Source organism: Cricetulus griseus (genome assembly GCF_003668045.3).
Source record: "Cricetulus griseus strain 17A/GY chromosome 1 unlocalized genomic scaffold, alternate assembly CriGri-PICRH-1.0 chr1_0, whole genome shotgun sequence".
NCBI classification, from domain to species: Eukaryota; Metazoa; Chordata; class Mammalia; order Rodentia; family Cricetidae; genus Cricetulus; species Cricetulus griseus.
Window position 1 is genome coordinate 159,533,925 of NW_023276806.1, and position 110,348 is coordinate 159,644,272.

General features: G+C 43.6%; 3 protein-coding genes and 1 pseudogene across 3 annotated transcripts; 2 read left to right on the forward strand and 2 right to left on the reverse strand.

Annotated features, from left to right (window-relative positions):
* Positions 1 to 5,161: 5,161 nt before the first annotated feature.
* On the forward strand, positions 5,162 to 54,536 carry Ccdc38 (coiled-coil domain containing 38). Its single transcript, XM_035451375.1, is given in 16 exon segments — positions 5,162 to 5,270; positions 5,548 to 5,648; positions 7,168 to 7,333; positions 12,031 to 12,095; positions 20,141 to 20,304; positions 20,409 to 20,489; positions 35,579 to 35,730; positions 37,825 to 37,920; positions 39,650 to 39,707; positions 42,328 to 42,400; positions 45,637 to 45,788; positions 46,440 to 46,575; positions 50,630 to 50,809; positions 51,601 to 51,806; positions 53,568 to 53,661; positions 54,290 to 54,536. Coding segments are annotated over 16 exon segments (1,947 nt in total). The 3' UTR covers positions 54,404 to 54,536.
* Positions 25,790 to 30,397, forward strand: LOC113832992 (protein NYNRIN-like). Its single transcript, XM_035451201.1, has 2 exons — positions 25,790 to 26,202; positions 29,648 to 30,397. The coding sequence occupies exons 1-2, from the start codon at positions 25,815 to 25,817 to the stop codon at positions 30,346 to 30,348; spliced, it is 1,089 nt and encodes a 362-aa protein (XP_035307092.1). The 5' UTR covers positions 25,790 to 25,814; the 3' UTR covers positions 30,349 to 30,397.
* On the reverse strand, positions 33,782 to 34,636 carry LOC103163119 (annotated as a pseudogene).
* A 710-nt stretch (positions 54,537 to 55,246) lies between the features above and the next one.
* On the reverse strand, positions 55,247 to 61,361 carry Snrpf (small nuclear ribonucleoprotein polypeptide F). Its single transcript, XM_027392636.2, has 4 exons — positions 61,223 to 61,361; positions 59,436 to 59,561; positions 55,895 to 55,959; positions 55,247 to 55,390 (listed from the first exon to the last, which is right to left on the reverse strand). Exons 1-4 carry the CDS (start codon positions 61,223 to 61,225, stop codon positions 55,324 to 55,326), a joined length of 261 nt encoding a protein of 86 aa, XP_027248437.1. The 5' UTR covers positions 61,226 to 61,361; the 3' UTR covers positions 55,247 to 55,323.
* Between the last annotated feature and the right edge of the window lie 48,987 nt (positions 61,362 to 110,348).

A 110,348-nucleotide genomic window follows, 5' to 3' on the forward strand; every position in this document is an offset into this window, starting at 1 on the left:
CTTCCCCTTTTTATGATCCATTTCCCTAATAAAAAGCCTTCTGCTTGAACCCTGTTTATGGTCTTTCTCTCATGCTCTGCTTTTCTTAAATTACAACATCTACCAGGCTTCACCACAAGCCTGCCTGGAGTGGAAGGAGCAAGTGCAAATCCATTTCTGCAGGTACTGGCTCACTAGCATTAGGAAACCCAGACTTTACGAGCAGCTTTCTCTACCCACACCATCCCTACACCATGGAAGTGTATTGATTGGTTGACTGATTGATTTTTGCATGTGTGGAGGTCAGAGGACAGCCTGTGGGACCTAGCTGTCTTCTGTCTGTCATGTAGTCCCTGGGATTCCAACTCTAGTCATCAGGCTTTCTTGGAAGTGCCTTTACCTTCTGATTCATATCATTGACTTATTTTTTTTTAACTACAATAAGTGGACACCAGGTAAAGAGTGACACCAGCATCATGTTACCAACCATGTGGCAGTTTAGCTCATGGCATGCCACAGTGACTCAGTCAGCTCCCAAGTTATTAAACGGCACCAAACAAACAATATAGCACATACGTTTTTTGCTCTTGGAGTTGATTATTTTCTGGGATGTAAGTTCCTAGAATTGGAATTGCTGGGTGCAGGAGTTTGTGTGGTCATGGTTTTAAAAGGCAGGAAAGTTGCTGAGAAGGAGCTGACAGCCGAATTTAACCATGTTTATGTAATATATACGGGGTTATTTATTTTTGCTATGTTTATTTAAAGAATTTATCTTGTTTTTCAGGTTGGAGAGATGGATCAGTCATTAAAGAACAGTCTCACAAGTAAAATATCACAATATTTTGTTTTTAATTATGTGTGTGTGTGTGTGTGCGTGCGTGCGTGCGTGCGTGCGTGCGTGCGTGCGTGTGTGTGTGTGTGTGTGTGTGTGTGTGTGTGTGTCTGTGTGTCTGTGTGTGTCTGTGTGTGTCTGTGTGTGTCTGTGTCTGTGTGTCTGTGTCTGTGTGTCTGTGTCTGTGTGTCTGTGTTTCTGTGAATGTGAGTGAAGATGCCTAAAGAGACCAGAAAAGGGCACTGGAGCCCACAGAGCTAGAGTTACAAGCAGTTGTAAGCTGCCCGGTGTGGATACTGGGATCCTAAGTCAATTCCTCTAAAAGAGCAGTTCAGCCTCTCAGTGGATGAGTCGTGGCTCCAGACCCTATATGCAGACTGTTTACACTTTTTATTATGGGTCTATATTTTATGTTGAGTATATCCACTTGCATCTATGGGAGTTTTAAAAGGTTTATTTCATTCTCTTTGAACAGAATCAGAAGACAAAGTGCCATCCCACTTTTGGCATGTAACAGTGGATTCTGAAGGTAAAAATCATCAGTCAATGTGTTCTTGTTATATGCCTGGTGTGATTAGGCTCTGTGGTGGCTGGGGAAGGGGGGCGGGAGTTAGGGAGAAAGCAACATGCCAGTATAAGAAAGGAAAGGACTTGTGGGTGTTGCTGAGAAGGTTTGATTAGTCTGAGTATGTCAGCTTATCACGGTTAGCTGTTAACCCAGTTACTGTCGTGTAACATGAATAATAAAAACCCAGAGACACATATTGGGGTTAAAGCTGAAGAACAGAAAAGCAAAGTGGCCAAACACTAGCTCTTACCTCTACCTCAGACTGAAAGGGGCCATCCTGTCTTCACGAATCCTCAGGCTGCTATGCTCTTCACCAAACCTGACTGCTCCTGTCTTATATTCCTCCCTAGTACTGGGATTAAAGGCTCACCATCCCAAGTGGTGGGATCAAAGGTGTGAGCTCTGTTTCTCTTTTATACTGATTCACTCTCATGTAGCCGAGGGTGGCCTTGAACTCACAGAGATCCATCTGCCTCTGTCTCCTGAGATTAAAGGTATGGCCACCACTGCCTGTCCTCTATGGCTAACTAGTGGCCTAGTGTGTGGTTAACTAGTGGTTTAGCTCTGCACTCTGATCTTCAGGCAAGCTTTATTTGTTAGATCGTAAACAAAACATCACCACACTGTCATGAAGAATGGGAGATCCTGAACTCTGTGGGAATCTTCCTTCTTTCCTCTGCCATCTTCTCCCCTCAGCCTCCCATGTCATGACAGACAGGGAGTTCCAGTGCCGTGACAGAAGGAATCACTTGGTTTTTACCTCCAAGTTTGACAAAGATTTAACACCTGGCACAGATCCTGGGCACTCTCTAGGCATGCTCCTCACTGGAACTGATTAGAATTGCCAAGCTTGACTACAGTGACAAAAATAGAAACCATCAGCTTCAATGTGATTCTATTCCCTCAGAGAGGGAGAAGAGAGAAGGAAAGGAGAGACAGGCAGGGAGGAAAGGTGAGGGAGGAGGGGGCTGGAGAGATGGCTCAGCAGTTAAGAGCACTGGCTGCTCCTCCAGAAGTTCTGAGTGGGACCAGGATTTATCCCTGGTGCATGAATTGACTTTTTGGAACCCATTCCCTATGATGAGATACCTTGTTCAGCCTTGATGCAGAGGGGAGGGACTTGGTCCTACCTCAACTTGATATGCCAGGCTTAGTTGACTCCCCATGGGAGTCCTTACCTTCTCTGAGGAGTAAATGGGGGGTGGGGGAGAGGGAAGTGCAGGAGGAGGAAGGGACGGGGGGGGGGGGGAGACTGTGGTTGGTATGCAAAATGAATTTTAAAAAAACAGGAAAAAAGGGAAGGAGCGTGGGTGCTTCTGGGAAATGTCCCATCAGCAATCCATTTTGAAATTCTGTTGGCTCTCCCTTCAAAATATGCCCAGAGCCCAACCAGTTGTCCCCAGCTCTGCTTACCCTGTCATGAACCATTTGGTGGTTTCAACTGTAATTCTCCTACTCCTAGTTACTTCTCATTCACATGCAAATTGAATTGAAACCACATCAGCAAATTCCACTAGCAACCTATCTTATTGAGCCAAGGCATGCAAGACACTAACTGACCTGCCCCCTATCTCCCGATGCACCCCCTCCCCGGCCATGGCCTCCTCTCTTCCTACCTCAGGACCTTTGCACTGACTGGTACCACAGAACTGTGCTTCCTCAGACCTGCCACTTGATCAGCGGATCCATCCCTCCACTCAAAGTTGCTCACCCTGAACCCTATCACTTGTATTATATAATCACTTACTTGTTGTGATTATCTGTTACTCCTCCCTCACATCTATCACTTCAATTAAGTGTAAGGGTAGAGTCTTTGTTTTGCTCACTAATGTGTATTGCCTGGTGCATCGAAGAGGCCCTTCGTGGGTATTTGTTGAATGAATGAATTAGAACCAGGCAAACAGACAGGGGCAATAGAGAGGCTAGTAGTTCCCAAATATATGTACATTATATTCCTTGGAGCCAGTAAATATGTCACTTTACTTGATTAAAAAAAAAAAAGTAGACTTTTAAAATGTGTCTAAGGAGCTTGACGTGGAAAGAATATTCTGGATTATTGAATGGGCCTGGGATCACCCAAAAGTCTGCTCAAGAGGGAAGCAGGTGTATCTTAGACAGGGAATGCGGTTTGATGGTGGAAACTGAGGATGAATGAAGGGGCTATAAGCCAGGGCATGCAGGCATGCTCTAGCAGCAGAAGAAATAAACGGTTTCTACCTAGAGCCCTCTGAGATACATAAAACCCCTTTTAGCTCATTGCTAGGAGACTCATTTTGGACTCCCCATCTTTAGAATTTCCAGCCAGCCAAGGAGGTTTGCAGTGCTGTCAGGGCCTCCACATGACACAAATAGCCAAGCACTGAAAGAGTGCTTGTTAACTTCAATGTGGATCTTCAGAGCAGCTTGGAGGAAAATACATCTGAGCTTGGGTGCAGCTAATGACTCAGATGCCCAAGTGACAAGCTGTAGATCTTAGGCCCAAGGTTCACATTGCTCTATAGCTTGCAGAAGGACTGGGCAGGAGGCTAAGGGTGGATTCTAGTATACATTGTGGGTGTAAGGTGCTATTCAGGGTGCACTATTAATTTTGCCACCAAAGATCAGTCTACCCAGAACCTGAAAATAGGAACATATTTTCAAAAGGAAAAGAAAAAGAAATGAGAGAAAGGATCATGGATTTATGTTCCATCTCCAATACCATTTGTAGTGGTGCACTCCTTTAATCCTGTGCTTGGGAGGCAGAGGCAGGCGGATCTCTAAGAGTTTGAGACTAGCCTGGTCTACACAGTGAGTTCCAGGACAGCCAAAGGCTACACAGTGAGACTGTCTCAAAAATCAAAACAATCCCCCCAACTAAGTGCAACTAGTGTCCTTATAGGAGATGAGAGGAGAGGACAGTGGGTGGGTGGGCTGTATCTAGCCTGCCAATTACTTCCCTCCGAGGATATCAGTGGCCCCATTGGATATCTTGGATCCATCTTTGCCTGTTATAAGGGACATAGGATGGGCTCAGGCAAGGTCATGTTCTTAGATCCCAAATCCAGCACCAGTGGGAAGGCACTTTACAATGAGAAAGGGGCTCATGTGACTATGGAGAGCACTGCAAGCCCAAGACTCAGAAAAGCTGGTGGTAGGGCCCAATCCAGTGTGAAGGTTGAAGCTTAGGCAGACTGACAGCATCAGTCCCAATCTGTTAAGTGTGTATGGAGATAAGAGGTTAAATGATCCAGCTCAAACAACAATGCACCGTGTGTGGGGGGGGCAGGTGGGGGTTGGATATTTCTCTCTCCTCTGCCGTTGTCCTGCTTAGACCTCTGTGGATTGGTGAATGTCCATGCCTCTGTGGATTGGTGGAAGGGGCAGTCATCTTTACTGATTCTACCAGTTGTAATGCTAAAGTCACCTGGGAAACCCCTCACAAATACACTCAAAATAACATCTAATCCTGGCAAAGCATAGCCCAATCACATTAACGCATGAAATTAACCACCAGGACGTCACAGCCCTGTGCCACTCTTTCTCTTCTGAGCCCTAGCCCATTGGCCTTGCTTTCCCACATCCCTGCTCTCCTCAGGCCCAGCCTCTGCCACCTATCTGTCTCTCTGTGTATTAGGAGGTCTACAATATCACCTGCTTTCTTGACATCTTTGAGTCCCACAGGGCCCCAGGGAATCAACCACAACTTCCCCTGCTTTTACCAAATGTGGCCCTCCCTGGTTGACACCCCTTCTCATGGACCAGCCATGTTGTACTCAGCCTTCAATGTATTGTATGGTAACGCTATGCTCAACTTTCTAAGGAGCTGGAAGATGTGTCCCAAAGTGGCCACACCATATTACATCCCTGATGGCGGCTGGTGGGCCCAGTGTCATCTCCGCATCTCCAAGAGTGGTCTCATTGTTCTACTAAAGACTCCTTAGCTATCTATGGTTCAGGTCTCCTAGGGCACTGAGCCCTAACTTGTGCCATAGATGATGGGCTCTTACCCAGGAGACCCAGGATCTATATTTCCATTTTTAACTGAAGGGTAAGATGCTCAGAGGACTGCATCCCATTTCTCTACTCCAGCGGGGGGAAGACTTACTATACCTAGTTCCTTATTAGATGAACTAACAGCTCCTTCCCTCCCTCCCTCACTCCGTTCTTTCTTTTCTTTCTCTCCATTCAGAAAGAACAAAGGATGATGCAATCAAAAAGGAAGGACCGTACAAGATCTTTTTCAAAGATCTCTTCCTTTTCAAGGAAAATGAAATGGCTGCAAAGGAAAAGGTAATGGTTTGTTTTGTTTGTTTGTTTGTTTCTAAGATCAAAGTCCCAAAAAGGTTAGAATCATGTGCTTTTAGCCATAGTTCTTACCAGTCTTTATGGGTTAAGACATATGGTGTTGGGGCCCGGCAGGGTGACACATGTCGTTAATCATAGCACCCAGGAGGCAGAGGCAGAAGGATGTCTGTGAGTTCAAAGCCAGATTGCTCTACAAAGTGAGTTATGAGACAGCCAGGACTGTTACACCGAGAAAGCTTGTCATAAAAGGCAAAAATAAACAAGAAAGCCGGGCAGTGATGGCACATGCCTTTAATCCCAACACTCGGAGGCAGGGCAGGTAGGTGGATTTCAGTGGGTTCGAGGCCAGCCTGGTTTACAAAGTGAGTTCCAGGACAGCCAGGACAGTTACACAGAGAAACCCTGTCTCAGAAAAAAAAAAAAAGACATGATGTGTGATATGTGGGATACTGATATACCTGGCCTGTGGCTGTCTGCACCATTCTGGGAAGACTGTGCATACAGACGACAGGGGTAAGCAGGGACCTTCAGAGATCGCCACCTAGTGGAGGAAGGCAGCTACGCCATCACCAGCCAGTGAGACAGGTATGGTCCGCCCTACTTCACATTATCTGACACCTACAGTTTTCATATTGCTACATTTCTGAAATTGGGACTAGCTCACACAGGTGGTGTGTCATGAATCATTAGTCAAGTACAAAAGAAAAACGCATTTCCCCACAGGTAACACCTTAGAACTGACAGACAGGTCATAGACTCAGAGACGTGTAAAGGAGACAGAGAATCCACCCTGTTGATGGGAACAGAAACAATGAACGGAGGGAGAGATAGAGAATTCACTGTGGTGACAGAAGTTGAGTCCTTAAGAACAATCCCAGAGCTGTCAAAGCTGATATGGATAAACAAGTCTGTATGTGCTTTGGGAAGAGTGGAAAAGAGAAAAGGGGTGGAGAGGCGAGGAGGGTTACTTTTAGAGTAATTTGGAATAAAGTTAGATTAGCAATGAGCCTGAAATTCAGTTTTTCTTCCCAAAGGTACCTGATTAAAGGACTCTCCTAGCCCTAGTATAATGAATAATATATCTGGAAAGACTGCAGTATATCCATCTGGAGGGTATTTTTCTTCCAGGTGTTGGTGAGCCTTTGTTGAACATAATAGAATATTAAATTGAGAGAAATGAAAAGAAATCCAAAGCGTGGGGTTTCACTACCTTCTGTGGAGGTCCATCTTATCTTAAGTTTTCAGTCCCAGCAAGCCAGCCTTTGGAATTTTCCCAGAAAGACATTTCCCTGTCTCTGGGGTAGTTTACTAAAGGCTCAAACTTTGAAGTGTGTTCTTCCTTTCTCCATATAACAAAGAAAGGGATGCTGTGCACATCCCTTTCAGGTTGCACTCCCAAGCTGCCTAAAGCCAAAGGTCTTTGTTGTTTACACATGACCACTATTATAACAATATGCTGCTCTGGTGTATACAAACTCCTTTCGTGCTTTTGTACCTCGTGCAGGAAAGAATCATGAACCGCAGCATGAAAATCTACCAAAAGACTACATTTTCATCTCGCATGAAGAGTCGCTCGCACCTCAGCCAGCTGGCTTTTTTTGCTGACGTAGGTGGCGGCTCCCTCGAAAGTCTGGGACTAGATCCCACTCTTATTCTCAGACTGACAGAAGGTGAGTCAACGTTACTCTTAGTTTTAAATTTTTGTTTTTGATATTTGCTATTCATCATAGGTTTGGAGAGATTTTCTGGTGGTGAGAGAGACAGAATCTATGCTGCTTATGCTGTTTTGAGATAAAAATGGCCAGAGACCACAATGCAGATACTCTTTTGGAGGGTAGGGTTGAGACGGGATTCCTCTGTGTAGCCCTGGATATCCTGAAACTCACTCAATAGATCGGGATGGCCTGGAACTCAGAGATCCATCTATCTCTTTTGGGATTAAAGGTATATGCCACCTCTGACCAGCTAACACAGACATTATTTTTTAAGATTTATTTATTGGGGCTGTAGAGATGGCTCAGCGGTTAAGAGCACTGACCCTTCTTCTAAGGGGTCCTGAGTTCAATTCCCAGCAACCACATAATGGCTCACAACCACCTTGAATGAGATCTAGTGCCCTCTGCTGGCGTGCAGGCAGAAGACATAATAAATAAATAAAATCTTAAAAAAAAAGAATGACTTAACTTTTAAAAAAAATTATTTATTGTGTATACAGTGTTCTGCCTACATGTATGGTTATAGGCCAGAAGAAGGCACAAGATCTCATTAGAGATGGTTGTGAGCCACGATGTGGCTGCTGGGAATTGAACTTAGAACCTTTGGAAGAGCAGGCAGTGCTCTTAACTGCTGAGCCATCTCCCCAGCCCCAACACAGACATTCTTAAAGCCAAAAAGAAAGTCTTTATTGCTGCCCAGCAGGTGCATGGGGAACTTGCCCAAATCATGCAGCCCCTAGGCTCACAGTCCTTTGTCTTTTCTATACCAAACCCATGACATGCTGGTTGTCACATTCCAGCTAGCAAGAAGCAGGACTACAGAAGCCAAAAAGCAAGGTTAGTACATTTAGGGACTTCTTATTTGAGGACTTTTCTAGAACTATGGACTAGGTCTTTGTTCCCATTTTGCCAGGGGTTGGGGCCTGTGTGCTGGGTTTTCCAATCAGAATGGTACCTCTAACATGGTGTTCTCAACTCCGGTAGAGAAAGCAAGCCATGAGGCTGGAGAGATGGCTTAGCAATCAAGAGCACTTATGACTATTGTGGAGGACTGGAGTTCAGTTCCCAGCAACCACATAGTGTCTCTCCAGTTTGAATGGATGGAATTCCCTCTTCTGACCCTCTCTTGAACCAGGCAAGCATGTAGTGCATTTACATGAATTCAGGCAAAATATTCATACACATACAAACAAATAAATCTTTTTTAAAGATTTTATTTATTTATTATGTATACAACATTTTGCTTCCAAGTATATCTGCACACCAGAAGAGGACACCAGATCTCATAACGGATGGTTTTGAGCTACCGTGTGGTTGCTGGGAATTGAACTCAGAACCTCTGGAAGAGCAGTCAGTGCTCTTAACCTCTGAGCCATCTCTCCAGCCCCAAATAAATAAATCTTAAGAAAAAGAAGGGCTGTCTAGATGGCTCAGCAGGTAAGAGCACTTGCTGCTCTTTCAGAGGACCCAGAGTCTGTTCTTAGCCCCGCATGCATGGAGGCTCACAACTGTCTGTAATTCCAGTTCCAGGGGATCAGGCACCCTCTTCTGGCTGCTTCGGGAATCTGTAAAGTATGTTGTGCACAGACCTACATGCAGGGGGAGAAACACTTTACACATAAAATAAAAACAAATCTTTTAAAAACACTTAGGTTTGCCTGGCGTTGGTGGCACATGCCTTTAATCCCAGCACTCAGGAGGCTGGCGGATCTCTGTGAGTTTGAGGCCAGCCTGGTCTAGCAAGTGAATTCCAGGACAGGCTCCAAAACAATACAGAGAAACCCTGTCTCGAAAAACCAGAAAAAAAAATAGGTTTGATTATTTTAATAGTGTGTGTGTGTGTGTGTGTGTGTGTGTGTGTGTGTGTGTGTTATCTGTATGTATGTAAGAGTGTGTCAAATCCCCTGGGGCTGCGGTTAACAATTGTAAGGGTGTTGGGAATTGAGCCTGGATCCCCAGCAAAAGCAGCAAATGCTCTTAATTCCTTAGCCAACAACTTTCCAGGCCCCAACTATATCTTTAAATAAGAAGAAGCAAACCACATTAATTGATTTAGGCCATCTTGGAGATGCATATGTACCCGAAAAACAGGTAATGGCAGGCAATAGTGAGGGTGTGGCTATACCACCAGATCTTGGAGATACCTAGGTTCCATCTTGTGCCTCCATGTTGAGTCTTGGGCCATCAAGAACATTTAAAGTGATAAGTGATACCTCAACATGTCACAGAATGTGCAAACAAGCTGACTGCAACAATCCTTGTGTCTTAGGGTTTTTATTGCTGTGAAGAGACACCATGACCTGGGCAACTCTTATAAAGAAAACATTTAATTGTAGGGGAAAAGGAGCGATATCAAGAGGCAATACAGATAAAATATCAATAATGTTGAAGCAACTGAACTTAGGGCTGCACTGTTATGAGTGTCAGTGATTTCAAGATGGTGCAATTTTTAAAGTATTAAAAAGGATAGCTGTCTCTAAGTGACAGTTTCTCGGGCATGCTATATTTGATCTGCAACAAAATGCTGCTAGATTTTTTTGCCTCCTCTTTGCAAATAGAAATGGCTCAATGAGGTTGAGTCGTGCCAAATATCTAAGCAAATGCAGAATTCAAGTCAAAGCCTGCCTGACTCCTTTGGTTACCTCCCCATGAACATTTGTTAACGATTATATAAATTTTTGCTGCTTTTATGACTGATCACAAAATGAAATGATTCATTCCAAGTGTATTGTTTGAATAATAGCAGCTAGTAGTTATTGAGAAACTCCTGTGTGTTTTATATGCTATGGCCTCATTTCCTTTTCCCAACACCATTGTGCAATAGAGGGATATTCCTACTTGGGCTACCTTATACTTTCACAATAAGCCACATTGAAATTTCAGTGGCTTCCAATCCCAGAGGTTTAATTCTCAGTTGTTTCCCCTTTGAGCCTCTGCTGAAGGAACAGGCCCAGTCTAGGACATCACAGGGGCTGCAGCTAAGGGCTCTTGAAGCTTCTTCTTGGAAGCCACATAGCACCATGCCTGTTTGTTTCATGACCAGATCATGGTGATGGCCATGAGCTGAGGGTAGAACAGTCTTCAACCAGATGAGGAAACAGGCACAGAAAGGGAACGGGCTTACTCATCTTTCCCAGCTAGTTAGAAGTGGAAACCAATGCATCTTTGGGGAGACATAGCCTACCAGTGCAGCTCAGGCCCACTGCTTGTTTAGGAAGTATTTCCTATTTACATGGTTAGAGAGAGATTTTATTCTATACTACATTCTGTTGATTTCACACAAAGCTAATGTGGAAATGTAGCATTTTCCAAAATGAAGAAAATTTGAGTGTTCTTGGAATTCCTATTCAGTTTTCTCAAAGTTAAAACTGGTTATCATCTTTTTCACTTTGGTTGCAATTTCGTCTTGTGGTCTCTAAAGACGTGTGGCCTGAGGACATTAAGATCCGGGTCAGTCTACAAACTCAAACAGAACTCTATATCACATTTGGTCCCCTTAAAGGCTCAGGGACCATTGCAGAAAAATGGAACAAAAACACTGTAAGAGCCTGAGGTCAGAGAGGACCAAAACCAGTGTCTCCTAGATATGTGAGGGTCACCACACCCATGAACACACAACAGCTGTGGCTGCCTCCACAAGACCTACATAATATCAAACCTGCCAACCTTCTAGCATGGAGCTGGGAAGGTCTCCTAACTGAGAAGCTATCCACAGTTGGTAATTTCTTAGGGAGGGTGGGGTGCTCAGACACCCCTTGGGGGTGTGGGTGAGAAGACGCGGCACCAACTACGAAGACACCAGTAGTCGACTCATTTATTACAGAAGTTACCTGCCTTTATACCCCCTTCCAAGGTCCCATTGGCTCAGGCGGCTGACTCTGCAGCCTTGTCCCTTCCTCATTGGTGTCTCTGGTCAGGTGTCTCTCGGTCAGCAGTCTCTGGGTCTGGCGGCAGGCTTGGCTCAGGGAGAAGTTCCTGCCACACATGCTCATGTGGGCTGGCTTGGGCAGGACTACTACAGCTAGGGTAGGTTGACCAACAGTTTCTCCTACAGGTGGGTTTTCTGTAAGCCTTCCTAGATCACAGGAGGGCACACACCCATGAGTATGTGGGCAGCACAAATTGGACTCAATGAGTTTTTTTTTTTTTTTTAAGTTTTTTCAAGAGGACACAAGGTTGGGATGGGTGGAGAGGTAGGGGTGGATCTGGGAGAATTGAGAGGGGACGTGTGAAGGTCACCAGGATCAAAATACAATGGTTGTATATGGAATTCTTAAAGAATTCGTAAAAGTCCCATATTTTAAAAACTCTTGAGAGCAGTGGCTCAGGGGGCTCTGCCCATCTCTGTCACTTCTTGGGCAAGAATTTTGGCACACAAACAGGATAATAATAAATTATTCATGATCAAAAAACATATTTAAATTTAACATATTTAAAATAATTAAGAAGCTTCCTGATCTATTCAAAGACACAAAATAAGTGGTAGCTACTTTTGGGGCAGCTTGAGTGCCAGGGAAAAGTCATTAGAAAGCAATGCTCTTTTGCTTAGTCTACATACACAGTGTGTATGATAACTTGACCAGCTCTTGTTCCATGCAGCACCTTTCAAAGCTAGCAAACTAAACCTACGTTTGTTTTAATGTTCTCTCCAGGTGCTGACAGAAAGAGGACTGTGCACGAGTTTATTAATGACGAGAGAGACAGATTTCTACTTGAGGTATTAAACATAACTTCTTTCTCCCATTAGCCGGGACACTTCCTGCATAGTATTGTCAGATACTTAGCCCGATGTTATGTTTTTCCATGGCATGCTCCAAATCTATTACTGGACAGAGTGGCTCATTCCTGTGTTCATTTACTTGAAAAATATTTATTGAGTACTAATCATGTGCCAAGCCATTACAAAAGTCCCTCCCTTTGGAAAATTTACATTCAAGTAATCTATACCAGTAACCCAGGAAGTGGTCTGTATTTCTAGAGGACATTGAGCCCCATCATCTCTTTTTCCCCTCAATCTGAGAATAGCCTCAATAGCCCTTGAGAAGCCTAATTTGATTTAGATTTTCCTGACATTCTGGTTGACTCTGGTGGGATCTTCCAGCTTTCTCTAAGCCCACTCATACCAGAGAGAAATGGCTTGCTACAAAGAAAGGAAATATTAAGATCAGCCAGAAGAGCTACCTGAGGCAGGGTTTAGAAGCACTGCCTGGTCCACCTTTGGTACCAACTGCATCTGTAACAACAAGCACACAGCATAGGCAACCATGGAAGACCTTGAAGTATCTTATAAACTAACAGAGGGGTTTTAGCATATCATCAGTAACCTTGAACTAGAACCCAGGCCGTATAACACATATTATTTACTACTCTTTTATACATGCTAATTTACCATGGATAGAGCAGACACTGTACACACAACAGTGGAAGAATAATTACAAAAGAAATCAGCTGGCGATCTTTCCTAGCCATCTGCCATGGTGGGTGGATGGAAGGCCGGAGCTAACATGGGGTTAGCTGGTTAAACAACTACAATAAAGCCTCTTGCTGTTTGCATCAAGTTTCTGCCTCCACGTGGTGATTGGGGTGGCCGCGGTCCTGGACTGAGAACCTGGGGGCCTGAGCCTCAGGGGGTCTTACATTTGGGGGCTCGTCCTGGATTTGTGACCACCCCTCACCTGAGTGGAGTCGATCTTGGAGGTGCTTCTTTCTCACTCGGCCCACTTCAGCTTCTGGATTCAATGGTCCCTTGAATATTATTGAAAAAGCAAATCAGAAATTGCCTCCAGCTGCCATTTCTTAGAGAAACGTTCATATGGAGTATTTACACCAGGGCAATGGGCACCTGCTTCAATATAGCACTCTTTCTAGAATTGATTTCTTACCATCACAAACCCTGGCTTTAAAGTGAGCTGATCTGTAAAGAAAGTGGATGGGAGAGGTGAGACCACCTTGCACAAAGTCACATGATGGCATGAAACCAGAGTTGGTTTGGCAGATAGGTCTCCCCCTCTTCTGCTTTCAACTCTCCCTCCAGAACTCTGATATAAACAGCACAGCTTAATCCTGGCCAGTGCTGAGCAGTGTGTTTATTTCAGTTAGGAGAGAGGCCCTCGTTTCCAAAGCCAGAAGAAAAATGAACAGGTGCCCACAAATGCTATGCTGCTTTCCTTGAATTCTCCCAGAGACTTCTAGTAATAAAGACAAGGTCTCACCACATAGGCCAGGCTGGCTCTGAGCTCCTGAATCGTTACCTCAGCCTCTTGAGAGTTGGAACTTTGGGCATGTGCCACCACATCCAGCTTGATGTCTTTCAGTGCCTTAAATTCCATCCGTCTGAGAGCACCTTCCTCGGGTCACAAAAACACCTCGTCCTAAGAGCAAGGGATGCTGGCAAAGGGTATGGAAAAAGGCACATTCCCTGAGACAGGCACTCTTGGCTCTTTCAGGAAAAGAAAAATGTCATTGTGGGGAATGAAGATAATAACACATTCATCAGAGCCCACCTTCCTTTTATTTTGTGCTTCCCTGAAAGCTATCTGCTCTCCTAAGCCCGAGTCCATCTTCTCTGCACAAGTGATATCTTGATTGACACATCTCCAAATAAGCTTGTGAATAACTTTCCATATTAACCTCAGAATAATTCAGATGTCAAATTACAGCTTGCAGACTCTCTGACTCCTCACGAGCCCCAGAATGAATTTTTTAAATATCTGGGAGAAAATATTAAATTTTGTTCAGATTGGGTCAAAGTTCATATCATTTGGTAATAAAGAGCCACAGAGGGCATTTGCCCAGAGTGGGCTGCGTTGATTTTATTTTGTGCAACAGCTGCAGATCTGGGTGACCCTCGGTGGGCTGTTTGGCCGTTGCTTGTGCTGCAGGCAGCTTTGTTAGTTTTGCAGTTTGCTGTGGGCTTCCTTCAGATGGAAAAGGAAAGATAAGAAAGAAAAAGAAAACGAGATGCAAGTTATGTTGTTCCAGAAGTGTAGGACTCGTGGCTGATGTCATCTCTGAATCTCTAAACATGCAGCTTCAATTGTGGCTCTCTGCAGAAGAAGAGCACTTCCATACTTGTTTTCATTACCATTGCAAGGCAGCACAGTGTGGTGCGTCAGCCTGGATTCCTGTCTTGCAGGCTCTGCAGAAGCATCCTTGCAGGCAAGAAGGCGAAGCAGTGCTTGCTGGAGTGATGACCACTTGGTGGGATGTTTGTTGGATGCTCTGTAATGCGGGGCTGAGAAAACTCATTATTACTGGCTGTTTGTGTAGCTGTAAATATTTAACAAGGAATGCTACCTGCTTTGTGGGAAGGCTTGCTAATGATACCTGCTTCTCTCTATAATTACATATTGTTGTAAAATGCTATGATAATGACACAACTGTGTCTTTCTCGTGAGGGTAAATTTATACCAACTACGGCCACTGAATTTCCATAAGCAATTAGCCTGCACATTTACATCTCTGTGTTTTCCTGTGATTTTATTGAAAGCAAAGATAATGAATTAAATCCAATTATAGCCAGAAAGAAAAAAGAAATCAACTGGCTATTGTTTACACCTCTGTTGCCAGTCCTAACCATTTAAAGACAGTCTGTTTCTGTTAAGGTCTTGAATGCTAGTGAGCAGAGGAAAACCTATCTGATCTCTCCTAATTTCATAGCATGTGCTTTGGAATATAGGCCAGAGTTAATGCTTTCCTATGAGACTGCTGCCATCAACAGAGCTCACCACACCACCTGTGCCTCTGTTTGCAAACATTAGTTCCTGGGTGTGATTTTTGGCTTTCATCAAGAAAACTCGGTGATGTAACTGATATCTTGGCTTGGTACCTGAAGATGGTGCTTGGCAGATTCTCTGGGACTTCAGTGCATTTGGAGTAAATATGCTTTGTCCTCTGCTCTGGTGTTTTTTTTTTTTCCCCAATCCCTCAAGCAGGTTGATAACATGCCCTAAATGATATAATAAAGTCAATTTTATCATTAAAACTGTAGCTAGAAAAAAAATTGACCTTGCTAAAACAATGTCTGGCTCTGGCCTTGTCTTCTAGAAGGTGGCCTATGTCATACCTCATAAGGATATCTTTAAGGTAAGTCTGCCCACACTCACCAGTCTTAGGATAGCCATGTCAGAAAAACCAACAATGTGGAGGTTTGGGGTCATATGGAGAGGGTCTGGGGACTAAAGACAGGTCAGCCAATTAATCATGCCTATGGAATGAAGCTTCATTAGAAACTCTGGCCAGTGACATTCAGTTGATTCCTCGGTTGTCTATAGCCATGTTTATTGTTGCAGACCCAGGAAAGGACCCACAGGCAGGCTCCATGGGGGAGGGAGTCCTAGAAACTTTACGTCTTGAGTGCCTCTAAACCAGTGGTTCCCAACATGTGGGCCACAACATATCAGATATTTACATTATGATTCATAACAGCAGCAAAATTACAGTTATGAAGGAGCAACAAAATAATGTTATGGTTGTGGGAGTCACCACAATATGAGGAACTGTATTAAAGTGTCGAAGTATTAGGAAGGGTGAGAACCACTGTTCTAAACCCTGCCTCATGGGGCTCTTCTTCTGGCTGATTTTAATGTTTCTTTCCCTCATAAGAAACTGTACCCAGGAGTTTTGTGAGGTCTCCCAGAAATCTGAAGTGATTTGAGGGGCTCCTGGAGTTTGCTATTGGTGTCAGTATTCAGGGCAGACTTGGGGATGAGTAACTTAATTTTCAAAACCAAATTGGTCTCATAGCATCTTGCCTTGTTTCCTCCACCCCTTTTCTCTGCCTTCCTTCCTTTTGAAAAAGTTTATTTGTGGCGGGTTTGAGGTGTGAAAAGTCTCATTTAAAATGTAAATGTTAATGTATTATGAGTTTAATACTGTGAGTGATTTTATGCCAATTATTTGACATGGATAGAATAGATTTCTGGAAAGTTGCAAGCTATCAAAGCTTACCAAGAAGAAAGCAGATAAATAGCTTCATATCACTCCAAAAATTGAACCTGTAGGCAAAAGGAAGAAAAATCCATATTCCAAGGTTATGTGTACCAGATATTTTAAGAGAAAACCATTCTAATTTGACATACCCCGTTAAATAAAACTGAGTAAGAAGAACATTCCTCACGATCACTATGATAAGAACACTGTCCTGATATCTAAAGTAGGCTTTAGAAAAAAGAAAGCATGGCCCACAGGATGGCTTAGTGGGTAGAGGCACATGGTTCCAAGCCGGATGACCAGAGTTCAATATCTGAGACCTGCATGGTGAAAGGAGAGAACTGACTTCTACAAGTTGTCCTCTGACCTCCAAGTGTCCCTGCCCATGCACCTATACTAACTAAATAACTAAGTATAATAATCGCCTAAAGAAGAAAAAAGCTAGAGGCCAGCATTGCAAACAATTTTTAACAAATCTAATAATATGCAAAAGGATAATCCACTTTGGCTGATTTGGGCTTATCCTAAGCATATGAAAGCAGCTTAACATTTGAGAATGGATGAGTGCAATACAAATCAACAGATTAGAAATGAAAACCGTATAATCATCTCAAGCAATTTAGAAAGAGCATTTGTCTATATCCAAAATGTATTCCTTTTTAATATTATTATTATTAACCTTGGAGAGTTTCATACCATGTATTTTGATATTTCACACACACCCCAACTCATTCCAGATTAACCTTCACCTCCTTATCCACTCACTTTCATGTTCCTGCTTTATTTTTTTAAACCTGTTGAGTCTGATTTGTGTTGCCCAACCACTCTTGGATGTGGGGCCTGCCCTGTATGTGGTGGGCTTACCAAGAGTCACACCATTAAAGAAAAATGACTCTCCCTCTCCCAGCAGCTAGAGGTGAGATTTCATGCCCACCTCTAGTCCTCATGCTGTGGTTTGGTTTTGTTTGAGATTGCAAAGGTCTTATGCATGCTGTCATCAATTGCTGGGAGTCCATTTGTGCAATTTTCCTGTTGTATCTGGAAAAGACTGTCTGTGTTCTTGACATCATCCACACCGCTGCCTCTTACAATGTTTCTGCTCTTCCACAATGATCCCTGAGCCTAGGGGAAATCGATGTCATACAGATGTTCTATTCAGGCCTGAGCATTTCACAGTCTCTTATGTTCAGCTTGTTGGCTAGTTGTGGGTCTCTGTGTTTTGTCACCATTGCTAAGAAGAAGCTTATTTGGTGACAGTTGAGAGATATACTGATCTCTGGACATAGCAGTATGCCATAGGACTCATGCTGGCTACCTCAATGTGAACTTGACACATGCTAGAGTCATCAGAGAAGAGGGAGTCTTAGTTGAGAAAATGCCTCCATTAGATTCCACTGTAGGCAAGCCTGTAGAGCATTTTCTTCATTAGTGATTGATGTGGGAGGGCCCAGACTGTCTTGGGTGGGACCACCATTGGGCTGGTTGGCCTGAGTTTTATAAGGAAGCAGGTTGAGCAAGCCATGGGAAGTAAGCCAGTAAGCAGCTCCCCTCCATGGCCTCTGCATCAGCTCCTGCCTCCAGGTTCCTGCCCTGCTTCAGTTCCTGCCCTTACTGCCTTTGATGATGAAATATAACTGAAATAAACCCTTTTTTCCCCAAGATGCTTTTGGTCATGGTATCTCATTACCACAGTAGTAACCTAGCTGCCTTGGTTAGGTTTCTGTTGCTGTGAAGAGACACCATGACCATGGCAACTTTTGTAAAGGAAACATTTAATTGAGGGTGGCTCGCTTATAGTTTCAGAGGTTCTGTCCATTATGATCACAAAGTGGAGCATGGCGGCATGCAGGGAGATGTGGTGCTGGAGCTGAGAGGCCCACATCTTGACTCAAGGGCAACAGGAGGTCGGCTGACTGTCACACCAAGTGAAGCTTGAGAAAAAGACCTCAAAACACACTGACACAGTGATGCACTTCCTCCAACAAGGCCACACCCACTCCAACAAAAACACACCTCCTAATAGCACCACTCCCTAGATTATAACATTCAAACTACCACACTAAGACAGGAGTTGTTTCAATCTGTATCTACTTAGCAGAATAATAGTAGTAAGTTCTCCCCTAGGACCTATCTAGCCACAAGTTCTTGACCCCAATAACAGGGCTAGGTAAGGGTTCTACCAGTGCAACAGACCTTAGGTGCAATCAGAAAGTGGCTGGTTACTCAGATAATATCCATGCTACTATTGCACCAGGAAGCATATCTTGCCAGGCCAGTCAGTATTATAACTCAGCGAGTTCATAGCTGGATGAGAGTGCCGGTTACTTTTCTCATCCACCAGCATGCACAGCGCTTTCCAGTACCACGGAAATTATCTAGAATGGATGAAGCAGTTGATTTCCCCATGGTGGTGTCTTCCGTGATACATTCTGTCTCAGGTTTCCATCATGTGATAAAATACCATGACCAAGAAAAAAGGAAAGGGTTCATCTCATCTTACTCATCCAGGTCACGGCCCATCACTGAGACTGGGGAAGGTTAGCTTGGGAACTCAAGCAAGGCAGGAACCTGGAGGCAGGAACTGAAGCAGAAGCCACAGGCTTGCTCCCCATAGTTTGCTCAGCGTTTCCTTATACTATCCAGGACCACCTACCAAGGGGGTGGCAGCACCAACAGTCAGCGGGGTCTTCCCACATCAATTATTAATCATGAAAATGCTCTAGGTGGTGGCACATGCCTTTAGCCCCAACACTCAGGAGACAGAGGGAGGTGGCTCTCTGTGAGTTCGAGTCCAGTCTGGTCTACAGAGAAAGTTCTAGCAACAGACAACACAAAAACCCTGTCTCAAAAACCAAAGAAAAGAAAATGCCTCACAGACTTGCCCACAAGTCCACCTTAGAGAAGCATTTTTTTCAATTGCAATTCCCTCCTCTCCAATAACTCTAGCTTGTTCCAAGTTGTTGACAAAAAAAAAAAAAAAAAAAAAAAAAAAAAAAAAAAAAACTAGCCAACACAGGGTCTTAGTTCTGGAGTGTAACCAAGGGCAATTGCAATAGCCCATAATGTTTGGGGGTCAGTGGCACCCCACTGATCAACAACTCAAAAAGAGTAGCACATTCCTGGCACTGGGCTTTTACTTTCTAACATAGGGTGTCTAGCTGGGGCATTAACGCTAAAGGCCTTTGGAGGAAGCCATATAGAAATCTGCTATTGTAGAATCGTTCTACAATACATACATGTATTCAAAGGGGAGGGGGAACAAGCCTACGTGGTATCATATCTCACATGCTGTACTAAAAAGTTAGTTGTCAAAACTTACACTTAAGAATCTAAATCTAAATCTCTGGGTTTGGTTAAATAACCCACACCCTCAGGCCAACTTGGAGAAATCCATCATTGCCTCCTAGGAGGCCTGGTACCTACAGACAGCCTGGGTTTGTTGTTGTTGTTGTTTTTTGTTTGGGGTGTGTGTGTGTGTGTGTGTGTGTGTGTGTGTGTGTGTGTGTGTGTGTGTCCAGAAAACTGAAATGCATCATGGGTAACAGATGGACCTACTCTTTGAAGAGCACCTGTATTTTGACTGGTAGGGAACAGCCATTTTTGAAGAACACAAAGTCTCTTCCTAAAAGCTAGAGAGAAGGCTTCACTCCCCCCTGACTTCCCCCACAGCAGTCTTCCTTCATGAGATAAAGACCCAGCTGTGTGCATGCTATTATTCTAACACAAACCACAATCTTGCTGCGGGACCCACTAGCCTTTATGGAGATTCTGTTAAACTCTATCAGTAACATGTGAATGCTCTTGGCCCACTCTTGTTTTCCATATTCCTAGTATGCAGTGTCAACCAAGAAAAGCACAATTCAAAAGTTTGAAAAACTCATAGCCTTGAAAGAAAGTCAACTCAGGAAGGCCGAGAAAAAGCTCCAAGATGATGCACTAGCCTTTGAAGAGTTCCTTCGGGAAAACGACCAGAGATCTGTTGATGCTCTGAAAATGTTAGTGTCTCCATTCTAGTTACACAACCCCCTCCCAAGTGTTTACTTGTTTGTTTCAGTTTCTTAGAAAAATAAATAACTAATAAATCGGTGTTCCTTTTCAGGGCAGCACAAGAAACATTAAACAAACTCCAAATGACAACAGAGCTCAAGAAAGCAAGCATGGAAGTGCAAGCAGTAAAGAGGTGAGGGTGCTGCTGAGCCAATTCCCACATCCCATCATGACCCCTTAGGTCCAGCAGAGGTCACGTGGGGATAGCCTTACCAGCTAGTCTCTTAGTATGAAGATTTGCGGCTGTCTAGATTTCAGAACAGAAACCTCTCTCTGAATGGCTCTCTGACTTGGTGATACAGAAGCAAAGAAGTTCATTGAAAGAGGCAAAACGGTAAATACATGTTTTCTATGTGCCTCCTTTTTGTTCATTGTGAGAAACCATTCACCCACATTCAAGCATCTTAACTGGGATGCATTTGACCATCACCCTAAATTCATCATTGGCAGTTTTTGTATTCAAACTCCTTAGCAGAATCTCATGCCACTGTTAAATTTAAGATTTATACTGAAACAATTCACAGGATCAGGGAAGGGGGTGATATTATTACATTGTCAGTTACCCCTTCTCAAATCTTCTGTGTTCAAGGAATCCCAGTTGAATGATTTTCACTATCTAAAAGGATCTTGTGGCTACTGTGGGACACTAATGTCATAATCCAAAATATGTCTCTCAAACAGATTCTGGCTGTAGTAGCCTCTTCTATTTAAAAGTCTAAGGTTGAAGGTGCTTCAAAATAGGGGACTCCATCCCTACTTCCCCTGGTAATGAAATTTTTGGTTATGTCCCCAGCATTTTTTTTCTTACTTTTAATTTCTAGATTGTGCCTTGCTATATTGCCCAGGCTGGGCTTGAACTCACTCAGTAGTTCCAGAAAACCTTAAACATCTTGCTTCAGCTTCCCAACTACCTAGGATTATGGGGTGCACTGCCAGGACAATTTAGGTGATACTACCCATTTAATTATATATACATAGGTATTTGTCTGTTATCCTATTCATCTGGAAGCAGAGCAGGGCCCATGGTGCTGGTATTAATTCCTATGCTCTGCATAGTACTCACTTGGTTACACTTCTAAACAGCCTTGCCAGAGACCTTACTCACTGCTTATGTGTCTCACCATTCTAGAAGGGCGAATGACATAATGGAGCAGATACATGTGTAGAACTGATAAATGAGAATTCCTTCCTTTTGTGGTAAGATGGCTTGAGAATGGAAAGTATTTGAAACTGAAGAAATGACTTTCTCTGGAAACCTTTCCATCACAGGCATGCAATCCTAGTCAACTTTTATCCCATGATCTTTGTGACACTCTGGGAGGTAGAATCAGGGGCTTCCACCAGTTCCCAATTACTGAACATGAAGAAGTGTGTACTGACCCTGTGCAGAAGGAAGGCACTAATGGATAAAGGGTGGAGGGTGAGCATTTGAGATGATACAGTGGTGAGAAGGACACTAATGAGGACCCAAATGAGGAAGACTGGCTTGGGCCTTGCTGTCCCATCTTCAGCTTTGCTTATGGGTCTGTTTGAAACATGGCTGGGATAAACCAGTACAAAGCTGGAGAAAGCACACAGCTCAAGTATATAGGTATTGTTGGTGAGAACATAGGTATTCATCAGGCCACTACTAGAGGGAAGCAAGTAGCCCATTTCTTTTTCCCTAAGAGGGAAATAAGAACATCTTTATTTAAAGATTTTTTAAAATTTATTTTTATTTTATGTGCATTGGTGTTTGCAAAGGGTGTTGGATCCCCTAAAACTGGAGTTACAGAGAGTTGTGAGCTGCCATGTGGATGATGGGAATTGAACCCTAGTCCTCTGGAAGAGCAGTCAGTGCTCTGAACCACTGCAGCATCTCTCCAGCCCCTAACCATTTTTTAATTGTGTGTTGTGGTAGTTTGAATGTATTTGGCCCCCATAATCACAGAGGGAGTGGCACTATTTGGAGGTGTGGCTTTGTTGGAGTGGGTTTGGCCTTGTTAGAGGAAGTGTGTCACTGTGGGGGTGGGCTTTGAGGCTTCTCGTGTTCAAGATACCATCCAGTGTATTAGTTGGTTTCCTGTTGACTGCAAGACGTGGCAGCTCCTTCTCCAACACCATGTCTGCCTGCATACATCCATTCACCTTGCTGTGATGATAATGGATGGAATCCCTGAAACTGTGAGCGAGCTCCCTTAATTAAATGTTTTCTTTATAAGGCTTGTCATGGTCATGGTGTCTCTTCACAGCAATAAAAACCCAAGTAAAGACATGTGTTTGTGGATATGTGCACTAGTGCAAGTGCCTGCTGGGATGTAGACGTTGGAGCTCTGTGCTGGTTGTGAGCCACCCAACATAGGCACTAGGAACTAAACTAGTGTACAAGAGCAGTATGCATCCTTAATCTCTGCTCCATGTCTTTGGATCTAAGGATACTGTACTGGCTAGTTTCTGTGTCAACATGACACAAGCCAGCATCATTAGAAAGAAAGGAACCTCAGTTGAGGAAATGCCTCCATAACATCCAACTGTAAGGCATTTTCTCAACTCGTGATTAAAGGGGGAGGGCCCAGCCCATGGTGGGTGGTACCATTCCTGGGCTGCTGGTTCTGTGTTCTATAAGAAGGTGGGCTGAGTAAGGCAAGGGAAGCAAGCGGGGAAGCAAGCCCATAAGTAAGCAGCTCCCCTCCATGGCCTCTGTATCAGCTCCTGCCTCCAGGTACCAACCCTGCTTGAGTTCCTGTTCCAACTTCCTCCAATGATGCACTGTGATCTGGAAGTGTAAGCCAAATAAGCCCTTTCCTCTCCAACTTGCTTTTTGGTCATGATGTTTTATCATCGCAGTAGAAAGTCTCACTAAGACAAGTTGGTACCAGTGTAGTAGGTATTGCTGTGACAGTCTGACAATGTTTTTTGGAGGATTGTGGAAGGACTTTGGAAATTTGGACTAGGAAAGCCATTGAGTGTTGAAAGCTCAGTGGGATGTTGGGTAGGAACCTGGAAGACAAGAATGTTGAGAGCAGTGCAGAAGATGGGGGCTGGCTTGTGAAGTTTCAGAGGGAAGTTTAAAGACTCTATCAGGGCCATTTGCTATTTTGAATTAAGATTCTGTGGTTTTTGTTAGCTGGAGCGGAAGAATCAGCTGTGATTAACAAGATACAGAACTACCTTTACATTACTGGGACAATTGATGCTGGTCAGCTGGAGCTAAGAAATTAGTGGTGATTAAGAAGAGACCCTCAATGTTGAAGTGAAGTCTTCTGAGAAGTGTTTCCCGAGAGCACAGAGCAGCTATGTTCCCTAGATGGCTATGTTTGTACCTCATGTTGGCAGCCTGACTTAGCGATGTGTGCGATTAACTTAGGTGGTACTGATTTTGAAGTCATGAAGGGGTCATGGAGAGCAGCTGGGGCTTGGCACTGAGAGGCCAGGAGAGGCCCCTGGTGAAGGTGCAGCCTCAGTGGCAGTTGAAGGCACTGGGGTCATGCAAACAAGTTGAGGCTTGGCACCATGGAGAGACCCTATGAGAGGTTAGTGGTGAAAATACAGCCCATTTGCAGCAAAGGGCCCTGGCATTTTGGAGATGGCAGTACCATGGGACTACCACTTGAAAGACCCCTGCCCCTTAGCCCTTTCTTTCTCAAGTTTGTCTCCTCTTCCTCCTGTCGGCGGCTTCCCCGATCCCCACCCCCGGCGGCCTTCCCCCGCCACCCGCCGCACGCCCGGCCCGAGAACGAGCACCAGGTGGGCCGGCACGAGAACGAACACCAAGTGAGCCGGCCTGGAGCCCTGCCCCTGAGCCCCCGCCCGATGAGAAACACTCCGTCCCAAGGTCTCCTCCCCCAAGGTCAGCCATCTGGACGCGGAAGGGGGGGGGAATTGAGTCTGTTGTACCAGACACCAGACCTTGAGAATATGCTGATCTGGAATGGCTCTGTGTCTCATTTGAACCATCCAATAGAAATGATTCTGTATTTCGCCTCATTTGAAAGACTCTGTGTTTCACCTCATTTGAATAACTCTGTACTTCGCCTCATTTGAATAACCCTGTATAGCGCCTCATTTACATTGACCAATGAGAATAGCTCTGTACAATGTCTCATTAGAATTATCCAATAGAATCCCTGCACCTAGCTTGCGCCTTTTTCCCTATATAAGGACCCCTTTCCCTTGGCTCGGCGTGCTTAGCCACACAGAAGCTAAGTCGCCCCGGGTACCCTCGTCTCTAATAAAACCTCTTGCGGTTTTGCATCCAAGTCTGTGGTCTCGTTGATTCCTGGGTGCGGGTCTCCTTCTACGAAAGTACCTCTTCGGGGGTCTTTCATTTGGGGGCTCGTCCGGGATAGAGACCCCCACTCAGGGACCACCGACCCACGTTTGGGAGGTAAGTGTTGTGCGGATCCGCTGTTTTGTCTTGTCTGGTCTCGTCTTGCCTGTCTGTCTGAATCCGTCTTGTGAATTGCGCTTGCATTTGTAGTATACAGCTGTGTACATTTGTATTTGGCGGCTCCGAGGAGGAACTGACGGGTTCGGACTCCCGACCGCGGCTCCAGGAGACGTCCTGGTAGCGTTTGAAGCCCTCGGCGTGAGAGATTTGTACTTTGAACTTGGGAAGCCCTCGGCGTGAGGGATTTGTACTTTGAACTTAGATCTATGACTGGACATTTTCCCAGTCTCTTTGGAGAAGGCCCTCGTCTTGAGGGATTTGCAATCTTTACTGGGGACGAAGAAGGAGGGCCCCCTTCTTCGATCCCCTCTCAATTCTTACTTTCGACTCTGTCGAAACCTCGCTGCGAAAGTCTGTTCTGTGTTATTCGGTCTTTGTCTTGTAGCTATCATTTGTGTCCTCCTAAGTCTAGAAACTATGGGGCAAACTGTCACCACTCCTTTGTCCCTAACACTCTCGCACTGGAGAGATGTACAGGAATATGCTCATAACCAATCTGTTGATGTGCGTAAACGCAAATGGATTACTCTTTGTTCTTCAGAATGGCCGACCTTTGACGTAGGCTGGCCGCGAGATGGTACCTTTAACCCCCAGACTATATTCCAGGTAAAAGAGAAGATTATGGATCCTGGACCACACGGGCATCCCGATCAAGTGGCTTATATCGTCACTTGGGAGGCTTTGGTTCAGGACCCCCCTTCCTGGGTACGTCCTTTCTTACATCCCAAGGGCCCCTCTCTCCTTCCCCCCTCTAACCGCTCCGACCGACCCATTCCCTCGGCCCCTACACCTCCCACTCCTTTGACACCTATTCCTCCCAACCCCCCTTCCAATTCCAACCTTTACCCTACCGTGGTGAAAGACACTAAGGCTAAAGAAAAGAAGACACCTAAGGTACTCCCCCCAGGAGAAGACCTGTTGGTTGATCTATTAACTGAGGAGCCCCCGCCATATCCGCCACCGCCGCCCCCACCAGAGGCAGAAGCGGACTCCGCCACCTTGGCGGAAGCGGCCCCTGACCCTTCACCAATGGCTTATCGACTAAGAGGTCGCAGGGAGCAGCCCGTTCCAGATTCAACCACTTTGCCCCTCCGAACTGGACTGAACGGCCAACCTCAGTATTGGCCATTCTCAGCATCGGACCTCTATAACTGGAAAAATAATAATCCTTCTTTTTCTGCAGACCCCGTGAGGCTGACATCTCTCATAGAGTCGGTCCTCACGACTCACCAACCCACCTGGGATGATTGTCAGCAGCTGTTGCAGGTCCTCTTAACCTCGGAGGAGAAACAGCGCGTGCTACTAGAAGCACGAAAGAATGTCCCAGGAGCCAACGGGCAGCCCACCCAGCTGCCCAATGAAATTGATGCGGCTTGCCCTCTTGAAAGACCTGAATGGGATTTTACCACCGAAGCAGGTAGGACCCATCTGCGTCTCTATCGCCAGTTGCTTGTAGCGGGTCTCCGGGGGGCAGGACGCCGACCCACTAATTTGGCCCAGGTGAAGCAGATAATACAGGGTGCAGAGGAATCACCTGCCGCTTTTCTAGAGAGATTAAAAGAAGCGTACAGGATGTATACTCCCTATAATCCGGAAGATCCAGGTCAGGCCACCAACGTTTCTATGTCCTTTATTTGGCAATCAGCCCCGGACATAAGAAACAAGCTTCAAAGGCTAGAAAATTTACAGGGATATACACTCCAAGATTTGTTGAAGGAAGCAGAACGTATTTTTAATAAGAGGGAAACACAGACAGAAAGAGAAGAACGCTGGAGGAAGGAAACCCAGGAGAGAGAGGAAAGACTAAGACAGGAAGCAGAGGAAAAAGAGGTTGCGAGAAACCGTAAGCGGAATAAAGAAATGAGCAGGCTATTGGCCACAATAGTGACAGGCCAGAGACAGAATAGACAGAGGGATGACAGAAGGGGGCCCCACCTGGACAGGGACCAATGTGCTTACTGCAAAGAAAAAGGACATTGGGCAAGAGAATGCCCTAAGAACCCCCGGGCCAAGCTTCCACGGCCAAGGGCTTCTGACCTCCTGAACCTAGAAGATTAGAGGAGTCAGGGCCAGGAGCCCCCCCCCCCCTGAGCCCAGGATAACACTGCAAGTCGGGGGGCATCCGGTCACCTTCCTAGTCGATACAGGGGCACAACATTCCGTTCTGAATCAGTCACCCGGACCCCTGAGTCACCGGACTGCATGGGTACAGGGAGCTACAGGCGGAAAGCAGTACCATTGGACTACAAATCGGCAGCTCCAGCTCGCGACCGGTAAGGTTATGCATTCTTTCCTCCATGTGCCAGATTGCCCCTACCCCTTACTAGGACGGGACCTATTGACCAAATTAAAAGCTCAAATACACTTTGAGAGGTCAGAAGTCAAAGTCACAGGGCCAGAGGGAATTCCCCTTACCATCTTGACAATGTCCATAGAAGATGAATATAGACTCCATGAAAAGAGGACTAACTCGAACAATCAGGAAACCCTTGACCACTGGCTTGCGGAATTTCCCCAAGCCTGGGCTGAAACAGGAGGAATGGGCCTTGCCATTAACCAGGCCCCAATTATAGTAACCTTAAAAGCTGCCATCCTTCCTGCATCTGTCAGACAGTATCCAATGCCTAAAGAAGCCCGCGAAGGAATTCGGCCACATATTAAAAGGTTACTTGAACAAGGGATTCTGGTGCCCTGTAAATCTCCTTGGAATACACCCTTGTTACCTGTTAGGAAACTGGGAACTGATGACTACAGGCCAGTGCAGGATCTGAGAGAAGTCAATAAAAGGATAGAGGACATACACCCTACTGTCCCCAACCCTTACAATTTGCTGAGTGGATTGCCACCTAACTATACCTGGTACACAGTCTTAGATCTTAAAGACACTTTCTTCTGCCTCCGCCTGCATCCCACCAGCCAGCCTATATTTGCCTTTGAATGGCAGGACGCGACCCTTGGAATCTCTGGGCAGCTGACTTGGACTAGGCTACCTCAAGGGTTTAAGAACAGCCCTACCCTTTTTGATGAAGCTTTACATCAGGACCTGGCAGAATTCCGGGTTCGGTACCCTGCTCTAATCCTCTTACAATATGTAGATGACATTCTCCTGGCAGCTAAAACCAAAGGGGAATGCAAGGAAGGCACTCAAGCCCTCCTCCAGACTCTTGGGAGCCTAGGGTACCGGGCATCCGCCAAGAAGGCCCAGATATGTCAGAAACAGGTGACCTATTTAGGATATAAGATAAAGGATGGACGGCGATGGCTAACGGAAGCCCGTATGCGAGCCATCTTAGACATTCCCACCCCACAAAATCCCCGCCAACTGAGAGAGTTCTTGGGAACGGCAGGCTTCTGCCGCCTATGGATCCCCGGGTTTGCCGAAATGGCGGCTCCCCTCTACCCCCTCACTCGGCCAGGGGTTGCTTTTAAATGGGAAGAGCCCCAAAAGAAAGCCTTCACCGACATCAAAAAGGCTCTCCTTGAATCACCAGCCCTGGGTCTACCGGACTTAGTTAAGCCATTTGAACTCTTTATAGATGAGAAAGAGGGCTATGCTAAGGGAGTCCTCACCCAAAAACTGGGGCCTTGGAGAAGGCCCACTGCATACCTCTCCAAGAAATTGGATCCTGTGGCATCGGGATGGCCACCCTGCCTTCGAATGATTGCCACTATAGCCCTGCTGGTAAAAGATTCTCACAAGCTAACCTTGGGGCAGCCTTTGACTATACATGCCCCTCATGCAGTTGAGGCAGTCATCAGACAGCCTCCAGATAGATGGCTTACTAATGCCCGAATGACTCATTACCAGACTATGCTGTTGGACAAAGACCGGGTCCACTTCGGGCCTTTGGTGACTCTGAACCCAGCCACCCTGCTCCCCCTCCCTGGGGAGCCCGAGGCTCATGATTGCTTACAGGTACTGGCCGAGGCCCATGGGGCGAGACCCGACCTGACTGACCAGCCTCTACCCAGCCCGGACCACATCTGGTTCACGGATGGAAGCAGCTTTTTGCATCAAGGAGAACGAAGGGTGGGCGCGGCAGTCACCACAGAGAATCAGGTCGTCTGGGCCCAGGCACTTCCCCCTGGAACTTCCGCGCAGAGGGCAGAACTCATAGCACTCACGCAGGCTCTAAAGTTGGCAGAAGGTAAGAGGCTCACCGTGTATACAGACAGTCGTTATGCCTTCGCCACTGCCCATATACATGGAGAAATTTACAGACGGAGGGGGCTGCTTACCTCCGAAGGGAAAGACATTAAAAATAAGGAGGAAATCCTCGCTCTCTTAAGGGCCCTTCATCTGCCCGCCACCTTAAGTATCATACATTGCCCCGGACACCAAAAAGGGGATTCTTTTGAAGCAAGGGGCAATCGAAGGGCAGACTTGGCTGCCCGAGAGGCGGCCCTGACCACAGACACCACTAACCTCCTGGCTCTAGAGCCCACCAACGACCATCCCTCCCCCTCATGGGACTATGAACAAAGAGACATCCAAACCCTAGAGAAATTGGGAGCCACCAAGGAACCAAACGGGGATTGGACTTATGAAGGAAAGACTGTCATCCCCTACCGGGTAACCAAGTACCTAGTGACATTTTTACATAAGATGACACATCTGAGCTCCAAGAAGATGCGGGAGCTCCTCGAACGAGAAGAGGAATTCAATTTCCTTTTGGGGAAAAATGATATTCTAAAACAGGTAACTGAGCAATGTGATGCGTGCGCCCGAGTCAACGCATTCAGACTGAAGCTTCCTCCCGGGAACCGGGTCAGAGGCTACCGGCCTGGAACACTTTGGGAGATAAATTTCACTGAGATTAAACCAGGTAAATATGGATACAAATATCTATTAGTTTTTGTAGACACCTTTTCAGGATGGGTTGAAGCCTTCCCTACTAAACATGAAACAGCCAAGATCGTTACTAAGAAATTGCTTGAAGAAATCTTTCCCCGTTATGGGATGCCTCAGGTACTGGGAACAGACAATGGGCCCGCCTTCGTCTCCCAGGTAAGTCAGTCAGTGGCCACCTTGTTGGGGATTGATTGGAAATTACATTGTGCTTATAGACCCCAAAGTTCAGGACAGGTAGAAAGGATGAATAGAACAATCAAGGAGACTTTAACAAAATTGTCGCTTGCAACTGGCACTAGAGACTGGGTCCTCCTACTCCCCCTAGCACTCTACCGCGCTCGTAATACCCCTGGACCACATGGGCTCACACCCTTTGAGATCCTGCATGGAGTACCTACTCCTATCATTAACTTTCTTGATCAAGATGTCTCAGATTTTGCTAACTCCCCTTCTCTCCAAGCTCATTTACAGGCCCTCCAACTAGTACAACGGGAGGTCTGGAAACCCCTTGCTTATAAAGACCAGAGGGACCATCCTGCCATTCCCCATTCCTACCAGATCGGGGACACAGTCTGGGTCCGGCGTCACCAGACCAAGAACCTCGAACCCCGCTGGAAGGGACCCTACATCGTTTTGCTTACCACCCCCACCGCACTCAAAGTAGACGGCATTGCAGCTTGGATACATGCTTCTCATGTAAAACCAGCCTGACCCACCGATTCAGCCACTGCATCAGAATGGACCGTACACCGCACTCAAAATCCTTTAAAGATAAGACTCTCTCGTACACCCTCCTACTGATTGTTTGCCTGTTTACCCCCCATGTAGCAACCAGCCCCCATACCATTCATGTGTTAACTTGGCAGGTTCTTTCTCAGACAGGGGAGGTCATTTATGAGACCACCAAAAACCATGCCCTCGGTATATGGTGGCCTACATTGACACCCGATTTCTGTGACTTGGTCGCTAGTCTAGATACCTGGGACATTTCACATTGTTACCCTAAAGCTTGCAACAGCAATGGCAACGACCGCAGGTCACTCCAAAGTTGGAGGATCCGCCGAGATCCTGGATGCAGCAGTCAATGGGCCAAAGACCAACTGTCGGGCAAGGACTTTTATGTCTGCCCTAGAGACGGACGGACCTGGAAGCAGACTCAAACTTGTGGGGGTCATAAACAATTTTTCTGCGCCGCTTGGGGATGTGAAGCAACAGGGGATGCTTACTGGAAGCCTTCATCCTCATGGGACAAGATTCAGGTAACCAGAGGATGGCAAAAGGGCTCCACCGGTACCACCTCTATGCCTCTCCTCATTTCCTTTACGGATAAGGGTAAGAAAGCAACAGAATGGCAGAAGGGATATGTTTGGGGCCTTCGCTGGTACCTGTCGGGACCAGACCGGGGGGGCCATCTTCAAAATTCGACTCAAAATAGAAACTATCACCAAAACCATGGGTCCTAACCTAGTTCTAGCAGACCAGAAACCTCCCACCAAGCTTCTTGAGCTTCGGCCCCATAGGCCTCTACCCCATCTCCCACCCTCGCCAACGCCCTCATCCAAAACTACTACTCCAGTTCACATCCCCACCTCCCCAAATCCAGGGACAGGGGACAGATTATTTGAACTAGTACAAGGGGCTTACTTGGCCCTCAATTTCTCAGACCCCAGCAAGACTCAGGAATGCTGGCTATGCCTAGTTTCCCAGCCCCCATATTATGAAGGCATAGCAGTATTGGGTAAATACTCTAACCAAACCTCAGCGCCTACCAATTGTGGAACTGCTATGCAGCACAAGCTCACATTGTCTGAGGTCTCAGGAAAGGGGCTATGCATAGGCAGGGTTCCTCCCTCATATCAAGAGTTATGTAACCAAACAGAGCCATTATCTCAGGACAGCTGATACCTTGTTGCCCCCTATGGAACTTATTGGGCTTGCAGTACTGGTTTGACCCCCTGCGTCTCTACTACCGTTCTCAATGCCACTATTGACTTTTGTATATTGACAGAACTTTGGCCCAGAGTCACGTATCACCAACCTGAATATATTTTTAGGGTACTAGAAAAGTCAACCCGATATCAGAGGGAGCCAATGTCCTTAACCGTGGCCCTATTATTAGGAGGAATAACTATGGGAGGTATAGCAGCTGGCATAGGGACCGGTACGGTTGCCTTACAGGAAACTAGTCATTTCAAACTTCTACAGCAAGCCATGCATACTGATATCCAGGCCCTAGAAGAGTCAGTAAGCGCACTTTAGAAATCCTTGACATCACTCTCTGAGGTAGTCTTGCAGAACAGATGAGGGTTAGATTTGTTATTTCTACAGGAAGGAGGACTATGCGCTGCCCTCAAGGAAGAATGCTGTTTTTATGCAGATCATACAGGAATAGTTAGGGACAGCATGGCCAAACTTAGGGAAAGGCTAAAACAGAGACAACAGCTATTTGAGTCTCAACAAGGATAGTTCGAAGGATGGTTCGCTAAGTCCCCCTGGTTGACTACCCTTATATCCACGCTCATGGGACCTCTGGTTATTCTATTTTTGATCCTCATATTTGGTCCCTGCATTCTGAACAAAATGACTCAATTCATCAGAGAACGACTATCTGTTGTACAGGCCTTAGTCTTAACTCAACAATACCACCAGCTAAAGCAAATAGATCCAGAGTATCCAGAGACCTCTGAATGAAAGATTCCATTCAGTTACAAGAGAAATGGGGGAATGAAAGACCCCTGCCCCTTAGCCCTTTCTTTCTCAAGTTTGTCTCCTCTTCCTCCTGTCGGCGGCTTCCCCGATCCCCACCCCCGGCGGCCTTCCCCCGCCACCCGCCGCACGCCCGGCCCGAGGAGACGAGCACCAGGTGGGCCGGCACGAGAACGAACACCAAGTGAGCCGGCCTGGAGCCCTGCCCCTGAGCCCCCGCCCGATGAGAAACACTCCGTCCCAAGGTCTCCTCCCCCAAGGTCAGCCATCTGGACGCGGAAGGGGGGGGAATTGAGTCTGTTGTACCAGACACCAGACCTTGAGAATATGCTGATCTGGAATGGCTCTGTGTCTCATTTGAACCATCCAATAGAAATGATTCTGTATTTCGCCTCATTTGAAAGACTCTGTGTTTCACCTCATTTGAATAACTCTGTACTTCGCCTCATTTGAATAACCCTGTATAGCGCCTCATTTACATTGACCAATGAGAATAGCTCTGTACAATGTCTCATTAGAATTATCCAATAGAATCCCTGCACCTAGCTTGTGCCTTTTTCCCTATATAAGGACCCCTTTCCCTTGGCTCGGCGTGCTTAGCCACACAGAAGCTAAGTCACCCCGGGTACCCTCGTCTCTAGTAAAACCTCTTGCGGTTTTGCATCCAAGTCTGTGGTCTCGTTGATTCCTGGGTGCGGGTCTCCTTCTACGAAAGTACCTCTTCGGGGGTCTTTCACACTGAGAACATTAGCAGCAGTGGAGAGGAGCCAGCCAGAGCCTAGAAGACAAGCTCTGTGTGCTATAGAAGGCAGAGCCAGAGACGTGATCCAAGTCCTTTGGAGGAGTCTGGAAGATGGTGAGTGAATGGTTTTGCTTGGTTCAGATTGTGACAGTGCCCTGGTTCTTCCCCTTTGAAGAAAGTATTTAATTTTAATTTGTAAAGGAGCCCGCTGATGAAAGACTCGAACTTTCAAAGGAAATTAGATATTGAAGTAGAATGGTGCTGCCAGGAGCAGACATATCTCACTGTCATGAAAAGTCTTATACTACTGAAACATCTTAAGTCCATACTCAGGGAAGCTTGTTACAGGATATTTTAAAGAGACTGGAACCTTAATGTGTTTGAATTTGTTGTAAAGACTGGGAATTTGATCGGGCGTTGGTAGTGCACACCTTTAATCCCAGCACATGGGAGGCAGAAGCAGGCGGATCTCTGAGTTTGAGGCCAGCCTGGTCTCCAGAGTGAGTGCCAGGATAGTGCTACACAGAGAAACCCTGTCTCAAAATAAATAAATAAATAAATAAATAAATAAATAAATAAATAAGACTGGGAATTTTGAAGCTTTTGTTTGTTTGTTTTTTAGGAAGTTCACCATTTTTGTTATGTTCTAAAAAAAATGTATGGTAGAACAAACAATTAATGAAGCTATTCCATGTCTACACCACTATCTAGTTCATATTAATTTTACTCTTCAAACAGGAAGGAGGTGGCAATTTAGGGAACAAGAGAAAACCAAAAATTCTCTATAATTCTTGTATGTGTGTAAGCTGTTCTCCCAGAGACAGCTTCGTTACATCTGTGCAGGAATTCAGTTGTATATGAAGTTGAAGTGCTTGGCAGCCGAGGAAGGCTCGAAGTGATGGTCCATATCCCCCTGCATTGTCCCACATTTCAAACAATGGTGCAGCTGCCAGCTTGTAATTTTTCCGGACTGCAAGCAAACCAGGGTTTCTCTTGAAGCTGAACTAGAAACAACTTCTTGTGTCCCTTAGGCTGTGTAATATGCGCAGGAACATATGGATACTGAGGAGGTTCAAATTTTGGCCTCCACCAGTTAGCAGCGCAGTCACCGATGACCCAGCCTTGCAGGACTCCATCTTGATGACCCAGTATCTCTGTCATAAAGCATTTTAGTCCTTCAGCTTTATCTTCTCCTGGGTTAAGTTCACCACCAGTCAATGTGAAGAAAGTTGTTCCCAGCTATAGCAGTAACACATGGGGTAGCCGGTGCTCGTGTACAATCAGAACCCCTTCTACAGTCCTTCTCATCCCCACCTCCTGCATGCTGAAATCTGGCTGCAACACAACTGTCCTTCTCATAGAGGGCTCTTTTGTACCAAAGGTATAATTGGTAAGCGGGTACAGGTTAATGGTGTGCTCCAGGGTGAGGGGCTTGGTCTGCTGGATGTACTTATTGCTGAACTGGTTGAAAGCCCAGGGTAAGCCCATCTTCTAGTGATTCAGCAGTGCCACAGACATACTTAAGAGCACGGACACTGGTGGCATGCAGAAAGCAGGACCAACAGAGAAGTCTGAAGGGCCAGTTACCTGCATCGGGCTAATCAGCCACCACCGGCTATTAACAGTCGAGAGCAAGAAACTGAAGTTATTTATGATTTTAATGTGAGATCTTGGGAATGAATATGAAAGGAATGATTGTGGCTTAATGGTGATGTGTTTGTGTGTCAAAGTTGACGAGGGGTCCATTGTCCTGGCTAGTTTTGTGTGTCCACTTGACACAAGCTAGAGGCATCAGAGAAAGGAGCCTCAGTTGAGGAAATGCCTCCATGAGATCCAGCTGTACGGCATTTTCTCAATTAGTGATCAGTGGGCCCAAGAAAGCAGACTGAGCTAGCCATGAAGAACAAGTGGTAAGTGGCACCCCTCCATGGCCTCTGCATCAGCTCCTGCCTCCAGGTTCCTGCCTTGCCTAAGTTCCTGTCCTGACTTCCTTCAGCAATGGACTAAGATCTGGAAGTGTAAGCTGAATAAGCCCTTTCCTCCCCAACCTGCTTTTTGGTCATGGTGTTTCATTGAAGCACTAGAAACCCTAAGACAGACACCTGTTTTTAAATGCTGTAGTGAGTGTGCAAGTCTGCACGTTGGGCATTCTGCACACTGCTGACAACATGTCAGACGTCAAACCTTTGAGAAATGGTAGCTGCTTCCTCTCATACACCCACTGTCCTTTTCACCTTCCAATTTCTCCACATGGCTAAAGCTTAATATAGTTTCCAACAGAAATAAACCAGCAGAGCAAGCCTGCCACCAGTCCACTCTATATGTGCTTACGACTGGGCCTGTTTTAGTCAAAGAACTGCCTCTGGGTTTCTTTATGCTCATCTCTCTCAGAGTGCGTGGTTTGTGGCTCTGTTTACAAGGTGCATTAAATGTGCTGTTGTGCCCATGAATAATGTTGGGGAGAATGTAACCACACCCTCGTTTCTTTTGAAGTGAAATAGCCAAAACCGAATTCCTCCTCAAGGAGTACATGAAATACGGATTTTTCCTGCTGAAGTTATCTCCAAAACACTGGCAAGCGCAGCAATCACAAAAACGAGCTCAGGCATCAAGGAGTAACCCCATTCTCCCAAGACTCTTAGACAGTAAGTCACGGATCTTAATTCAAGCTAAGCCAAAACCCCAGATTCTAGAGAGTTCTGCTCAAAGTTTGTTTCACAGAACTTAAAAATCAAAACTTGGACAAGGACCCCTCCTAATTTTTTTTTAAGATTTGCTTATTTTTATGTGGTGTTTTGCCTGATGTATGTCTGTGTGAAGGTGTTACATCCCCTGGAACTGGAGTCACAGACAGTTGTAAGTTGTCATGTGGGTGCTGAGAATTGAACCCACATCCTCTGGAAAAACAGCCAGAGCTCTTAACTGCTTAGTCATCTCTCCAGCCCCCCCTTACTTTTATTATCATATGTAAAGATTTATTTATTATATAGTGTTCTGCCTACATGTATGTCTGCAGGCCAGAAGAGGACACCAGATCTCATTAGAGTTGTGAGATCATGTGGTTGCTGGGAATTGAACTCTGGTCCTCTGGAAGAGCAACTAGTTCTCTTAACCTCTGAGCCATCTCTCCAAACTTTTTGTCATATGTTATTAATTTGGAAACTCAAGTTAGCTTCAGATAAAGAACAACAAAAATAAACACATGAACACATAGAAAATCATTATTTGTAGATGATATAATGGTTTCTCAAAAACTATTTGGTATTATTAAAGGCCTCTATAGTAGTGTCAATAGATAGAAAGTCAATTATATTTTATTACCCTAATATACTAACTGGAATAAACTAAATTTACTGAAATGGTACAGATACTTTGAAAGCAGCAAAACAGCTTTAATGTGTGTGACCTGGAGATTTGGCAAATAGAAGAACTGATATTCTAAGTTACCAATTTTCTTGAAATAAATGTGTATTTGGCAAAATTATAGTAAAAATGTCACCACCAAGGGATTTTCAGGGAGTTGAGTTTCAGAGCAGAGAGGGCTTTGTACCAAGAGCCTGAGGCTCACCCAGAAAGATAAACCCTTTTGACTTAAGAAGGTATTGGGGGGGGAGGCTGGAGAGATGGCTCAGAGGTTAAGAGCACCAACTGCTCTTCCAGAGGTCCTGAGTTCAATTCCCAGCAACCACACAGTGGCTCACAACCATTTGTTATGAGATCTGGTGCCCTCTTCTGGTGTGCAGATATACATGGAAGCAGAATGTTGTATACATAATAAATAAAATCTAAAAACAAAAAGGAGGTAATGGGTGTGGGAGATCAATAATACTACTTTAAATGTTATGTATTTAAATATATTATAATTGTATATGCTAATGTGCCTCAGTAATTAGAATAAAGCTGTGCTGGTGTTAGGGTGTCAGTTAAGGAGCAGAGTTAGGGCCCATTATGTAAACACTTCATATCTGATCTAAGTAGAATCGCATCACAACAGAAGGTTTTCTTTCCTGCAACACTGGAGTAGCAAGAACAGGGTTCACTTCCTCCTGAAGAGAATCCTGAAATAGTGGATAGGCATTGGTCCCTGAGCACAGAGCAGTATTATGCCTAGGAGAGGGGAAAGAAATAAGGTAAGCACCAAGATTCTCAACTGCTCCCTGAAGCATTTCCAGGACAGGAAAGGAAGTCCAGAGGGAGCCCAGATGATCTGAACATTTACACTACAGAAATTGGCAAACTGAAAATCAGAATTCATTCTGCAGGGAGCTGGTTGTAAAGGGCATTGGTGATGGCACTTGATCAGAGCTCATTAAATGATGTTGAACAAGAGAAAAAAACTGGAATGAAAGCAGTGATGTTTTCATAGAGCAATTTAAGACTTAGTCGTTCTAGACTTCTAAATGGAGGATACTCAGGGCCTAGTAGGCCCCTCAGACGAATATCAATAGCTTCCATGAAAATTAGGAGCTATGATGGACTAATGTTGGAAATGGAGATCCCCTAAGCCCCAAACGGTCTGTTCTCATCTCTTCTCCCTATGTCAGAGAGCAGTCCTCACCATCTGCCAAATAAAATTGCAGATGACAGGCTCCCTATCCTGCATCTCCACAGAGGCATGGAAGCTTGGACAGTAACTCTGTCTTCACACTGAGGAAAAGCTCTCATTCTCAGGAATGAATCCCCCCTTCCACTTCTATCTCCCACACACTCACTCTTTCTCTTCTCTTTTCCATTTCTAGAATTTTCGTTAAGTTCAAGTAGAAAAGAGAACAGCGCCGAATCGGACAGCGTATCTTTCTCCGAAGACAAAAAAACGAGCCCAGGTGAGAGCCAAGGCCTATGACCATTCTAACCAGAGCCTCCAAGGTAAAGATGTGCTTACAAAGAAGCTCTGCTGGGAAGTGGGGGGGAGGGGGGTGGTGCCCATATCACCCCTGATTCCCTGGGCCAGCCATTCTGTTCTTTGTGATGTTATTGCAAAGACATGTCCAAGTGGACAAGATCTCATCCTAAATGTTCCCCTAGATAGGTTCCCCCAATCCTTTGGTTCAAGTCTGCTTCTGTAATAACAATTCCTTACCCTAGCCTGAGTGTGACCAATTGAGGATGCTCTACCACAATGAACCATGAGCATTGCCCACTACCACCACACACCAGGGATTTAGACCCAGCGTTTTAACATTGTTTGACCTGAAAATCAACACTTAAAACCATCAGATTCCATGAAAATATCTGAATCTCCATGTTCCCTTGAAACCCACCAGACTTGACGTCCTGGCTTGAAGTTTCCTGTGGGACAGTTGTCTTCCCGGGGACAGTCTTTCCTGTTAAGTGATCTAGCTCACGCAAGTTACCATCCCTCCTGCACCTGGCCCCTGTGGTCATCTGAGTTTGTGATCTCTAATCCAGGCTGACTCTTGGGATCCCTTTCCCCACCTGATCTTGTCACTAAGCAGCAAGTATATTTTGGAGTTAAGGCAAAAGCACCAAGATTTGTCTGCCCAGAAATAACCATGCTGTGTGAGCCTGCTGCCTGTGCATTCAGCCAGATAGTTAGAAGTGTTTTGTGTGTTTTGTTTTGTTTTAACTTCTGAGCCAATTGGAGCCTACACCCAACATATTACTTTGCCCAGTTGGGGATCTGTGGTAGTGTGTAGGGACGGAGAGGAGGGGTGCGTCTCAGTGCTGTCTTCTGAAATGGTGAATGTGAGTGTTACTGAGTTTAAGTTGCACTTAAAATTGGTTTTAGATACTATTCTAAAAGGAAAACAGTGTGTGATGAGATATCTCATCTTTCCCCTTCCCTCCCCTCCCCTCCATTCACTCCATACTGAAGGCATGCAATGAACTTTAGGCACAGGTAGGGGTTAGCATTGAGGGCTTTCTGGGAAAGGCCCAGCCTGTAACCTCTGCCAGGTCACAGTGGGACTAGGTTTTGAAGAATGCATAAGAGCCTGCCAGGTAGAAGTGGCAAGGGTGAGGCCCACTGTGGATTCCAAGTGGAACAGGAGGGACAACGGTGAACTGTAAGGTGTTGGTTGGTTCTTGGCAGGTGGATGATGATTCTCAGGGCCAACACTGGCCCAGGCGTTAGTTTTGGGTGAGGGCTGGACTTGATCTTGATGAGTTCAGAGATGTGGAGCAGTAGGTGAGGCCCATGGCTGGAAGGTTGGTCTCTTCATGTTAAGAGTGGAAATGGGCATCACTTTTGTGTTCTCCTTAGTTCTTTTAAACCCTGTGATTAGAAATAGGGATCAGTTGTATAAGGAAAACAGAACCATTGCTTGCACTTCATTTTTGTCCCGCATCTGTGACTTACAGTAGCAGTCAAGTCCCACTCGGCCACTGTGTTTTCAGTCTGACACTTAGGCTTGGAGTGCCATTTCAGTTGAATGAAAAAGCTCCGTTTTCCATATGGTTGCCGTTTTGATAAACAAACCGTGTTTTTAAAAACAACAGGCATACAGTACCTCACATCAAGTGACAAGGGCTCATCTCTAATAGCACTCTCCTTTTCTTCTCCCATCACCCATGGCACGAACCTCACCTGGACATTCTGAACAGGACGGATATCGAGGAAATCTAATCTCGGCACAGATTCTAGGAAGACTTCCTTCTTCAAGTACGGTACAAACTTATTAAACTCTGATGGAAACCATGAATGGCTTTTTAGACAGTGACTCTTTTTAGCCTTTCCTTAACGCAGAGACCTCATCTCCAAGCCTGTTGCCACACACAGTGGAGTCAGTGGTGGCCAAGTCTGCACTCTCGAGGTGCCCCTGAATTCTGCCCTTTGAATAGCACCCCAATCACAGAAGCCACCAGATCCCAGAGCCTTGGGACTCCCCTTCTAGCTATTCTGCCAGCCTGTGCACCTGCAGTTCCAGCCTTCATTTACCTGCTACAGTGGGGACCATAAAGCATTTTTATTTTCTCTTGTTTCTTCCCCAACTTGATTGTTAATTCATCTCACCAATTGATCATTGTCAACCCTAGATATCCAATAGGTGCTTTGAGGAGATAAATGACTGTCTGGGTCAGACATCCTGGCCTTGAGGAAGGAAGGTTCTGAGCTAAGACTGCCCTAACCATGACAATCCCTGAGGGCCACTGGGACATTTGATGCTGATTCCAGGGATCCCTGGGGTCACCCCACTTCTGTGGCATTCAGTTGGCCCTTGCTATTTTTTTTATTAAAATTTCATTGTTAACTAGAAGGTCCCCTTTGACTCTTGACCCAGTTTCTTGCGACAGGAATCCTGTGCCAAACTGTAGTGCAGTGCTACAGCCAGGATATTGGTGTCGGCCCAATCAGGTGCAAAAAATGTTACCGCTAGATTTTTTATGTCTTTGTATAGCCACACCCACTTCCCTCTTCCCCTGGCAGCCACTAACCTGTCCATTTCTGATTATGTCATTTCAAGAGTGTGATATAAGTAGGATCATGCAGTATGTAACCTTTGGGTTTTAATAATAACTCCCATGATCCACCTATGTTAGACCGTGAGTAGTTGGTTCTTTCGTTGGGTAGCACTCTGTGATCTGAACATTGTATACTTGAACTGTTCATCTACTGAAGAATATCCACCTGATTTCCAGTTTGGGGCTTTCTAGTTTGGGGCTGTAATGAATAAAGCCGCCGTATGTTTTATTCATTCAACTTAATTTTTTTTTTTTTTTTTTTTTTTTTTTTTGCCAGGCTGGGGAGCTGGCTCAGAGGTTAAGAACACTAGCTGGTCCAGCCAGAGGTTCTGAGTTCAAGTCCCATCAACCACATGGTGGCGGCTCACAACTATCTGTAATCAGATCTGGCGCCCTCTTCTGGCCTGCAGGCATACATGCAGGCAGAATACTGCATACATAATAAAACGTTTAAAAATATTTTACATATGAGGGCCTTTGGCCTGCACATTTGTTTGCCCCATGTGCATTCAAGATCCCCGAGGCCAGAAGAAGGCATTGCAACTGATGTTGGAGACAGTTGTGAGCCACCATGTGGGTGTTCTGCAAAAGCACAAGTACTAACTGCTGAGCCATCTCTTCAGCTCCTTGTACAGCATTCTGTATGAAGACATCTTATTTCTCTGGGTGAATGTCTAGAATGCAAAAGTGGGCTAGATGGTAGATGTCAGTTTGTTTCCACAGTGTCTGTACCATTTTACACTCCCACCAACAGTGCATATGACATGTAGTTTCTCAACAACTTCAGCCTTTGATCTATCGGGTGTGCTCTTGAGTGTGCACCGTCATGCATGCATGTTTTCAGTACCCATGAAGGTCAGAAGAGGGCAGTGGAGGGGGTGTACATGGAGGGGGGTGTACGTGGAGGGGGTGTACGTGGGGGGGTACGTGTGTGTGTGTGTGTGTGTGTGTGTGTGTGTGTGTGTGTGTATGTACCACATCACACATGTGGAGGTCAGAGGACAGCTTTCATGAGTCACTTCTCTTCCTTCCACCATGTGGGGTCTGAGGCTTGGCAGCAAGTGCCTTTACTCTCTGAGCCATCTTGTAGGTCCAACACCATTATTCTGTAAGGTTGTATCTTACTATCTGCCTACCTAATACTTACTTCCTCATATGATTAGGAACTATTACAAAAAGCCAGTCTCTGAAAGAGACAGGTCTTACTGAAAAACATTCTGAAGGTGGTAATCTTGAGTAAGCACTAGGGCCTGCATTTTAAAGTCATGTGTTGACCCTTTTTGGTATTGACAAAATAGACATGGCAAAGTAGATAGTCACATGTGTTTTTAGAGAAAGCAAGCTAATTTTTCGATGCCACTAAAAAAAAAATCTGTTCTGTGGAGCTTGGTGCTTCTGTGTGGTCTCCTTGCATGTTTGACTCTGTCTGAGACTAAATATGGTTTTCTTTTGTACAGTTGTAGAATTGTGGGGTGAGCAGTCCCCTAAAATAATAAGTAATCTAATGAAAAGAATCTGTAATAGGGGTTGATGAGGTAGCTCAATGGATAGAGCAATGGCCCTTGCAGAGGGTTTGATTCCCAGCAACCACATGTTAGCTCATAACTCCCTGTAACTCCCATCACAGGGCATCTGGCCCCCTCTTGTGGCTTCCACAGACACAGGTATGTATGTGATACATTGACACATGCAGCAAAACACTCACACACATAAGTAAAAATTAAATTAAAAAAAATTCTGTGATAGGGTTCAAAGTCAATTTAAGAGCAAAGGCAAACCTACTAATGGAAAATGACTCGGAAGTGATTTTTCTTTTACAGTCGGGCTGAAAGCGTAGCCTCAGAGGACAGTTTGGAGTTCTTTCTAGAAGACGAGCAGTTGGAATTCGATCTGGTAACCAGACTGTGTCTCTTGATTCCAGCTGTATGTGGTGTCCATGTTCATTTCTTCTGAAATACCCTATTCCAAACATATTACGTTTTCCAGAAGGAAATATGACTTGATGTTCTCAAATTCTGCCTATTACCCATCGTTGTCATCAAGCCATCTATAAGAAACATAAGAATGTGTGCCGGCCCTTTTGAGAGTGGGGCAGGGGAACCACAGATTTCAGGCCGAGAGGCTGGATGTGACAGAGCAGGCTTGTAGTCCCAGCACTTGGGAGGCAGAGGCAGGAGGCTTGGTGGCCCTGGGTTGTCCTCCATATATGGCAAGTGGGAGGCCAGCCTACAAAAGTTGTCTGACTCAATTAAACAAAACCAAAACAACAACAAAATTCAAGGCCACAGCTTGAGCTACATAGTGAGCCCCTGTCTCAAAAACAAAACACAATGGAAATAATTTGGAGCAGATATATAATCAAACCTGTCCTATTAAAAACTCCAACTCTTCGATTGCTTAGTGTGTGTGTTGTGTGTGTGTGTTAAGTTTGCCTGTATGTGAGCACATGTGTGCCTGTGCACGTGGAGGCCGCAGTTGACACTGGGGATATCCCTTAATTGCACTCGCTTTATTTACCGAGACAAGGTTCCTGGCTGAATCTGGTGCTCATTGATTTTGGCTACCTAGCCAGCTTGCCCTGGGAGACCCTCTGGCTCTACCTCTTAATGACTGTAATTACAAGGAGAGAGTTTGGGGGGACAGGGGGATGCCATGTTCACCCATCTTTTACACGTGCCCTTTACACCCTGGTTCTCATCCTTGCACGGCCAGCGCTTTTTTTTTTTTCTTCATTTTATTGGGTAAGCAGAACCATATAATCCTCCCTCAAAACACCCCATTATTGCTGCAAAACTGACTGTGAGCTTACCTCATTCTAAATGCAACTGATTTTAAAAAGAAAACAAGGGCTGGAGAGCTGGCTCAGAGGTTAAGCATACTGGCTGCTCTTCCAGAAGTTCTTAGTTCAATTCCTAGCATCCACATAGTGGCTCACAACCATCTATAGTGAGAGATGGTGTTTTCTTGTCATGCAGGTATACATGCAGATAGAGCACTCATATACATAAAATAAATCTTACAAAAAGAAAAGAAACCCACCAAACAGCACCCATTTTTACCCAGGGCATACTTTACCCGGGTCATCTTGCTTCTAAAACCGTGTACAAACACATGGTTGTCCATCTTCACATTTTCAATGTGCAGTGCAGCAGTGTTGACCACACACACCCAGTAGTGAGGCAGATTCTACATCTTCATCCGGCAAACCTGAAGCACTGTTCCTGTCCAACACTCTTCCAACCTCCAGCCCCCAGCAACTATCTTTCCACTTCCTGTTTCTAAGAGATTGGCTATTTAAATATTTAAATAAGTGGGTTATACACTATAGGTATTTGTGTGTATGTGTGACTGGGTTCTTTCACTTACCCTAATGATCCTCAAAGCTTATGTAAGCTGGGCAGTAGTGGCGGTGGCACACTCCTTTAATCCCAGCACTCAGAAGGTGGAGGCAGGTGGATCTCTGTGAGTTCAAGGCCATCCTGGTCTTCACATCAAGTTCTAAGACAGCCAAGATTGTTACACAGAGAAATCCTGTCTCAGGAAATCAAACAAAACAACAAAAAAACCCCACAAGACCCATTTAAGTGATAAGATAAGGTAATGGGGCTGGGGAATGGGCTCAGTAGGTACAGTGCTTGCCTTGCAAGCATGAGGACCTGATCTCCAGTCCCAGAACCCATTACAAAACAAAACACCAGGCTTGGCTGTGTGCTTATAAACCTAACACTTGGGAAGTAGAGACGGGCAGATCCCTTGGGCTTGCTGGCCAGTCAACCTATCCTACTTGGTAAATTTCAGAAATGCAAAAGATTTTGTCTCAAAGTGGGCAGTACCTGAGGAACCACATCTGAGGTACACATACCGGCACACACATGTTCATAACCACACAAATGTAGTGTAGAAAGAATTTCTCCTTTTTAAGGCTGAATATTGTTCAATTGTGTGTATATTATTTCCTTATTCACCCATCTATGAATGTTTTTGTTACTTTTGTGTCTTGGCTACTATAAATAATAACACATTATGTTAATATATGTCACTTTGAAAATGCTTAAGGGGGGCAGGTAGATCTCTGGAGAAATGGCTCAGAGGTTAAGAACACTGACTGATCTTCCAGAGGTCCTGAGTTCAATTCCCAGCAACCACATGGTGGCTCACAACCATCTGTAATGAGATCTGGTGGCATACATGCAAGCAGAACACTGAATATATAATAAATGAATACATCTTAAAACCAAAAAAAGAGAATGTTTACTTAAAACAATACATATTCTTAAAAAGCCAGAACATATCAAATAGTTAGCATTGAGAGGAGATGAACCTCCACCCGTTTTCCATCTTCCCTTTTCCCCCTTTCCTGCCCTCCCCCCTCTTCTGCTGTAGCCTTTCCTTTTGCTCCCCTTTTCCTCTCTCATAGTCCTCATCTCTCCCCATACCCCACATCATCTCTTGCAGTTTGCCATCTCACCCTGAGAACAAAGTGTGGCTCACAATTCTCTCTGCCTCTCTCATACTCCCTCCAGGCACTCTAGTATGAGATTCTGAACCCTTACAAAAGCATTTGTGTGGTCCCCAGTGCTGGGGAGGGTGGGGACACCACTGCAGGCCACGTGGTATCTGCAGAGATGTAACATCTTTGGGGAAGGGGCCTAATGGAAGGAAATTAGGTCTTAGGAAGTGTGTTCTTGAAAGGGAATTGGGACCCCCTACTCACTCGCTCGCTCTCAGTATTTTTTTTTCTTTGAGACAGGGTTTCTCTGTAGCTTTGGAGACTGTCCCAGAACTCACTCTGTAGACCAGGCTGGCCTTGAACTCAGATCCTCCTTTCTCTGCCTCCCTAATGCTGGGATTAAAGATGTGTGCCACCACTGCCTGGCATCTTCCTCTCTTTACCTCTTGGCTACTGTGAACAGGCCTCCACCAAGTGACCCTGCCACAATGTACTGTGCCATCATACATCTACAATAGCTTCCAAGCAAAAAATAAGTGGTTCCTCCTTGAAAGTTGATTTTCTCAAGGAGTTTGCTGCACACGTGGTGAGTGGAAGAGTGACAGCTCCCCTCCCTGTATTGTCTAGACAAGTCACACGCACATATCTGAGACATTTCTCTTCACTGTTGACTGCTTAGATGCCGGAGATTTACTTCAAAGAGCCAGAAGAGTTGCTCCAGGTCCTCACAGAGCTGGAGGAACAGAATCTCACTTTGGTCCAGTATTCCCAAGATGTGGATGAGAATCTCGACGATGTCAACAAAAGAGAAAAGTTTATCCAGGATAAGATGTGAGTGATTTCTCCTATTCAACAGTTACTAACCAGAGGTCACATCCAACTCACTCAGGGTATCTCTTCTCATGGTTCAGGCTGGGATTTTAATTAAAAGTGATTTACATGCTGGACACACAAAAAGATAGAACTTAACATTTGCACAAAATAGACTGGTTTTCACTTAATGTTCTTCCTGTTTCCTCTGACTTGCTAAAGTATTTTCCTAGCTGGAAGAGTTGAAATGACACCCACTGCCTTCATTCCATCTAGGACAGCTGTCAGCTGGCTAGCTGTCACTACATGGAATGAGGAAATGATGCAGGAGATAAAAAAAATTATTGAACAAGCATGAGGACTTGAATTTTCAACCCCAGAACCTGCATAAAGTCAAAGTCAGCTTCAGTAGCATACATCAGTAACCCCAGTGCTCCTAAGGCAAGGCGGGAGACTCCTGCAGAAGCCCAGGGGCCAGACAGCCTGGCATTTGCTTTGGTGAACAACAAAAGGACCATTGAGATGCTTCAGTCAGTGAAGGTGCTGGCTGCCAAGCCTGAGTTCAGGCCCTGGAATCCACATGGTGGTAGGAGAGAGCCAAGGTCTGCAAGTTTTCTCCGACTTCCATACGGGACCTTGAGTTACAAAGGTCCCCTCCTTCTTTTGCTACAGAAACAACAACATTGATTTCCTGATGGAACACAAGAAGATACTTAAAAACAACTGTGAGCGAGAGGAGGAAAAGGCAGCAGAGTTGGAGCTGAGGTCCAGGCTCTTCAGTTTTGGAGAATTCAATTCGGATGCTCAGGTACATTCTTGGCCTGTGGTGACTTTGCCTCCTGGTAATAATCTGGCCTCCCTGTGTACTGAGCACTTGATGGGGGAGTTAAGGCAATCCACAAACGCTGACAGAAATGGAAAACCAACTTGGAATTATTGTGCCAATATGAATCAATTTCCTAGATAGGAACCATCTATATTGACTTTGGGGTTCCTGTGAAATGTTGCTATAGTTATCTCAAACTGCATGTGTCAGTGTATATTTGTGTGAAGAAGTTCACTGCCTTTGACCCCTTTGGTGGCAACTTAAGTAAATAGTAACAGTGAATACACAGTGAAGCCATACACTTAATGCTGAATGGAAAATGTGCCCAGCACTGAGCCCAGAAAACGTGTCAATTTCTTTGGGCCTAAAAAGATTGGCTCATTTCCCAGCACCTGTGACACATCCTAACATCCTCAATCTGTTGACAAATTCATCTCTCCCAGCTGGATGCAAACCCCACCACACAGGGATTATCCTGTTAATGAGCTCAGTGTCCCATAGTGCCAATGCTCAATAAATGTTTGTTGAATGATCAGGGTAGTTTTCAGATCCACAAAAACTCTGACTACCACTGGTTTCTTGAAGACTCAAGTGAAATAAAAATCCAAAGCTTCTATGTGGGGCTAACACTACATTTAAGATTGTGAACTTGGACTTTTTAGAGAGAGCTAGATTTGGGAATGGGCTGCAATAGAAAACAGGTAGCTATCCTCCCCTGCCTCTTGTTACTCAAAGTGAAAGCTGTTTATGACTGCTAGGCACATCCATGTCCTCAGGTATGACAGCACAATGTCTTAGCATCTATGGCAGGAAGTGTGTTGACTCTTAACAGTTTAGTTGTTTTTATTTTTAACCAACCATTGTTTTTTTTTTTACTGTGATACAATATACATAAAAGTTACCATCTAACCATTTTAAGTGTGCAACTTGATGGCATTAAGCACATTCATGTAGCATAACTATTACCACAGTCTATTTCCAAAACTTCATCATTTAAGCGTAAGCTTCAATACCTTAACAATTTTTTGGATGTACAGTGTGGTGGTGTTAAATATGTTCACACTGCTCTGCAACCGGTCCTACAAAAGCGGCTTCCCCTCTAACCATGCGCTCTCTCTAACCACCGCCTATGTCTGCTTTTTGTCTCTGAATGTGACTCTTCTGGGTAGTTCATATAAGTGGATATGAACAATACCTGTCTTTTGTCTAGAGCTCATGTTACAAAGAATAATGTTCTTCGGACTCATCCAAATCATGGCTGAATAATATTGCATCTTATGTCTTGAAAAAACAAACATTTTTTCCACCTTATGTACCATACTTCGTTTACTAATTCACCTACTGGCAGACACTTGGGTTGTTTTTATCCTTCAACTCTTCAATAATTCTGAAGCTGACTACCCTGTAAAGTAAAAGATAAATTATTTGTGATATCTAATGGGATCCACCCCTCCTCCAAAGCCCTCTAGTCTCAGGGTAGGGAACTATGAGAAAAATACTTTTAAACATTGAATCAACTAAGAGAAGGGAGACCCTAGTTGTGAAAGGCCCAGGGCTCAATGCCCAGATGGTAAGGGAACTGAGAATTGGTTTGAAAATTCCTTCTTAAGATTATCCACAAAATAAGAGTCGCAAGAGTAAAATTGGCATTCATGCACAATTTGCAGGTGCACTCTGGAGCATGGGCTAGTAACACATGGTCTTCCAAAAATATGAAGTGTGGTATGGAAGGAGAGGGAAAAAATTGAAAAATCAGAAGTGGGTTTTGTTTTGTTTTTAAGATAGGGTCTCATAATCTAATGCTGGCCTCAAACTATGCAGCTGAGGATGTCTGTTTCTCCTCCTACACTTCCCTCTTAAGATCACTATACCCAGTTTGATGAAGTTCTTGGGTGCCTCTCATGCATGCACTGGACCAAAGCTATACCCCCTAGATCCATGGATGAGGTATTATATTCTTAGTTTTCCAGTTTCCTCAAATCCTTCCAATCTTAAAGTATACAAACATGGACCTTTATGAAGAAACATCCATCATTCCTAATTTAAGTCGTCCCCCCCAGATTTATTGAGGCCAATGTGGCACACCTAATTGTGGTATCCATAGAGACTTCAAAACTGCCACTCTTAACAAATGACAATTCCTTAAAATTGTTTTCCTCAGTATTTTTATTTTTTTAATTTTTATTTATTTTTATATGCATTGGTGTTTTGCCTGCATGTTTGTCTATATGATAGTCTCAGGTCCCCTGGAACTGGAGTTGCAGACAGTTGTGAGCTGCCATGTGGGTGCTGGGAATTGAACCTATGTCCTCTGGAAGAGCAGCCAGTGCTCTTAACCCCTGAGCCATTTCTCCAGCCAGCACTTCTCAGTATTTTTTAAATAAAAATTTAAACTCCAGAATAACATTAGCATTGAAAAATTAAAATTAAAAAATTAAAAAGAGGTAAATAATGTTTACCTCTTAAGGAATTTTCTCAAGTGAACACAGCCCCCTGCAGCCCACAAATGGGGGACTAAATACTAGAACTTCATCCTGGATCTCTCTGTACCTCACAGGTGATCACTGTTCTGACTTCTCACCATTGCTTCACTTTGCTGTTTTGAACTCTGTAGAGACAGAACATTGGCCTGTGTCTTTTTTCCTTTCATCATGTTTGTGGGGCTCACCCTCACAGTTTTCAGTAGCAGCGGCTAGTGGCCTCGGGGAGGAAAGTTTGCTGGCCCGTTGTTCAGTTTGCTGAATGTGGTATCTCTGGTTTTATGTGTGCACACAAGGAGCTCACAAAGTTCAGCTGGGAGGTGTATACTCAGTCTACCATGGAAACAGACATGGATTAGAAGTATGGACTTGGAAGGAACATGTCCTGGCATTCAGACAGCTGTCCTGTTTGAAATACTGCTCTGGTCCCAACAGGTCCCATTCACTGTTGACAGGTACTTTGTTGTCTGGGTATCCAGCTTTGATCCATCTTCCTGCCCACTGGCCCTGGTGAAGGTTTAGCACCTGCTGCCAAGGCAGCCAATTTGAGCAGCTGCTCCTCCCACAGGCTCTGGTCTGAGTCTGCCCTCTAGTGGTAGTTTAAAAGTATGATGTCACCAGTTGGCCTCAGCCTGGAACAGTTTCCTTGGCCCTTTAGCTACCCAGGACCAGAGAGTCAATCTCATTTTCATAAGCTGACTTCTTTCATTTCCTTCGTAGTTGTTCATCTGTCCTCATCTTGTTTAAAGAAAGTACCTCATCTTGTATTTCCCTCTCCTGTTCGATTAGGGAACGTAAAAAAACAAAAACACCATGGAAAGTCACCATCTGTCCATCCCCAACTCTGTGTTCAAGGAGCCTTCAGAAACATCCATCAAAATGAACACCTTCCTATCAGTTTTTCTAAAAACCAGAATACATTAAATTCCCATGTACATTAGAGTTAGAACTTTTTTTCCTGTTTCTTCAAGACAGGATCCTATTGATTGACCCAAACTCATGGCAATAGTGTGCCTCAGTCTAGGTGCTAGGATTATAGACACGAACCACAATTAGACCTTGGGCAATTTTTTTTTTCTTTTAATCTGTCATGTGTTGCCCGCCCTCTTGGTGGGGTACTTCCACTTTTTCCCTTTATACTTTCTGCCTTTTAGCTGTCTCCAAGGTTTCTGAAAAGAATATGTGCATCTATAAACAGGAAACAAAGTTAAGTGTGGTGGGAACAGATGGACGGGGCTTCATGGTAAATAGGATTTATGGTTTTCTTTTGTCTTGTATTTCCCTAAGTTAAAAAAAAATGACTATTCTTTTAGTATAAATGGAAATACAGTGTTTACAAAGTGAGACACTAGGAGCTTTGCAATATACAGGGTCTTCAGCACATTTGTTAAAGCAGGAGATGGGAGCAACAAGCTGTTGGAAGCCACAGACCTTGGCTTTAAGTGATGGTGACTGAGGCATTTATGGTTCCAGGATGGTCTCCCCAGCAATGGGAGTCACATCAGCCTCGGGTGGGTTTCTCTTGACTGTATGGTGATTCTCATCTTCTTGAGCAGAAGTTCGCAGCCCTGAGGCAGGAACGTGCATGGAAAACGCTTTACTTTGCTGAGAAGTTTATTGAGTCCCTCTTGGCGAATATCAGCTAGCCACTGGAGATAAAGGATGATCTCTTACATATCCCGAGTTACTACCAGCTCAAGAGACTGCAACATCAAGTTAAACAGCGCAGTAGCGAGGTACAGGGATTGGCGGGCTTCGGCCTAAATTCTCTTTAGGCTAGAATACAGCAGTGGCTTCCCCATGGAGAGCTCTAAAACTCAACTCCTAAAAGGCTGTTTGGACAGCCTAGCAATCTGTTTGCTTGAACACACATTTCTCTGAAAGAATGCATTCATTTATTCAGCAAACATTTATTAAGTATGTAGCTATGTGTAAGACACTGTCTCAGGTGTGCATGGTATCAAAAGCAGTAGTCCCTGCCCTCCAGCTCCCATCCCCCTCAAGGGGACTGGGCACCTATGCAAATAACTATCATGCAGCATTATAGACTTTCAGTGAGTAGAACACAGTAATAAAAGAAAGGGGAGGAACATACATTATGCCACTGGTGGCACGAAGTGATTTTAAATGTGTATTTTATCTGCTCTCGGAACACTTAAGGAATCTGGTACACAATAACATTTGAGTCAAACGATACTGTATAAATACTTTTTAAGACATACTTGTACTTATTGTATATACTCTAATATAAGCCAAGGTGTCACTGTAATAATGATCTGACTATAAATACAACACAAATATTCCCTGCTGCATGTTCTCGCTGATCTGTCTTTTAAAGAAGCATTTAGGGGGTTGGAGGTGTAGCTCAGTGGTAGAACATTTGCTTACCATGCAGTAGGCCCTGCACTGAATAATAATGACACTTACAGGACTTTTCATTGTAACACTGTAGAATGGAATTTTGGATTTACTGACAGTGAGTCACTGTATAGTGATGGAATGTTTTCTGCTTTCTCCTTGAGCTCAGGAAAAGCTGATAGACTCACTTAGTAAAAAGATCAATCAAGTATACAGAGTCTGCATCGGAGATGCTGAGGTTGGCAGCTTGAATGCAGTTCAAAAACTGGTCAAAGTAGAGTCTCGCCTGGTGGAACTCAGTGACCTCATTGAATCTATTCCTAAAGAAAACGTGGAAGCAATTGAAAGGATCAAACAGAAGGAACGACGGCAAAAGTAATGACAGTCTCCTCAGTAGAGTCAATGGCTTAAGTGGCTGCTTTTGCGTAAATCCCATCCCACTGCTAGCAATCTCTATGTGGTAGGCATTGCAGTGTGGGGATGCAGTGAAGGGGGCCAACTCATGCCCGCCCTCGGCAAAGAATGTTCTTGGGAAATGAATGTGTTGTTGTCACTGTAATGAGCACTCTGAACCAAAGGAGCTGGGAAAGTACAGTTCACCAGGGACAAGTGACCTAGCTAGGATGGCCGTGGGGAAGGTGTCTCAAGTACTATGAACATTGCTCAAGGGCTGTCATGTGCAGGAACTGCACTATGGGGAAAGGGTCTCTCGTTAGAAGATCACAGGCAACTTGGTATATGAAGGGAATGGCTTGAGGTTCAGAGCTATTGGATGAGGGGTTTCCCTTGACAACACTTAGCTGGCACTTACACCCCACTCATTTCTTCCCACAGGCAACCTTATAGGACTGTCTTCCCTGAAACCTCACCCTTAAACTTCTGCAAGTTAAAGTTTTCATAGGCATTTTTTTGTTGTTTTTGTTTTTTCGAGACAGGGTTTCTCTGTGTAGCTTTTGGAGCCTATCCTGGCACTCACTCTGGAGACCAGGCTGGCCTTGAACTCAGAGATCCGCCTGCCTCTGCCTCCCGAGTGCTGGGATTAAAGGCGTGCACCACCAACGCCCAACTGTTCATAGGCATTTTGTTCAGAACTATTATCAATATAACGTGGTTGCGACATTATATTCACATGGGGAATGCTGATTAAGTAGTCACAATATTCACGTTCTAGCCAAGGGAAACTAGGAGAGGCAGATGAGCACTGTGGTCCCAGGTGTGCCAGGTATAGGCATGGAGCCTGCCTCCTGCCCTTTTAGCTACCAACTACTATGACCTAAAGTAGGAAGCATCTGTCTGGTCTATTTCATTTTTTTTTTTTTTAAAGGCAGAAGCTGTGATATTTACTTCATAAGGTTGATGTATCAAATAACCAATGTAAAAACACTGAGCATGTTTGATATACTAGCCATTGATATTGCTAATATTACTGATGCACAGAGGATATCATTTCTTTGATGTAAAAATGAAGGTGACTCAAGTGGCTCTTTACAGAATATAAAGCAACTTAATCTAAGGGGAGGACGACTCCTGCCAGATGGTCTCTGGTTATTTTTATAATAGCAGTCTTGTGAATACAACTTATTTTCAAATAGTAAATATGCATACAGTTGTAGTTTCCAAAAACCATGGTTTAGATCAATTCTCAACCTTCCTAATGCTGTGACCCTTTAATAGTTGATATTTTCGTTCCTACTTCATAACTAATTTTGTTACTGTTATGGATTGTAATTAAATATCTGATGTTCAAGGTATCTGATATGTGACCCCTGTGGAAGGGTTGTTTGACCACTCCCCCACCTCCCACCCCCGGTTGAGAACTGCTGCACTAGTGCACATTTAAAGAAACTTTAAAGGCAGGCCAGGAAGGTAGCTGGGAGCTAAAGTGTCTGTGGTATAAAGTACTTTGGTGGGATGGAGAGAAGACGACATGGCCTTACTACTGACCAAACTGGGAAGAGGTCCTTCTCCAAAATGGTGAAATTAAATCTTACCAGGGCCCCAATATATTCCAAAGTCTTCATTATGGGGATCTTACACTTGGATAGTTTGTTACCAAACAATACAAATGGAGGAGATGTTTTACTTTTTAAGAATTAGAGAATTTCTAGTAAGAATGTTCCTTCTCCCCTACAACAGGTTGCGTGACGAGAAGATGAAAGAGAAGCAAAGACACCAGGAGGAGCGGCTAAAAGCTGCTCTGGAAAGAGCAGTAGCACAACCCAAGAAGAAGGTTTGTGTTCTGCCCTAACAGGTCCCTGTTCCAGTTCCACATGCGAACTGTCCAGTCAGCCAGGTTGTGTCCCTTCTGAGGCACACTGGGGATTCAGATCTCATGTCTCATGAAATATAGTAGTCCCCTCACCCATACCCTTAAGTTACAAAAATTCACCTGTAATTTCAAAACAGAAGAGAGGTATGAATCACAGGTTTCCTTAAGCCCTACTCATGCAAGCAACTTCCAAGACCCAACAAGAACACTGATGTTTAAAATGGTTTTCTCAAAATTGGCTTAACAAAGCAACCTCTTGCAGCCACGGAGGAAAGACCAGGTACAGCACTAAATAATGCAACATTAGTGTCCAAAAGGGTTTAGACATTAGCCAGCCATATTTGAGATGCCTGCTCCTTAATGACTTTCTGTAAATCAGGCCACTGACCATGAAAGCCACTTGCTGTCTTCTGTTATTCTTGAGTGCTCAACTTGCCAAGCATGTTGGACATCTATTAGGTTATATCAATTTCCTGTAACTTATTTTACTATTTTAAACCATTTTAATCATGTAAATATTCAAGTTAATAGTGACATACATAGTGCAATAGAAAAGTTATGCCAAAGAAAATTGTTTTTCCTGTTTCAGCTGGGAAGACGACTGGTGTACCGTTCAAAACCTCCATCTGCTACCAAGCATGAGCTACTTTTAGTCGGTGATACAAGAACAAAATCACTGGAGGAAGAGTATTTTTTTAGTTGAACAGGAGCATGAAGACATTTAATTAGCAAATGTTTTATGTGAATGTTGGCATTCAGTGATGGAATACTGTCCTAACAAATTCCAGGAAGGCAGACCTTTATCCTGAGGTTTATAGGAGTATGAATGGCAATTGTTTTCTTCTGCTAAAACTAGTACTCATTGGTATTACTCCATGAGCTAAACAATACTGTATTTTAAGTTGTCCCCTTTGGAGCCACACATCCAAAGTCAATGTATTGATGACTTAGAGCACAATGGTCTCCCTCAAAGCATGGGAATTTTAATCGTATTTTCTAAAGCAATTAAGGAAGTTCTTGGCTACAAATATACATTTTAACAATGTACTGTTCTTAGAATAACAGGACAGGTTTAAACATACAAAAAACAGACTACAGTCTTGGATCATGAGACTGGTTATTTCATAGTAAGCTCTGAAATCCTCATCAGAAAACCACATACCTTTAGCCTAAATGTCAGTTTGTATTATGCTCTGTCTGCATAATTATTTCATGTTTTGACTTAGCTACAATATGTACATTATTTAATCTTTATTGATATATAATTTATTAATACTATAAATACTAAGCAAGTATTTTACTTTATGCATGTTACAAGTAATTTGAAAACCTTAAACAGCTGCTTTTAAGTCTCAGTTAATATAATTACAATGGCTGAAACTCACCTTCAAAAAATTCTAAAGCATAAGCTTATTTATCCTTTATAGAAAAAAAATGAAAATAGCAGAGGGCTTATAAAAAATTGGGTGGCTTTTAAAGCATTAGTTCTATGAATTATCCGTCCATTGTTCCAACATGTGCGCTCTGCATACAAATAGTTCACAAGTCAAGTTGAAAAAAACCCAAATCTTTATTGTATAGAAATACATATATATATATAAAAAAAACAAAACCCCAAAGATGCTATTCTCTCATTTCCCCATCTTCCTCCTCTTCTTCAACACCTCTGATATAAAGGACATTATTACACCTGTAACAGAAAAAAATGGTCCATTTTGATGTTTCACTCAAGCCATACATGACCTCACCACTGCTCCATTTTTAGATTAAACTTAAAGCTTGCCATACAGATGGTGTTTAAAAGCACATGGCACATGTTTTTACCACCCTCATCACAATTACACCTTTACAACTTATCAGAATGTAGGTGGTTACTCATACTAGAAAATGAATACAACAGAAATCCTTAGCAGTTAGACTCAACTAAAATACAAATCCAAGCTCCATAACCCAGGACACTGAAACGGGTTACAGCTAAGGACCAGGAAATGTAATCAATAATAGGAAAACCTGGAGGATGGATGAAGTAAAATCTCCCAACAAATTCAGTAATTTTGAAGGCTTCTGAAGTCTAGATGTAGAGTACTGTTAAGTCTTTTTTTTTTTCTTTAATCCCCCAGATGAAGGACTAAGTTATTTAAGCAGATTGTTTGAGGTTCACCAGTAACTCCCCCCACACAAATGTGCTTATTACCTTATTAGAACTTCACCCAGATGTCCAGACAACGCGCCATCTATGTATTCTTCCGTATTTGCAAGCTTTAGATAAAAAGAAAGATGATAGTTAATGTGCATATTAACTGAGACCACTCTACACCAACAACTCAGACTGTATCTGTAATTAGTAAGTAGAAGGTTAGCTTTCTATTACTCTTGTATCTCTGGATCTTCTGTATTCATTAAGACATGCATGGTACAAAACTAATGTATAATAAAGCTTGTTTCAAAGCTGTGAAGCCTCCTAGATGTTATTTCTAGCTGATATCAAAGTGGCTCAAAGAAAGCTTTGAGTTACAGCTTTTCAATTTTCTAAAAATTCAATTCCAAGGAATCAGACATTAACTTTCTCAGAGCAAAACATTATGAATCATATTAAGTTATTCAAATGTGTGTACAAAAGATTTTGAAAATTTCATGTACTGGGGGAGGGGGTGTCAAGAATGATCTGTAGAATTACTTGAGCAAACTCTTAATTTTAAATTAAAAATGTTTAGCCATCTTTCTTAATAAAAACAAACCCACCACCAAAGCCAGAATAAAATGGCTCTTCCTTCATAAGCAGGTGGTGGACAAGGAAAGAAAAACCGGGAGATGAAGTGCAAAGCATTTCAAACCTGCTACATGTTTCTTTTCTGTAGGAAACAAAACTCCCAGAGAACATATCACCAAAGTCATTTGTAAGACTATTCATTTTGTAAATAACTGCTATCAGAAGTAATCTACTAAGAGCCAATAATTTTATAAGTAATTATTTTTGAAGTGTCCCTCAACTGGCTTCTAAATTACCTACAATAATGCCCAAAGCCTTCACTATTGCTGAAAAGGCTCTCAGTGACTTCCATTTTTAACACCAATCTGGCCGCCTGTACCTGAACACACCAAGCACACCCCTGTGGATGAGGCTTTGCATCTTCTGCTCTTTCCAACAGAGACCATTTCTCCCACATGGTTGTGGTCTCTTTAGAGAGGCTAGACTATCCTGTATTACTGAACACTCTATCGCCTCATTTTATGTCATACTGTGTATCATGCCTAATTAACTCTGTTACATTATCATCTCCCACCACTGAAACGAGCTCAAGCTCATTGTTACAGTCATAGTATCAAACAGTAAGTTTTGGCTAACTAGGGTCACTCAGAGATACATCTTGTAACTCGGGGAAGCTACAAACTGGAAAACCGAATTATGTTGCCCAGGGGTGGAACAAAACTAACTTTAAGCCAGGTGTTGGTGGCACAGGTCTTTAATCCCAGCACTCGGAAGGCAGAGGCAGGCGAATCTCTGAGTTGGAGGCCAGCCTGGTCTGCAGAGTGAGTGCCAGGATAGGCTCCAAAGTTACACAGAGAAATCCTGTCTAGAAAAAAAAAAACTTTTAAATCATAATTCTGTGGTTTTTTCAGCACATTCATAAAATTGAACTTTAATCACTAATTCCACAGTATTTTCCACCATGACTTTTCTATAGCTTTTGTGAATGATTCACTTCAAGAATTTCCCAGAACAAGAATTTCTGTATTCTTGTTACCTGGATTTCTGGTCAAGCTAGCCACATAAGTAATCTTTAAAACCTGGCAGAAACTACAACTAAACCAACACACACACAAATAAAAAGTAGGCAAAGATACCATGCATGGTAGCGTATGCCTTTAATCTCAGTACTTGGGAGGTAGAGCAGGCAGATCTCTCTGAGTACAAGACCAGCCAGGGCTACACAAGGAGACTCAAAAACTACAAATAAGTAAATATAAAAGCAGGCAAAGGATGTGAACACGCATTTCTCCAAAGATGATAAGCACATGGCTAGTAACACATGAAAAGGTCCTCACGGTCACAGAGGAAGCGCAGACCAAAAGGACACACCATTTCTAATCCAAGAGAATAATATTTTATTTATTTATTAATTATGTATGCAGTTTTCTGGCCTGTAGATGGTTGTGAGCCACCATGTGGTTGCTGGGAATTGAACTCAGGGCCTCTGGAAGAGCATCCAGTACTCTTAACCACTGAGCCATCTCTCCCAACCGAGAATAATATTTTATACATGTAAAAGAGAGAGGGAAACCTCACAGAGAACAAGTGTCAGTGCATATGTGGGCAAATGTAAACCCTTGGGCACCACTTGAAGGCATTAAAACCATGCAGGTGCTATGCAAAACAGTATGACAGGTACTCCAAGACATTAAACATGGGTAATCTCAAGAGTTAAAAGCATACTTTTAAAGAAAAAAAAAAAAACTTATTTGGGGCTGAAGAGTTGGGTCGGGGTAAGAACATTTGCTTTTCTTCCAAAGGCCCTGAGTTCAATTCCTAGCACCCACATCATGGCCCACAGCATCTGTGACTCCTGTACTAGGGTGTCCAATGTGTTCTTTGTGTACATACATGCATGCTGGCAAACATCTGCACACAGAAACAGAAATGAGTGAATAGGCTGAGAATGAACTCAGTGGTGGACCGTTTGTGCAGCATGTACAAACCCTGGGTTTGACCTCCAATACTTAGGCAACTGATGCAGTATGCCCATACAATGGCACGTTACTCAGTCCTAAGAAGCTATAAATCCTGACATTTTATAACACCAATGAATGGTCACACCAGACCAAAGACCAAAATGTCTGCCTGGAGGCATTCATGGGGAGTTGGTTCCAGAGCTTCTCAGATAGCCAAGGATGTTTGAGCTCTTTATCTCAAATAGCTGAGTATTTGCATTTAACCTAATGTCCTAGGTCACTCATAACCCAGTTTGGTATATTACATATATAGTTGTTATACCATATTGTTTATGGGGTTAACAAAATCTTTTGATCTGGAGTTAACTGAATCTGTAATATATTCCACTTACATGAGGAGCTGAGAACAGACAAAGTTTATGAGGGACTAGACTGGAGGAGGTAGGTAACAGAGAATTTTCTAGTGGTTCCAGAGTTTTCCACTTTTGAATGAAGAAAACATTCTAGAAATGAGTAATGGTGATGGCCACATAGCAATGTGACTGTACTAAAGCCACTGAATTATAGCCCTAAGTGCTGAAATAGACACATTTTAGGAGAGAAAGACTGGCCGAATCATTGACAGAAACTATCAGTTCTTTTGTTCCATCTGTCTGTCCCAAGAAAAAAATGCTTTCAGCAAACTACTTTCATGCTGTGTCTCTAAAATTCATTAAAACAGTTTAAAAATTCCCCTTAAAAACTCTTTGAAGAAGGAAGTGCTGGGCAGTTTGCTTTCTGTAATAAACTACTTTTTCCCTTGTGGGGTTAGAAACCAAATGCCAAAGCTCTCCTTTCTTTGGCTGCCATAGTATAAGGACAATGACAGGGTTCTTGTTTAATACTGGAACTTAGCACCACTAAGTTCATCACAGTTTCAACATCGTCCCTGGAGTATACTTCAATCCTGAATTCTGCTTTATGTTTGTCAATTTAATTGTGTATATTATCAGTCAGAGTAAAACTGAGGAGTCCCGTAAAACAACACAAACACAGTTTTACAGCTCTTAGAACTCTTAGCTTACCTGCATGTTCATGTAGCCATCTACAGAGACCAGGTAGCCCTTATATTCCATTCCCCACTTGAGTTTCACCATAACTGGCTTTCCTGTCAGGCCATTGAGGAAAGGCTTGGGATTGAGGGGTAAACTCTGTATATAAAAAAAAGCAAAACAAAAAAGCAGCATTCAATAATTTTTGCTTAGGTCAGGCTCTACCACTCATCCTCTACCCAAACACCAATCAAGACTTCATGGCATCTAATTAGGGGAAACTCTTGATTCCACGGCACTCTACATCTTGCAGAGTGTCTCCAAGTACCCATTTACTCAACCTCACACTCAACTCACTGAAACAAAGTATAAATCATGAAATTAAACACTGACCACCAGGTGGGGGTGACTCAAGTGTATAATGCAACGGCAGAGTACTGGCCTACTGTGTACGAGGCCACTGGTTCTAACCCAAGCACTGCTGAAACAATAAATCCCTGGATAGTGGACCTAAAACACTACCTACTATTCTAAAGAAAAAAAGGTAATGGTCTGAGATGATTTCTGCAGACATGATAATCAATTCAGTATCATCAGCGAGAGTGCCAAACGCAAAGCTACAGAAAGATGCAGAGGACAGGCTTTCATTGTGGGAGGTAGGGATGGATCTCCTCCTTTTTTTTTTTTAATCCTGAGTAGTGTCTCTTAATGCAACCGTACCAAGCTTATTCTACAAAATCTGCAAAAAAAAACAATATTCCCTTTAAATTCAGGACACATACCTCCACACCAATATACTCATCCATCATTCCAAATAAAACAAGAAACTTGGCTCTAAACTCGAAGAAGGGGTGATCTTGGAGGCCACTGTCTATAATCTATCATCCACAGAGCAACTACTATTTTTAAGGCATCTATCAAGCCATATTAATATCTTAGCTTACAAATGTTCCCGGTGGTCTCCAGCTGCACTAGAGGTAGAAAACTTCCTAAGAGGTGTTGAGAGACCTGGAAATGGAATCCAGGTTGCTCTGCAAGAGCAAGAAGAGCTCTCCACCGCGGGGCCAACACTCCAACACGTGTCAGCACGCAGAGGTCCCAGTCTTCTTTCAAAACCACTATTCTTGCAATTTAATTCCTGTCCATTTCCACTAGTCAACCTACTTTCTAGTTGGGGCTCACGTGTGTAACCCTCTTTCACCTGCTCTTTCTGGCACTTAGGTTTCCGGTTAAACGCCACCTTTTAGAGAGGGTGCTCCTCCACACAGCGCTCTGACTTACCAACGCGCCTCTCAGATCTCAGGGCATCCTGGCAGCTTCCTGCCTAGCGATCACCACTACTTTCACTGCTTACTTCTGCTATTACCTGGCCGTCGCCTGCCTCCCTCCCACACCTGAGGAAATGCGGGTCTGCATTTGTCTTTGCACTCCGTAGTCAGTCCCCGCGCCTGAGAACAGTAGCGAATGAATCAAAGGGTGGCCTGGGCCTTCTGTCCCCGAGGACAATGAGCTTGGGTTGTCAGCACCAAGGAACGAGGAAAGCACACTGTGGAGCGTGCTGGGCGGAAGGAGAACACCCGCTTCGGTTTACCCCTTCCCAAGTCAGGCTCCAACCTCAGGCTGGAGGCAAACAAAAACGGGACGAGGCGGCAGGGGAGCTCGGGGCGGGGAAAGGCTGTGAGCGCGCGCTGCAGCGCCCCCTCCCTCTCCCCCGAGCGGGCGAGCGGCCGGCGCTTCATGCGGATGAATGGGGGGCGCTGCAGGCGGCGGGCCCCGCGAGGCCGCCCGTCCCCTCGCCCCGCAGGGCTGGTCCTCCTTACCATCGCGAACACCCGCGAGCGCTGCACCCCACTAGCCGCCGACCTCGCCGCTGCAAGCCCCTCGTGACCGGAGCAGCCGCCGCCGAGCCGAACCGCTCACTGCTCAGAGAAATGGCCGCCAAAAAGGAAGCGTCACCTTTCACCTCCAGCCTCGTTCTCTCGGCTTCTGTGATTGGACCCAAAGACGCGCTTGCTGATTGGACGAGGTGGCGGGTCTTGTCTCCTGGCAACCGCAGTGCCCCAGCCAGCCCCTACGCAAGGTATGACGCGAAGGCAACGGGACGGTCCGGGTGTCTCTGCTGTGCTACAAGGATTTGCTCTGCTTCTCCCTGGAAAGCAGACGTGGGTTTTTTTTGTTGTTGTTGTTTTATGGGGTTTTTTGTTTGTTTTTGATAATGCTAGCTTACTGTGTCCTTCAGCTGAGAATGAGTTCGGGTTCTGGAGGCCCCGGGTCATCCTGCCACAGACCTAGCCCGTGGAAAGCGCCCCCGGCGTGGTCCCCCTGGATGCGAGTGTACTCTTGTGTAGAATGCCCACTTGCCGGTTTTTAATAGAAGCCAGGGAAGGTGAGATGCCGAGTGCCCAAGCGAAAGGCACCGAAGTGGGTCAGAACAGAAATTGAGACCGGGTCAAGTTGAGTCTGGGATTCTCTGTTGTTGTGTACCCAGAACCAGAGGCCAGGAGCGGTCCCTTTACGTGGGTTTGTAAATAAGGATGTAGGGAATTGACCCAGCACGGGTTAACCTCTCTGATGGAAAGATATTGATCAGAATCCCATTCAATTTTCCCATAGTCTCAATGTTTCAGATAGCGGTTCTTTTGTGATATGAAACCTGTATAAAAAGAGTACTTTTTTCTTTTTTTCGGGAAACCTAGCCCTATATGAACCTAAAATTTGTTTTGCATGGATTTCCCAGACTGGCCTAGACCTAAAGACTGTCAATTATATTATTTAAGTATGCTGACACATACTGGAGTGTTGACTCCGCGATGGAGTGTACTTCTCACTACTGCCCTAGGTTCGATTCCCAGTACCCACTTGGTGATTCACAACTGTCCAAAATTTCAACTCCAGGGGATTCAACTCTCTCTTTTGACTTCTGTGGGCACCAGACACACGGGTGGTGTGCTATATGCATGCAAAATAAGATTTAAAGACAAATCTAAAAAATAAGAAAAAGTATGCTGATAGTCTTAGAGAGAGACATTTTGAGCAGACAGCAATCTTAGCCCTGATTTTTACATGGTAATAGTTACTGGTCCTGGCACTCAAATATACTCTAATTATTAGGTCTGAATTGACAAATCCATAAGTTTTAAACTCAAAACCCTGGAGTTGCCTAGTCTAACTTCTGATTTAATTCTGTAGGTGGTGAAATACTGGGAATTAGACTCATAACAGATTCCTGTTATTATTTTTCTCAGTCCATTAAGCTATCTGCTGTCATCTGCAAAGGACTTTGAGTGCATGGCAAAACACACAAGGAGAAGTAAGAAACAAAAGCAAAGACAGCACATCTGTTTCCAGCTTTATGGGGAAAACAAAAGTTACAAGATTACAGGGTGGGGCTGGAGAGATGGCTCAGAGGTTAAGAGCACTGTCTGCTCTTCCAGAGGTCCTGAGTTCAATTCCCAGCAACCACATGGTGGCTCACAAACATCTGTAATGAGATCTGGTGCCCTCTTCTGGCTTGCAGGGATACATGTAGACAGAAAACTGTGTACATAGTAAATAAATAAATAAATAAATAAATAAACTTAAAAAAAAAGTCATTTCACTTCTCATGGTCTCATTTTCTTCACTTACACAGTAGAAAGTTTAGACTAGATCATAGTTTTCAATCTCATTGCTATTATTTTGAACCAGATAATATTTATTTTGTGTGTGTGTGTGTGTGTGTGTGTGTGTGTGTGTGTGTGTGTGTGTGTTTTATGGGTGTAGGTACACACATAGGTGGGTCCAGTGCACACATGTGGAGACAAGACAAGCTCATTTGGGAATTCTCTTTCACTCTCCACCTATTCCTTTGAAACGGCTCTCTCTCTCTCTCAGCCTGGAGCTAGACCAGGAGCCAGGAAGCTCCAGAGGCCTCCAGTTACCACAGCCCTGGGGTTTCCAGACTTTTTACAAGGATGCTGAAGATTTGTGGTGAAACTTCCCAATCCCTCTCTAATGATTCTTATTGTGGCTGTTGTTTTGCATACTGTTCAGCAGTGTTCCCAACCTCTCTAGAAAATGCCAGTTAGCAATTTCTTTCCCTCTTGTAAAAAAACAAAAGTGTCAGATGTTCCCTAGGGGATTCCGTTGTCCCGATTTGCAAACCACTGGAGATAGTTTATAAATAAAGACCCATTTTAGGTTTACAGAGAAATCAGGCACTAGGGAAATGTCTGGAGATCTACAAAGATGATACCAGCTAACAATCTAAGCAACAGAGGAGAGGCTACCTTAAATGCCCTCCCCTAAGAATGAGATGGATGATTGACTTATATGCCACTCAATAGCCCTCATCCAGCGGCTGGTGGAAGTAGAAGCAGACACCCACAGCTAAACATTGAACTGAACTGGAATCCAGATGCAGAGAAGGACGAGTGAAGAGCACAGGTGTCCAGACCAGGCTGGTGAAACCCACAGAAACAGCTGACCTGAACATTGGGGAACTCTTGCTCCCCAGACTGATAGCTGGGATACCAGCATGGGACTGATCCAGACCCCAGGAACATGGATTTCATTGAGGAAACCTCAGAAATCTACAGGACCTCCTATAGTAGTTCAGTACTTATCCCTAGCATAGGTGTGGACTTTGGGATCCCATTCCACATAGAGAATACTCCCTAAGCCAAGACACACGGGGGGGGGGGGGGAGTCTAGGCCCTATCCCAAAGGATACGATAGATTCTTATGACACCCTATGGAAGGCCTCACCCTCCAGGGGGAGCAGAAAGGATATGTGATAGGTAGGGTTTTAGTTGGGGGGAGTGGTAGGGAAAGATGGGAGGGAGAAGGGAACTGGGATTGTCATGTAAAACAATTGTTTCTAATTCAAATAAAAAAATCTGCAAAAAAAGCAAAAAGCTGGCACACTGCATGTTTATTTTAGTAGACATTGTGTACACTCAGGATGCATCTTTGCTTTTTATTAGAATAACATGGACTCAAAATAGAAATACTGGTTATCATGGGTCTGGTCATAAATTTTGGTAGCATCTAGCTGATTTACAAATATGGAAGAACAAATTATCAATCGTTTCTATTTTGTAAGTTACAGATAACGTTTAGGAAGACTGTAGCTAATGCACTTGGGCATAAAGAGATCTGGAACCACTTAGCTGAAATGTCAACTTTGAGCTCAGTTGGGCTCTTTGCCTGGTTTCCACAGGGTGGCAGTGCTGAGTTTGGAGTAAAATGACACTTGGATATTGGGAAGGTCAATCATCTAATTGAGAACTTGCCCTGCACTTAAAACACAGCACAACTTAACACAACACCCCATATAAGCTTTCCCACAGTCCCTATACTAAAGTCTCCCTACCTTAAATGTCTCCAATGAATATGATTTTTAATAACAAACCTTTTGATTCTATTTCTTCATCCATCACCCATTGCTATTTTCTACCTCCCTGACTGCAAAACAAAGTGAGTATCTGGATCTGTCTCGATGTTGGTTCTTAGCAACCTTGACCTATTACCAGCAGCCTGAAATGAGTGTTCCATTCTGTCCCACAGACTGCAAGGTCTGCCCTTGCCCCATTAGCCTTTTTATCCACACTTCCATCACTTACACATGGTATTCTGTCTATCAAGTGATCCCTTTCTTGTTCTTTTTTCTCTGCCTGGAAAATTCTTCCCATTTTGCCTCCATATTTCACTTAAATGAGCCTCCCCAGCTCTGGAGTTACAAACATGAGTCCCTGTAAGGAGCGTTGTAACCGGGCAGGCAAAGGCCTGGCTGAAGGGAGATTAAAAGAAAGGGAGTATAGGCCCACTATAAATGCCAGGTCTGGAAAGTACAGTCCCCATACCTGGCATTTATATATGGGTTCTGGAGATCAAACTCAGGCCTTCATGTTTGTGAGTTGAGCACTTTACCTGAGCTCCCTACCTGGCCCTGGACATTTTTCTATCTGCACTGGCAAGGCTTCTCAGTCTTCAGCTCTGTTATACAGGTACTACATGATCAAAATCACTATACTCCATTTTAGTGTTCCACAGCACATAGCAGATAATCCTCACCCCCACCCCAGCTCTCCTCTCTACACAGCACATAGACCAGAATGGCAGCAAATTCTTGCCTCAGCCACCCAGGTGCTCAGATTATACTCTCCATTGTGTAGCAATATATTAATGGTTGACTAATATTTGTTATTAGGATTACACCTTATTGCTGGACATTTAGGTTGTGTCTTGACTTACCACCTTCAGCACCAGTCTGGAAATACTAAATATGTGTGTATTTGTTTCCTATTCATCAGTCCATCTCTGTGTGAGTCTTTCAGAAACATGGATAGCTGTGTTCTATAAGGGGTGGCTGAATATTATGGTTAAACGTAGGAGCCCAGAATCCTGACGATCTGCTCCCAAATAACTGATACTGATGCTTATATTAATTGTAAATGCTTGGACAATATCTCAGGCTTATTACTAACTAGCTCTTACTTTTTTTTTTTTTTTTTTTTTTTTTTTTGGTTTTTCGAGACAGGGTTTCTCTGTGGCTTTGGATACTGTCCTGGAAGTAGCTCTTGTAGACCAGGCTGGTCTCGAACTCACAGAGATCTACCTGCCTCTGCCTCCCGAGTGCTGGGATTAAAGGCATGAGCCACCAACGCCCGGCTTAGCTCTTACATTTTAAGTTAACCCATATTCCTTATTCAGACTCTGCCACGTGGTGGTACCTTTATCAGCATGGCACATTCATCTCCTGCTCCCTTAGCATGTGGCTGATGACACGTCTGACTCCATCCCTTCCTCATCCCATTATTCTCAGTTTGGCTTTTCCACCTAACTGTATCCTGCTCAGCTATTGGCCAGTCAGCTTGTTTATTAAACCAACCACAGCAACATATATTCACACAGTGTGAAGGAATATTCCACAGCAGACTGAGCTCCTCATTCATAAAGATAGGCTAACAACACTTTCTACCTCCCAAAGTCTAAACAGATTTAATCAGTTACAGCATTCCTATTCAAAGCCCCAAAATAGCCGGGCATTGGTGGCGCACGCCTTTAATCCCAGCACTCGGGAGGCAAAGGCAGGCGGATCTCTGTGAGTTCGAGGCCAGCCTGGTCTCTAGAGAGAATGCCAGGATAGGCTCCAAAGCTACACAGAGAAACCCTGTCTCGAAGAACCAAAAAACAAAAACAAAACAAAACAAAAACAAAAAAACAAAGGCCCCAAATAAGTTGTTTCTTCCTTGAATCCTTCATTTATTCAACAAGTATTATTCTTCCAATGCCACCATGTCCCAGTCACTGTTGTAGCGATTGTACACAGTTCCAAAAGGAAGGGATGATACATAAACTGTCTCTTGATACAATGTTGACTGAATGTGGTGAGAGAAACAGAAATGTCTGCTGGATGACCCGTCTAGATCTCCCGGGGTGTCTTGGCAACAAGCTGACTGGGGTTGTGGCTTCTTCTTGTCCTCTGCAAGGATTCCAAGACTTGCAGTTCCGGGCAGCTGCTGTTCCCAGCACTGGAATGTGACTCTGAGCAACTGGCAGCCGTGTGCAGACTGTTCCTCCTCCATTCACAAAATTCCTTCCACGTGGATGAGGCAGGCAAGGCCAGTTCCAGAAAAGAGTCTTTGAAGTTCATGCCCCTCCCAGGAGGGGCCAGGCCTGTGGTGAACTTGTCTGCCTGTAGATTCCTGACTGATTCGTGTGGCCTTCTGCTCAGTTGGGTGGTGGTAGCCAAGATAATGTTATACCTTACCAATATGGAGTGAATGGATAAACGTAGAAAAAACAATAACTAGACTCAGCTCTGATCTAGATTGTTCAATAGACATGCTAGAGAGTAGAATTTGTAAGTGGAAAAAACAAAACCCTCTCTCTGCCTTCTTACCATAGCTCTCCTTGCAGTCCAGGAGCTTGAAAACAGATGCTGCCTTTTGCTGGACACCAAGATCACTTGCTTTGTTGTCCTCTTGATTTAGATTCCATGATGCTTTCAGGGGACCATAACCCGTTTCTTTTTGCCTTTACCTATAATAAACAAAAAACCCCATCCATTCCCGATCCCTTACAAAAGGAATGAGGTAACATTCATAGAGGTGACATTATTTTGATTTTAAAATCATTTCAAACTCATATTAGCCGGGCGTTGGTGGTGCACGCCTTTAATCCCAGCACTCGGGAGGCAGAGGCAGGCAGATCTCTGTGAGGCCAGCCTGGTCTCCAGAGCGAGTGCCAGGATAGGCTCCAAAGCTACACAGAGAAACCCTGTCTCGAAAAAACAAAAAAACAAAAAAACAAAACAAAACAACAACAACAAAAACCCTCATAATAACGTTCCAAGTATAGTACCTAAAACTCTTATTTGTCCTGAGGCATTTAAGAGTAAGATGTCAATAGGATGCTCTGCCATCCCCAAATGCTGCATTTCATCTGTGATATAGACCTGTGTTATTCTACCAATGGTCCATCATCAAGATTCCCATTTAATTATTTTGTCACTTTAGTGTCACTCAACAAGAAAGAGTTCCTTGATGTTGCCTTGGCTTTCGTTACTTCGTTACATTGTTGAACATCTCTCTGCTTGGGTTTACTAGATATTTCCTTATGATTGTATTCCAAATGTGTTCTTAACTGGAACACCATGGAAGTAGTGCTGCATTCCTATCTTGTACCCAATCGAGTGACATACTTTTTAAATTAAAAATAAGTTTTTCTTTCAACATGTTCTGATCATGGTTTCTCTCCCCGAAATCCTCCCAGAATCTCCTGTGTTCTACCCATCCAACTCTAAGCTTATCTCTCTCTTTAGAAAATAGAAAGACAAAAATAAACAAACAAATGAATAAGTGAATATTTTAAAAAAACAACAAAGAAAAATTACAGGAAACACAGAGACACATGCAAAACCAAAATCCGTTAAAAACACAAAATCAGAAACCATGATGCACAAGCAAAAGACCAGGAAGAGCACTTATACCGGCATTGCTCACAGAGGCCAGAAGAGGGCACCAGATCCCTGGAACTGGAGCTATAGTTGTGAGCAGCCGGATGTAGGCGCTGAGAACTAAATGACGTCTTCTAAAAGAGCAGTTAAGTGGGGGGCAGGAGAAATGGCTCAGTACTGGCCTTCCTTCCAGAGGACCCAGGATTGAGTCCCGGGTCCTACATGGCAGCTCACAACAAGCGAAGACAGAATTTCAGAAGAGAACATGAGCTGTTGGGACACAGGCTGCTGCTAAGTCAAGACAGATAGGGACTCACTCTGTCCATTGGATTAGGCAATGTCGAGGCCCTTGGTCATTTTTATAGGAACATTCCAGTGAAGTGTTGACAATGAAAGTTTGATCAATATGGTTTATGATGTATCGGGTGTTCGGTTCATGGGGGTCCATGGAAGAATCGCTCACTCCAGGATGGTTTTTAGCCCTTGTGGCTACACGAGGGCCAGCTTCTGGTAGCTTTCCAAAGGTTTTTTTTATTGTTATACAATTTACACCTTAGAAGTCAATCTCCGCATACCAAACTTCTTATGTGAAGCTCCCCCAGAGAAACAAATGCCACAGCAATTCCTAGTCTCAGGACTTCTCAGCTTTCTGAGTCCTCCCACTGTTAGACCCCCGAAAACTCAAGTATCCGGGGTCTCAGGCCAGGTTCGCGGTCACCCCAATCACCAGGCGGATTCGAGAGCTTGCTGCAAACTGCACGAGGCTTTATTGTAATTTAACGAACTAACCCCATGTTAGCTCGGGTCTTTCACCCACCCGCCATGGCAGACGGCTAGAAAAAGACGGCTCCTTGGGTCTCCCAAAAGATCTTATAGGGCAGCGTAAGGGGAGTGTCTAGGGGTACGCACAGGCTCACGATTGGTGTGCCTCCAGGCTTGGAGGGCTTGCCCTGTGTTGATTGGTCAACTGGTTGTTATGGCCCATAGGCCCTCCCAGGGTGGTTGCTATGCTCTCTACGTCATTGCTGTGCGCTTGTCCGTAAAGCACACCCAGGGTCGTAAAGCATAGCGCCACCAGCTAACTTCTGATTGGTTCCTTGTCACGAGACAGGCATCTGACTTTCTAGTGACTAACTTCTGATGGGTTCCTTGTCACGAGACAGACATCTGACCTCTAAGTGACCAAGGCAGGTTTATGGCAAGCACGTGTTCGGCTGTTATGGCTGCCAAAAGGGAAGCCGGTTCCTTCACCACAACCAAGTTTTGCATAGGCTTTGAGCCTTTTAGGAAACACTTGGGTAAGATTTACATACTTCCAACAGACCCAGAGACTGATATTTGGGTTCAAGCTTCAAGCGGAAGACCAGAGGAGCAAAGCAGCCAAGGCAGTAGATCTCACCTCTACCCAGCTGAAATGGCAATCCTGTCTCCACAACGCCTCAGAGGCAAAAGCTCTGAATTCCTGTCTCCTCCTCCTCCTCATAGTCCTTTCTCGGCCCAGCCACAGATAGCCTCCTGTCTCCACCTCTCTAGTGCTGGGATTAAAAGCATGTGATACCAGGTGTTGAGATCACCTTTGTGTGAGCTCTTTCTTTAGGACTGGATCAATTCCATGTAGTCAGTGTGGCCTTGAACTAACAGAGATCTGTCTACCTCTACCTCCCAAGTACATCCTGTCAGGTTTGGTTTACCATTGCTTTGTTTGGGGGATTCTTATCGATTCAGCCACACAAGGATAATGACATTTTGGTTAACAGTGGGCCACATTAATGGCAGTTGTCCCATGAGATTATAATAGAGCTGAAATATTACAATTGCTCAGTATCTTCAATGTGCTCTTCCTGTGTTTGGATCATGTCCTAACTGTTCACAGTCTTTGATCCAAGAATATGCCATACAGGTTTTAGCCTAGTGATCTGAGAATGGAGTAGATACTACAGTATGAAGGGACCAGCTCCCCATTTCGACATCCATAACAACCAAACACGTATTTGTCTGACCTTGTCTTAGTCACTAAGGTCAGATGCCTGCCCCTTTCGGCAGCCATGACAGTAACTCTTGCTTTTCTGATCTTGCCTTGGTCACTAGAGGTTAGGTGCCTGCCTCGTGGCAAGGAACCAATCAGAAGTTAGCTGGTGGTGGTATGCTTTATGGCTCTGGGTGTGCTTTACAGACAAGCGCACAGCAATGACTCGAAGAGCATAGCAATCACCCTGGGAGGGCCCATGGGCCATAACAACCAGTTGGCCAATTAACACAGGGCAAGCCCTCCAAGCCTGGAGCACACCAATCCTGAGCCTGTGCGTACCCCTAGAAACTCCCCTTACGCTGCCCTACAAGATCTCTATGCAGCCCCTTCGAGCTGTCTTTGCCAGCCATCCACCAAGGCGGGTGGGTGAAAGACCCGAGCTAAAATGGGGTTAGCTCATTAAACAACAATAAAGCCTCATGCTGTTTACATCAAGCTTTCAAATCTGCCTGGTGATTGGGGTGACTGCGGTCCTGGGCTGAGACCCCGGAGGCCTGAGTTTTCTGGGGGGGTCTAACAAGTATAGGATTGTGGAGTGTGCTCTATGTTTCCACATAATACTCATTAATATCGGGCCGGAGAGATAGCTCAGCGGTTAAGAGCACTGACTGTTTACTGTTCTTCCGGAGGTCCTGAGTTCAATTCCCAGCAACCACCTGGTAGCTCACAACCACCTTGAATGAGATCTGGTGCCCTCTGCTGGCATGCAGGCAGAAGACTGTATACATAATAAATAAATAAAATAAAAAAAATACTCATTAATATCTGTGCCTATAGCTCTTTTCCCAATGTTATGTTCCATACAATGATCCACCATAGAATGTCATAATTTAATTCTCTTGCACATACAGCCATCTTCACTTACACATGGAGCTTCTCACTGAAGACTGCATCCATAGAAGGGGCTAGCCAGTGACTCCCTGAGAAGTTCATTCATTCTTCAGGTTAGCACTAGTGTGTCTACAGTATGTCTGTCGTCCCAGCTCTAGAGAAGCTGAGACAGGTGGAATCACACATTTTGGCCAGCCCTTGTCCACATAGAAAGGCCCAGGCCAGCCAGGACTCTAGAGTGGGGCCCTGTTTCAAGAGAAAGAAGTTAGCACTAGTAATAGTATAATAACAAAAAAAATCTAGGGCTTTCTAAGCAATTAACATTACCTTCAAATTGTTCTTACCTTCAAAATGATCATGCAGATGGCTAGGTGGGTAAAGGTGCCTGCTGCCAAGCCTGGCAACCTAAGTCAGATCCCCGGAACCTACAGGGAGGAAGGAGAGAATAGATCCCTGAAATTTGTCCTTTGAGCCCACATACATACTGTGATCCAAATATCTGAGCAGAGGTGAACTCCAGGCCAGCAGGGCCACATACTTGTTTTATGAGCAATTTTGACTTTGGTAGTATGTGAGCAAATATTGACAAATACAAGAATGTGACATCAAAGGAAGGGTTTCTTCATAAGACGATTTTCCACGCTCTCGGTCTCCTGTGGGGAAGGGGGTCCTCTGCTCTACACACTCGCCCTGGATTGTGACCCCACCCACATCAATGCAAACATGACTAATTTGGAATTTATGGGAATTCCATTGGAGCTGAACTTAGCCATTGTTCTCTGAAAATAAAAACGTATTAAGAGAATTACTTGCATAAAATAGGATGCTAAATGACTCCCTAGCAAGCTACAGAGACTTTCTGACTTCGACATCCAGGATACCATCAAAAAGGTGCAAATGTAAACAAAGGCCACAGCTTCCAGGAAGATCACCTGGCAAACACATCAGTACCTATTTTCTATTCCTGGAGCAGCACTTGGTAATCCAAGTTTATTCCATGTGTAAACAATGAAGTGAGGTTTGTGTTTTTTAATAGGCTACCTTTATCTTCCAACAGCTTCACCTCATGTAAACAGGGTCTTGATCTTATCCAAACCAAATCTCCCCTCTCCTTCCCCCAAAGCACCCTCAGCAGGTCCCTTCCCATTTCATGTCCTCTCCTTAAAAATAAATAAATAAATAATATAACACACTGAGTTCAATCGGTGCTTCCCGTTGGGATGCTGACTGATCTTGTACAGGAAACTAGAGCTCAGTAAGATAAGTACAATGGCCATGGCTTATCCAGAAGATGGCATTGTATAGCACTCCTCCCTATCCACCAGCTCTTACAGTCTTTCCACACACCCCTCCCTGCTCCTAGAGTGACTGTTGAGCTTGGTGGTGGGAGGGTGAGGTCCCATTTAGGGACTGAGGCTTACTAGTCACTGAGTCTCAGCACTTTTTGATCAACTAGCTATGTCTGCATTAACTGCTGACCCACGGAGAGGGCAGTGGCCAACAGTGAGGGCAACACTAATCCATGTACATATATACATGCATACATATATGTGTGCACACCACACACACACATGAGCAACACGCCTATTTAGCAAAACAATAGTAGCAGGTTCCCCACCGGAGGGCCTGTGACCTCCTTAGCTGTGATGGATATTTTACCACATTTATAAGACCAAGCATGAATTCTCTCCTGTGACAGGCCTCAAACCACACAACCTAGGTTTGTTTCCCAAGACCCAATGATGGAAGAAGATATATACACACATGCTACAAAATGAATAAATAAAAATATAACTAAAATTCATATTAAAGAATTATTATTTTCTAGAACTGGAGAGGCTGAAGAAGGAGGGGTTTGAGGCTAACCTGGACCCTATAGTGTGTTCCAGGCTAGCCTGGGCTACAGAGAGAGATCTTGTCTCAAAAATCCAAAACAGAAAAAAGAATTAATATAATCATGACCTATATATAGTGCAGTAGCAGTGAACAAGACATTATAGACGCATACTTGATGGATATACTCACTGCAAGACAGGAAGCCTGTGGAGTGTCCTAGAGCCAAATATTACTCCAGTGCAACTCCTCAAGTTATCTCACCTGAGGGAGCCTGGGTGGTGGTGTTTACCGTCCAAGACACCAGAGAATATGGCAGCATGAACTGCAGAAATGATACGAGGAACTGCTGAGGCAGCATTTGATCTTAACTGCAATGTTTCAAAGATCTGATATTGGTCCTTGGGTGTTGAGAACCAGTTAAGATAGCAAAAGTAGCTGTCACTCCATGCCAATCTTAGTTCTGCCATTAGTTTCTATCAGCCTCCAGGCTGCATTATTATTTTTTTTAATTAGCTTTTAAGGCAGCATGCAAAGTGATAGGTTCCCTTCTGCTGGTTTTGTAAATACCTTGGTTGTTTAAAGATTTATTTATTTATTTTTAAAGATTTTATTTATTATGTATACAGCATTCTGCTTCCATGTATATTGCACACCAGAAAAGGGCACCAGATCTCATAACGGATGGTTGTGAGCCACCATGTGGTTGCTGGGAATTGAACTCAGGACCTCTGGAAGAGCAGTCAGTGCTCTTAACTGCTGAGCCATCTCTCCAGTCCCTATAGATTTATTTTTAAACACTTATGTGTAGGTACACATGCCACGAATGTCCGTGTTTCTACGGAGGCCAAAAGAGGACATCAAGATCCTTGGAGCTGTAGTTACAGGCTGTGGTGAATCGCATGATATGGCTGATTGGAAGCAAACCCCGATACTATGGAAGAACAGCCAGTGCTCTTAACCACTGAATATCTCTCCACACACTTTACTCTTAGTGTCCCTTCCCCCACTCTCATCTCCTGTCCCCAGCCCTGTCTTTCTGGTCCTCTTCCTCTCTCCAATAATCCCCACTTCTCCTTTCCTGTTATATGTATTCCATTATCTTCTTAATTATTTATAATTACAGCAATTCTGGGAACAATTAAACTTGGTACTATCACCACTTTATAAGGTCCTTCACCTCTCCAGGACTTTCTGTTGTATTATCAAATGAAGGGATGAAACATATAATCCTAGAGACCTTTCCAGCTTTCATATAATATTATTTTATGATCATTTAAGTTAATAACTAAAAATAAAGATTAAAATGGAGAATAACCCTTAATTTGTAGCTATGCTTTTTTTTTAATCCCAGCACTCTTTTTTTTTTTAGATTTATTTATTATGTATACAGTGTTCTGCCTACATGTATACTTGCAGGCCAGGGAGGGCACCAGATCGCATTACAGATGGTTGTGAGCCACCATGTGGTTGCTGGGAATTGAACTCAGGACCTCTAGAAGAGCAGTCAGTGCTCTTAACCTCTGAGCCATCTCTCCATCCCTGTAGCTATGCTTTTTAATTATACAAGTAGCTTACACAAAGGTCCTACAATAAGCTACCATTTCAGTTAAAATACCCAAATTTTCTTTTGCTTTTTTACGGATAATACTTTCACTTTTCTATAACTACGAGTGGTAAGGAGGGTAGACACAGTTTTCTCACACGGGACACCGTGAAGCAGGATTTTGCAACCCTGTCACACTTGCATGCAGCTAATATAGTCGAATAACTGGAAATGCAATCCATTAAGGAGGCAACAAGAACTAGTGAAGACAGCAGACTTTATTCCTGATCGCATTAATTAGTACATTCTATACCTGATTATAGCTAGCGGGCTAGATTGTACTATTGCCATTACAAAAGACAAGGAACATTTTATAAAATGATTTCAATTCCTGATCCATGGTTACTTGGATTTAATGAAAGTTTTCTCCTCCATATAGGTACACTTCTGTGGAAAGCCTAGACTATTCTTGGAAGGTCACAGTAATGATACTCAGCTTACGTGTCACTGCAGTGGCCTGTGATCACAGTTTGCATTGTTTAGTCCTCATAGTCAGTTTGTGAAGTAGGTGATATTGTCCAGAATGTAATTTGCTCAAAGGGTCCACAGGGGACAAGCTACAGAACCAGGGTCTGTCGCCCTCCAAATGCTATTCCTTAGATCTCTTAACACAAATTATAAGAACTTAAGGGGTGGGGCCAACCCCACTCCAAACCTTTAATTATAAATGTTACACATAGTTAAATAGCCTCTCTAAGTCAATGGCATCCCTATGTGGCAGCCCAATTTCAGATTATTTTGAAATATATAACAGTGGGCATCGACGCCCAGACAGGTGACCTTCCGTTCAGTATCTTTCGTACAGATCATGGAAATTAAGTCTGCTAGGCTTAATTTCGCTCGCTGTATGCAAGCAGACAGGGTCCCACAGGAGCTTCTGGAACTTAAAACTGCGGCAAGACTCTGAGTTTCGAGTTGCTCACCCCTCCTTTGAACATCAGTCCATCAAACAAGGCTTGAAGGATAGGCGGTTTCCCACAGCCCCCTGCCGATCCTGAATGCCCAGATTCTAGGCTTCCTGCTGACTGGTGAATATGTTGCTTAACCCCATCCCTGGGCTTTACTGACAACCTTCATAAAAACTCGCTCGCATGACAAAACGGCAGCCGGCAGAACCTCTGACAGCTCCTTAATGAAGGGCACCGTGGGCAAAGCATCCCTGCCATTTTAAGGTGACCCAACAACAGTTTTGTTGTGTTAGGACAAGCAAAGGGCGCTGCTAACTGCAGCCTTTGGCAGCCTTTGGTCTGAAATAGTATAATGTCTGTGTGCACTGTTCTCCAGGAGTAAGCTAGTAGAGACTCAGGCACAGACTAGCTGTAGAACATGCCTTTTTTTTTTTTTTTAAGATTTTATTTATTTATTATCTATACAACATTCTGCTTCCATGTATATCTGTACACCAGAAGAAGACACCAGATCTCATAATTGTGAGCCACCATGTGGTTGCTGGGAATTGAACTAAGGACCTTTGGAAGAGCAGCCGGTGCTCTTAATCCCTGAGCCATCTCTCCAGCCTAGCACACGCCTTTTAACACTTGTTTTCTCTGCACTGAACACCTCCTCTATCTCCCCTGCCTACTTACCAGAGCCAGCTCTGAGGGGTCATCAAACACAAGCCTGTCTCCCAAGGAATCACCTCTTTCCCTGTGTGCCAACACAGTAATTTATATTTTGCCCACAAATTATGAATATCTTATCATAACTTACTTTAGGCCAAAGACATTGTGTGAAACAAATAAGGTTGTTGAATAAACCTTTAAATTATGATCACAGGGGCTGGAGAGATGGCTCAGTGGTTAAGAGTACTTGCTGCTCTTGTGAAAGACATGGGCTCGATTTCCAGCCACCACGTAATGAATCACACCTGTAACTCCAGCTCCATGGGTATCTTCTGCCCTCTTCTGGCCTCTGTTGGCACTGCATTCACACGGGGCACATGGGCGCATGCAGGCCAAACACACATTAACTAAATACAGAAATTATGATGCCAATAATAGTGTGACAGATGTGCTGTCCCTTAGATGAACTATTGAACTGAATCCTCACAATGACCCTGCAGATTCTGCTAACATCCACCCCTTATTGAGGTTAACATAGGTTATGAAACGTACTTTACAGTCACAAGCTCGAAAATTACTTGGCCAGAATTTGATCCAATTGTCAGGAGGCAGAGTTTGGGTTTCTGATCTTGAAACTGAAAAGCAATTTTTTTTGATGGTTGAATAACTGGATAAAATTTCATGTTCAGAAATTTCACTTATTTTTTTTTATCAGTATTCTTCAGGAAGAAAAGATCTCTGCATCTACAAGTTTCTTCCTAATAGAGGCACTACTACAGTGCCTGTGAGATTTATTTTATTCTATTTCAAAGGTGCAGCATTTCATGTATTAACTATGTGTTGATTATAATTGCAGACACTATTGATTGCAAAATCCCAAATTTTAGAGATATTAAAATACGTGCCTTAGCATAGGTAATATATGAAAGGTGTGAATACACAGATTTTCTGGATGGCAGCATTAATTTCTCTACAAGGTCTGAGTCTACTGCAGTAGGTAAGCACACAAACTAGAGAGCCAGTTTACTTGATACCAAGTAGCGCTGGGGAAATAACTTAATTCCTCCAATTTTAGATATCTCACCTACAAAATGGGAACAATACTAATACACTTATCAGAGTTATTCAAGATACACTTATGAGATATAGCTAGATATTTTAATTCAGTTTCTAGATCCTTTTGCAAAAGATGGATCAGAGAGATTGTTTCTAACATCTATCAGTTGCTGCAAAACTGCTCAGCTCAGGGGTAGGGTGCTTGCTTAGATGTGCAAGGCCTTGGTTTTGATTCCCTAACAGTGAGAGAAACATACATGCGCACGAGCTCACACACACACACACACAATCTACCAGCCATCAAAGGGCAGCTGAGCAACTGAGGAGCAATTTAATTTAGAATTGACAACACATATTTCTGCTTACATTTTGTTTTCAAAGACTGCATTTTATTTTGATTTGTTTTGTCTGGGAGTCTAATGTATCCCAGGAGGGCCTCCAACTTGCTAGGCAAAAGAAGACCACCTTGAACTCCTGATCCTTGGCCTCCACCACCCAGATGCTAGAATTACAGGTGTGTACAACCACATACCTAGTTTATGCAGTGTTGGGAATTAAACCCAGGGCTCTCAGGCAAGCTGCCAACTGCACTGCACCCCCAGCTCCTCAAAGGCTGCCTTTTAGTTAAAAGGTTTTAAATTGTCTTCAGTAGCCATTTGAAGGCTATCCTACAAACTACCATCTTGCTGGGCTATTGACAGTGACTGAACTTACAATTGGGGTGTGGCGTTGGGAAGACACACTTCCAGGCATTCATGCTCACAGGAAGCCTGCTAAGCTTACATTAGGAAAAGTTCCAATTTGTAGCTAGAGCCTGCAGCTCTCATTAAACCTCTCGGCCATGCTTGCTTCCCATGCCTTTGAGACAGGAAGGTAAACAGCATCAGTATTCTCTTGTCTGAGCTTCCACTTCGCTGGTTAGCCTTTATGCAAATAAGTGTCTTAGTTCTATTCACATAGCAAACAAATACAACTCCTTTCTGTAGGACGGACCTGGCCCACATCCCGGTGTACCTGTCTGGAATCTGAACTAATTGTGAACCGAGGTAACCCTGTAGCACATTCTTGGGGAGAAATAAGAAGGTTTCTTTCATGGTAAGATGTGGTTTGGGTTTTGTTTGGTTCTGCTGCGGCCAACTCTAAAGGTTATGAAAGAACGAAGATGCTGATGGAGGTTACATCTGGACGGAGAGTGGAAGAGGGCCTGTTTTCTGTTTTGTATTCTCCTTCACTGAAAACATTTCTCTTGGGAAGAGAGGTTTAACCCCCCCCCCACCTTTCCATGAGAAGGTTGGAGGCCACACACTGAAAGTCTTATTTTGCCATCTTCTTTCAGTGATCCTAACTCTGATTTCTCATTCCGATCATACATACAAAAAAACAAAACAAAACAAAACAAAACAAAACAAAACAAAACAAAAAACCAACCAACCAACCTTCTTTAAAAATGTCATGCCTGGAGCGGAACACAAAACTTCAAATTTCACATTCTTCAGTGAGACCTGAGCACTGGGAGCATTTGGATGCAATCCCACAGCATTCTAATTTGCAGCCAGGAGTGGATGACATCAACTGAGTCTTAGCTACACAGTTCCCCCACTCTCTTAGTAAGCTCCATGGGGGATAGACCTTGTTCTAACATTTCATTCTGTTTCTAATGAAACATCTGATCAATATTTGTGTCTGAGAATAAGAAGGAAAACCAGCAGACATGACCCAGACTTCCCAACTCAATACATTACACGCCGTTGTTACCAGCCAACTGGCTGAGTCCTCTCTAATTTTTTTTAAAGATTTTATTTATTTATTATGTATCCAACGTTCTGCTTCCATGTATATTGCACACCAGAAGAGGGCACCAGATCTCATAATGGATGGTTGTGAGCCACCAACTGGGAATTGAACTCAGGACCTCTGGAAGAGCAGCCAGTGTTCTTAACCTCTGAGCCATCCCTCCAGCCCCCTTTAATTTTTTTAAATTTTAACTTATGCAGATTGGGGTTTTGCCTGCATCTATGTCTGTGTGCTACGTGTGTGCCAAGTTCCTTTAGAGGCCAGAAGAGGGCATCAGATCCCTGTAGCAGGCTATTTCTTTGGGGGCCACTAACCAGTTCTCAAATTATGGCAGGGAGGCTTCTTATTAGTTGTGAATGCTGGCTTTAGCTTAGCTCTCTTTTCTTGCTCTTATAACTTAGCCTGTTTCTCTTCATCTACGTTTTGCCTCAGGGCTTTTTACCTTTCTTTCTGTATGTCCTACTCTGTGCCTGGTAGCTGGCCCCAGACATCACCCCTTTTTATTCTCCCTGGTTCTCTCCCCCTCTTCTCCTCATTTTTCTCATGAGCCTAGATTTCTCCTCTTAATTATCATTCTCTCTGCCTGCCAGCACTGCCCCCATTCCTCTCCTACCTAGCTATTGACCATCCGGCTTTTATTAGACCAATCAGTTGCCTTAGGCAGGCAAGGTGAACCAGCAACACATCTTTACATTATTAAACAAATGCAGGAAAAACAAATGTAACACAGCTTTGCCTAGTTAAAATAATATTCCACAGCAGATCCCCTAGGACTGGAGTTACAGCTAGTTATAAGGGGCCATGTGGTTGCTAGGAACTGAACTCATATCTTCCAGAAAAGCAGCCAGTGCTTTTAACCTGTGGGCTGTCTTTCAGCACCCTGGCTGGGTCCTTTTGTTCTGTCTGGGTAGACATCATGAGTAGGGGAGAAAAATGTCTAATGCTAGTAGCACCAGGTTTCTGAGTGCCTCGACCTAGGGGTGATGCATTTATCTAATTTTTTTTAAGATTTTATTTTATTTTATTTTATTATTATTTTTTTATGTATACAGTCTTCTGCCTGCATGCCAGCAGAGGGCACCAGATCTCATTCAAGGTGGTTGTGAGCCCACCATGTGGTTGCCGGGAATTGAACTCAGGACCTCTGGAAGAACAGCCGGAGCTCTTAACCACTGAGCCATCTCTCCAACCCTATTTATTTTTTTAATCAATAAAAAATCAGGAGTCAGACACCAGGGTAAGAACCTGAAAGATCAGAAAAGCAGCCGAGCAGCCACCAGCGACCTCCTATCTCTTCCATTCCTCCATCCAAAAGGCTGAGATCCTCTCTCCACCCGTCTTATTACTTCCTGTCTCGATATCTGTCCTCAGTCCTCCAAAACCTCTATGGTTAATTTTGATCACTAGTGGCTATCTCTACCCTCTGACTCAAAACAAACTTTATTGTCAGAATGCCATCAAAATGTCTCACAACAAAGGGATGACTGACAGACCTTGGTGGTTTAAGCTCCAAGGCCTGACAGTTATCAGGCTTTAGAATTCATACTTATAACTGTAGGTAGTTGGGTTGGAGGCCTGCTCTGGCCTCTAGTCCCAGAGGTTCTCACACTTAGCAGCAGTACTAATACCAGGCTTCCAGGAGCAGGATCCCCTAGGGGTGTCATTGCTCCTGGGTAGGCCTGAGGGGTTGGTACCCCTCTTGCTCCTATAGCATCCAGTGTACAGCTATCAGGGCTAGGTGCCAGGATCCTGCCCTTAAGGTTTGGCAGTTCACTCAAACTCTTCCAGCAACCCTGCCCAACAGTTTTTCATTTCTGGCTACTCTCACAGCTTTCTTTCTTTCTTCATTCATGGCTCTCTGTTCTCTCTTACCATCTCTATGCTGCCACCATCCTGAGCTGCTGCCTCAAAGGTCTATAGAACTCTCAGAACAACAGTTGTTTGGTGTCTACCTGTTGCTGCTCTCCGGAGCTCTTCAGCACCCTCTCACCACTATGCCACGGCTTCTACACTACCATGCTGTCTTTCCACTGTTAACCCGAGCCATTGCTTCCACACTTTCCTCTTTGGGTCCTGGGTTCAGCCTTCTCTGGTAACAATAAAGCTCAAACTCAAGGGCAAAAGCCCAGGTGGATGTGGGGGTTCAGGCCTGTAATCCCTGTGCTTGGGAAAGTGAGTCTAAAACTAGCCTGAGCTACATTGTGAGTTGCTGGCCAGCCTGGGCTACAGAGTAAGACCCTATTTCAGAAAGAACGGAAAGACCACAGTGGGAACGCCTTTCAGTGGGTTCAATAGTGCCACACCAGAGGACAGTGCAGAAGAGTTCCTTCAGGTTGAAGCCAGAAAGCCTGCTAATCTAGCCAGAAGATACAAAAGGCAAGGGTGTTTGCACCAATCTCAGCCTGGCCCTTCACAAAGAGGTGTGGTCGCCATCACTCACAAGTATTCTGCCAGGATGCTGGGATAAGTTACTCCGCCTCTGCCTTTCGGAAGCTGTTAGAGGGGTCACAGAGAGTTCGATGAGACTCATGACAGAAAGCTGCCTGAAGCAGCCATGACTTGTGTGGTGCCTCCTGGAGCCAAAGTTGTGCTTCAGCAGCAAGTAGCTGTGGTTGCTGCACAGCTGCCTCAGGACATCTCCTGGAGTGTTCACTGGAGATGACTCCTGGAGCAGTCAGGCTGCCACGAGGGCAGTCCAGTTGCCTGCCCAAGATAGGTGGTTTGACCTAAAGTCCTCTGTTCTGGGTGGCTGGTCGTCCAGGGAACAGTCTAACAGCTCTCAGTTTGGGAGTCAAGTCTTGCTGGGGTCCCAACATCTTAGCTTATTTGAAGGAACACTGAGAGAAATACCTATAATAAGGGCCTGTCAGTGACAGTATTTAACTGTGAGTCACTCTTAGCCAAATACCTCTAAAGAAAGTAGGCTTATTTTTGTCTCTTACAATTGCAGTCAGAAACTTAAGGGCTTATTTTAAGTATATTTCATCACCAGACATTTATTTCATTGCCATTATTCAACTAAATCTAATACCTATCTCTTCTGTAAGAAACAGAAAATTTATATATCTAACTTACTAATAACAGACGATGTCAAAGGTCCCTCAGTAAACCAATCAATTAACAAGTGCGTGACCACAAGCCAAGGGAATCTGCTGCCCTCTAGAGGATACTGTGCTGTATACGCCAAGGCCCATGAGAAGGTAAAAAAAAAAAAAAAAAAAGTTTTTTTTTTGTTTTTGTTTTTTTCATGGTCAAGGAAAAAGCATGGAAATCAATGAATGTAAACATACAAGATTTTAATTTATGTTCCAAGCTGATATGCTCACTCTCTTGTTCCTCATTTAATTTCTGCAATATTTGGGGAACTAATATCCAACAAGTAATATTTTATGACCATTGCCTACAAATAATATTTGGGACACAGCAAGAATAAAAGAGAGAAACTTGAGGGTTTCTTAACTATGCTATAGAAAGGTGGGTGAAAAGGAAAAGCTCACCCTGGGTGTGGAGTTCTAAATGGGGTACAATCAGGTGTGGAAGTGTACCACTACACTGTACTTGTCTGTCTCCCCTAGATTTTGTTCAAATGAGACACTGGGTAGCTCACACTGTCACAAGCAGATGGAACAGTGACCCGAGCAAGCTTTATAACATACAAACTCCACTGCATGTCCATCATATGTACCAGAAATATTATTAAAACAAAAATGTCTGAAGGCCTGTGAGAGGCCAGGCACCATGGGCTTTGTCAGAAGTTCAGTTAGTGCAGATGTAAGTCCTGTATGTGCAATTACAGCAATGTTCACCACAGTAGAAATGAAAAAATATATATATAGTTAAGAGGCATGAGTTTAATTGTTTTATGTAAGAAATTTCATGACCCTAGCCAATTAAATAAGCATCTTCCCTCCCCCAGGCTTCAGAAGAGTCATCCACAAAGCTGTACCTGTCCATCGACGTATATGAAGGGGCTGGGGAGATGGCTCACTGGGTAGGAGTGCTCCCTGTGTAAGCATGAGGACCTGTGTTCAAATCCCTAGCACCCACATAAAAGCTGAGCTTGGTCAAACATGTCTGTAAGCCCAGTATTGAGGGGTAGAGACAGGGGGATCCCAGGAGCCTCTTGGCCAGCGGTCCACCTAAAACAACAAGCTGAAGGTTTGAAGAGAGGCCCTACCTCAAGGGAACGAGTCAGACAGCAATAGAAGATAGCCAATCGTCTCTTCTGGGCGCCACATGCATGTCCATGGAGACATACATGCATAGTGTTCCCATATACACATATACACCACATAACTTACATACACATAACAAAGAAAGTTTATAGAAACACAGCATTTGACATATAGTAGTTGCTCAACAAGCGTGAGTCGATGATTAATGAGCCCAGAGTCATTAGGTCAGAAGAACACTATGGAAGGCAGCTCAAAGTGGAGGTCAAAGTAAGAAGTGACAATCCGCCGGGTGTTGGTGGTGCACGCCTTTAATCCCAGCACTTGGGAGGCAGAGGCAGGTGGATCTCAGTGAGTTCAAGGCCAGCCTGGTCTCCAGCTCGAGTGCCAGGACAGCCTCCAAAGCCACACAGAGAAACCCTGTCTTGAAAAACCAAAAGAAAAAAAAAGTGACAATCCATCCCTGCCCAGCTTATTAGGCACATCAGCTTGGGACTTTTCAGAAATCTTCCTTTATCATCTTGGGAAACCCTTTAGTCCAGGGGGAATAGGAATGGCTAGTCACTGTAGCTTAGAACCCAGAATAAGAGACTGGACGCATCCTAAATGTTCATTGGCTTAACGTGGACACTGTGATATCATTCATCCAGTGAGCAACTGCCATGCAGTGGCTAAGCCACCAGAACTAGATGGCCAATGTCACCAAACTTCAGAAGCATGTTGAATTAAAGGAAGCAAGCTGCAGGAGGATTTGTACAGTAGCATTTAAATTAAGTAAAACCACAGCATTGTGAGCATCTGTATGCAAATATATAACACAATACAAAAACAGTCATGGGGATGAAATCAAGAGAGAGTTCATATGGCGTCAGATATGCTGGCTTTGTTCTATTGCTTACACATCTGAAGAAATAAATCAACGCATTAAGATTTGCCCAATCCGGAGGACAGATACACAGATACACAGGGGGAGGAAGGGAGATACACAGGGGGACAGGTACACAGGGGGACAGGCACACAGGGGGACAGGCACACAGGGGGACAGGCACACAGGGAGACAGGTACACAGGGGGACAGGCACACAGGGGGACAGATTCACAGGGGGACAGACACACAGGGGGACAGATTCACAGGGGGACAGGCACACAGGGGAACAGGTATATAGAGGGACAGTTACACAGGGGGACAGGCACACAGGGGGACAGGCACACAGGGGGACAGATTCACAGGGGGACAGGCATACAGGGGGATAGGCACACAGGGGGACAGTTACACAGGGGACAGGCACACACAGGTGTTACACAGGGGGACAGGCACACAGGGGGACAGGTACACAGGGGGACAGGCACACAGGGGGACAAGCACACAGGGGGACAGGCACACAGGGGGACAGGCACACAGGGGGACAGGTACACAGGGGGACAGATACACAGGGGGACAGTTACATAGGGGGACAGGTATACTGGGGGACAGTTACATAGGGAAACAAGTTGATGACATAGGGGGATGGGTACAGAAACACTTTATTCTCCATGTTATTTATTACTTTGAGTGTTTTCCTTTGGTTAAAATAATCAAAACAGTGGCATTAACATTTAAATTGAAATGGCTTCAAAATCACTCTAAACATACAAAAAACCAAACAAAGAAACCCTACCGTTTTTTAAGAATTGACCATTTAACAAAGCCAAACAACAGTACTTAAAACAAACAAACAAACAAAAAAAACAAAACAAAAAAAAAGACAAACAAAAAAACTACTGTCCACTGGTGGCGGAGGTCACTGACACCTCACCAACACTAGGTGTCGTCTTTGCTCAAGCATTTGATTTAGCCTGAGCCTGGTATAAATGAACTGGGCTGGGCTGTTGTTTATCATTTTCTCTATTTGGTACAGAAAATGAAACTTCAGATTTCACCAGGTTGTGTGTAAAGACACGAGGAACCACTAGGACATTTAAGACTTACTTAATGTATTCACTTCAGATTCTGTATTAAAAAGAAAGCGACTATCCTAAAACCTCCTGGTTTTGTCTGCCATTCCCTCACATGTGGGACAGGCACACAGGGGGACAGGTATATGCTGCTCAGGCCATAGTTACAATAGAGATATTGGGAATTGGGGTTTTTTGTTTGTTTTGTTTTGTTTTGGTTGTTGTTTTATTGTTACTGTTTTGGTCTGAGTTTTTGAGACAGGGTTTCTCTGTGTTGTCCTGGAATTCTCTCTGTTGACCAGGCTGTCCTTGAACTCATAGAGATCCACCTGCCTCTGCCTCCTGAGTGCTGGGATTAAAGGTGTGTACCACCATCACATGGTGAACATTTTGTTTTATGTTTTGACAGGACTTACTCTGTAGCCCAGGTAGGTCCCTAACTTGAGATTCTCTTCCCATATCCCAATTGCTAAAGTAAGTATTGTTTCAGTCAGTATTGTTACACAAATGCAGGAGTCATACGGGGCTTAAGAAGCATGCTTGCATGTCTCCTATACCAATGTGGCCACACGCCCACACTGAATCACCCTGACAATGGGTGCTTCTTTGATAAAATGTTTTGTCTGCGTATGTTAACTCCAAATGTCATATGTAAGAGAGTTCATCTTGCCATTACTCTTGACGGTTGGAAAGTCATTACCATTTAGAATTACTCACTTGGGGAGAAGTTCAGTGTGGCCTGCGGTGGATACTAACCAGACTAGAGCAGACTGAAGGCGCCCTCCACTTCTTGGGGCTGCTCTTGAAGCCACTGCTGGGATCCATGGATTTTCTTTATCCTTTCACTAATGATTGTAAATACATGAAGATTATGTGGCTTTTTCTCTCTACCCCCCTTTAAAGGAGACAGAATGTCTTCCTATTGCTCAGGCTATCTTGAAATTCCCTACGTAGCCCAGAGTGGCCTCAAAGTCACAGCAGTCCTCCTGCCTCAGCTCTTAAATTCTGAGATTATAGACATAAGTCACCATGCCAGTCACTGTCTCCTTAGAAACACAATAGAAATAACTGGGATCAGGACAGTGTAATTTTAGGAACCTAAAATACATAATATTCATGATTAAGTTCCACCCCTCCCTCAAGGAATGTGGGTGTTGAGTTAGTGGGAGCTTAGGCTGTTCCATTCGCCAGGAAATCGGCAGTGCCTGAACCCATGGTTAACAGGGGCCTTGGGAAGATCTCAGTCAGTACTGACTGACTGACTGACTGACTGACTGAATGAATGAATGAATGAATGAATGAATGAATGAATGAGAAAATCCAATACTTAGGAATATGCTATTTTGGCTTTGGGATAAGAAACTTATCACACTCCTGTTGGTTTTCTTTCCTTTTCTTTTGTGGGGAGGGCAGGGTTTATCTGTGGAACTCTGGAGCCCTGGTTGTCCTGGAACTAGCTCTGTAGACCAGGTGGGCCTCAAACACATAGAGATCCGCCTGCCTCTGCCTCTTGAGTGCTGGGATTAAAGACATGTATCACCACTGCCTGCCCCTGTTGGTTTTCACTCTCCAGAAAGCATTGTGGCTTTTAAATACGAAGAGGAATTCTTGATTACAAACATTTTGACATTTGTGCAGAAAATTCTGTCTCAAAAGAAACCCCATGTGTTTTACAATAATCTGAGCCACTGGGGGGTCCAAAACTTTTACAAATGATTAGAATAAATGTATGTGCCTTTACATACAGAATTACTGAATCTGCCAACTTAAATTCATTTTATGTGCTTAGAGAATTTGTTTCTATTTTGTTTTTGTGTTTGTTTTTGTTCAGTCAAGGTCTCACCATGCAGCCTAGGCTGGCCTGGAATTTGCTATGTGGGTCAGACTAGGCTCAAACTGATAATTGTCCCATCTCTGAATGCTGGGGTTATAGGCATCCATCACCACACCTGACTGTAAGAGAATTAAAGGCCTGGACAAGACTGTTTTTCATATTAAGCATGAACTAGGTAACAGTATGTTGTGACAGTTTTAACTTACTGAGATCCAACTCCTTAAGGTAGTTCAGCAGTATTTGCATGAAACCAATTTGTATGCCAGGCAGTGGTGGACCACATATTTAATCTTACCACTTGAGGGGCAGAGGCAGTCATATCTCTGTGAGTTTGAGGCCAACCTGGTCTACATAGCAAGTTCCAGGATAGTCTCCAAAGCCACAGAGAAACCCTGTCTCTGAAAAACAAACAAAAACCCCAATTTGCACAATGAACATACACACCACTTATAACACTGAAGAGCCAGAGAATTTTCAACAGTTTTCCAATTCTATCTGATATCGGAGCTGGTATCTGGTATCTGGTAGAGGAGCCATTGGCTCCAGAAAATGGTGAGTGCCTGGGGCAGATTGTGGGCTCAATCACTAGAGCATCTGCAGAGAGACCTGGAGTCACCACTCAGAAGCTCCATGGCCTGGGCGCATCACTGCAACCTCACTGTTCCTCATTTGTAAAGTGGGAACAAGAACAACATTTCTGTGGTAAGGTTCTTGTGGGAACAACCATCCCAAGTCAGTGTTTGTTCAGACTACAGCAGTACCTGGAAGATGGCATTTGACAGTAGATATTAAAATTAGCCTAGGAGGCCTTTAGGGCTAAATTCTATTATTATGCTCATTTCCATAAGACAGGACTACCAGATGTACCCTAAACTTCCCATACTCTTACACCTTTGTGAAAGGTGTTTCTTGACACTCTTTAGCCTATTCAAAAATTTAAAAGCCATCTTATCTACCCACCCTCTTCCCCTAGGCACTCTAGTCTCAGTGTATTTTGCTTTATAGGCAAAAGGTTTTATTTGTTCTTGTTTGAGGGGTTGTTTTCTTTTGTTTTGGTGAGACAATGTCTAACTATATATCCCAGGCCAGTCTTCAAACTGACAATTTTCCTACTTCAGCCTCCTTGAGTGAAGGGAGAGCAGGCGTGTGTCACCATAGCCTGTGGTAGTATATCATAAAGCATATAACAGTAAACCAACCTCTTAGCAGGCCTCTAAAGAACAGTCACGTTTCCTACACACTTACCAACACCGAATGAATAAAGACCACAGGAGAAATTAAAATGGAAATCACTCTAAATTATAGTTGACTGCAAGTTAAGTAGGTGAAATATTTGACATTCACACTGTTAGTAAGCAGTCTCTGCTTCTAAAGAAATTTGGGGGTTCTATTCCCCCCTTCTACTACTGTAGGCAAAGCGTTTGTAGATTAGCTGGTTCCCCTTCATTCCTTCTCTTCTGAAATGAGTGGCAAAGCAAGACTGCCTCAAGCGATCATTTGTGGATGGGTGGTGGTGGGGGGAACAGCTGCACATGAAAAATAATTGATGTGGTTTAAAAATGACTCGGAGGTGGAAAGTCAAATGCCCTTTCCAACTGATGCTCTAACAAACAGTGCAAAGCTAATTCCTTATAAATCCCAGCTGGGAAGCAGAGCATGACACATTTTTGGAGAGTTACTTGATTTTCAACAAGTGAGGCTTTAAAATTTGGTCTAAAAATTAGAAAATATTCAGTCTGCTGAGAAGTCATAGTTGGGGTTTAAAACGGCATCCTTGGCAAACTGAGTTTAATGTAAATAGGAAAGCTCATCTCTTTGGCTTCTTTTTATTGCTGCTGCTGTTGATTTTGTTTTATAAACCAGGGTCTTTCTGTGTGACTCCAACCGTCCTCACACACACCCCCTTCCTGCCTCAGCCTCACAGGGCCTGGGAGTACAGGAGTGCCCCACCATGCTGGGTATGATACTTCTTTCTAAAGTAATCCTTTTGGAAGACACTTTTGTATTTGCAATCCTGTTTTTCTATTATGCCTCTGAAGTTTTCCTGGAAGTGAACCAAATGGCATTCTTCATTGTATTTCCCAAGGAACTGTTATCACTGATGTGTGGCCCTAATGCCACATACACCTGCTGTGCAGGCATGTGTTTGATACCAGATATTGGATCCAACAAAATATTATTGCTATATTTCAACAAAGGTGATGTTTGATTTTTTCTCCCATGTAAGTCCATATATATATATACTATATATATATATATAGTATATATATATATGTATACATACATACATACATATATATCTCCTTGTCTTATCTTCCTTTTCTTTTTGTTTTGAGACTGAGTCTTGCTATACAGCCCAGGCTGGCCTTGAATTTGTGATCATTCTTCCCCAGTCTTTTCAGTGTTAGGATCACAGGTATATGCTAACATATCCTGGTGTTTTTTCCTTTTGGGTTTGCTTTAAGTTCAGAGATGTTGTAGTTATTTGTGTCCACCTGCTATGCCATGGATTCTCAGGGAGTCTGTACACATCAGCTCGGGCTTCTTTCCACTAGTTCTCACAAATCATGCTTTTCCTGGGCAGAACACTCCAGGACCTTAATAGAACTCAGGTACCTTCCTCTCTGGCTTTCCTCCTTTGTGTAATCACTCTTCATGTATTTGAGGAAGCTGTTTCTGCTCTCAAAATGTTCAGTGTGTTCAAAGCACATTTAGTTCTGTTGGTGAGAGGCTCATGCTTCTCTTGTTTCCTTATGACAATGCCAACAGCATTCTGGGTAACACTCAAGCCTCCACTTTTGTCATCATGACATTGGTGGGTATTCCTTTCTGAATAACACCATTTCCTCTATGTTACATCCCAATCTTTGGATTTGTATCGAAGAGCACAACACCATGTTTCCTTAAAGATGTACAGAACATACATGTACAGTGGGTGCTTCTCCTCTTTCCCTTTCTACATGTCATCTTGGTTAATTACTGTGAGGTGGTGTTGCCGGCTCAAAAGGCCCACCTCACCCATTCTTAACTTAAAAAGTGGTTCCATGCTGAACTCTTGTATACTTACAATCTTAACTCTACAACAGTAGCTCTCAATGTGTGGGTTGAAACCTCTTTGGGAGTTAACAGCCCTTTTAAAGGGATCACATATTAGATATCCTGCATATCAGATATTTACATTACGACTCATAACAGTAGCAAAATTACAGTTATGAAGTAGTAACAAAAAAATCTTATGGTTGGGGGTCACCACAACATGAGGAACTGTATTAAAGGATCACAGCACCAGGAAGGTTATCTTATATGTTTATTAAGGTCATTCTGATTCCTTTGTTTTCTTTATACAAAGTGTGAGTAATCTTTTCTTAAAAACACTTTGCTTTAAACAGGCATTTGAGCAGGAAATAGAGAAGAATTTAGTCATTATTCTTTAAAAATTGCCGTATCTCTCAGCTAATTCACACAGGAAGCATATGAATTAAGCAGCATTAGAATGTGATGAGTCACTGTCACCCTTCTCTGCTTGGGTTTAGCCTGTTGTTAATTCCAGAACTTCATAAACAATAGTTACACAGAGAGACTAAAAACACACGCATATCTTAACCTCTATTATTTATGATGTTCAGCAATGTCTGTAGAAAAAGAAAGATAAAAATATTCTAAGAATATACTACGATTGCTATGGTTTAACAGTTTTCTTTTGTTAGTTTGGGAATCAGCTTCTAAATTGTACACACACTGACATTTCAGCCTGTGTCTGGGTTTTAAGAGAGGTAGAAGACTGGGACAATGAAGGATAGTGAGTGATCCTAAATATATGAGGATTAAAACGGATTTAAGCGATGGCTCTGTGGTTAAGAGCACTTGCTGCTCTTGCAGAGGATCCAGGTTCTGGTACCAGTACCCACATCATGGCTCACAAACATCTGTCACTACAGTTCCAGGGTATCCATGCCCTCTTCGGGACTCTGAGGGCTCCTGTACACATTTGCTACACATAAACTCACAAGAGCATACATACATATATGCGCTTTTTTAAAATTAAAAAACACAATATACTCAAAATAGGCAGGTAGACAAGCTTGAATTTCAATTATCAAATATATTTGAGGCACTCATAGTGAGAAAATACAAATTTTTCTCTATGAACGTTTTAGCAATAAATTTGGAAAATTCCATTGGCAAAGTATATTTTTCAACTATATGTAGAAAATATAAGACAGTTCACTTAAGTACATACCATGTGCAGGGCATATTCCCAGACCTTTACATATATATTATTTATTTCTCATTAAAAAAAACTATGTGATTGACACATGCTTGAAGATGGCAGACATATAGAAGGGTGATAGTCTTCCCAAAGTCACTGTGGTAGTGAGTGGGTGTTACAGTTTGGATCTGAGGTGGCCAGCAAAGCTCCTATGTTGAATACTCAGTTTGCAGTGCAACAGTGTTGAGAGATGGAGCCATGACATTAGATCATGAGGTCACTGGCCTTATGCATGGATTAATCAATGTATAGATCCATAACTTAATGGGTATTGGAAAATGCTGAGGACTTCAGAAGGTAAGTCTTTGGAGGAGGTAGGTCAGTGAGAGCAGGATCTTGAAGGTTATACTTGTCCCCAGCAGCAACAACAACAAACTATCGTCTTTTCTTCTTACTTTCTTCTTCTTCTTCTTCTTCTTCTTCTTCTTCTTCTTCTTCTTCTTCTTCTTCTTCTTCTTCTTCTTCCTTCTTCTCCTCCTCCTCCTTTTCTTCTCCTTCTTTTCTTCTCCTCTTCCTCCTTCCCCTCCTCTCCCTTCCCTCCCCCCTCACTTCCTGTTCACTATGACATGAGCAACTTTGTCTCCTCACATGCTCCCTGCCATGATGTTCAGTCTCACCGAAGGCCCAAAGCATGAAGCTAAGTGGCCATGGAGTGAAGGCTCTGAAACCGTGAGTCCAGAGAAAACATGCCTGCTCCAAGAATTCATTGTCTCAGGTGTTTTTCACAGCAGTGACAAGTTGGCTAATATATATTGTTATCTAAAGTTAGAGCATGTGAGTTTTCTCATCCTATTTCCCAACGCAATCAATAACCTCTTGATTCGTTTTTGTTTCAGCAATTAGAATGTCTGGCTAAAAGAGCAAGTTGGACCTCCAAAGCAATGCAGAAAAACCCTGTCTAGAAAAACCAAAAAAAAAAAAAAGAACAAGTTGGTATTCTAATATAGCATACAAATGTGTTGTATATAGAATATACAAAAAATATTAGTACCATCAGTTATCACATACTTTGTTCAGGAACTAAAGACCCAATAAAATTCCAATACTGAAAACTCCTATAGTGCAACAAGCTGAGAGACAGAGAGATGAGAGAGTGAGAGAGATTCCACTCTACTTGATAGAAAAAGTTAGTTATTAACTTTTATTACACATGCTTACTAGGATCCAGGCATTATTCTAAATGCTTTGATTAATGGTATTTAATCTTACCACAATCTGAAAAGATACTAGTATTATTTCCACTTTACAAGTGCGATTAAATGGGAGACAACGCGCTCACCCTGTCTATTTGTCCATGGCTTTCCTGGACCTTTATTATTTCTTGTTTTACATGGGTGAGTGATTTTGGAACTTCAAGTTGACTACTTCTGGTAAAGAAGGTAGAGGTGTCTGACTTCCAAATGGTTCAGAGGATAATTTGGAAGAAGAACCAAAACACAGCTCTGGAGGCCTTTGTGTGCAGTCACCACTAACTAGCACATGGTAGACTTTAATGGGAAGATTGTGGCCAGCTATCTCGGCCTCCCTCCTCCTCTGTCTTAACCTGTTTTCACTGTGGTGTCCAAGTAAGCCAGGCTAGGTGATTTATATACAACATGAATCTGTTTCTCCGAGTTCTGGAGACTAGGATGCAGGTGCCAGTGGAATCATTGTTTGCTGGTGAGGGCTTGCTCTTTGCTTCAAAGGTGGCACCTTCTCATGGTGTCTTTGGGTGACAGAGGGGTAAAATGGAAAACAGGCTTTCCAGGTCCTTCTATAAGGGGCACTAATCCCATCCAGAAGGTGAATGGGATTCACTTTGAAGTTATATCACCTTGGACATTAGGTTTAGTCATGAACTTTTGAGAAACCCAGGCACCCATGTAATAATGGTTTCTTCTGAGGAGATCTTGTGCAAGTTCACTTCCAAAGATAGTGTCTTTGGGTGCATAGGGAATACCTCTGCCTTGTTTGTGCTCCTGAGGAGAGAGGGGAAGAGGTCACCGTGAGGGGAAATAGAGAGGTAGTATCTAAAAATGCTTTCCTATCCCCATCTGGCATTTCCCATTACCTGTTTGATGGTTCTATTTGTATGGTGGTGAAGGCAGACTTCTGTCAGCATCTTCTAAGCATGTAAGAACTTTCTAGAATGAATGTGCTTGCATGAGAACTGACCTCCAGGCCCACCCAAGCTGTTATGGTGAGGTCACTTGAAGCCCTTGTTCTGGGTCTGTTTGCTGTCTTTTCCTGATGCGTCACCAAAGCTGTCTGGGAGCCACACCCACAAAAACAACTCAGAGGCAGATTTTTTTCCTTAACCACTAAGGGCACTGGTGGAACGGGATATTTTTAACTAGGTCACATAGCTATCTAATTGATCATTCTTCCTCTATTTTCAACAGATATTTACCAAGAATTGATCCCCAGTACCCTCTTTAATGGACCTGGTAGATGAGTTAATCCTAGTAGATTTTCCTTGGTCATCCTTGGTCACATCATGGTATCAGCAAGCCTGGTGCCTTACTCACAGCTGGGAAGACTGCTTTAAAGCATCTTTACAAACCTTTATTCATCTTATGACATCTTATGACCCTGGGACTCTCCATTTAGCTCATGTGCTAACAACATTGTCACTTGCAAATATCTCAGAGCATCCAAACTTCATCCCCGTTTATCTTGATTTGTACTCTGGCTCCATCCTATAATAGAGTTGCATATTTGCATATTCTACTAGACCCTTTGTGATGTCATCTCCTGTGAGGACAAAGTCTGTGCTATCTAGTTCCAAATTCATGAGTGAACAAAATAATATACCTCTCTCTCTCTCTCTCTCTCTCTCTCTCTCTCCTCTGTTTGTGTGTATGTGTATGAGAGAGAGAGAGACAGACAGACAGACAGACAGACAGACTGACAGACTAAGCTTTAGATGAGTAGCTATAAGGATAGATTGCCATATTCCTTGCTAACTAACCTCAGTTATGACTTATGGATTGCCTTTCTGATTGGTCTGAAAAAAATTAATTTTGACACAGAGTGGACATGGAATAGAAGTTTTCTTTATTTTACACTATTTGTTTTTTTGGGGGGGGGCGTTACACGTGTGGAAATTGGAGGCCAACTTAGGGAGTTGGTTCTCTCTTTTCACTATATCTATCCATCCTGGGTATTGAACTCAGATCTTCAGTCTTGGCAGCAAGCAAACTTACCCACTGAGCCATCCCACCAGCCCAGAATGATAGTTTTAAAAGTTATAATTGAAGCAGTTATACTGTATATACAGCAACACTGAAGAGTGGCATATCTTACCACAAAAGAAGTATTGTTAGTCCCCCAGTGTTTTTATAGGAAAAGGAAAAAGAATCTACCATCACACTTATTTAAACTTAGAGCTGGGCCAAAACAATTAGGATCTGTGGGCATGCCATCATCACCATTTGCCATCACAACTCATCAAAAAACGTTTTCAATACCATTAGTGAGAATTATTAATTGTAGGGTTTTTGCTTATTTATTTGCTTGTTTTTAAGACCTGGTTTCACTTTGTAACCCTGACTGTCCTAGAACTCGATTTCTGTAGACCAGGTTGGCTTTGAACTCAGAAATATACCTGCCTCTACCTCTTGAGTGCTGTTTTTAAGCCGTGTACCACCACTGCCCAGCTAACTGTAGTATTCTTATATTGTTTCTTTTCTCTAAAGAATATCTCCATTCTTTGTTTCCTTTCCAATCCTTGTTGCTCTGATATTAAATGAAGCAAAGCTTTTTCTTAATTACATAATATATCCCAGATATTTTCCTCTTGCAGCTGGCAATATAAGCCTTCTTGACACACAATTAGGAGCGCTTTGGGAATCAGGCTTTAGCAGATTGTCATTGCTTGCTTGCAAGAGGCCCCACAGTATTAACTAGAGATGTGAGCCACACAGGGCAGGTTACAGCGTTCAGCCCCATGGATTGTGTCCAGTAACATTCCAGGTCACACCCCTCACAAAGACATAAACATCAACAGCGTTCCCAATGTGGTACAACAGGACTCGTTTTCATGGAGATACACCATTAGACGTGAGAAAAGTAGAAGTGAACCACCAGTTCAGGAGACATGGACTCTGACAGTAGGGAAGGTCAAGATGCAGGCTCCCTTAAGAAGGAATCAACTCAAGCAATTGCATGGTTGACATCTGAATCCTATCAGTGCGAAACACTGGGAGCTGGGTAGAAATAAGCATAATTTTAAGCACTCTGTTTACCTCACAAGACAATATGAGAAACCAGAAGTCCCCCAGGATGTGACTTTTCTAAACACACTAAATGTTCTAGCCAATGTAGTTAGGAAAGAAAAACAAACAGGTTTTAAGACATCTTTAAAAGTCTTTATAGGGCTGGAGAGATGGATCCGAGGTTAAGAGCACTGCCTACTCTTCCAGAGGTCCTGAGTTCAAATCCCAAAAACCACATGGTGGCTCACAGCTATCTATAATGAGATCTGGTACCCTCTTCTGGTAGGCAGGTATATGTGGAGGCAGAATGCTATACACATAATAAAAAAAAATAAATCTTTTTTAAAAAGTCTTTGTAAACTGGGAAAGGCAAACTAGTTAATTACACATGACATTGTTTATACAGAAAAAAATCAAGACTGGACAGATGATTAGAACTAAAATTTTTGATGGCTGCTAGATGTAAGAGGAATGTACAAAACCCAGTAATTTCCATGTATCAAGAAAAAAGAGTTAGACAGTATTAGTTTCTAAGATGGCTCAGTGGGTAAAGATGCTGGCGGCCAAGCCCAACAAGCTAAGTTTGAACCCTGGAACCCATACAGTGGAAATAGAGAACTGATTTCTGTAACCTCCATTGTGGCACACTCCTTCCCAATACAAAATAAATCAATAACTATAAAATTAAACATATATCATTCATGAAAAACAATCCAAAGTAGGTCTAAAGCCAATCTAATGAAACATCCATACTACTTTTATGAAGAAAAGCTTACAAAACTACTGAAATATTTTAGAAAGGGCCTAATGGTACACTCATAAATGTACAAATCCAAGTTCCTCAGCATATAAGTCCTCCTGAAACTAACTGCAAATATAGTACAATCCCAATTCAACCCGACCCATGTGACTAGGTGAACTAGAAATGATCTGCTGATGTGGGAAGTTAATCTTGACTTCTCTGGAAAGCCTCGTTGAATTTATGTATTGCTTGTAGAAAGTTATTCCCTGTAAATTCTGTTACAAAAAGGATGACTGTTAAGATATACTGTGCAAAAAGAAAAAAATATATATATATATACATATATATATGTATATATATATATATCTTGCTTATCAAGATCCAGTATATTTATGCCGACATTGGAAAATTAGTGTGATTACTTGGCAAAGATAGCATTACTTGCAAAGATAGCATTCTCCATCCACCACTTGGAAGGAGAAGTCTTGAATCACTGCCCAATGCCCAGTATGGATATGGACCTTAGGCTTCCAGATCTAGAGAAGAATGTTGTAGGGTTCACACTGCCACACATGAGAGCATCCCGGGGTATCTAAGTGACGGAACCTCACCCAAAGGCTCCTTGTTAAAGTGTAACAGGCATGCCACCTGTCCCGTCAGAGGCCAATAAGTGATCTTTGAACAGGGTCGGAGTTAAAGAGTAAACCCAAGCCTCACGCTTCTGCATTGTTAGAGCTGAAAGGCTCGGAACAGTGACGTGATGTGAGTGTTTGCTCCTGAGATCCGTGCACTGTTTACATTTTGATGGCAGCACACATTAGCTTTGAAAAAGGCTTTCCAAATAGCCTGGTTGCTTTTGAAGCAGCTCTTAAAACTGTACCACTATACAACCAGACAAACTTCTGTAACACCAATAACACCGAGGCTGGGGTGTTTTAGAGTGCAGAGGGGAAACAACATAAAACGTTACAATTGCTCTGGGTCTTGTTATTATTTTCCCATTAGGAATTATCAAGGGCACAGGTAAAAATCTTCAGTTGCATGAGATTGACATAAAAGCATCATGTAGACTATGGAAAAACCCAATTGGTGATGTGACTCGCCCTTTTACCCTGATGGTCCTCAAGCACATCCTTTTCATTGTTGGAGAGAGTTGTCAGACACAAACTGAAAACTTGATGGAGAATGTGTCTGTCTTTGTTTCACATTTTAAGTGCAAAGTGAGTTTTCTTTGCCTTTCCTTGCCTTGTTTACTAGCTACTAAAAATGCTGTTTGAAAAGGATGATCAGAATAAAGCTGTATAGGACTTAAGCAGATAGATCAAATTTGGTCTACCTGAGCTTTCTAGAACACTCCACCCTACAACAGTGTAATGATGCTGATTGTTCTCAAACTCACAGGGAATATACAGCAAGATAGGCCATGTTTGCAGGAACAGGAAACATACAGATTTTATTCTGAAACCACAATAGAATTAAACCAGAAAAAAGTTTTGAAAACAGCTGAAGGATCCTCAAATATGAAAATTAACATGAAACACAACATGCTGTCGAGTAACCCATGGGCTAAGAGAAGTCTCAAGAGCAACAATCATATTTTGAGTTAGCTGATCATGATGGCTCACACCTATAATGCCAGCCCTCTGGAGGCCGAAGCAAGAAGATCTGTCTTAGGTTTTCTATTGCTGTGACGAAACACCATGACCAAAAGGCAAGTTGAGGAGGAAAGGGTTTAACTTCAGCCTTGCTGCTCATCACTAAGGGAAGTCAGGACAGGAACTCGAACTTAAACAGAGCAGGATCCTGGAGACAGGAGCTGACACAGAGGCCATGGAAGTGTGCTGCTTACTGACTTGAGTCCCATGGCTTGCTTGCTCAGCTTTCTTTCTTTCTTTCTTTCTTTCTTTCTTTCTTTCTTTCTTCTTCCTTTCCTTCTTTTTTCTTCCTTCCTTCCTTCCTTCCTCCCTCCCTCCCTCCCCTCCCCTTCCCTCCCCCCCCTGTTTCCTTTTTTTTTTTTTTTTCAGAAAGGATTTCTCTGTGTACCTTTGTAGACCAGGCTGGTCTTGAACTCACAGAGATTTGCCTGCCTCTGCCTCCCAAGTGCTGGGATTAAAAGTATATGCCACCACCACCACCCGGCTCAACCTGCTTTCTTAGAGAACCCAGGACCAGCAGTTCAGGGATGGCACCATTCACCATGGGCTTGGTCTCCCCCATTGATCATTAAATGAGAAAATGCCTTACAGCTGGATCTCATTCAGGCATTTTCTCAAGTGAGGCTCCTTCCTCTGGTGACTGGAGCTTGTGTTAACTTGATACACAAAACCAGGCAGTACAACCTGCATGAGTTCCAGACCAGCCTGAGATACAGAATGAGACCCTGCCTCCAAAATTCTTGAAGTTAAGTGAAAATGCAACTTAAAGTTGTGGAACATAACAAGAGCAGTCATCAGAGGGAAGCTGGGAGCATTTAGTGCTTACTTTAGACCAGTGGTTCTCAACCTTCCTAACAATGCAACCGCATGTCCTGGTGCCCCCAAAGGTAAAATTATTTTCATTGCTACTTCATAACTGTAATGTTGCTACTGTTATGTAATGTCGTATTGGAAATATCTGATATGCAACCTCCAAGAGGCCATGACCCCCCCAGTTGAGAAATGCTGCTTTAGACCATGGGTGCCCAGCCTCCCCAGCAAGTCAGGAAATTTTGTCTTCAGAGGCTAATGAAAATGAGAGAGAAGACTAATTAGCAAGCACAGGAAAAGAAGTTCTGCTTCAAGTACAATTCAATCATATGTGAATAAAAATATCTTTTTTTCTCATATTGATTTAGGGAAGATACTTTAAACTTACTTTTATTTCCTGTACATTGGTGTTTTGCCATGGGTGTTGGATTCCCAGGAACTGGAGTTACAGACAGTTGTGAGTTGTCATGTGGGTGCTGGGAATTAAACCAGGGTCCTCTGGAAGAGCAGTCAGTGCCCTTAACTGCTGAGCCATCTCTCTAGCCCCTATTTTAAAGCATAATAATTATGCTGATATGGATAAGGTAAAAACAAACACCATGCTTTAGTGGTGACTGTACAAATGTATTGGTACAAATGCATTTCAATAACTGTGCAAATGTATCGGTAACTATAAATTTGCAAAGATTGTAAAGGGTATAACCTTCTTAGAAGTTTTGGAATGTAGCCTAAATATAGTTTGACCTGGTATTTCCAATTTAGTGGATTATAAGGAAACAATCCCAGACTGAGAAAATATTTAGTTCACACAGGCAAATATTAAAGTATTATTAATAAACTGAAAATAGTCCAGGTCCAAATAACTACAGTATTAATGAGAATGAGACTCACACATTAGAACAGCAGATAGCCATGAAAATTGATTTTTTTAAAAAAAGATTTTATTTATTTATTATGTATACAACATTCTGCTTCCATGTATATCTGCACACCAGAAGAGGGCACCAGATCTCATAACGGATGGTTGTGAACCACCATGTGGTTGCTGGGAATTGAACTCAGGACTTCTGGAAGAGCAGTCAGTGCCCTTAACCTTTGAGCCATCTCAGGACTTCTGGAAGAGCAGTTAGTGCTCTTAACCTCTGAGCCATCTCTCCAGCCCCAAAAATTAATCTTATGACAATATTTCTCAATCTATGGGTCTCGACCCCTCTGGGGGTCAAGCAACCATTTCACAGGGGTCATGTGTCAGACATCCTGCATATCAGATATTTACATTATGATTCATAACAGTATCAAAATTACAGTTGTGAAGTAACAATGAAAATGATTTTACAGTTGGGGGCCATCACAACATGATTAACTGAGTTAAAGGGTTGCAGCAATAGGAAGGTTGAGAAGGTTAAGAATTATTAGTAACTTTACCATATAGGGGAAAGTAGCATGGAGGAGATATACCAAAAGAAAATGTTTCTCTGTTTAATGGGTCTTCCTTTTACGGCTATTCTGATTCCCTTAAGCCCACAGTGAGAACAATAGGTTTGCTCATGATCTCTGGAGTCTGGATGGGACCTCTCCTCTGATACCCACTTTGTCATCCATTTTCATGTGTAAAATGAGGATGACTAAAGTATCTCCCCAGGTGATTGTCAGGTCCAGAAGTTCTGCTCCTGTGGGCCTAGTGTAGGGCTTGCTGGGCACCATGGCCACATTAAAGGCTAGCTATTGTCATTGGTTATACCGAGAGAGAAAGTTCCATCAACAGTAGGTACCCGAGGACAAGTTCATCCAGATTTGCCCAGGCTTGGCTCTCCCAGGACTTTGTTTATTTAATCCTCTAACTGATCTGCAAATGTGAGGCTTTAGATAGCGATTGCAGGGCATGCTGTGTCCATAAAGGGGCAATTAAATTTTATATACATATAAAGTACACACTGGGAAAACATAAGCATCTGTGACTCTCTTTGTGTACTTTAAAGGTGCTGTGCCCCAAACTCCTGGGACATGGAGAGAACTCAGAGCTACTGATTGTGGCTACTTATTACCTCAAAGCTGCTAGTCCTGATTTCTTTTTTCAGAGCAAGAGATAACAATCTCTGTCTCCTTTATCCTGTGGGTGGGTGAGAGGCCATAAAATACAGTTTTCCACAGAACAAAATCTCCACAAGGTCATTAGTAGACTAGGAAATCCCCTGGTGAGTCAGGACTCTTGTCAATATAAAATTTAATTTTATTTAAAAAGTGTTAAAATAGCTCCATCTAACTTTGTGCTCCAAACCACAGTTCTGGCACTCATAAATATGACATTCATGCTCACTGTAACATTTTGGAGCAGGGGTTATTTGGAGCAGGGGTAATTCCTGATCACAGTCCATCATTGAGGGAAGCCAAGGCTTGAACCCAAAGCAGGCACCTGGAGGCAGAAACAGATAGGGACCATGACTGACTTCTTCCCCATGGCTTACTCAGCCTGCTTTCTTATATAACCTAGAACCAGCTGCCTAAGAGTGGCACTGCCCATAGTGGGCTGGGCCCTCCCACATCAATTGTTAATCAAGAAAATTCTACAGGCAAATCTTACAGAGCATTTTCTCAATTGGAAGTCCCTCTTTCCAAATGACTCTAGGTTGTATCCAGTTGGCATAAAGCTAAGTAACATTGAGAACCTATGACTTCAAAATTGCCTAAGGTATTTGTGTTTGAAATGACTACTGATGAGAAAAGGCAGGAAGTGAATGTATAACGACAGAATTCAGACATCACCGAGGAACAGTCTCCTCCCTAGCATCCTTGAATAACATACATAACTGCTCATCACCATAGAAATTCCTCTACAGTGTTGAGATGACATGGGAGCCACTGCAGGACAGGAAATAGGCAATGTGAAAGACTTAAGGTTTCAATTCTAAGGCCCACCCCCACCTTCAAATAATTCCACTTGTTTCATTTGGGGATTTATACCCAAGATTTCCTTGGGCAAAAGTGTTATGAAGCTAACATGGATTGAAAGTCCATGTCATTATTTAACTCACAGCAAGGCACTTTTTTTTTCTTCACTGTTTCTGCAAAACTTGTCCACTTACATGTGTGTTTGTCAGCAAGTCAGAGTTGCCCATCTCTACTAAGGACCCAAGGTGAGAAAATCAAAACACAGGGTGCACAGCACAGTTCCTCTCCTTGGTTCTTACAGATCCTGATGATGTGGTGGGAGGCTTCGCATTCCCCCCTCCCCTTTGTTCCAGTCTTTTTTAGAACCCTAAATCAAGATCCTTATCACTCAAAAACGCGCTAGGAGACTGTTAGAAGTAAAAGTCAAAATATATAGTTTATACTTGTTGATTTATGGGCTGTCCTTTTTTTGTCACTGGGTAAGCAGAGCAAACTATCAGGATACAACATTTGCATTCTCAAAGCCGAGGCAGCAGGAGCTGCCACAGTCTCAAATCCCCAAAACAGTTTGTCTGATGCCAGAGAAACACACAAGCCAAAGACATGCAATTCCAAAATGAACATGGTTCTCACACACTTTATTATTTTATAATTTTACTGGTATGATCTCACTGGAAATCCACAGCCATCCTGGGACTTATGAGAACTGGTATTCCTTACACTCCCCCACAGATGGGCTCAGAGCCTGAAGAGAAAGCTCAGAGAAGGCTCTGGGGCCTGAGCCCAGTTATTGAGTGGAGAGCTCAGGCTTCCTCTGTTTGCTGATTCCTCAGAGATGAGTGAAGGGTGTCCCCAGCTCCTCCTTTCTGTTTTAAAGAGGGTTCTAGTGGAGAAAGCTTAAACATGGGAGACCTACTTTATTTCCACTGCTTCTACCCCTGAAAGCTTAAATCACTCTCCAATTTTGTCTTTGTGATAAGCAACAAGTTCCCTGAAACAAATAACAAATACCACTGTCAATTCTAGGGTTCGGGTGGGGGTGGGAAACAACTTCAGTTAAGCATTCGAATCTCAAATTATTCTTCAAATCACAATAGCTATTCACCAACCAACACTCTGCCTTTGGAACAGCCACCACAGAGCACCCTGATCGACAAGGAACATCTGTTTAGGTAGGTGGGCTGACACTTACCCCCGGGTTTCTTCTTTCCTCCTACCCCTTGACATCCTTCATTTCAAGTTCCAGGTTGGGGTGAGTACCTTGAAGGGGATAGAGAGAAGAGTGTGGACCAGCCGGTTAAAGGACAGCAAAGCATTTTGAAGTAATACAAGCTTCTGAAATCAAGGACAGGTACTTGGTATCTTAAGGAAGAAAAAGCACCTGGTTCAAGTCCAGGCTCCCAGCTTGGGTCTTCGAGTCCTTTGCAAAGTGGCTCATGGGACAGCAGGCTGTGTGGTGAGACTTCCCACTTTCCAAACGCAGATCTCCCTGGAACATTTTTAAAGATTCCTGGGACTGCAGAGGTGGCTCAGGAATTAAGTGCACTGGCTTCTCTTCTGGAGGACCTGGGTTTGGTTTCTGCATCTGCACGGTAGCTTACAACTGTCTATTACTCTAGTTTCAGAAGATCCAAGATGCTCCGATCTCTATAGCTACATGTGGGCAAAACACCACATGCATAAAAAAATGATGAATGAAGAAGAAGGGGAAGAAGAAAAACAGGTGGGGGAGGAGGAAGAAAAAGAGAGGGAGGAGGAAGAGGAAGAAGAGAACAGGAAGAGGAGGAAGATTGCCTCTTCCTTGTTTGTAGTAAAAACCAGGATTCATTCAAACATCCCTGAAATGCAACAGGGAGAGAGGAAATGACAAATTCTTCCTCTGTGAGGAAGAAAGTTTTTACATTAGAGGGACTAACCACGTGCAGGAAAACTTGCTGGTGTTCAAGAGCAATAAACATCATGTTCACTTTGGATTTAGGGGTTCGTTTCCACAAATCCAATGAGAAATCTTTGTATAGCTACGCAGAATCCCTGAGTAGAAGCGCTCTTACCATAGACTAGGAAAGGTATTGTTAGAAGCATGAGAAATACAAGGGAACTGATTTTTATATGAGCTGGAGTGGCTATGGCCTCGGTGTCCCTTACAGCTCATTCACAGATTTTTCAAAGTATATCAGCGTGAGTAACCATTCATGTAAGCAGTGAGGATGGTGTTAGGGTTTGACATCATTTAGTGAGGTTCTTCATATGTTTCTGGGACCTGAATTCCTATCTACAAAGAGGTCTGTTCTGGAAATTTGGGGACTAAAGAAAACTAATAATTTGCCTTCTAAATTTCATTGTAATCTTCTGAAATTTTACACAAAAAAATTCAGGTAAGTGCTTGTTTGAAACTTCACCACAAGTTTAGAATTGGAGAATAGTTAGATTTGTGTGTTTGTTTTGAGACATTGCCTCACTATGTAGACCAGGTTGGCCTTGAACTCACAGTGATCTGCTGCCTCTGCCTCCTGAGTGGTGGCACTAAAGGTGTGCACCTCCACACCTGGTATATCCAGGGCTATTGAGACGTAAAGGTAGAAGTGAGCTGGAAGCAGAGCTGGCTTGGCTAACAGCTTGCATATAGTGTTATATCACCTATCCTGAAATTCCTCTTGCAGTGTCTTTAACCCTTCTTCCAGGGTCTCTCTTTTCTAACCTAATATACACTATTTCTCAGCAACAACAGGTAGAACAATGTAACTTTCCAATAACCCCAGCAGCCTGGCAGGCTGCAGTCATCACTTTACCTTTTCTTTCCAGTTGCCATGAATCCAATGTACATTCTTCCCCCCATAATTTATGTTCACTTTTCAGAGCCTCTTCCTTTATTTTGTTTTGTTCTATTTGAGACGGTCTTACTCTGTATCCCAGGCTAGCCTTGAACTCAAGGCAATCCTTCTGCCTCAGCCAACCAAGCACTGAAAATTCGGGCTACTGGACCCAACTCCCAGGAGTCCTGACTTTACCACCCAGCAGGGCTCATCCACCCCCACCACATAGCCATCCATACCTGCCCAGTTGTTGGGTTTGGCTGAAATTCTCAATCTCATGTAGCTCTTCTACCTCCCACAGCCACAGATTTCTGCCCACTGCTAATGTCCTTCTATATACTCTACTCTTCAGACACCTCTTTATGTATTTTGGTGTTGTTTAAGTGTGTGTGTGTGTGTGTGTGTGTGTGTGTGTGTGCAAGCACGCGTGCATGCATGTGTGTGAAAGTGTGCAGGGGTGTATGCACATGTAGATGCCTGCATGGCTTCATGGGTACTATCTATGTGCAAGCAACCCAGATGTTAAAAGAGTACATTGAATCCCCAAGAACTGGAGAAATAGATGCTTGTGAGCCACCACGTGAATACTAGGAACTGAACCCTGGTCTTCTGCAAGGACAGTAAGAGCTCTTAACCACTGAGCCATCTGTTTAGCCCCCATTTTATGCTTTTTTGAGAAGCCTGCCTTAAATAGCTGTAGTTCTTAAATGAAGTGTAATTTCAAGAAGTATATGGCGGGCTGGAGAGATGGCTCAGAGGTTAAGAGCACTGACTGCTCTTCCAAAAGTCCTGAGTTCAATTCCCAGCAACCACATGGTGGCTCACAACCATCCGTTATGAGATCTGGTGCCCTCTTCTGGTGTGCAGATATACATGGAAGCAGAATGTTGTATACATAATAAATAAATAAATAATCGTAAAAAAAAAGAAGTATATGGCATTGTTAAAGGAGAAGGCTATCTGTAATTTGTTACATGTATATCTCTTTCCATGCTTTTTCATTCATCCATCTATTCATTCATTCATTCATTCATTTTTCAGTACTAGGGGTTAAACCTAGGGCCTTAGACACACAAGACAAGACTTCTACCATTGAACTACACCTTAGTCCTTTGCCCGTTTCCTAGGTGTGTTTCCCATCATTATAATTAAAGCATGTATTCAATATTGCTTCCTGTTTTCATTCAATATAGAGGAGGGAAGCATATGTGAGAATAATGATATGACATGTGTGTGCTTGAGCAAGCAGAGGGGCAGACAGCCATTCGGGAAGAGAGGAAGAAAGAGGTCACAGCAGTTATTATCAGGACTGTATTTCCAAGGACCTGCCAGAGTCAGCCAGAAGGAGAGGAGACACTGCAGGAAGCTCACTACGGGTGGCAAGGAGCCCATGGCACAAACCGGTCCGGCATAGAAAGCTTGAATGCCAAGCCAAGCAGGATAAATCCATCTGCCAAGGGGCAGGGAGCCATGGGATATGCTAATTTGGGTGAAATTGCTAACTTTTGATGACATGCACAGACCCATGTTTTCCTGACATCCAACTTTCCCATTTTTTTAATAGAATCCTGGCTTGGCTGAAGGTCCCTGTGTGCCCGGATGGAAATCTTAGCTTCTCTTAGGGCCCCAGACTTTGTTTTAGACTGGAGAAACTAACTGACCCAGCTCTGGGTACATAGACATAAAGAAGTGGACAAGGCTGCTAGGAGAAAGTGTCTTAAGGTCAGTCAGGCGGGAGAGATGGCTCAGGAAGCAAAGGTGCTTGCTACCAAACCTGATGGCCTGGGATTGATGCTCTGGACCTGCATAGTAGGAGGAGATGATGGAAGGAGGGAACCAGTTGTGCTCTAACCTCCATAACCAAACATAAATAAGTGTAACTATAAAAAAATAGATTGCGGCTTAGAGCAGTGGTTCTCAACCTGCCTAATGCTGTGACCCTTTAATACAGTCCCCCATGTTGTGATGGCCCCCAACTATAACATTATTTCATTGCTACTGTTAATGAATCATAATGTTGACATCTGATATGCAACCCCTGCAAAAATGTCATTGGAGCCCCAAGGGCTTGTGACCCACAGGTTGAGAACCACCGCCTTAGTGGTTAAGAGTACTAGCTGCTTTTGTAGAAGACCTGGATTTCATTCCCAGTACCCACATGGTGGTTCACAACCACCTGTAACTCCAATATCTCCTGATCTCTGAGCGTAGCAGGCACACACATGGTGCATATACACACGTGTGGGCAAATGCCTGAATGAATAGACTTCTTCTAAGAGTCGTTTGGTATACACCCTGTCATATTCTCTTTTTCCATTTATCTTCCCTGTAGATGGGCAGCCATACTGTGCCCACGAGGAAGAAAACTGTACAAACCTGATGACTTCCTTGAACAGCGACACTGCTTGACTCTACCGTTCCTGACTTCTTATCATGTGAGGAAAATCAACCCCAATTTTGGTAAGATAAACAGCTTAGTCTCCCATTTATGCAACTAACTGCCATCCTATCAAATATAATAGTGTATCCATTTGGAAGGGAGATTCACAATGGAACATAGAGTATTAAAATGTCTGAGAAATCCTATTTAACTTAGTCTGGCCTAATTAAAATTTCCTGACTGCTGAATTGTTCTTCCACAGAAAATGTAGACCATCTTGCTGAATCTGAGTGTTCTATAGACATTTGAAAAAGGGCACCTTTTAAAATTTCAATCAAGGTGGAGAGAAAGTTAACTCCATGAACCCCCATCTCTCCCATGAACCCCAGCTAACTGTAGCAGCTTGATGAATCAGGCCTATGCAATAGCAAGTTCTAAATGTGTGATTTCAGTAGGCTTCAGTTTTCCCATGAGAGAAACAGGGACTGTGTAAATGATTTATTTCCACCATCTTTTTCTCTGCTGGTGTGTGTGTGTGTGTGTGTGTGTGTGTGTGTGTGTGTGTGTGTGTGTGCTGAGGGGTGCACACAGGTATATGTGTGGAGATGTTGGGGGCTTCCTCAACCACTGCACTCTACCTTGTGTTTTTGAGACAGGGTCTCATCACTGAACCTGGAGATCATCGATGGATACCATCATATGTGGTTTTTATATGGGAGTGGGGATCCGAACTCAGGTGCTTTACCTGCAGAAATTGCCCCAGCCTCAATGTTGACACTCTACTGTGAAATTATTAATGATGTACAATGATAATACTAATGGTAAGTATTCAGAAGCTCCCATTTCTTAGAGATAATAGATGAGATGGTAGTTCTATGAAGATGAATAATAAAGTCTACTAAGATAGGCTGCAGGAGGAACACACTGAAGGAGAAAGACGATATGCTTAGTTTGGGGGTTGAAGTGAATTCAGTTCAGTGTTGAATTTAAGGTATCTAGCTAGACTTACCTGTAGACAGCTAGAGATAAAGCCCCCAAATGAAGTGAGATCTGGGGGTGAGCAAGATAAATGGTGGTTAAACCCATGGGCTTGGTGGGGTAAACTGTCATTGCTAAGGTTTAAACACTCTCTGAATATGTTTATCAAAGGGGAAGCTGGCAGACCAATCCCCTTAAAAGAGACTAAGCAGGGAAAGCTCTGCCAGACACACAAGAGTTCAAACCCTGAATTCTGACTGAGAAGACAGTTGAGTTAGTAAAGTGCCCACTGTGATGCCACAGTTAGATGCCCAGTGCCCATGTAAAAAGCCTGGTATGATGGTACACACTTGACTTCTCAGGCTGGGGACACACGGACAGGAGGATCTTTCGAGCTAGCCTGTACCCTCACCCCAGATCCCAGTGAGAGATCTTACTTCAAAAAACAAGGTGGACAGCTGCTCCACCTAATGATCCCTAAGTTTGATCTCTGGTCTCTGCACACACACACACACACACACACACACACACACACACACACACACACACACACATATGTGTCCTTGCACACACATGTACACACTTGTACATCTACACAAAATCCCAACTTGTCCATTTTCCCAACTGTGGAGAACTTGGCTCAGTTATTCAGCTTTTCTAATGCCTCATCTAATGGAAGCTTGCCTTAAAGAGTCACTCTGCTAACAAAGGGCTGAGAATAAGTGATGGTTGAGTGTTCTGCCCCAAACAAGATTTTTATATCAACCTCTCCAAGACTCATGGAATACTGTGGAAGAAGGAGTGAAAAGATTACAAAAGCCAGAAGCTGAGGATGACAGATGTAAAATATCATATTCTGGGAAACAGACAGTCATTAAAATTACGGACTCTCAACAATTATGAATGACCTTACTGGGTCTGCATAACAATGAACAAGGATGGAGAACTGGGTCCCTATCCCTCACTATTGAACTATTTCCTAAGGATAGATTCAGGGGGTGCGGAGGGGACTAGAGTGATGGCTTAGTGGTTAAGAGCATTGGCTGTTCTTCCAGAGGACACAGGCTCAGTTTCCAGCACTCACATGGCAGCTCATAACTGTCTGTAATTTCAGTTCCAGGGGATCTGATACCCTCACACAGACATACATGCAGGCACAACACCAACAGACATAAAATAAGTATAAGTAAATCATAAAGAAAAGATTAGATTAAAAAGATTTAGGGAAAGAAGGAGTCAATACCTCAGTCATATCTACTGTAACCCCACCAGGGTCCAGTGGATAGTTCCAATCCAACCGTCACACAGATGGCGCTCATTATTTATGACGATCACTTAATGCCAATTCCTTCAGCCCTCCAGCTGGGGGTTGGCTTTATCTCATGGTTTTATCTCATGTCTCATAGAAAGAAAGCCATTTTTAAAACTAAGCCAGGGCCACTATTTACCTTCCCCTACTGACTCCCTGTGTATAACTCAAAAATGATATTTCAAGTCAGGTCAAGAGTATATGATGGACTAACATTTTTATATTTTGTATTTAAATACAAAATTATGTCTTGTGCTTTTCTGAATGCTAACTCACATGGTGTTCATAACATCCTTATGAATTAGACACTGTTATCATCCCCATATAGAAATGTTGGAAGGACACACACAACCATCAACTAACTTGCCCATGCTCAAACAGTAAGCCAAAGACCCAGGAACATCAGAGTCCATATTTCATGTTCCTAACCACTACACTACTATATCAAAGATATAAACAAAAGGAATCCCCCTATTTACTAGTCTTTCCTCCTCACGAGGCCTTTAGTGGTTGTTTGTTCTCTTTATCCCCCTGAATTAAAATATAAAGTAATAGCTGACAGCACACATCTGTAACTCCAGATTACTCAAGAGGCCAAGGCAGGAGGATTACCAGTTGAAATGTTGAACTCAGGACCATCCTGGATAACTTAAAGAAATCTTGTCTCAAAATTATAAAAAAAAAAAAAAAAGGAAGGTGTAGGCAGTCAGTTCCCAAATAACCACATAGAGACTTAATATTAATTATAAATGCTTGGCCAATAGCTCAGGCTTATCTCCAGCCAGTTCATACAACTTCAAGTAACCCAATTCTATCAATCTATGTGCTGCTCCAAGGTTCATTTATCTCATCTATGAACTTCCGGAGTTGCTTCTTTCTCATGTGGCTGGAGGCTCCTCAGATACTACCCTTCTTCCCAGCATTCTCTCTGCCCAGAAAATCCCACCTAGCTATCGCCAATCAGCTTTTTACTAACAATGGGAGCAACACATTTTCACGTGTACAGAAGGATTATTCCACAGCGGGAAGGTGTGTGTGTGTGTGAGGGAGGGATGTATCTCATTGGAAGAGCTCTTACCTAAGGTGATTGGAGCTAACAGTCTTTGAGCAGCAAATGACTCCCGGCATTTGTGGATGCCGCACCTTTGGTAGTGGCCATCTCTGCATTAGTAACAGAGGTGTGAGCTTGTTGCTTTACATTTTCTCAGCTCCATCTCATTCATTAGAACACAAGAGAGCAGGTGAGCATGTTTTGTAAAGAAAGGTACCGGTTACCTTCCTGGAAGAGCTGGTGTGTTTTCAACAGTCTCCC

Excerpts from the sequence above, each read along its gene's own strand:
- LOC113832992 (XM_035451201.1), top strand. The coding sequence starts at position 25,815 with ATGGCTTATCGACTAAGAGGTCGCAGGGAGCAGCCCGTTCCAGATTCA. Across the intron at positions 26,203-29,647 it reads GGATTTTACCACCGAAGCAG|ACACCTTTTCAGGATGGGTT; the intron begins GTAGGACCCATC and ends TAGTTTTTGTAG.
- Snrpf (XM_027392636.2), bottom strand. Across the intron at positions 55,960-59,435 it reads ATGGCTACATGAACATGCAG|CTTGCAAATACGGAAGAATA; the intron begins GTAAGCTAAGAG and ends TTTTATCTAAAG. Across the intron at positions 55,391-55,894 it reads CTGGGTGAAGTTCTAATAAG|GTGTAATAATGTCCTTTATA; the intron begins GTAATAAGCACA and ends TTTCTGTTACAG.